Below are 144179 nucleotides of genomic sequence, written 5' to 3'. Positions count from 1 at the left end.
CAGAGAGTCATCAGCAGGTAGGGGGTAGGGGAAGACTGGGAGAAAAGGTACAGGGAATAAGAAGCATAATTGGTATGAAAAAAGTCAACAGGGTGAGGTTAAGAATAGTTTAGGAAATGGAAAACCAAAGAACTTATATGTATAATCCATGGACATGAACTAAGGAGGGAATGCTGGAGGGAGAAAGGGAGCAGGGCAGAAGGGGTAAAAGGGGAGAAAAAAAAATGGAAAAACTGTAATATCATAACCAATAAATATACTTAAAAAAAGAAACAAAGACTGTCACTAAACACCTTGTAGCCGGTAAGTATATAATAGGGGGATACCATGAACTTCACACTGATAATCTTGGCAATTTATTTTAGATGCAGTAATTCTTCAGTAACCAGAAACTAGTGAAAATCAAAATCAAAATCAAAATAAATAAGATAATCTGAATAGTCTTATAATCATTGAAGTATTTGAATTTGTAATTTAAAAATGTCCTTAGAAAGAAATCTTTGGGCCCAGATCATTTTACTGCAGAATTCAACCAACAATTTAATTAGAAATAACAAAATTGTGCACAGTCCCTTCCAGAAAATAGAAGACAAGAGAGATATGTTGAGCTCTCTCATGAGACTAATATAACCCTGACACCAAAATTAAAAAAAAAATTGCCAAAAAATACCAACTAATCAAAAAAAAATGTAGTTTATTAGCTCTAAAGAATTAGTGTCATAGTTTCTCAAGGGAAAAAAAAACAAATCCAACAATATAAAATATAGTTACACACCATATAAAAATAAATATTTCCTAGGTAAGTATGTCTCGGTCATCATTCAAAAATCAATCAACAAAACTATAATATCAACAGGCTATAAAGAAGAAAAATCACATGATAATTTCAATTGATGGAGAAAAACATCTGGTAACATGAAAAACTGATTAAGAAAAAATACTCTGCAAATTAGAGAAGAGATGAATTGCAAGAATGTGTACTTGCACCTATTATTAAACATGGTACTGAAAATTCTAACCACTGCAAAATTCTACCCAATGTGAAGAAGAAGAAGGAGAAGGAGAAGAAGAAAACATTAATTAGAGAAAAAGAATGACACTTTCCTACTTGCATTGCATGATTATCAATACGGGAAATCCCAAAGACTCTGGGATGGGCCTGTGCAAACCAGCAAGGATTGTGGCTGAATGAGACAGAGGACTCCTGGAGTCTCAGGTATTCCTTCCTCTTAAAGGACCCATGCATGGATTTACTTGGACTTACTCCCTCTGAGCTCCAGTGCTGGGACAGCAATTCCATTGGGACCAAAAATATCCAGGGAGGAACTGAATTGTCTGGCATCAGGGCAAAAGCTGGAGGCGCAGTTTACTCCCAAACAAAAGTGGTGGCAGAAGCTATTACTTCTCTTCTGAGCGCTCCCACATGGAGCTTGTAGGAGACACATCTGATTCTCCTTCCATCGAACTGGCTATCACCGTTCACCCTGCCCTAGTGATTACCTGAGACCCTGCACCACCCAACTTTTCGATCCATCCAAGCCATTTCCAGTGGCTTTTCCATATGAATGACCTCTCTTGGCTTCTGACTTAGACTTTCCTAAACTCTCTCAAAGAAGCATCATCTGGTCTCAAAATGTCCTGTACCTCCTGCTAATTGGCTCCAGGCCCAGCACTAGCAGCAGCCAACCTTGGTTTACAGCTCAGTCTCTCTTGGGCACCACCAAGTGCAACACAATTAGCAGCCATCTACAGATCAGTTTGTAGCTCATGTTTGGTGGCCCTCGGCAGAACACAGGTAGCAACTGACCTTGGCCTGCAGTTTTCAGGAGGCCACAGAGCCAGCACACCCAGTACAGCTTCAGATCATGTCATAGCAACACTCAACCGAGTCCATAAACAACATAATCAAGGGGAAGATTCAGTGAGTTCCAGAGCCCTGCTGAAGATAAGTCCTGCATCATGGGGTGGACCCCTAACAGTGACAGCCATTTCTTGCAGCTAATGGGCCTGGGAGTCAATCTGTCTCACTGATGCGCCATCATTAGTCAAGATTCAACTGTAATAAGAAGATTTACACAGCACACATGGCGGGGTATGCCGGGAGTGCCCAGCTCAGATGAACAGGAAAGATGTGCTACTGGACCCTACAGAACACCTACTACATAAGGCCATTCTACCAAGCCTGAAGATATAGCAGCTCAACCTCATGCATAGAAACAAGCATAGGGAAGCTGTCAAAATGAGAAGACCAAAGAAACATCTCCCAAATGAAAGATCAGAACAAAACTCCAGAAAAATAACTAAACAAAATGGAGTTAAGCAATAGACTAGATGCAGAGTTCAAATCATGGTATAAGGATGCTTAGGGGAAGAGTAGATGAACTTAGCAAAAACTTCAACAGCATAATAAAGGACGTGAAAACCATAAAAAAACCAATCAGAAATGACGAATGCACTGAAATGCAGAGTAACTGAAATGAAAAGTAATTTACAGGGAATCATTATTAGAGTAAATGAAACTGAGAATCAAATCAGTGATTTGTAACATAAGAAAGCAACAAAACACCCAAACAAAATAGCAAAAAGAATTTAAAAATGAGGATGGTGTAAGGAGTTTCAAGCACAACTTCAAGTGTACTAATACTTATATCATTAGGGTAAGAAGGGAGAGCAATAAATGGAAAACCTATTTGAAAAAATAGTGACAGAAAACTTCCCAAGCCTGGTGGATGAAATTGACATACAAGTCCAAGAAATGCAAAGAGTCCCAAACAAGATAAACCCAAAGAGGCCCATACCAAGACATATCATAATTAAAACACAAAAAGTTAGACTAAAATAGAATTTTTAAAGCAACAAGAGAAAAGCAGTTAGTTTCCTATGAGAGAACTCCCAGCTGATTTAGTAACATGTCAGGCCTGAAGAAAATGGCAAGAAATATTCAAAGTGATGAAAAGCAAGCACCTACAACCAAGATTACCTTACCCAGAAAAGCTATCATTTAGAATCAAAGGATATATGAAGAGGTTACAAAAAGAAAGAAAGAAAGAAAGAGAGAGAGAGAGAGAGAGAGAGAGAGAGAAAGAGAGAAAGAAAGAAAGAGAGAGAGAAAGAAAGAAAGAGAGAAAGAAAGAAAGAAAGAAAAGAAAGAAAAAGAGAGGGAGAAATAAAAAGTCATTCATCACCACCAAACCAATATTACATGAAATGCTAAAGGGTCTTCTTTAAGAAGAAAAAGAAAAAGAGCAAAAAATGAACAATAAAATGTCAATAAATACATATTTATCAACAACTGAACCTAAAAACAATAAACTAACAAGCAGGAAAAAAAACTCCTGAAATTAAAACTGGGTGTAGTAAAGTCTCAGGATATATGCTTGAAACACAAATATCACTCTCATTTTTATGTACTATTGATAATAATGCAAAAACTGATATGTAAAAAAGAAGTAACAATTACAATTACTCCAGAGAAAGGAAATACTTCAGTATACATTCAACAAAACACATAAAGCACAAATTTACTAAAAACTATAAAGCACTGATTAAATTAAAGAAAATCTAACCTAATTGGAAGATAAACGGTGGTCATGGATTGGAATACACGTCATAGCAAAAGTATTAATTCTTCCCAAATTTATATATGGATTTAATGAAATTCCTGTTACATGTTTTTTTATAAATATGACAAGCTTATTCTAAAAATGATATATAAAAGCACAGGAAGATGAATTAAGATAATTTTTGCAAAGATGCATAAAGTGAGAGGAATCACTGTATCTGACATTCGGTTTTACTATATGGCTATACTATTTATAACAGTATGGTATTGAAGAAGAAATAGTCAGACTAATAGAACTGAAAAACAAATGGAATTTAGTCCCACACGAATATTTCCATGATTATTGACGATCATGAAAATACAATTCAATGTAGCAATTTAATTCAATTAAACATTATTTCAACAAATGATATGGGAGCAACTGGACATCTATGAACAAAAGAAAAAGAACCTCAACCTAAAAAATTTATACCTTTATACAAAAATTAATTAAAAATGAAACAAAGATTTAAACATAAAATGTAAAAACAATAAAATGTGGGATCTAGGGCTAGACAGCTTTTGATCTCAAATTATAAGAGACAAAAGAAAAAGTTAATAAATTTGAACTTTGAATTACAAAATGTTTTCTTTGTAATGGATCCTGCTAAGCGTATGAAATGTGAACCCAAATACTGGAAAAAATATTTGCAAACATACCTGACAAAGGAGAGGTATCAAGAATATAAAAAGAACTCTCAAAACTAAAAGAAACTTCATAGTCCAATTAAAAGTTGGGAAAAAGATATGAACTGACATTTCAATGAAGAGGATATACAGATGAGAAACAAACACATGAACAAAGGTTGAACATACTAGCCATTAGGGGAATGCAAATTCAAACCACAATTAGATATCATTATATATCTATCAAAATGGGTACAATAAATAAAAATAGTATCAATGTCAACTTCTGATGAGAGTGCAAAGAAACCAGATAATCCATGTATTGCTTTTGGGAATGTAGAATATACAACAGAAAATATTTTTGCAGAAAATTTTATGTGTGTGTGTATGTGTGTGTGTGTAGGTGTAATTAAAATACAAATTCCATATAACCCAGTTATTGCACTCGGGCATTTTTCTCAGTGAAATAAAAACATGTTGACTCAAAAACATGTACATCACTGCTCATAATAATATAATTTATAATAATACAAAACAAAAACTGTTCCAATGTTCTTCAGAGATAAATGGTAAAACTATGTTAAATGCATACTATAGGATATTACTTAGTAATAAAAAGAAACAAATTATTGATACATTCAAGTTGGATAAATAGCCAGAAAATAATGCTGAGTGAATAATACTAAGTGAAAACAATTCCAAAATTTCTTATATTTTGTAATTCCATTTAATTAACATTTTGTAATTACAAAATTTTAGAAATGGAGAACAGATTAGTAATTCCTAGTGTGTAGAGACGGGTGGGTTTGAAGGGCTGTTGCTTGGGTCATAGAGGGAAACACAAAGGATCTTCAGGGTTATAAAGCTATTCCGTAGCTTGACTGTAGTAGCTACAGAAATCTACCCAGGTTATAAAACTGTATATAACTAAATACACATATACATGTACAAATGAGTACAAGTTAAACTGGGCAAATGCAAATAAAATTAGCAGTTTCTATCGATGTCAATACCCTGTCACAAAATTGTACAAGCTGTTTTGGGTGAAACTGAGTAAAAGCTACACTGTATCCTCACACATTATTTCTTACAACTACATATGAATTTTCAGTGATCTCAGTAAAAATTTCAATTTAACAAGTGATGTAGACCTTGAGTTCAATAGTTCAATTTACTATTTCCAGATAGACAAAATATGTTACTTTCAGGGAACTATACTTTTTTAGCAAGCCAACATTTCTTCTACACAGTTCCTCTATTTCCTTTTCTTTTCCAAACTGACATTCTCCCTACCTTGCTGTTTTCCCCAGGCTTAATCTATCCTGTTCTATCCTTTATTATTTGATAGCATATGGCCTAATCACAGTGTGCAGAGGTGTGTGCAGGAATTGGTTGTTATCTTGAAAAGATTTTTAATAAGACTTTAAAATTTTTTTAATTGTTATTTTGACAGTCAAAACCATGGGGAATGGATATTACAGAGAAAGGCACAAGCATGGACATTGGTACCAAAATTTGAAAGGACAGGTCCATCAAATGGCAAATGTTTATAATGGACAAGACATTGGGTGGTTACTTGCTCACCATGGGGTTAAAGTAGATGTGACAAGCTAGAAAAACATAAGATACTAAAACATTGAGAGTATTACTAAGGTTGTAGACTTTGTACATAGACCAAGGAAAATGATCTTTGCAATTTCAACTGAGGTAAATTTGAAAGACATTTAGGAGATAGAATCCGAATAATTTGAGATGAAAGGTCAATCAATAAGAGGAGTCATAGAAGATTCTAAACATTTTAGCTAAAGGGCTAAAAATGTCATATTTCATATCTGAGAAAAAACATAGACATAACATTGAAAATATATTTAATTATTTTAAATGAAATAGTCTATAGGCTCAAATAAAATTTATAATTCAAGTAAGTGCTATTCAGAAATTAGTAAGTGGAATTTCTAGGGAATTGTAGACAAAACATTTTTACCCAATTTGACTCCTTCAAATATCAAATTATTTTGTTTCTATGATTATATTATAATGAAAATGTCATGTATATCAAATAATTATGTGATATATAAGAACATATTTCAAGCTAAAATCTACTCTCAAATTAATATATAAATATGATTATTTAAAATATAATATACAGAAAACAATATTCAAAAAAATTAAAATCATAACAGCAATTAGCTGTTTACTTTCTTGGATATAGATATTCATTATTGATCTATCTAACTATGATTCAATTTTTTTTTTAATTTTAACTTATTGATTTGAGAGAAAGAGAGACATCAACTTGTTGCACTTATTTATACATTCGTTGGTGGATTCTTGTATGTACCCTGACTGGAGAGCGAACCCAATATTTTGGCCTATTGGGATGACACTCCAACCAACTGAGTACCTGGCCAAGGCTTGATTCCACTTTTAATAAACTGACTGCCAATCACTTCCACTATTGTCAGGTTCAAAACACTTATTCCTCCTGGTATATTTTATATAGTAAGTGCATTCTCCACTGCCCTTTAACTTTATTTTTTAAGTCCTAGGGGTAACATTTTCTCTCATCACTGCTACTTCAACTAATGACAGAATAATTTTTCCTCTGGTATGCTATTGTGACTTTGCCAAACAGAATAATCCTTAGGACACTTAATTATAAAGAAAAGAGTTCAAGGTATAAACTATGGTAAATCAGATAATTAGAAAAATAATATTCATAATACCATATACTAAAGGGACAGAGGAATATGATTAAATAAATATATGAATACCAATTATACTATAAGTTACTTTAAGGCAAACTTTCTATTTTAGTGACCATTAAGTTCTCCCCAATTCATACAATATTTTCTGTTTCTTAGGAGACACACAATATGTATTCATAAAAATTAAGTGTAAACTTTTTATTCTCAATGATTTTTCTTGGCTGCTTCCCTTTTTTCTCTCTCTATAATTCTTTCTCTCACTTTTTCCTTTGTCTCTGATTTTACCTTTCTGTATTGTCCTCATCAATTTAGTAAATAGTTCCCCTTTTCCATATTATTTTATGAGTTTTTGAATCTTCCCATAAAGGACATATAAACTCCAAAACATGAGGCACTTAACACTTTCACCCAAAAGATAGGAACTAAACACAAAACAAAAAAGAATAAAAGAGAAAGATGATAAAGAAAAGCAAAGGAAACAAAAGTATAAGAAAATTTTTAAAAAGATAAAAATGATGAAGGAATGAAGCGAGGAAAGGAGAAGAAAGGAGAGAAAAGAAGTGAGGAGAGCAATATGAAGAAAAACATTCATAGAAGAGCATGAGAGAAAAATAGATGGATGCTGACTGAATCATGAAAAATAATAACCTCCAACAGGTCAGTGTTGTGATATTCATACAATAAACTGCCTATTCCTGAGATGTTCTAAAGAAGTAATGATAATAAGTCATGAAAGTGCTAAAAGAAGATTCTAAATTTTGAGTTACAAACTTACCATGAATGACAAATTATTTCTACCTAGAGACATAAAATATAAATCAGGGGTATTAGATAGAATAAATGTTCTCTAGATCTAAAATAAGTAGATTGTGGCACAATGCAATAACATTAGCATTGTCTCTATGTACATGTGTTTTGTGATTGGTTTGGTAAATAGATGGGTCTACTATGCCTGACACTGAAGTCCACAAACAGTCTTCAAAAATGTACTGACATCATCACCAAGTTTTGCCCACTTCTTCCGAATCCTGTCAATAATACAGCAGAGGACAGCTCTGCTTCAGTTTCACAGAGCCTAGAATGTTGTGGGAAGAAACCACTTATTAAGCCATTGAACCTCTGTGCTCCAACAGCAACCCTTTACCCCACAGGGTTTGTCATGATGGACCCATAATGACAATTGCATCTACCATGTCTCACACATCCCTATTATATTTGGTCACCACTCAAGATGGAGCCCCAGAGAGACTGTCTGAGCTACTTCTAGTCTTCCCTAGTGCTCTCATCCTGATACTAAAATCCAATTTTCTCTTCCTTTCTGATCCTTTCAATGATACCATCAAACGCCCCCATTGCCTAGCTTTAAAAATAACTATCCCCTTTGTGATTAATACTTCTTCTCTTTCCTCAGAAACCTTCAAAGATGGAAGTTACTCATTTTTCCCTACTGCATTTAGTTTCCAACATTAATATTCTTCCCTGAGCACTGTTACATTCAAGACATTCCATTTTGCCCTCACAATTAAGGTTTCCTACTTAGAAACTCATGCATCTTTCTACTCCACTTTATCAAAAGTTTGCTAAACTCCTTGGATCATATATCCTATGCTTTAAAAATGGGTCACCTTGTTCATGATAGTTTTTTCTACTCCAAATCCTCCTACCATTTTAGATCTCTTCAAATGGCCTGAGATTATCCAAACAGCCACATAAAAGCTTCTATTTCCTCAATGTCTACTTTAAATACCCATTCTTAAGGCCATTCGCTGGCTCATTTTGACTGTTTCCTCACAAAATCCTACTTGTTATCATCCAGATTGTCACCACAAACAGTTAACTTTCAGCTTCCTCACTTTCTCCCACTAACCATATTTAGAACTCACAGCTATCTCTTTCCCTGTTTCATTCATCCCTGTCAAAAGTTTCATGCCTTCATTTCCTTCATTGCCCAGTTTGAATCATGCACTAATTCCTTAATACAGACCTCCCCCTCCCCAGTCTCTCTGTCTCTATCTCTGTCTCTCTCTCTCTTTCTACACATACAGGCACACAGACACACACACACACAATTTGTTCTGTTTCTCTGGAGAACCTTGATTAATTCTCTCTACAGTGCAGCTCACATTCATTGACTGAATGAGGCAAAAGAAAAAAGAACAGGTCTTTCAGACTGACTAGGGACACTCTAGTGTTTAATACACATTCCACAGTCCTTAACTAAATTGGCTGAGGCTTTGTTTGGCTTAAATTTGAGCTTTACTGATTCTTCTCCCCAATTCTGCTTCTTTTTCCTTCCCTTTATATATCTTGATATCTAAAGCATATTTCATATCCAAAGTTTATTTTAGCATATGTTTCTAAGGAAATTAACCTACCACAGCTGGTCCTGGGAATAGTAAAAAAAACAGGTAATAAGATAAAATTACTTACAACCTTGCTGTTAATACATAATCACTAATAGTAGGTGAAGTACAAATAGCCTGTGGCACAAGGCAGCTGTTCAGTTGTTAAATATTCACTGGTGGTGAACTGAGAGGGTAGAAGGGAATGCACTAACTTGGAAGGGGATGGATAAGAAGGTTCATTGTATCAGACTTTGGGATGTTTGGAGAAATAGTTATATAGATGAAAGAATCTAGTAACTATTGTTTAGTAGCACTGATGTTCAGCGTAAGGATAACAAATAGCTCAAGCCAATTAAAAGCCACATGTGAAAATCAAAGGGCTTTTTTGGTTATATACCAAGAAATTGTGTAGCTGGCAGGCAAACACCAAAAACCTACTTTTCAAACTAAAGCAAATATATTATTCCAAGTCAGTCAGGTTTCTGGAACTCTGACACATGAGAAGGTATCTGCATGGATTACATGGAGATATTGACTCCTTAGATTTTTCTGAAACTTCTGACACTGCAGAACCATCTCTTGCAACCCTTGCTGGAAGACAGAAGAATTATATGCCCTCCCCTACTTAGGGCCCTTCACAAAACTCTCCACCCCCATCTGCTAAGCCTAAACTCAGGCTCAGCTGCAGCATGTGCCCACTTAGGGTTAGGAAAATCTCAAGCAATTTGAAGTTGCTTAGGGAGCAAAGGACTATACCCTAAAGGACCCAGACAGCATTACTTGGAGGATCTGGAGGTGTCAGTTTCTGAGGATGCCTACTTAAGGAGCCTGGAACATAAATTTGGATAGGGAGAGTCTATTGACTTATGAGTTACTTTCATAAAACATAATAATCCAGGAGATAGTGCTAACTCACACAAGGTGTTTCCTAAACTCATGAAAAGAATAGGTCTACACTGAACAAAGTTGAAATTCCCACAGTAGATGATGGTGGAATGCAGATAAGATGTATGGCTGGAAGGTCCACCAGATGATTATGCCCCCAACAATGTCTTTTTACCAAGGACATAATAGTGTACTGGTGAAAGGGTCACAAGGGTCACTAAGATGTGCCATAAGAGCTTTCCTCTCTGGGACAAGGTTGATGATTAAAGAAGCTATTATAGCTCATGACTCTCTCACAGCAAAAGGAATCTTAAAACCACAGAGTCCAGGTTATAATGCTTAATCATCAGAAGCCAGGGGTTCACAAATACTAAGTGACCATCAAGACTGATGTCAAAAAGACTTAAATGTAAGTCACAAAACCATAAAAATTCTAGAAGAAAATATAGTCAGTTAAATTTCAGACATTTCTTATAGCAATATTTTTGCCAGTATCTCTCGTCAGACAAGGGAAACAAAGGGAAAAAAAAAGGACTACATCAAACTAAAAATCTTTGGCACAACAGAAGAAACCACCAACAAAATGAAAAGGGAATCCACTGAATGGGAGAACATAGTCACCAATAATACATCTATAAGGGTTTAATTTCCAAAATATATAAAGAACTCATACTACTCAACACCAAGACGACAAACTACCTAATTTAAAATGGGTAAAGAACCTGAATAGACACTTCTACAAAGAGGACACAGAGATGACCAATGGACATATGAAAAGATCCTCAATGTCACTAATCATCAGAGAAATGCAAATTAAAACCACAATGAGATATTACCTCACACCTATCAGAATGGCTGTCATCAATAATTCAATAAACAACAAGTGCTGACAATGATTTGGAGAACAGGGAACCCTAGTGCACTGTTGCTAGGGATGCAGACTGGAGCAGCTGCTATAGAAAGCAGTATGGAATTTCCTCGAAAAATTAAAAATAGAACTGCCTTATGACCCAGCAATCCCACTTCTGGGAATTTATCTGAAGAAATCTGAAATACGAATTCAAAAGAACATCTGTACCTGAATGTTCATTGCAACATTATATACAATATAAAAACCGCTCAAGTGACCATCAGTAGAGGAATAGATAAAAAAGTTGTGGTGCATTTACATAATGGAATACTACTCAGTTGTAGGGGGAGAAAAAAAAAGATATCTTGCTTTTTGTAACAGCATGGATGGACCTGGGGATTATTACATTAAGTGAAATAAGCCAGTCAGAGAAAGACAAATATCATATAATTTCATTTATATGTGGAATCTAATGAACAAAAATAAACTGACAAACAAAATAGAAACAGAGGCATGGATACATGGAATATACTGACAGCTGCCAGATGGAAGGAGGTTTGGGAGGTGATGAAACAATGTGAGGGATTAAGCCAAAAAGTGTGTGTGTACATGTATGTGTGTATATAAATAATACTATGTCCAGAAAGTATCCAGCCATACAAGAAGGAAAATAGAGACATTTATTGAAGAAGATGCAAGGTACAAGAAACATTTTACGTGGGACAATGACACTTCAGTCCCTTTCAAAGTAGGCACCTTGGGACCTCATACAGTTCTCCCAATAGCCATCAGCTGTCCCATCTTATTTTCCTAAATCCATCAAAGGTCAGATATCTCCTCCCTTTCAAAGGTGATTTTAGTTTTGGGAAAAGCCAGATGTTGCAGGGCTCAAAATCTGTGCGGTAGCGGGGTTGAGTAACCTGGGTGATCTGATGTTTTACCAAAAAACTGCATGAGATATGATGCACAAACAGGCACATTGTCATGATGAAGCTGCTAATCATCAGTTGCCCATAGCTGCCCACAGAATCATTTGAATAGTTTCTGTGGAGCAATGTTTAAGCTTAATGCAAAATCTGCTGCAGATTTGTTACTCTCCTCACTCAGTCATTTTGAAAGTGATGGCCACACAGTACACATGCTCACTCAATGGCATCTACCACCCTCACTGACTAGTACAACAAAGTTGTCCTTGTTCACGTATGGGTATTCCAGTCCACTCTCCTTGACTGCCAGGGTACGTGATGCTGCATAAACCATTCTTGTTATATTAAAAACAGTTTGACTTTTTCTGGACAGACCTCATATATATCACGTAGACACAGACAGCAGGGTGGTGTTAGCCAGAAGGAGGGAAAGTAGGTGAAGTTGGACAAAAGAGGGGAAAAGGTGCATAGAAAGAGACTTCTTTGGGTGATAAGGAAATGATGAAGTGTGCAAATGATGTTTGTTGAGTTGTACACTAGAAACCTGTATGGTTTTGTGAACAAATGTCATCCCAATAAATTCAATTAAAAAGCAAAACTGGAGTCACAACTAAGGTTGCCTCATCTACAAGGAATTGTGGAGATGGCTAATAGGACATCGTGCTTCTTGGGAAAAATCGATGGACAGACAAGAAGGATACATTTCGTGCTGTATGATGAGAAACAATCAAGTTTACATGTTAAGATTAAGCTGATGGCCCCCCAAAAAGTCATGTCATAAACTCACTTTCTGGATCTCAGTCAGTTTTCAGACTCAAAATCTGTTAACAGGAAAGATGATCATTTTCTGAAAAGGAAGAATCCTGATATGCCATGGCAATAGTCATATATATATGAAAGATTTTCCAGTCTTTCAGTTATCCTTGCACTGGAAAAAGTATCTAGATGATTTTAGGACTTTTTAGACACAGAATGAGAGCTGGTATTGTCATTAAGGAAAAGTCATTATGGCCCCCATGCTAAAGAAGGCAGAGCAGGTATCAATTCAAGCACTGAACAAGGTCCAGCTCACAGTGTGTCCCCTGCATTGAGTGAACCCTCAGTGGCTATTTCCCCTGTCCTTGGATGTTTATTGGGGTTTGGCACATATAACAATTGGCTCAATCTTCACATAGGATCTTGGTAAAAAAAAATATGATAATAGAGAAGGCCCTATGAAGAATCTAAAACTATTTTCTCTTCTCCTTGAGAGGAAATAAAAAATAATATCTTGGTGGTGAACTGGTGGTAGGATAACTGCTACTCTTAAGGGTCTAAAGTAAGAGGTTGTATTCACTTTCATATCTCCATTTAATTGGCTTGTCAGGGCCCTACAGAAACTGAATAGTTCCTGGAGGGTTAGTTTTAAATGTCATAGCCATGCCAGATATGATATCTTCAGTTAAGTTCTCAAATATAGTGTACAGCTAATAATTTGGAGAATTTTCTCTCACCTGTCACAATCAGAAAAATGAAAACAAAAAAAAATCATCATTCATATTCTGGAAGAACAGACAACAATATATATCATAGTTTGTCTCATGGCTGTTAACTCTCTGTCCCCTCTCATCCCAAAGAACATCACCTAGATCCATTACTTTAATGACGCAGATACACAAGAGGCCTTAATAAGGCCCGTGCCCATCAACATCATGGAAGTCAAATTCAATAAGATACGGTGGCTTTTCATATTTATACATTTTTAGGGATGCAAGTCATCAGGGATGAGTTAGGATGTCCCCTTCCAAGTAAAACATAAATTATTACATCCTGTACATCCTACTATAGGGTAGGAAGCCCGATGCCTGGTAGTCCTCTTGAGGTCATGGAAGCCATATATTCCACCACAGGATATACAGTGTTGGCTCATATATCTGGTGCTGCAAAAGCCTCCTGACTTTGAATGAGACAAGAGAAGAAAAGGGCTTTGTGGTAGGGTTTTTTCCATATTAATATATAGTTGTTCTAACACAGTATCTTGAAAATGTTTTTATTCTCAGTTGATTGTTGTCTTCAATGAACTTGCCATTCTTTTGTCTTGAAGTCAATTGTGTCTGTTTTTAATATAGAAACCCCAGCTTTACTGTGCTATTTATTTTTAATTTACCACACCTAAAATTTTTGCCCATTTTATTCCTTCCTTTATTTAGGGGTTTATCAATTTCTTATTATTATTCAATTTTAATTCACAATAGGTTTTACCATACCTCTTTGTAACATTTTAAATAATTTCTTTGAGGATTACAAGGATACAGCATTAATTTATAAGTATACTTAGAGTTATTAACAAACCACTTCCTGAACAATGTAAGGTTACAAACTTATATTTCTATTACCCCTGTCTTAAGTTTACACACACACACACACACACACTGTTATAAATCACAGAGGACATCATTAGAATGTTACTTTTTTAATTTATTTTAACTTATTTTTTCAAATACATTTCTCTCTGCCTACCCCCCACCACTTTCCCTTGCTCCCTCTCTCCTTCCCTCCCTCAGCTCTTCCCCTTTGGTTTTGTCCATGAGTCCTTGCTATATGTTCCTTGACTTTCCCATACCCTTCCATTTCCCCGCCCCACCTCCCTCCTTCCCTCTTGTCTCTGTTGATTTCTTTTCCTTTCAGTGTTGCTGGTCTTATTTTCCTTGCATCTTTGTATTGTTGGTTAGGTTCCACTTATAGGTGAGATCATATGGTATTTGTCTTTCTCCCCCTGGCTTATTTCGCTTAGCATAATGCTCTCCAGTTCCATCCATGCTATCACGAAGTTTAGTAGTTCTTTTTTTCTTTCTGCTGCATAGTATTCCATTGTGTATATGTACCATTACTTTTTGATCCCATCATCTACTGATGGGCATTTAGGTTGCTTCCAACACTTGGCTATTGTAAATTGTGCTGCTATGAACATTGGGGTGCATAGGTACTTTTGAATTGGCGTTTTGGGATTCTTAGGGTATAGTCCCAGCAGGGGAATCACTGGATCAAAAAGCAGTTCCATTTTCAGCTTTTTGAGGAAACTCCACAGTGGCTGCACCAGTCTGCATTCCCACCAACAGTGGACTAGGGTTCCCTTTTCTCCACAGCCTCGCCAGCACCTGTTGTTTGTGGATCTGTTTAGGATGGCCATTCTGACCGGTGTGAGGTGGTATCTCATGGTGGTTTTGATCTGCATTTCTCTGATGGCTAGTGATGCTGAGCATCCTTTCAAATGCCTCTGGGCCCTCTGTATCTCCTCCTTGGAAAAGCGTCTGCCCAGGTCCTTTGCCCATTTTTGGATTGGATCATTTGTCTTCTTGGAGTAGAGTCGAGTGAGTTCTTTATATATCTTGGAGATCAAACTTCTATCTGATGTATCATTAGCAAATATTTTTTCCCATATGGTTGGCTCCCTTTTCATTTTGCTGATGTTTTCTTTAGCCGTGCAGAAGCTTCTTATTTTGATGAGGTCCCACTTGTTTATTCTTTCCTTTATGTCCCTTGCTTTAGGAGACATATCGGTGAAAAAATTGCTGCATGGGATATCTGAGAGTTTCCTGCCAATGTTCTCCTCTAGGACTTTGATGGTGTTGCGACTTCTATTTAAGTCTTTTATCCATCTTGACTTTATTCTTGGGTATGGTGTCAGCTGATGATCCAATTTCAATTTTTTGCATGTAGCCATCCAGCTCTCCCAACACCATTTGTTGAAGAGGCTATTATTGCTTCATTTTATGCTTCTGCCCCCTTTGTCAAATATTAGATGCCCATAGAGACCTGGGCTTCTTTATGGGCTTTCTATTCTCTTCCACTGGTCTATGGGTCTGTTCTTGTGCCAGTACCAGATTGTTTTGAGTATAGTGGGTTTGTACTAGAGTTTGACGTCCAGTATTGTGATCCCTCCTACTTTGTGTTTCTTTCTCAAAATTGCTGTGACTATTCGGGGTCGTTTATGGTTCCATATTAATTTTTGAAATGTGTGTTCTATTTCTGTGAAATATGTCATTGGTATCTTAATTGGGATTGCATTGAATCTATAAATTGCTTTGGGTAGTGTGGACATTTTGATGATATTCATTCTTCCAATCCATGAGCAGGATATATGCTTTCATTTATTTGTGTCTTCCTTAATTTCTTTCTTCAATGTTGTATAGTTTTATGCATACAGGTCTTTTACATCCTTGGTTAAATTTAGTCCTAGGTACTTTATTTTTCTTCTTGCTATAGCGAGTGGTATTTTTTTTCTGATTTCTTCTTCTTCTATTCCATTGCTGGTGTACAAAAATGCCTTTGATTTCTGAATACTGATTTTGTATCCTGCTGTTTTGCAAAATTCACTTATTAGGTTGAGTAGTTTTTGGGTAGAGTCTACAGGGTTCTCTTTGTACACTATCATGTCATCTGCAAACAATGATAGTTTTACTTCCTCCTTTCCTATTTGGGTGCCTTTTATTTCTTTCTCTTGTCTGTCCGATGTGGCTAGGACTTCCAATACGATGTTGAAAAGAAGGGGTGAAAGCGAACATCCTTGTCATATTTCTGATCTTAGTGGGAAAGCTTTCAGTTTTTGCCCTTTGAGTATGATGTTTGCTGTAGGTTTTTCATTTATGGCCTTTATTATGTTGAGGAATGCCCCACTTATTCCCATTTGGGTGAGTGTTATGATCATAAATGGGTGCTGTACCTTATCGAATGCTTTTTCTGCGTGTATCAAGATGATCATGTGGTTTTTGTCTTTGCTTTTATTTATGTGATGTATCACGTTTACTGATTAGCGTATATTGAACCAACCCTGCATACCTGGGATGAATCCCACTTGATCGTGGTGGATAATCTTTAATGTATTGCTGGATGCGGTTTGCCAATATTTTGTTGAGGATTTTAGCATCTATGTTCATCAGCGAAATTGGCCTGTAGTTTTCTTTCATTGTAGGGTCTTTATCTGGTTTTGGGATCAGCGAGATGCTGGCCTAATAGAAAGAGTCTGGGAGTCTTCCCTCCTCTTGGATTTTTTGGAATAGTCTGAGAAGGACAGGGGTTAGCTCTTCCTTAAATGTTCTGTAAAATCTCCTGTGAAGTCGTCCGACCCTGGGCTTTTGTGTGCCGGGAGTTTCTTGATTTCTGCTTCAGTTTCCCCAGCTGTTATCAGTCTGTTCAAGCTTTCTGTTTCTTCCTCCTTCAGTGTTGGAAGATTATACTTTTCTAAAAATTTGTCCATTTCATCAAGGTTTTCAAATTTCTTGGCATATAATTGTTCATAGTAGATTCTGACGATCCTTTGTATTTCTGTAATATCAGTTGTTATTTCTCCTCTTTCATTTTTGATATTATTAATTTGGGTCCTCTCCCTTTTTTTCTTGATGAGTCTGCTTAAAGCCTTGTCAATTTTATTTATCTTTTCAAAGAACCAGCTTCTGGATTGGTTGATTCTCTGAATTGTTCTTTTTGTCTCTATGTCATTCAGTTCTGCTCTACTCGTGACTATTTCCTTCCTTCTACTTGCTCTGTGATTTATTTGTTGTTGTTTCTCCAGTTCTTGAAGTTGTAGTTTTAGGTCTTTTATTTGAAATGTTTCTATCTTTTTTAGGTAAGCCTGTATTGCTATGAACTTCCCTCTCAGGACTGCCTTTGCTGTGTCCCATATGTTTTGAACTGTTGTATGTTCATTTCCATTTGTTTTGAGAAATTTTTCGATTTCTTCTCTTATCTCATTATTGACCCATTCATTGTGTAATAGTCTACTGTTCAGTCTCCATGAGTTTGCAAGTTTTTGAAGTTTCTCTTTGAGGTTGATTTCCAGTTTCAAGCCCTTGTGGTCCGAGAAAATATTTGGTATTATTTCAATTTTCCTGAATTTGCTGAGGTTTGCTTTGTGTCCTATCATGTGGTCTATCTTTGAAAAACTGCCATGAGCATTTGAAAACAATGTGTATTTTTCTTCTTTGGGATTTAAGGTTCTATATATGTCAGTTAAGTCTCTTTGATACAGTGTATCATTAATCCCCACAATATGTTTATTAATGTTTTGTTTGGAAGATCTGCCCATTTTTGACAGTGGGGTGTTGAAATCCCCTATTATCAGTGTGTTGCTGTCTATATCTTTTTTGAAGTCATCCAACAATTTCCTTATAAACTTGGGGGCTCCTATATTGGGAGCCTATAAGTTTACAATGTTGATGTCTTCTTGATAGATTCTTCCTTTAAGTATTATAAAGTGCCCCTCTGGGTCTCTTTTTATGGCCTTTGTTTTGAAATCTACTTTGTCTGATACAAGTATGGCAACCCCGGCCTTTTTCTCATGCCCATTTGCTTGGAATATTTTTTTCCATCCCTTTACTTTCATTCTGTATAGGTCTCTTTCTCTGAGGTGGGTCCCTTGTAGGCAACATATGTGTGGGTCATGTTTTCTTATCAATTCAGCTACCCTGTGTCTTTTGATTGGGGCATTTAGTCCATTCACATTGAGAGATATTACTGATAGAAACTTACTCATCTTTTCTCTTTCTACCTGTGTTCCTCTCTCTCTCATTCTTTTCCTTCATCTGCTTAAACCAGTCCCCTTAGCATATCTTGGAGTGCTGGTTTGGTAGAGATGTATTCTTTTAGCCTTCTCTTGTCTGGGGAACTCCGTATTTCCCCTTCTATTTTAATGGAGAGCCTTGCTGGGTAGAGCAGCCGTGGCTGTAGGCCCTTGCTTTTTATGGCTTGGAATATTTGTTGCCATTCCCTTCTGGCTTGTAGTGTTTCTGTTGAGAAGTCAGCTCCTAGGCATATCGGGGTCCCCTCGTATGTTACTTTCTCCTTCTCCCTTGCTGCCTTGTGGATTCTCTCTTTGTCTTTGACCTTTGCCATTTTAATGATGATGTATCTTGGAGTGGACCTCTTTGAGTCCCTCTTGAGTGGGGTCCTCTGTGCCTCCTGGATCCATGAGAGCCTTTCTCTCCTCAAATTAGGGAAGTTTTCCATCATTACTTTTTCAGACAGGTTCTCTATCCCTTGCTCCTCTTCTTCTCCTTCTGGTATCCCTATTATATGGATATTATTGCGTTCCACGTTGTCCTGCATTTCCCTAATGCCTCTTCATTCTTTTTGAGTCTTTTTTCCATTTCTTGCTCTTTCTGGAAGCTTTTTTCTACCTTATCCTCCATCTCACTGTGTCGATCCTTGGCTTCATCCAGCCTACTTTGGATTTCTTCTACTGTGTTCTTTAATTCAGAAATGGTATTCTTCATATCCTCTTGTGTCTTCTCAAAAGTTTCTATGTCCTTTTCTGGGTTGGTATAGTTTGTTGTAAGATCCTGATAATTTATCTGCAGTTTCTCATAGTTATCTTTGAGCTGGCTGAGCTTATTGAGCTTCCTCAGAACCATTATTTTGAATTCAATATCTGATAGTTTCCTTGCCTCTATTTCATTTAGCTCTCTCTGTGGGGAGTCTCCTTTTCCACTCATTTGGGGTGAACTTCTTTTTCTCCCCATTTTTGTGAGCACCTGTTAAGTAATTTACTTATTTTTTTAATTATTTTTGCTTCTGCTTCAATTGGGCTGTCTAGATTTCCTGACTTTGTAGATTAAATTTCTATGGTAGTAGGTGGGCCTTTTTATTTATTTATTTATTTATTTATTTATTTATTTATTTATTTATTTATTTATTTATCCCTTTACTTTTCTTTCTGGATCTACCTCTGATGATGTCAGTTGTTGACCCTATATGACATTGGGTTGTTTGTTTGAGCCTTCCAGGAGTCTACTGTTTGTGTCTGACTCCTGCTTGGGGCAGCTCTGTGACCCCTTCCGTCAGGGCTGGACTATTTTTTGGGATTGCTCTGCACTCTCATGCCGGCTCTTTGAGTGCGCTCCCCAGCTCGGCAGGATCCCCCGCCTGCCTGGACTCAGGCGTGCTTGCCCCAGACCAGAGGGCTTATTCGCGACCTCGTGTACTCATCTGTCCCCCCTGGCCGGCGAGCTCCCCAGCACTGGTCAGTTTAGAGTCTTCTATTGTGTGTTTTCCCCTCTTTGGCTCTTTGGGTGCGTTGCTTGCCCTCGCCAAATGGGGACTACGGATATGGGAGGAAGTCAGCTCCAGGACTCTCCTTACAATCCTGTTGCCGGTCTCTCCTCCATAGACTCTGGGCAGCTCTGTGACCCCTTTGGCTGGGGATCTACTAATTTTGTGAGCCGCTCTGCAATCGTGGGCCCGGCAGGTCAATTTACGCCTGCCCTTGCGGCTCTGTGCACTCCCTCACAGGCCATATCGGTGCCAATCTGTGGGAGGCCTTTCTGGCCGGTACAAGCGTTCACCAGCCTGCGAGGGTCACACACATGCTCGCCAACCCTGGCCGGTCACTCGGCGCAAGCGTGCGCGCCTGCACTGTGTGTTTTGGGGTGTCTGTGTGTGCTTTTTGTCTTTTGGCTCTTTGGGGGTGTGTCCTCTTCCCGCACAATGGAGACTACGGCAAGGAGGAGTCGGGACTCCTCAGTTCCTCCTCCCGTTCTTTCCTCAACACCTCCGTTTCTAGTCTCTCCTCAGGGGTCTCTGGGCAGTTCTGTGACCCGTTCGGCCAAGGATCCAGCCCCTGTGCGGCCTGCGTTTCAATTGTGGACAGTCTGGTTCCTGCGCACCCGCTTCTGCCTCTTTGGGGGCGCCTTTCCAGCCCACAATGGAGAGTATGGAATGGGGAGGGAGTCAGGACTCCCCGGTTCGTCCTCTCGTTCTTTCCCCAACGCTTCCATCTCCAGTCTCTCCTCAAGGCTCTCCCAGCCAGTCTGCACTCAGCCCCACAGCTCACAGGCCTACAAGCTGTGTGTGGAGCACACAAAAGGCAGGTTAATTGATTCCCTTATGCCTGAGCGAGATGGTAGCTGCAGAGTGGGAGGTGCGTTATCACTCGGGCTCCACTGGCCGCCCTGTCAGTTCTCTTCACAAAGTTTTCCTCACCAGTCTTTTCCCAGGCACCAGCCCACCTTGCTGCCGCCTGTACCCAGAGATCAAGGAGGGTGGCTGCCACTGCAATTTTTGCGTTGGGGGCCTTTAAATGTCTCTTTGCATCCCCAGCCACCTGTCTCTGGCAGAGAGTGCCCCTAAGCTTTTTGGGGTTGCGTTTTGTCTGTATTTTCTTGGTTTTAGCTGCTGTAGCTTAGGGGTCCCTGTTTATGATTCAGACCCTGTTCTTCTCGAGGGAAGCTAACTGGCCGTTTCAATGTCCCTCTGGTGCTAGTGTCCGCGGGCACCCAACCCACCCTCTGGAGCCTCCACCGCACTTCTCACCCGTTGGGATGTGTGAGAGTCGAATCCACTGTCCGCGGCTCCAAGGGTCCTCTCCCGCTATCCTTTCATTGTTTTCCAAGTGATTACTCCACTATTAAGTCGCAATTCCAGTTTGGTCTCGGGAGGAGGTCAGCGTGACTCCCATTCACTCCTCTGCCATCTTAATCTCAGAATGTTGCTTTTAAACTCAAGTTTAAAAATGAAAGATGTAAAAAGTGTAAAGTCATGTTTATCCACATATTTACCTTTTCTAGCACTCTTTCTTTCATCCTGTAGATCAGTTTCCATATGTTGACATTTTCCTCAGACTAAAGATCATTTTTAGCATTTTTTGAAATTCAGGGGTTGTTGCAAGCTAATTCTCTCAACTCTTTAAAAAATTGTTGTTATTTTGTCTTCATGTCTTGAGATGTTTTTAGATATCAAATTCTTGGTTGATAGGGTTTTTAAAAAAGATTTGTTTAGTTACCTTAAAGATGTAATTTCCTTGTCTTTTATTATTACTTCTGATAAGAAGTCAACCATCATATATATCATTCTTCTCACCTTTAATATGCTTTTAATTTTCTTATCTGCTTCCAAGGTTTTCATCCTTGGTTTTTCTGCAATTTTAGCTTGCACTTCTTGCTGTTATATTTGATGTGTTGTGGGCAATTTAGAATTATCTTCCTCTGAAGAGTATTGATTTCTCTTCAAACAGAAGGCTAACTTAGCAGAATTCACACTCCTGTAGTTGCTTCAGACTCCCACTCCTGATTTGGCAACAGTTCTTGGCATCTTGACCACACATGCTCTATTTCAGGGTCAGTCAAGGGTTTGGTCAAAGTTAAAATGGAAACTTTGTGGGCTCCGCCTTTGGCGGCTCCTTTTCTCTGGGATTCCCCTGCCCCACACACTGCAGTACTATACTTCATCCTCTCATTCCTCACGTCAGTAGAACTGCAGATTCCTTTTTGAGTTGTAGCGGCTCCATAGCTAATGAACTGAGAGTGACTCTCATGAAAAGTCAGAGAAAGATGAATTTCACCCAACAGAGTTTTCTTCTTGTAGGTATCAACTCTTACCTACTTTTGCCCTGATATTGTTTTCTTTAGTGCTGTCAGATAGTTACTTTAAAAATATTTAGTCCAGACTTAGTAATTCGTATCTGCAAGAAGGTTAGTTAGGTTTTAGAAACCAAAGGCTTAATTTTATAGCTGGATTGAGCTGTGTGGAGGAGAGCCACAGAAAATTCCCTTATGTGCATTCAAAACTGCCTTGCCCCATTCCAGAAACAGCAGACCTATAAGCTAGACCCTTGAGCAGCAGCTGGAAAGTCAGCATTAGCTATACTGTCCAAACTCATCATTACTCAGGGAGACCCTGGAAATTGAGGGTTCTCTACCGATTGTATGGCAGATGAGATTTATAGAAAGAATGAGTCTCTGCTTTTCCTACTAGTCAATGTGGATAGTTCCTCACTTGCCCAGTTTGCAGGAGTATCTCAACCAGTCTTTGGATTTCTCACAAAGGAAATTGATCCTGATATAGTTGATCTGTGGGGAGAAGAAGAGTCTGGAGCCTCCTATTCTGCCATCTTGCGGACATCCACACCTTGACTAATTTTAAAATATATTCTCAAAATAGACATATTCCTTACTTTTTTTCCAATAGTTATGAAACATAATAGTAATGAGCAAAACAATATCTCTTCTCATTTTGTGCCTTAAATACATTTTATTATTTGATATTAAGAAATGGCATATATATGGCAAAAATTACAAAATTAACACAGGTTTAGGTCACATTAATATATGAAAATGGTTATTTTATGTGAATCCTCAGCAATTGTGTTGCCGCAGGCTGTGGTTCTTAGAAATAAAAAAAGTCCTATAAGTCCTGAATGTATCACCTCTGAGATGTTACTTTTGAGATTTTTTTTCTCTTGTAAAGTAAAACATTCATTTCCTAGATGAAGCTTACACTCTACCTGTACTGTCATCTTTACTAATATTCTCTCTTTGCTTTCACACATATTAAAACAGCTGCTGTAAAACATAAGTCAGATAATATCTGAATAAAATAAAAAAGAGACAACAAAGGTTTTTAGTTAGCTTTGCAAAATGGTATTCATCAGATATTTATATGGTTAGAGGCTCAAATTTAAATTGTTTTTGGTTGATCTGATTACTTTGGGCAAAATGTCAAGATAGTAAATAACTCCTTTATTTGAGAGATTTTTTTTCTTTTTCTTTCCCCTTACAGTGCACTATTTCATGGAACATTATCTCATCTTGCAGGCCAGCATGATGGCTGAAAACAGTGGACATTTAATTGATGAAGAAGTGTTTCTACTGAATAATATGGACACTATCAATTTAGATTAGAATGGATTTAAACTTTAAGCAAAGGAGGAAAGTCAGTCTTCAAAAACAGAATTTGATGAGTTCTCTGAAAGCTGGTCATGTGTGCCCTGTTGTTTACAAACTCAGAGCCTAGAAGCCATTTGACTGACCTGAATGACAGTACATTTTACATAGAAGTGGAAAGTGACAATTCAGTCTTTTGCAAGACAATAGAAAGTGTACACCATCAACTGAAGGGCTCTGCAAATGGAACTGAATGAACCTCAGGAGTTCTGAGAACGTGAAAAGGTAAAACACATACAAATGCAAGTGGTGATCTGCATTAAATGAAGCAGAAAGTCTTGTTTGATACTTTAGCTGAAAAGAAATCCTTTGAAAGCAAGTAAGTGGGAAAAAGAAAGGGATCAGTAAAAGCAACCAAAACAAACAAACAAATCCTCAGTGAAAAGATAGTCATTTTCACCACAGGTCTTAGCAAACTACATCATTTTGAATTCCCCAATTTATGCCTGCATGCTGCTCTTTGGTGAGGAAAAGTAAAAAAGCAAGACCCTAGGTTTTTATAGCTTCAAATGACCTATCTCATCATGAGGTGTTCTACTACCGTGTTAAATACGTGTTATAGCTTATCACAGATTGACCTTTCAGAGCACATTAAAAAGAGTTTTGAACCTTGAATTTTAAACATATATTCACTTGTCCAAAACTATTTTTCATTTTAAATAAAAATGTGGTGTTTACAATGGTTTCATGTATGTTGTGCTGAACTAACACTGATACACACAAATGTGCATTTAAAAATAATTTCTTATTTGGCAAAAACAAATATTCACCTGAAAACATTCAAGGATTTTAGGATTATACAGCTTATATTTCATTTTCCTTTTTTATAACTTATAAAAGTTGAGACATTTGCCTTACAAAAATGAAGATTGAGCCCTGGCTGGTGTGGCCCCGTGGCTTGAGCGCTGGCCTGAGAACCAAAGGGCCACTGGTTCGATTCCCAGTCAGGGCACATGCCTGGGTTGCAGGCCAGGTCAGGCCCCCAGTAGGGGGTGTGCGAGAGGCAACCACACATTGACGTTTCTCTCATTCTTTCTCCCTCCCTTCTCCTCTAAGATAAATAAATAAAATCTTTAAAAATAAATAAATAAAATAAAAATGAGGATTGAATTGACTGTTGTAATGTGAGAAATAGAATAAACCAGGATTTTAACTTCACAGGGTTAAATGTTGCAAATGGACAGCCAGAACTGCTGGTAGTAAAATAGGATGCCCGTGATTTCAAGGGATGCTTGAACTTTGTTGTGACTTATAGTGAAGGTAATGTCTACAATATTATGATTATATTATAATGTGAAAATATTAGAACAGCTGTATTTATTAAATGACAAACATTTTCTGATTGTTATGAATGTTTAGTTTATATGATAAATGACACCTGGAGCACTTTCTTTTTTATTTTGTCTCATTATCCATCAGGATTCATGCAAGGATTTCCCTACCTGAGATATTCCACATTCTCAAAGTGGGTTTCTGGTATAAATGCAACTAATGATTTAAATATAAGTGAAGTCAATTTAGTGAAGAGAACAGGAGCCATTTTAGTAACACGAGGACACACTCCATGGATGGATTGTGTTTATTAATTCAGTTATACAATTTCTTATTATATAAATTGTTAACAAATAAAGACTGATCGTGGTATAAGGCCCTGTAAGTCACCAGTGAAACTATTGTGCTTGTTTCTGCTTACCATATTCTTATTACAGTGAGCATTGCTAATAATAAATTTAGTGTTTGAGTCACGCAGATAAGATATAAAATTATTCATATTATACCTTGTTAGTTCCCCAATACCCTAACTAAAAATACACACACATATATATTTCACCACAGTTTTTAAATAAGATTTAGATTTTCAAGCTAACAAGTAGATATACTTTTAGGTAGATATTAATATGATTCTAATTATATCACAGTATTTATTATGTAGTTATGGTTATTTCTGTAAGTAAAATATAAACTAAAATATGTCATTTTGTTCATATTGCTGCAGGCAGGCACAGGTAACTAGGTTCTTGGTGATCATAAACAATGAATTGAACTGAACACACAGAGAGCTTATAGCAGAGAGAGAGAAAGAGAGAGAGAAAGAAAGTGAGCAGATTTATTAAGCAAACACTCCACAGAAAGTGGGAACGCGTCAACTCTAAGCAGAGGTTGACACTCAGTGACCGGAGGGATTCTATTCTTATAGGGCAGATATTTCCTGGATAGGTTTGGTGGGCTTTTATTGTTCATGTACCAGCAGTTATATTACTTTTAAGCTACTCTCATCCAAGTACTAACCAGGCCCAACCGCGCTTAGCTTCCGAGATCAGATGAGATTGGGCATGTTCAGGGTGGTATAGCTATATAATACTTTTAAGCTACTGCGCGTGCAATCTCCCATCATTTTCCTTGATTGCACACAGGAAGTGGGGCACAATGTTAATTTGTTATAATACTATTATAATGAAGTAAGGATCATGTAACACCTTCTGTGCAGGTGCAGTCATGATTCACCACGATTCAGCACTTTTTCAGAAAGCGGGGACAACCAGTCTTAGAACAGGGTCTCTGTTCTCTTTTGTCCTTTGTCCTAGTCCTGGGTCACCTCTGGAGTTTCCTCACTCCTGACTATCTCCTGTCTGAATATGGCATGTTTATGTAAGTCATTAAAAGTTTACAATGAGCAAGCAAGATTATTAAAAAAATGGAGATTCTATATTGTTGCTCATTTTATAGAGAAAAATAGTTTCAAGGGTAAAGAAACTTGTTCAAATTAATTTAAATATTATATTTTTCAGTTATTTTATTAGACTTTCTACTATAGTTTCTATTTTACTGCTTAAACTTCCTATTTTTTCATACATTCATTCATAGCAAGTACATTTTTTTCTTGGCCTCTTGAGCATTGTTATAATAGTCTTTGCTTGCTAATTCTAACATCTAGGTCATCTGGAGGTAGTCCTACATTGATTTTTTTTTATTTTGAAAATAGGTCACATTTTTCTTATTCTTTGTTTGTAGAATCAAATACAGTATTGTATTGTCCTTATATTGTACATACTCTATATAAGAATTCTGCTATTTTTCTCTGAATAAGCCTGATTTTTATGATTGTTTCAGCATGTATTTAACTTGGTTGGATTCAAACTGTAAAGTTCTTTTGCAGCATCTCAAGTCTCAATCCAATTCTTCATTCTGTAAGCTGTACTCTTTGTTATTTGCCCCAAACATGTGTGGTTCAGAGATCAGCAGGGATATAGGCAAAGTTTATACACAGACATAGATTTCCTCCTCAATTTTAAGAGACTATAGCTCCCTCAATCTGTCTTCCAGTTCTTTCGGCCAAAAGGAATGCAGGTTTGCCCACTAGTGGTTGAAGGTAAATAGGCTCAATGTCTAAAATGGCTCAGAGGACCATCATAATAATGCTAACAAATCTACAGCTTATTTGACAACTAGGAAACTCCTTTAAAATAAGGAAATGCATCACAAGCACAGGCTGCCTCAATATCTATCAAAAAGTCCAAACTCTGGAGAGGTCAGCGGGAGCTCGAACTATCCTTCCTCTGTAAGAACACAAGTTTTCTGTGAAAGCAAGATGCACCAATAGACGTACAAAACACCTCAGAAGCAAGGAGCCCAAAATAAAGTTTTTGTACTATGCTGGTCAAAGAGGCATATTAAAGAATATCAACAAGGCACATATCATCAGGGGCAAGCATGAAGATATAGAGAACCTAATTGGATACAATAATAATTTACTTAATTTTATTCTGTAACCATAAAACAGAAAATTAAAGTGACCAAAATATATTACTATGTTTTATATTATCATAATAAATTGTCTTTTGCAAATGCATCTCAGAGATCAGTTTGTCCATGTTCTTTGAATATTTGATATAAAACATTTTTTAAAGGTTTAATTTTTATTCTTATTTGAGAGAGAGGGTATGGGAGAGAGAGAAAACGTTGATGTGAAAGAGAGACATCAGTGGGTTGCCTCTTGTACATGTCTCAACTGGGGATAAAACCCACAAAATTGGCATGTGCCCTGCCTAGGAATCAAACTGGCCAACTTTTGGTGTATGGGATGATGCTCCAACCAACTGAGCCACACCGACCAGGGTGATACAAAGCATTCTAATGCACAATGAAAATACAATAAAAATATATTTTGAAAAGGAAATTGACAACTACTATTCTAAAATACAGGTTGCTATATGTTGATTAATAAAAGGTTATTTTACAGAAAGTCAATGTGATATTCTTAAGATATCTAGTATAATTTTGCAAATATTGCACACCTATGACCATTCATTCTAATCTACAATTGATCAAAACAAAGAATTGAAAGGCCAATAATGCAGCCGAGCAGTAAAGAAGTTAAAAGAAAGAAAACTTTAAAAAAATATAATTATTCTATCTACATTTGGATTGAGGGGGAATGTTTTTCCAATAAAATGGTTAGCCGATATTTTTTATCAATTGATTGAAGTTCTATGACCAATTAATTACAATCATAATTATTTGTATCAAATTAATTTATATTGATATCTCAGTAAATACACTGCCTGCACTAACATCAGAAGATAAATAGGGTCCAATGTTTAAAAACTCTCATAAGACCCCAAGTCATGGTGCTCCCAAATTGACAGTTATTTGAAGGAAAACTATACAATATAGCAATGATATAAAAGAAAGATCTTAGTCACAGCCATATATTCTTAGAGCAAAGGACCAGGAGGCCAAGCACAGGTTTCTGGTCTCCATCTGTAAGAGCTATGGCAGGATACACTTTCTACTATAAGGAACCACCAATGTGTGCACAAACTACTTCCGAACCAGGGAGTCCAGCATGATGTCTCCGATGGAGTCTTTTATTGTTTTCTATTATTTAGATAATTCAGCTCCTAACCCAACTTCACTGGCAGAGTCTCTGGTGGGAGATGTTAGGGGGAGTGTTGAGAACCATCCTGCCTGGTTTCAGGGACTGTAGCCTTGCTGACAGGAGAGAGGGCCCTAAGGCTGGAGCTGAGCAAGGAGGCCTTGGGAAAACAGGCAGCTGAGGAGACAAAACCTGTTCCCCTGTCAGGGGCTGCTGCTGCCCTCAAGTCACCCTGCTTGGCCCTGGAGGGTGGCTGGTTAGTCAATGAGGGGTAAGAACCCCTCAATGTCAGAGACAACCTAAGGCAGGCACAGTCACATGGGGGCCATCAGGGAAGGACTTGGGTGACATGGAGAAGGGTCAAAAGACCTTCACCCCTTGGCTTTGTCATGGCCGGAGTCCTCATTCTATCTGAAAGAAGTCTCCTTATCTCTTGGCTGCTCTGCCCACTGCCTGACCAGATTGGTGAAACAATACTAAAGGCAGGTACAGCCCTAAACTGGATCAGGTCGTTCCTGGGGACAATTAGACCTAGGAAAGGAATGCATTAAATCCTATGAAACTCACTTTGCTAAGAATGCCCTCAAGTTAATGAGTACTGACGTTTGGCGTCGAGCATAGAATGTGATCAGTTTCCCAGGTTTCAGGGCCAAATGGGTGCCACCCTGTCTACCAGACCCTGACCTGAGGCAAATCTCTCTGTTTCTTCAATCATAGTCTTTTGACATTGATTGATGAACTTTGCATCCATGCTGTATACCCCTGTGCGTATTGTTCTGGATAAAAGCCATTTCAAGAGAAGGGCTTGGGGCATTCTCCGCTAGAGGGAATTGCCACTCCCTTTTCCTGGCAGACCGAGAAGTGTCTGGAACGACTAATTTTCACCATCTGCGGCGACCCAGGAAGACTGCAGGAACAGGGTACCCCCATCAGGGGAGTCTCAAGGAGACCACATTAAAATAAAATATTTCTGTTATCAACATGAGAAAAAGCTGTTAGGATCTAACCCTAAATGAGCAGCTCACCAACTGGTCCATCCTTCCATATTTTAGAGTTCCTCTAGAATCTTCTTTCTTTTGTTCGCTTTTCAGAGCCTCTGGATAGTTGTGTTTTTGTAGAACTTATAGTTGTTATTTGGGAGAAGATCATTTTGTTTAGATCTCAGTCATAGTGGAAGCAGAGCTACAGTTTTACCAAACAAACATGGCCAGTAAGAGAAAAACTAGGAATAAGGTCTTGGTTATAATAACCTAGTGCACTACTTTTTTCAAATATTAATTTTAATTTTTCTTTTATTACCAAGTATTACAGATTAGGATTTCAAGTTCTACCTTGATAAAGAGATATGTGTTTAAAATAGGCTCTGTCAATATATTTCAATCCATTCAAATTTCTACTCATTTAAGAAGTACAAAAAACAGCCCTGACTAATGTGCCTCAGAGGACTGAGCCCCGGCCTGTGAACCAGAGGGTTTGATCCCCAGTCGCGGCACATGCCTGGGTTGCAGGTCAGGTCCCCAGTAGGGGGTGCGTGAGTGGCAACCACACATTGATGTTTCTCTCTCCCTCCCTTCCCCTCTGTCTAAAAATAAATAAATAAAGTGTTTAAAAAAAAAGAAGTACAAAAAAACAAATTGTGGTGTCCGGTGTTACTAAGGTACTAATTCTTATCATTCAATATCTTATGTACCAGCATTATGCCATTATATAATAATGGCCATTATTTCTTAATGAAGATGTGATAGACAGTATCCTGAGAAATTTTCAATGCTATTTCTTGTCCCACTTAATCCTCAAATGGCCTATAAATAGATGGCCTTATTATTCTTATTTTAAAGGTGATAAAAGGGAAACAGTTTAATAAAAGTTATATAAAAGTATATAAAAGTTAAATAACTTTTCTGACAACATGCATCTAGTAAGCATCATAATGACAATTGAATGCCAAACACTGGTAATTGAATACCTAAAGAAACAAATCCCAACACGAAAACAGCTATATTCTGAAGTTAGTATCTCTCTTTATTAATGAAACGTGATAGAAAGAAATGTCAATCTCCCACCAAGGACATGTCTAAGCTCACAAGCATTTTGTTATTATATTTTCTATTCACAGAATGTGTTCACGGTAATAAATTATAATACCTGCAAATTATTACTATTATTGGACTTATATTTTGGGTTAAACTCTTGACATGTTCAAAGATTATAATCATGTTATAAGAAGAAAACTACTAGGTTTATAGCAACACATACATTGTCTGTGGGTAATGACAGGGAGTCAGAAGTACAACATGGAAATCTTGGAACACAGCATGGGCTGGATGCTACACATCAAAGAGCAACAATAAGATTGGTTGATGAAAATAAGAAGCTGAGTATTCAAGGTAACCGTTGCCATGTCAACAGATCATACATAAACTGTCCTTTTTAGAGTAAGTTTAAGGAATTGTCTGTCACTCCTGCCCATGGATTTGAGCATTGAGCAAGAATTAAGTCTAAGCAATTTTTTCAAAACTTCTAGTTTAATTTTTTTCATTAACCATTTTATTTTGTAATAATTTTAGAATCACATGCAGTAAATAATAGAGAGATCCTATTTCCCTTTACTCAGTTTCCCCTAGTGGTAACATCTTGTAAGACTAAAGGACAATATCACAAAGAGGTTATCTACATTGATAAAGTCAAGATACAGAACATTTCCATCACCACAAGAATCTCTCCTGTTACCCTTTATAATTCTTCTCTTTACTCCTAACACTTTCTTAGTCCCTGGAAACTACTGATCGGTTCTCCATTTCTATAATTTTTATCAATCAAGAATGCTATGTAAATAAAGTAAAATAGTATAACCTTTTTAGATTGGCTTTTCTTTTCACTCAGCATAATTCTCTACATATTCATCTAGTTGCATGTATCAATATTTCATTCCTTTCTGTTGGTAATTAGTATTCTATCACACGCGTTTACCAAACTATGTTTAAGCACTGTTGTAGGACATTTAGGTTGTATCCAGTTCTTGGCTGATAGAAATAAAGCAGCTATGAACATTAACACAGAAGAATTATATGAGATTAAGTTTACACTCTGTGGGACAAATGCCTAAAAAGACAATTGCTCAGTTATATGATAGGTGATATTTATTTTTTGTTTTTGTTCTTTGGAATTGTCAAAGTGTTTTCCAAAATGGCTGTACCATTTTAAATTCCCACCAATGATGTATGAGTGGTACCCTTTCTCTACATGCTCAATAACATTTGATATTATTGTTATTTTTTATTATAACCACTCTGATAAATGTGGTTGCATATCTTGGTGTTTTTCATTTGCATTTCTCTAATGAATAATGATATTAAATATTTTCCATGTTTATTTGCCATCTGTATATATTCTTTGGTGAAATGTTTCTTTGTGTTTTTGCCAATTTTCGAATTTGTTTAACTGTTGAGTTTTGAGATTTCTTTACATATCCTAGTCTTTTGAAAGATATGTAGTTGGCAAATATATTCTTTCACTGTGTAGTTTGGCTTTTCATCTTTTTAACAAGGTTATTCACAGAAACAAATGTTGATGAAGTCCAAATCTTCTACTTTTTAGTTGATTGGTATCCAACTTTGAGAAATGGGAAGCAGTACTCTGGTCCTCACAGTTTCTACAGAAAATGGAAGTTAAATTTAACAAAGTAAAGAAAATATGGAATCACATAATACTAAGAAATAAATATTATTCATTGAAATGTAGCTTAGAAATTTAAAATTGATAAAAGAGATAGATAAAGTAAAGCAAATATTAGAATTCAATCTCCTAATATATGGTATATTAAAAAATATATTGGTAGAAATGTAGCATATATTTTTATTAAAGATACCATTATCATAGTTAAAGTCACTTAGGAGAAAAAGAAGGATGCCCTACAGTGACCCAGAAAGTTAACTTCTGCATGTTGTTATTGAACAAAGGGTCATTATTTGACAGGCAATGTTAATACATCTAAAATAGGGAAAGGATTTTAAGATGAGTATTGTTATATTTAGTCATGGAGATCCACGTTCGGAGCCTTTTGTCCCCCACATAATTATTTCATAAAAAACCAATAATTTTTAAAAATGATTTAAAGAACTCTAAATTACAACAGACAGAATTAAATAATTACTTTGGCTCCCATATTTTGACTTTGTAAATAATGATATATTTTTATATCAGACCCTTAGGAATAACTTAGAAATCCAAGAATTATTCTGCATAAAATAAGAGTCCATTTATTTTAAGTCTAATGAATTGAAAACTAAAAAAAAAAATGATCTTCATCTTATATAACTCACATCATCATTTTTAAAATATATAACCAAAGAGGAATAAGGTAGAAAATAAAAATTGAGATAAAGATCTTTTATTATAATTTTTCATAGTAAGAGCAGAATTTTTCTAATTTCAGATCCTAATGAAAGGAAAAGTTAACTAGAATTTATTATGTATGAAAATTAGCAAATGGGCAATTGGGCAATTGTGTGATGTCTTGGAACAAGTTATACAAATGAGGTTGCACATTTACATCAAAGTAGTAAAGTCCCAGAAACAATTGATTATAATCCCTTCATGCCACTTTCTTTTAGTTAAATATTATAGTACAACCTTAGAAAGTATATTTCTTTATAGAAGTTAAGGATCTTGGGCAATTTAGGGAAACTGAAAGACATAGAATTATAGTAATTTTATCAATATCTATTAGAAAACATCAATATTTATTAAACATGAAAACAAAATCATTTTAAACTTTAAATACATTCTTGTATTCCTCTCAGTAATGTTAAAAGATTAACATTGTGAATAAATGACAATTATTCACTGTAATGGAGGTGCAGAATAGATGTCAATCAAGCTAAATCTAATACCCAGTATAATGCTATATTTTACTTTGTTTTGACTTCCAGGTAACTAAACAATGAGAAATTATTCTATCATGATTGTTGTGAAATTGTGTTATACTCTTCTCAGATATAGTTAGTCTCCATACCATGTAAGTTTGTTATCAAATTCATTAACTATTTTTATTAAAAGCGCAAGCTATGTAGTATTTTCACATCTTTAAAAATAATACACCTTAAAAATGAAATTAGAGCTCCAAAAGCTATGTGGCCTCAGTGTATTAATTTTAGTCTGGGGAATGAATCCAAGAAAAACTGTATGGAATATGCTTTTGGTTAGAAAACAGTGCATCCTTGATACTTTACTTTTCTTAGATGACACATACTATTGGGACTAGACCTCCACAATTTATCTATATAAGAAACCATGAAATTGTTCAATAGCTACGAAAGATCTTCTGTGATAATCAAATCCTGACAACTCTGAATGTAGAATAGGCTGGAAGCTATTGGTACATGAACTTTTAGTTTAGCAACATTGTATATATTTATCTTGAAAAGCACCTAAAATAATAAATATTTATATCCTGAGTTTATTTTCCTAAAGAACCAAATTTAGCTTGCTTGAATAATTCAGACTGATTTATTTTCCATATACTCAACTTTTTTAACTGAGTAGACTTAATGTTTCATTTTCTCTTGCTTCATCAGAGACACCATTATAAGAACTAGTTTGTCTTTAGTTAAAAGAGCAATGATCTCAAAGGATCTTAAGATGTGTTCCAGGCCTTAAATGGCCCTCATAAGGCTTTTAAAAAATATATTATGCACCAGTGGATGCAAATATGTTTACTGATCATTTATATTCAAAACTACAGTAAGTTCAGAGGGGATTAGAAAATGAAGAATATATATTTATCTTTAATGAACTTACATTGTGTTTCAAAGAATATAAGATTTCAACACAAGTGGAACACAATACACAAAATGTTATTTCATGAAACCATAAATAAACAATGACTACAGTTGAGAATATGAGGAGATTTGAGCTGAAGTGCAGAAAGGAATAAAATAACAGAAATATAATTATAACTTTGGGCAACAGAACCATGCAAATGTGTGAACTGCCATAGTAAAGAATGTAAAGAAGGAAGTGTATCAGAGGGAAAATTTTTAAAAAAAAGGATTTGCTTAAATTAAGGAATGAGGACATAAAAGGTACAAGCAAATAGAAGAATTTATAAAGAATTGATAAACAGAAAACTTTATATAAGGTCATGGAAGCCAATGAAGAATATTTAATATTTGAAAAAGAAAATAACAATAAGTAACAATTTTTAATGGTGCAGATATTTTTAAAAGAGTGGCATTTGGAAATGGGTATTTTGGTGAATAAAGAGTTAAGGAATGTCCAACTTTTATTAAGCTTATTGGAGTAGTATGCAAAACAAGTATTATTTACGAATGAGGATAAGGGAATGTGAGAGACCTTGCAGAATTTTACTTCTGAACTTAATATTGCCCATTGCCTTGATACGCTGCAATTTAACATAAGAACAGTAATACCAACAGTGATACCTACAGGAACAGTACGTTTATTATTGTAGGAATTGGGTTGGAAATTAAGAAAACAAGAAAAATTTGTGAGGTACTTGTTAAGCACCAATGAATTTCTTTGCTAGTGAGTGACACATTTTCTACCATGACAATGGCATTTTTAAAAAATAGGTCTTTTGGGGAAAAAACCATAGTTCTCTGAGTTCAAAATTTCAAGGGTTTATTTTGTTCTTTTGAAAAATCTCTTAACATTATAAGATTTAGTAATCTGTAATTGTTTTAAAAGGGCAATGATTTTTTGTGTTCTTATTTATACATATTTTCATAGACGTCTTTTAATTTTTGAAGAAAATATTTAAGTAGGCATATAATATGGGAGGCAGGGTTGGAAGACATATTACATTAAAGAAATACAAAATAATGTGAGATAGTCCACGTAGCAATATTTTCATTGATATGTCCCCTAGAGCAAGGGACATAAAGGAAAGAATAAACAAATTGGTCTTCATCAAATTAAAAAGCTTCTGCACAGATAACGAAAACATCAGCAAAATGAAAAGGGAACCAACCATATTGGAAAATATATTTGCCGATGAAACCTTGGACTAGGGTTTGATCTTCAAAATATATAAAGAATTGACATGACTTCAAACCAGATAGACAAATAGTACAATTAAAAAATTGGCAAATGATCTGAATAGACACTTCTACAAGTGGCCCAGAGACATAAGAAATGATGCTCAGCATTACTAGCCACCAGAGAGATGCAAATTAAAACCACAATGAGACACTACTTCACATTGGTCAGAATGGCCATCATAAACAAATCAACAAACAAGTGCTGGCGAGGGTGTGGAGAAAAGGGAACCCTAGTGCACTGTTGGTGGGAACGCAGACTGGTGCAGCCACTGTGGAAAACAGTATGGTATTTCCTCAAAAAACTAAAAATGGAACTGCCTTTTGACCTGACAATTCCACTGCTGCGATTATACCCTAAGAATCCCAAAACACCAATTCAAAAAAACCTATGCACCCCAATGTTCATAGCAGCACAATTTACAATAGCCAAGTGTTGAAAATAGTCTAAGTGCCCATCAGTAACTTAGTGGATCAAAAAACTGTGATACGTTTACATAATGGAATACTACTCAGCAGAAAAGAAGGAACTCCTACCCTTCACAACATCATGGATGAGACTGGAGAGTATTATGTTAAGTGAAATAAGCCAGGTGGTGAAAGACAAATACCATATGATCTCACCTATAAGTGGAACCTAACCAACAAAACAAACAAGTGAGCAAAATAGAACAAGAGACATGGAAATAAAGAGCAAACTGACAGTGACCAGAGGGGAGGAGTGAGGGGGATAGCGGGGCAAAGGGGAAGGGTCATCAAGGAACATGTATAAATGACCCATGGACATAGACAACAGGGTTGGGGGAGGATTGAAAGTGGGAGGTGTGGGAGGGTAGGACAGAAGAAAGTAATGCAGGATAAATGGGGACAATTGTAATTGCAATTAAGGAAAAAAAGAGAAAATACCACATTTAGCATAGCTATCTTCAAATATTATTGAAAATATAAGCCATTCAACTTTTCTTTAATGTGTAGTCATCAAGTATGAAATAAAAGAAAACATATAATCAAATAAAATTTAAAAATGTGAGAACTCTTAAAGAGAAGAGAGCCCGGGATAAAGGAAGAATTCATTTTGTGAGTTGATAAGGAAGTGACAGACTTCTTTGATTGCAAGAAAAGAGAAAGAAAATTTGTTTCCAATACTGCTCTTCTTTTTCCCCATGGCTTTTCATTTCTCTGCCATATATAACAACCACTTTTAAAATAATTCAACAGTCTAAACAAAGTCCTTATCACACCCCTTTTCATACTGCTCTCAGCAGATACCTTTGTTTCTTTTCCCTCACAGCACTAAATTCTTTGTCTGCATTGAGCAGCAATAAGCTTTCATTATCACATCCATAGGTCCATAGCTCAGCTATCGTGATTTTTAGGATTAAGTAGAATAGCTTTACTTCATTCTGCTTTTGTATAGGTCAACAGGGGCTGCTCTGTCCCATAGGCCTTAATCAGGATCTAGACTGAAGGTGCATGGGTTGCCTGTGCTAGTTTTCTCATCACTGAGGTCAGGAACTTCAAAAGGAGGCTACAAAAACATGTGATATATCTTAAGGTCTATGTATGGATTTTGCACTGTTACTTCCATTGCTATTTCAATAGACCAAAGCAGATCTCATAATCAAATCCAAAATCAATGAGCTCAGAAGTATACTGCACCCATAATGGGAGGTAGGAGGGAGTGAATATTTGCCAAACAATCACCAAACAATCGGAGTCTACCCTCTTCCTCACAAGTACTTCACTTGCCCTCTTGCATGAAAAAAAGATGTGCATGCATAGTTATATTCTAAGATCACTAATAGATGTATCTGTTACAGGAGCATCAGATTTTAAGACAACAATCTCATCTGCACTTTGTGCAGAGGCATATCCTCTTGATTTGAAGACTTAAGAATCAGAGACAAGTTATTTACTCTCTACATGCCCAACTTTCAAGAGTGAAAAGAGCTAAAATTGCCACAATTAATATTTTCATTCCACAAGGAAAAGGGTTAAAGACAGAAATAGTTAACAACCCACAGAAATTCTACATTCCTGCTGGGCAAATGTCCCCAGGTGCCTCTACCCTGAGGGTAGATAATGTTCTTTGATTAACGGCAGATTTGCTCCCTGGTGGTGGCTACCTGTTCTCCACTGGTCTCTGTCCCTCTTGCTACTCCCTTCTGGGAGGTCCTTCTTAAACTATAATCCTCCTTTGCTGTTTTCTAAGCGGCACTGTTTCATGACTAAGCAATTTTCTCTGACTGCTTCTTGTTTGTATAAAGCGGGTAGCTCTCAGGTATTTTTACTTGAAAATAGAGATTCCCATTTGTTCCAGGCCGCTGGTGACTTTGTTAATATAACCTTCTTTATTTTTAAAATTTTATTCGTTGATTTTAAAGAGAGAGGAAAGAGTAAGGGGAGAGAGAGAGAGAGAGAAAAAAAGAGAGGAAGCATTGATTTGTTGTTCCACTTATTTATATATTTGTTGGTGTAGTGGGACAATGCTCTAACCAACTGAGCTAGCCAGCCAGGGCAATATACCATTCTGTAATCTGTGGATTACTGATGTATTTGGTATCAGTGACCTGCAAGTATCAAAAGGCAGAACCATAAGTTTTAGGATTTTTGTTGTTTGTTTAGGTGTGCTGTTATTTCTCTTGAAAGATAAAGTTACAGTTCTTTTTGCATATCAGGCTTCTGTAAGGCCACACCCTCATGCTTTCCCATTGCTCTGCATCCAGTTCAAAGAATATACCAAAGGCCACTAAAATTCACTTAGGGATCTTAACAAAGGTAGTTCAATTCTCATTTAGTGCTGTGGGTTTCCATCTCTTTCCCGAAGCTATGAGCCAAGCTTTTTTCTGGACTCTCCTCCCCATCCCCACCCCTGCCACCTTATCTTACGAGATGCAACTAGTAGCATCTATCTCAGGCTCTTCAAAGTGTTCTTGCCTAATACTCGAGATTCATTAGATATTTGCTCTATGGGTCAAGTTACCACAGACAAATGTTTTACTAAATATTTTGCTATTGCATACCATGGTTCACTATTTAGCCAGTTTCCAACAGGTGTTTTCTTGTTATCAATTAACCAGTCTCAAAGCTAATGTGAACCATTCTAAGCATTTGATAATTTAGCATCCCTGTTCTAGCTACCAATTAACTTATTACTGAGCTATTTTTACAGGAAAAAAACCTCCCCAAAATTCAGTGGCATACGAGATGAACGATTCTTAATTAGAGTTTTAATTTTTCTTTTCAACAACTGTTTTTTCTCCCAGGTGTTCAGATTATCTGGGGGACTCTGCGCCACCTATCTTACTCAGAGCTCAGGCTAGAGGTGCCAGAGCCACATGAAGTATGGTCCCAATGGAGGTCATCAAAAGTTCCCAGAGAGTTCAGGAAAAACACTTGATGCCTCTTAAGACCTACTTTTGGAACACATGTTCTGCCTTCAATGGACAAAGCTTTTGTCATACAGCCAAGCCCCAAATCAGTAAGTTATAGAAATGTACTCCACTTATAGCAGGACAGAGGATGTAGTGACTACTTGCTGAGCAATAATGCAAACAGTCATACTGCCTCACTTACTCTCATGTTCTCGGGTCTTCACACACTTGTTTCTTTCAGCTCTCTCAGTGGGATAGCTGCCTGCCACCTTACTCCAACTGTGTCCTCATTCTGCCCTTTCAAGGAGAGCACAGTCATTGCCCTGGCCAGGTAAATGAATGAATGAGTAAATGAATGTTCCCAGCCAATACCCTTCCTCCAGATAATAGGATTGTCAGATGAGTGCCCTCTGCACCTATGTGGCATTATTGTGTTTATTGTTATTCAGGCATAAACCACACTCCAGAGAGAAAACATTAGATTGTTTTTCAAATTATATTCACTGTAAAATTATAAAATAGGAAATAATTTATGAGGTTAAACAGAATTCTAAAAAAAAAAATTTTTGAACAGATGCTTGTTAACCAGGTTGTACTTGCTCTGAGATATGCTATTGGCAATAGCAACTGACATTACAATAATAAGTTGGGGCATAAACTTTATTAGCATTTTGAAATGAAAGTGAGAAACCTACAAGGAAAAGAAAAGGCAACAACTATTATATATTTCTTTTATCTTGTGCAGATGGAGCTTGAAAGGAGAACCTTTGATCCACTCCTCAGACAAATTAATCATAACCTCCTCTGCAATGAACATATTTTTGGCCCATTATTGGTTTACAATAAAATATAAAAAAGCAATTAAATGTCAGGATACTCCCCATTGAGGCAATCTCCATGTAAAAAATTCAATCTCCATGTACAAAATTGCTGATATTTCTCAATAGATGTTTCCTTGTCAGAAAAAGTCAAAATTGGAAATGGAAAGCTAATTGAAAATTCTCAAGAAAAATAACAGCAAGATATCTTCATAAATCATATTTCTTTATCAAATTCATTGCACATAAAAAGCATTACAGTGTATCTATTGTAACTCTAATCACATCCCTAAAAGACTTTCCCAAAATTTCTAAGTTTTATGCCTCCACACGCATTGCTTATGTAATGTTGTGGGGTACTTTAGATATGAACATAGATTATTACAAACTAGGATTTTCAGTTTTCCACAATATAATGAATGGATAATTAATTTTTGTCAGACTATGGATTTTAGTTTTTATTAACAAAGATAATTTCATGCAATAATTAGTTTTAAACTGCATTTTTAAAAGAAGCAAGTGAAAAAATGAACTGGGTATAAATACATTCATATGATTGTCAATGAAAATTTTTTCTCCATGTAAAAAGTACATGGTGCCAAAATATAATAAATTACTTTAAAATCATACATTAATAATTCCATCTAATTAAATTATTAGTCTTAATTTACATTTTAAACTGTATTACAATCCAAAATATCAAAAACTTGGTATCAGGCAAGTTTTTGAAGAGGATGATTTAAAAATCTTAATAGACCCAATTGGCTGCCGGGTACTGGAAATCTAACTGAAAACACACACTAGTGGGAAGGAAATCCATTTTTGAACAGAGCCTGCTCTATACTTGTATATAGTAATTCCTGTGAATTCTTTTATTTAGTACTCACAACAGGTGACATAGGCTCAGTTATCCTCGATTTATCAATGAGAAAACTGAGGCTCTGAATTTGATTATTTTCCTCTATAAGTAAGTAGCAGAGATAGGACTGAAACCAAGAACTCAGTGACTCCAACAGTTTTTTCAGCAACGTATTTTCTCCCTGATGGCATATTATGCCCTGCAGAAACCTCATAGCAATAAGAACATTAGGAAATGTTAACCATCTAATGACCTTAATTTTCTCTCTGTAGTGGTTGAACAACTACTTGGAGATGTGTTGTAGACATTAGGGCATAAGAACTTTTGGAGAGAAGCAGAAATGCAAGCTAGACACAAAGACACACATAGATATTTGAGAACATTTTTATGCATGTTGTAGTTGAAATGATGAGTTTCCAATATAAGATCCCCAGATGTCAGAGAGCTAGCTGGGCCTGAGAGATAATAATGAATAGAGCAGGAGAAAAAAGTTTTAGAAGAAGGAATATTAAGAGTTCAGCACTCAGAAATAATAACTTTAAAAAGTAGAAAAAGAAAGATAGTCAAAGTTAAACAATTGCAAGTTCTTCCACAAAGAGAAGCATTATTTATTTACTGGACTGCTTTAAATTTTGTTATCTGCTTGATATTTTAGGGTGACAGGTAAATTGCAATTGTTGTCACCAAGCCCTAGGGACTGTGGATGTGTAGTGAGAAAGTATCAGGGTAGATTTTTCTTTTTTCTCTCTGCACCCAGATTGATGGCAGAGTAGGACAATTATCTCACTATCACTCATGGTGAAGAGTTTTCTGACAACCGGAAGGCCTTTGGGAGAGTCACTTCTATGCAGTGGTCTCCAGTCCCATCAACCATCCTACGCAGGCCTTAGAAGTCTCAGTGGGCAACTTGATAAAACCACCTAGATCTGAAACCTTAGGGCCAGAAAGAGACACTCAAGTCTTGATACCATTGTGTTTATAAACATTGTTGTCCTTCCATGTTTCAAAATAAAAAAAAACGAAAACCCTCATATTCCTACTATTACAGTCTCCTTTTTTGCATTAATACATCTCTGAATATATTCATTGCTTCTATGTGTTCAGATATCAACTCTGGAGTAATGAATCACAAAATTATATCTTAAGTATGAAGACATTTCTCTATATGCACACCTGATATTCTTGTCTCAAATTCAGCATGTATAAAATATGGTTCAGAATTTCAAGCTCACAGCATACTATCTATATGAAATGAAACTACCTAACTTCCCTGTGCCTCAATTTCTATATTTCTAAAATAGGAAAAAGCAATCCTTCTTTATGGGGTTGTTCTAGAAGCATATGGGTTATTACATATAACAGATATACTTAAAACAGTGACTGACATGTGATAAATATTTAACAAATCTATAATTATTATCTCTACAAATGTTCTAGTCTTTCTCTACTCACTCTGTCAGGGTGACTATGCTGACTAAGCAGTCATAAAACCAACCTATAATCAGAGTCAATATACACATAAAAAGTTCACATCTTACTTAACATGTGATGAGGATCAGATGACATTCTTGGGTTGCTTATATCCATCAAGTGGCTTAGGGACAGTTAGCCCCTAAGTGGTTCAACCATCTCAGCTCTAGATTTCCACTGCCATTAAGGTCAGGGAACAAATATCCAGAGTGTTGCCACCTTAAGTTATTTTTTCCCAGGAGGGACAAATATTGTTTCTGCTCTTAGCTCGCTGACAAGAAGTACTTATATGATCTTACCTTAGAACAAGAGACATGGGAATATGGGAATAAATGTAGTTAAATATTTGGTGAACATTAAATATCTGTGTCCCAACTGAGACATCACTACTCACTCAGAGAGCCAAGATGGATATCTCGAAGTTATTGCTGCCTTCTCCCCCTTCCTCTTCACCTATATATTTGCTTCCACTAAGCACTCTTGTTTCCCACCCTTTAATGTCTCTAAAATGAGCATCCCCATCACCACTGCTTCTGCTCTAGTGTAGATAGACTCTGATATATCATTTCTTTTTATCTGATGCCAGCTATCTGCCTATAATCTATCCTCCTCAGTACTTTCAGAATTATGATTTAAAAATATAACTACAAAATTTCTTTATACAAGAGTTCTGTGTTTTTATGTTTCCTGTGCTTGGAGCATCTCCTTATGGACATTGGTGGCTTAGCAAGAAAGCAAAGCAAACACTTGTATTATTGTACCAGCAATTAAAATGCTCTGGCCTGGAAGTGATACCTCTTGATTTTCTGTCACAGCTTGTTAGTCAAAACTGGCTTACAAGGTCTTTAACAATCTAAAATCCCTAAATCTCCTGGCCTATTTTCTGTTCACTTTTATTATGACCTCTGCATCCCAATTTTTTTCTTATTTCAAAAAAATATTTATTGTATATACTTCCATATGGGTATTTATTTTTTCTTGCTTTACTCATGTTCTTGATTCCTCAAATAATCTATCCACATATCATCTAGGAAATACTTATTTAAAGAGTAGCCAAATATCCATTATATACCCACCCAGAGCTAAATTTACCCCATATCATGCAACTCGCTTCTTGGTATAGTGTCAATACCTGAATTACTACAGCTATTGATTAATCTAGCCTACATTATAGAAGTTAGGCCTTTAAGGGTAAGGAACTGGTATAATTCATCTTTGTATTACCAGAACTTGGCACAAATTATGTGCTTAAATTTGTGACTTAAACTAAAAGTTTGGCAATAATTTTATAGAGTAAATGCTTGAGGAAACACTTCAGAACTGAAGTACTAATTTGAAAGCTTTTCTATAATTAGGCTTCTACTCCATAAATCACTACCTTCTAAGTAAACTGTGGTAGATGCATTGGCTCAGGCTGTTCAATATCCATTTCAATCTCTTTCTAACATGCTCTCTGATAATGCAGATGCTGGATAACTAAAACAAAACAAGTATACGGGATTCTTGTTGTGATTTAGATTCCTCGAATTGAACACAATTGAGTAAGTCTTGAATTTGAAGCTGAGGTAAGTGGAGAGAGAAAAACAGGGTACAAAGCATTCATTTGTCTATGTGCAAGTTGTGTAAGCACATTTGTGTGTGTGCAGTGTCACATAGAGATTGTGGTTATGAAGCAAGCAGCTGTAATAGAAAATTCCTCATTTAGCAGGAAGTTTTATGATCATGTCAGAAAAAGGAGTTTCTTGAAGACCCAATTTTATTGTTGACTTGGAATTTATTCTTGAAATCTCAACCTAAAGTCTATTCCTATTACCTGCCAACAATTTATTAAGAAATACATTCATTAAAGTACATTTTTTCCGCATATACTAACTTGAATGGGTCCTGTCTCTGCTAATAAACCCTAAATGATACAAAATCTGTAACTGGTAATAAGTCTCAAAGAAACGGGCATCTGCTATTGAATAACTGACCTAGTTGTGTTTGAAGACAATGAATATCCTGCTAACATGAGAGTACAGAACAGTTATTCCATTGTATGCTATGTCAAAGCAACAAATTAAATGATTACTTGTCTCCTGGGAGAAAGTGTTTATTGAAGGAAAGTATGTGGTGAGCTGATTAGCTGCTACAATATACCCTTATGACAAAAATCAAGAATGCATGAATTCTGAAATGACTGAACTGCTTCAGCTATGCAAGAGAGTATAGAAAAGCAAAAGGACAAGCCCAAGCTTCAAATCCTACTCCAGACACTACCCTACTTCCAGAAAATTTGTATGAATTCCCTAAAAGAATTGTATTATAATCTCTTCAGCAATGAAAGTACAGGCAGGCATAACACCTGTGATAATCAGCATATTATTCAGAAAAGGCTAAGCTTTGCTATTTAAAAAACAACCCTCCAAATCTAGTAAGCTCAAAATGAAGTTAGTTTAAATTCCCTGTCCACGGCTGGTGAGTGGGAAGCTCTGTTCCTTGTCTCTACAGGACTGAGACTGTTGATGCAGCTACCTTCCTGAACATAGTGGCTTTGCTAGTTGTAAAAGAAAAGTCTAAAATGTTGCATACTAGCAATTAACTCCTTTGTCCTGGAAATTATACTCACATTTCTACTCACAACTGACTGGACATCAACAATAATATAGCTCCATGCAACCCCACGGGGATTGGTAAGTGCAATCCTAAAACATGTCTAGATAAATAAAACTGGATATATTTGGTGACCATTGATCACAATTACCATAACTGAGCAGAGACTCTGACACTATTAATTGCTACATTAAATATTAGAATTGATTAATGTCTGATGAGAAAATTAACATATTTACTGTAGAAATTATGAGACCTCCAAAATTTGAATGGGGACATTTTTATAGATTTCATTGACTTTGAAGTCTTTCGATGTCCAATAAGCTTTCCTTGCCCACAGAAATTGCTTTAATTTCTCTGAATGATGAGCCTAATTTTGATTTGCTTTAGGACTAGAAATAAGATGATGAGCAGTGTTTATCTTGAGGAAATACCTATCCTCCAGGCTTACCTTTACTATCACCTGCACCGTAGGTACATCTGTAGAAAGAAATTTTAGGATGCCCAGGGTTTAAAGTTTATTCACCATAGTCGATTAAAGATTTGCTAACCTATATTAACACAGAAATGAGAAAAATGTGTGAAAATTAATTACAAATATGGTAGAGAGAACACAAATTTACTTATAAGTAAATGTATCTATAAGGCTGCATTTACGAGAGAATCCAAGTACTACTTCTAACTGAAGTATTAAGAACATAACATTTTGTTGGTTGGTTTCTTAAATACAGATTCAAATATGGTTTATGTTAAAATATCAAACTGTCAAGATTCCCATGGTATACACAGAAGAAGGGATTCTAACACCTCAAGGAATTAACACCACTGAAATGACTTAACATGTATTAATCAGTTATAAGTGCTCTACTATTCTTTGTATTATGATAATGAAGGTTGTATTGACATAGCTTCTAATTTTAATGAGTGTGATCAGATCTCAGAATTCAGAGGTCAAGTCAAAACATTTAGTGGACAGAAGTAAGAACATCATGATTTTCACAATAAGTAACTGTAATAGTAATCAGAATTTCAACTTTTGGTTCCTAAAATATCAAAGACTATGCAGATGAACAGTCCATTAAGGCACTTTTTAAATATATACTTACAACTACAATATTTATAAATTTTATACTTATAAAAAATATAATATTTATTACTAAAATATTCTTGAATGTTAAGAAGTAAAATTGGGGCACTAGAAGTCTCTGAACTCAGTGCATGTACTTCTACTGCACTGGATTCCTCTTCAACTCACTGTATGCTTGTCCATCTACAGAGTTCCTACAGCCAGTTGACTGAGAAAGAAAAAAATGTATACAAATTGTCCTTTAACATTTGTAAGAAATATTTTAAAGTGTAAATTTCAACAGACTACTAGCTAGAAAAGAAAGTTGGGGAGGTTCAGTTATTCAGCAAAAATTTGAATGATACATATGTTTTGCCACCTTGCATGGCAGAAGAAGCGGTTGCAACTATGGAGTAACATTTATTCAAAAACAGTGGGCAATAGTTCGGCCAGATGATCAGGGAACTTGAAAGAAAATATTTAAAAATAGGTAGGTTACAAAGAGTCTGGGGAAGAGGTTATGTTTATTAATTTCTCAAAATAGACCAAGAATAAAAGGGTAATTGTGTTACATGCATCTCTTGGTAGGAGAAGCTCTCAGGTGAGTGAGACCGTATTTTTTCTCTATTTTTAAAATCCTTGTTTATTCTATTACAGTTGTCCTAATTTTTCCCCATTTGCCCTCTTCCTCTGTCCCGCCCACCCCTGCTCGCACAGTCCATCCTCACACTGTTGTCCATGTCCATGCATCATTCATACGTGTTCTTTGACTTATCCCTTCCCCTTCTTTAGACCATTCCCCCTTTTCTCTGGCATCTCTTAGTCTGTTCCCTGTTTCCATGTCTCTGGTTATGTCTTTCTCATTAGTTTATTTTGTTATTATATCCCTCTTATTAATAAATCAACAAACAACAAATGCTGGGGAGGACGTGGAGAAAAGAGAACCATACTGCTCTGTTGGTGGGAATGCAGACTGGTGCAGCCACCATGGAAAATATTGAATTCCCTCAAAAAATAAAAAATGGAACTGCCTTTTGACCCAGTGATTCCATTGCTGGGACTATACCTTAAGAATCCTGAAATATCAATTCAAAAGAACTTACGCAGTGCTATTTACAATAACCAAGTGTTATAAACAGCCTAAGTGCCCGTTAGTAGATGAGTGGATTAAAAAACGGTGGTACATTTACACAATGGAATATTACACAGCAGAAAGAAAGAAAAAGGAATTCCTACCCTTTGCAACAGTATGGATGGAAATGTTGAGGACAGAATTTTTGAAATGCAATTGGCCTTCTTTTCCTCGGAATTCTATACTTAATTAAAGGATTTAGGGCAAAATATGATTATGCTGGTAGGCATAGAAGTTTTGAACGTGTGCAGATAGGCTGCTTTTCTTTTCCTGAGGCTTATCTGGCTATGTCACTTAGAATGCCCAATGCCAGCAGCAAAGAGCAAAATTAAGGCTTCTGAATAGCAATACCAATACATCTCTAGGGGACCAGTTAGGTAACTTGGGGCACATGAAGTGTGGAAGATTTTCTTGCCTAAAGATACGCATATTCTGGTTTATTTTTCTTTGTCTGCCATGCTTCTGCCAATAATTGGCACCATATACTTACTAAACACCTCATTTTTAAACATCAGGATTTATTAGTAGCTGGTTGAATGGGCTCTCAATGACTGTTTTCCAGAAAAAAAAGAAAAAAGAAAAAACTCATAGATACAAAGAATAAATTGATGGTAACCAGATGGAAGGAAGGTTGAGAGGATGGGCCAAAAAGGTGAAAAAGATTAAGAAGTACAAATTTCCAGTTATAAAAGTAGTCATGGGACATAAAGTATGGCACAGAGAATGTAGTCAATAATATTGTAATGACTATGTATGGTGTCATATGGACACTAGACTTACTGGGGTGATCACTTTGTAAAGTAAACAAATGTCTAATCACTGTTGTACACCTGGAACTGACATAATATTGTATGATAACTGTAGTTGAAAAAAAATTTAGAAAAGACTGTGCTTTCATAATACTTAGAAATAACACTTTCAAAGCTGGCATCCTAGAGCAGACAGAACAGTCTACAAGTCAGCGACCAATATATGAGGCTGGGCTAGTTCTCTCATAGTCAGAACACGTAAAATTAGAATCATTGAGTGAATTAGACACAGCATTTTTATGCTATACTTAATGTCTAACTTACAGTGTATTTTCTCCTTTTTCTTGTGTCACACACTTCTATTGATTTAGTGTTACTTGATAAATATTTTTACCAGAAAAAGCAATATTGATGCTGTGATGATCATTATGTTAGCTGGGATGACTGATTCTAACTACTGTGGTCAAATGGAGTTATTTTAACACAGTAGGGGTAAGGGGAACTATTTCAGGCACTGCTATGTTCAATGTTATTAGTTAATAGAAGAATGGAAAAACCACACATAGGTAGGTGCTCCAAGAGTTAGATCTTTTTGGCTATTCCAACAGGTAAAGAATACTGAAGAATAAAGGTAGTTAACTGTGAACAAAGCAAGTACAAAATAAATGATGAAAGAAACAACTTGAAAATTCAATTATTACCTTATGCAAATATAGAGACTAAGAAAACTACCCATATTCTCTCCCTTTATGCCTTTATACTAAGCAAACTTTTTTGTTTCTCTCCCCTTTTGTCTAACTATTATGATAGAATTTTAATTGAACTAGAAGAGAAATGAACTTCATGCAGAATATGATTTTTAGTGCAATTTGGATACTATTTAATTTGTATGAAGGCTGTTTATATTTATTAGAAAGGCACCTGCTGCTACCAACTACTATTGTCTAGAAATTTAAGGATAGAAGTAGGTTATTAAGTAGCAGGTGTTGGGCTGTAGTAGATACATATTATTGATTTGATAATGACCATTCTGTATTCTATGAAAAGTCCTATATGGAAGGGGCTCAAAAGCTAATTTTTTTCTAATTTTCTTTGAACCTAGGATTTCAAATATGATCTAGGCACCACAAATCAGTTAGAATTGAACACAACTCATATTTAGATCTAAATTATATGAGAAATAGTCAGGGCTTGAGGCATCCGCTTTGTATGTGAGGATTACAGCAGACATAGTGAGAAGCTGTAGCAGTAGCTTCCTGATACCAAATATACCCTTCTTACCAGTCATAGGTGGAACAGGGGCTTTTTTGACAACTGATTCTGGAGCACATTTTTGGTATTAGCTCCTGAGAGATTCAGGCTAGAGACAGCTTTTCAGTCCCTCCCAAACTTTGGTAACCATTTAGTGCTTAACAAAAAATCCCTGTCTGCTAATATAAAACGGAGTGAATTTTCTTCAACTGAACTCTGAATGATATATTTACTGAATGTTTAATACCAACTGCACAATTATCAACCCAGAGAAAAATGTATGAAATTAATGATGTTGTTAATGAAGATATGTTTTAAAAGAACCATGACATAACCTGATAATAAACCTTAAACATTTCTGACATTGTCTTTTCTATGACTAACTGAAAACCTACCGTGAAAAAATAATGACATTTATGGACTGAGAGTTACATTTATTTATTGAGTGCTGCTTCTCTGCCAGACGTGAAACTAAACACATCAAAAGCTTCAGATAGAAATAATTGCCCCTGTTGCACAGAAAAGACATTTGAAAGTCAAGGCACTTAAATAGGGTTTGAAATTTACACAGCAAGAAAGATAGACTTATTACGACATAGGTCTATTTAACTTTAAGTCATAGACTTCCCTTGGATCACACATATTTTTTTCTACTATTCCCATTATGTGCTATTACCATGTTGACACCTATAGATTATATATTATGAAGTCTTACCTTTCACAGCAGCATAGATGGATAGTCAGAAAAAGATAAATGCCACATGATTTCACTTATATGTGGAACATAATGCACAAAATAAACTGATGAATGAAATAGAAACAGAAGTATGGACACATAGAACAGACAGACAACTGTCAGAAGGGAGAGCGGAGAGGGGACTGAAAGAAAGAATGTGAGAGGATTAACCAAAGAGCATATATGCATAGCCCATGGGCACAGTCAGTAACGCAGTGATGGCCTGAGAGAAGAGTGAGGGCTGGGCGGAGGTGTGTAAAGGCGGAAAGATGGGGATATCTGCAACAGAGTAAAAGATAAAAATAAAGTAAAAGGATATAAAGAACCCCCTCCCAAAAAACCCCAGACCTGGCCATCAGGCTTTAACTTTTAGTTTCTGCCATCTAATGCTGTTATTATATCCATGTCCATTTTAAAACACCTCAAGAAAAACAGACAAATATATAAAAATTTGATTTTTCTACTTGACAATCTTTACCAAGCATATAGGGCTGTCCTTTACTTCCTCCCTCCCTTCTCTCTCTCTCTCTCTTTCTTTCTCTCTCCCCCCACCCACTCTCTCTCTCTCCTGTCTGGTTTGTAATAAAATAAAAAGTGAATTCTGCCTCAGAGTGATTTCACAAGCAAGAGATGCCTTTATTTAGCTTCTGCTTGTTAAAGTCCACCTTCCATTGCCATCCGTTTCAGACACTTTGAGTCTGTCCATAGCCTGCTCTTCTTCCCTTTTCACATCTCTGTGTCAGACAAAATGACATTATTTTTACTGAATATAGCTTTCACTTGCTTGCTTCTGAGATTTTAGCTAAAGATTTTCGTGGTTCCTGTATATTTCATCCAATTCTTTTATGCCCATAGAAACAATATCTATACTACAGAAAAACAACATGATTCCTCAGCCTGAAATCTTAAAGGAGTTCTTATTTGCCATTTATCAGATAACCAAGCATATAAAATGTCTTTTAACATGTCCTCAGTTAAAAATTTATATGGTCTTTTTTATTGTCAAATAATCTTTCAAACTGGTTAAGAATGAGTATTTTATTTATTCTTTTAGGATGTCTTCCAGGAATTAAGTGACCAAGTCAAGCTTTGAAAAATGTAATGTGTAATAAAAACACTCAAAGATGATTTTCTGGACCTGCCTATAATTACTATTCAGTTTTAAAAATCAGTATTTACTTGCGATCATTTTGAAGTTTTGCACTATGCTTTTTTTCAAATTTGATCATTGAGAGTCATGTAATTATGCTTTTGTAATTACTTACAAGATATAAAAAGATGCCAATAAAATAGAGAATCGAGGTGGCAGAGGAGTGAGTGGAAGTCACACTGACCTCCTCCCAGGACCAACCTGGAATTACAACTAAATGGTGAAGAAATCACCTGGAACAAACAACTGAACAATAGCTAGAGAGGAGCTTTGTCACTTTGGAGACAGAAGAATTGGCTTTAGTGCAATCTAACCGGTAAGGAGTGTGGTAGAGACTTGAGGGCAGACGGGGTGCCCACGGGCGGCAGCACCAGAAGGATATTGAAATAGCCAGTTGGACCCCCCTGAGAAGAGTGGGGTCTAAACCAAAAGCGGGGATCTCTAGCCTACAGCACCAGAGCCCAGGAGCTACACACAAAACTGCCAGCTGCAAAGAGCGGCAGGGGTGCTCTCTGCCAGAGATAGGTGGCTGGAGACACAAAGAACTGTTTAAGGGAACAATGCATAAATTTTTATTTGCAGCCACTTACCCTGGTCTCTGGCAAAGGTGGGGCAGAGTGGGCTAGAGACGCCTGAGGAGACACTGGGGAAGGAGGCTTTGGGGAGAGAAAGAAGAGAGTAGCCAGCAGGATCCCAGGGCGGACTCCTCCCCCATATGGCAGCAGCATGAGAGGACGCAAGAACCCCACTCCCAGGAGGGACTCGGCCCGCCTTGCTGAGTGCAATGTGACTAGATTAACAGCTGAAGGAAAAAGCCACAAACACGATTCCCGGAAGTCTTGAACAGACTGCCTAAGGTCAGACAGGGACAATATCTGACATCATCAGAGGCAGATCCAGAAAGTAAAAACAGCAGTCTCCAAACATAGAAGTTCACAGCACAAAGTCAGCAAATCAAGACAGATCAACTTAAGAAGCAGAAGCAAAAGAGAGGAGTCTCACAAATAATGGGAAGACAAAGAAATATACCCAACTCGAAGGGAAAGGAGGAATCCCCAGAAAGAGAACTAAATGAAATAGAGGCAAGTAAACTATCAGGTATTGAGTTCCAAACAGCGGTTCTAAGGAAGCTCAAATGAGCTCAGTGAGCTTGAAGAGAATTACCAAAAACTACAGGGAAACTATGAGGAACTTACTGCAAACTATCAACATGAAAAAGGACATAGAAACTATCAATAAGAGACAAGAGGAAATGAAGAATACAATTTCTGAATTGAAGAACACAGTAGAAGGAACCAAAAGCAGGTTCAGTGAAGCTGAGGACTGAATCAGTGAGTTGGAGGATAAGGCAGAAAAAAGCTCCCAGAAAGACAAGAAAATGAAAAAAGACTCAAAAAGAATGAAGAGGCATTTAGGGAAATGCAGGACAACCTGAAACATAATAATATCCATATAATAGGGATACCAGAAGGAGAAGAGGATGAAGAAGGGATAGAGAAACTGTTTGAAAAACTTTGCTAATTTGTGGAGAGAAAAAGTCACACAAGTCCAGGAAGCACGGAGGGTCCCATTCAAGAGGAACCCAGTGAGGCCCACTCCAAGACACATCATCATTAAAACGACAAATATCAAAGATAAACAGATAATCCTAAAGGAAGCAATGGATAAAGAGGTAGTAACATATAAGGGAGCCCCAATATGGCTGACATTTGACTTCTCAACAGAAACCCTGCAAGCCAGAAGGGAATGACAAGAAATAGTCCAAGTCATGAAAAGCAAAGGCCTGCAACCAAGACTGCCCTACCCAGCAAGGCTCTCAATTAAAATGGGAGGCAAAATAAGGAGTTTCCCAGAAAAAAAAAAAAGGCTAAAAGAATACACCTCCACCAAACCAGCATTACAAAATATGCTAAAGTGACTGCTTTAAGATGCAGAAATAGTTTCTATGAATATCCAGTTTCTTTCAGAGTTGCCAATACTTGATATTACCAATATTTTTAATATTATTAATCTGATTGTGACAATGAGGTTATTTTAATTGTTCCTTTACTATTTGTTGAAACTATACCTGTTTTAGTATATTTCTTGCCTATTTCTATCTTTTTTTAAAGCTTTAAATGACTTTTTGGTATTTTTTATCCATTTACTGATTAAAGGTTTGTAGAACTCTTTTCCCTAAAAAAAATAAAAACAAAAACAAAAAAACCCCATTAACCATGTTTTAGATATGTTGCAAATACTTTTCTATTCCTTGTCTTTTAACCTTTTTTTATTTATATATATTACTATATACTAATGTAGTCATAATGGCATTACTTCATGGCTCCTGGGTTTGAATATTTTACTTCAGGGCATGAAAAATATTAGTTCTATTTTCTTCTAAAACTCCTTAGATTCTACATATTGATTTTTAACTCACCTGAATATTTATTGCATTATGTGTGAATAGGGTTCTATATGTGTTTTATTTCAAGTAATAGTGGTCCATGCACCTTATTTGTTGAATAAGCCTTATTTTACTCATTGATTTGAAATATCAACTTAATCATATATTACGTTGTTAGACAGATATATACATTTGTCTCTAGAATCTCATTTTATTTCATTGATCTAATTGATTATTTCTGTGCAGGTGTCATGTTGGTTCAATTGCTGAGACTTTATAATGGTTTTTTACATCTTAAAAATATTTTATAATTAACTTTGACATTTAAAAAAATTGACAAAATCAATCTGCATTTAAGAAAGAAAGAAAGGGAGAGAGATGGAACGCCTACCTTTTGGGACAACATGGATGGAACTAGAGAATATTAAGCTAAGTGAAATAAGCCAGTTGGTGAAAGACAAATAACATAAGATCTCCCCTATAAGTGGACTCTGTTCAACAAAATAAACTAACGAACAAAATAAACCACCGACATGGAGACATGGAGCAAATTGAAAATGACCAGAGGGGATGGGGAAAATGGACAATAGTAGAAAGAAAGAGAAAGGAGTAGACAAAGAACATGTATGAATGACCCATGGTCATGGACAATAGAGTGGGAATTGACTGTTGGAGTAGGGGGTGGGGTTGGGATGGGTGGAGTGTGTTAAAGGGGTAAAAACTGAGACAACTGTAATAGAATAAACATGATTTATAAATTTAAAACAATAAATAAAATGATTTTACCTGTAGTCCTATTTCAACTAAATTTTAAATAAATAAATAAATAAATAAATAAATAAATAAATAACGCAGGCGCTGTTTCAACTCATTTCTGCTACTCTGGGGACAAATCTTGATGGGTTTCTCATTTGAGATTTTTGTTTTAAATACTAGCATGAATATTGTGCACATTGTATCACTCAATAGATCATTCTTACTTTAGGAGCATATGTAATTCATACTTCTTTGCTGGAGAAAATAAATGTATAGCACTATGTTATAGAATAACATAATCTTAGAGAAGGAAAGGATATTAGAGGATATCTAATTCATAAGCTAAAACTAAGTTTCAAGTGAGACCATCATCATGCATTTAGTGAGCCCCTACTATTCTTTACTCGACCTTGTGAGAGAAAATGCAAAGGAAACAATATAGAGTTTTTGTCCTATAGGTGCTAATTCTTGAAAAATATTTAATTCATAACCAGATCTTTTTATGTTATTAACTTTCTAAATTTCATAAGTTGTAATAAAATTATTTGAAAATGATTTTAATGTGAAGTTATAATATTTTTCATTTATCAGATTTAAAAGACTGTAATATGAAAATTCTCAAATATAAGGTCATGTTGCAAAGTATGTTCTATGTAAATCACTGTTAGGAAGCAGTTATATACTTTTCAAAAACCTTAAAAAGGGATGTTTTCAAATAGAATAACCACTTAAAAAGAAGTTTTTCTATATTACCTGTCAGTCATAAATTTACATCTCTTCTGTGTTACAAATATAAAATATTATTGAATTAATATCAAATACTTATAATTCCTTCACTTTTTAAAAAAATACAAGACTAATTTTAAAAGGAACTTATTATCAATAAAGTAGATATCTGTATTTTGGAAACATGTACATCATTATATTGAAGTCAATCTCATAGTCTGACAACAATAACATGACAAAAAGAATGATATCGTTCATTTAAATATAGGTGCACACAAGAATCTATATTTATTTATATATGCATATATAAACATATCTATGTATATTTATATCCCATAGTAATATGACTCTTTGTTATTACAGTACTTACCATATGACACTCTAATGTTAATTTGTTTGTATTTTCCTCTAATACACACATTTTTGGAATAAGTACTATCCTTGTCTTGTTGACTATTAGATCACCAGTTCATAACTTGTTGACAAGCACCAAAAAGGCACTCAGTGTTTGCTGATATATTTTCATATTGTGATATATATTTATAAATGATTATATGGCTATAATTTAATTGCTGCTGTCAGTTAAAATGTTTTAATTCTAAATTAAATAATTTAATTTTTAATTTTATCCTTAAAACTATACACTTAACAAAACAAGTATTATTGATACAATGTAATAAAAATATGTGAACAATATTGTATAAATATTAAAAATTTGATGCAATAAAATAAAAATTGTTACATAATAAAACAATAAATTAAAATATAAACAATTAGAAAAAGTGGGAGAAACAGTTTTATGTACAGAATGATTGTTGTTTCTAAGTGCAAATGACAGATATAGGTGCAAATACCATGACTGTAAATATATTAAAAAAGGACTGAGGGGGAAGTGATACTTAAGGTGGAGGAGTAATGAGAGTAAGAATAAAACAGCAATTTAAAAGAAACATTTTGAACTTTGAAGCCAAGCAAACTTTTGACCAAAGAATACAAATCTCTTTATAAAAATGAGTAAACAATCTTGGCTGCGGGTGAAAAGTAACATTTTGAAACAAAAGTAAGTGAGAGATTTAATAATGAAATCAGGAGGACCTACCTATGTCTAAAGATATATAGATGCTTACATCAACTTAAGGTGGGTGAGCATATAGGCTTATGGGAATCTTCAGAGCTGGTTCTCCTGGACAAAACAATGCTCCCCAATTCCTATTTCTGCTTAACTCCACGTATGGGCTTGCTCTAAAGTATACAAGTTAGGAAGCAGCAGCCTCTCTAACAAAGACAGTTTCTGCCCTTATTTAGAACATCCCCAGGAGTAATCCTTACAAGTTTAATAAATTAATGATTTATCATTTTCAACTACCTCCATCAATTCAGTCACATTTGTGCTCTACAAATAAGTTCATAAAATAATCTCACCATGAATCTGTGCATTCATTTATTCATTTTCACTATACAAGTATGCATTAAGTATGTGCGCTGTGGCGGATTGCCAGGCTAACCATTGACCTCCCTGAAAGTCCCTCTCAGAGTTTCTCCTGCTTAAATGGACTAAATGAGTTTACATCATTGTGGGTTTTCATTCATTTGAGGTAAGATAGTTTGTTTCAAAATTTGCATAGCATTTTAGTGGTATTAGCATCACCATACAATTTGGTATTCTTAAACAAACTGAGAAGTAGTTAAGCAGGTAAAGTGACTATTTAATTTTCATAAGGGGATCCCAAGGCTTCAGCTGAATTTCCTAGTTTTCCCCATTACGTTGCTCTTCCTAATGTTTTATTTGCTATTTATAACTCTTGGACATTATCACATTTATTCCATTTTTAAGCAAAACCATGGGTCGTCTTTGTCCACTCTCTCTCCCATCCGTCATCTATTGGCAACAATGAATTGCCAATGGTTACTTTTTCTCTCAATACTTACTCTTCAGCCTGATTGTTTGTAGAGTATCCTCTTAACTTTGCTCTCAATAGTTTACCCCAGCCTAATGTGTGGCACAGAATAGAAGTCCATTAATTAATTCACTCTCTGTTTTTTTATTTTTTTCTTGCCTTTGGCACTTTTCTACAGTGGTATAGTAACACCTTTACCCAAGGACTTTCCAGTAGATTGTTTAGGAAGTAAAGTCAGACTGACTGGGTTCAAAGCTGTAATTATATATGAGCCTTTAGCCACTTATGTACCAAGCAGCGATAACAAACCTTACCTAGGGTAATTGTTGGAAGGACAAATTTATTAATGCATAAAAATATTTTCCACTTTACCTGACTATGTTAAATGAGCTAAAACAGCCAACATCCATAGACACTCTGCAATGTCTGTCTTGCTTTTTCAATCTGGAAAATGCTCATTTATCCTTAAAATGTGAGCTTAGTTTTATCCTCATGAGGGAAGTATATCATTTTGTGCATGTGGATATTGCCACTTTTCTCATGCTATTCAAATTGTGTGTTCAGACATCTATTTTTCCCTCTAGACTATGAACTTCTCTGAGATGAGCAATCTTGTCAGAATCATTTTTGTATTCCTAAGGTCTAATGAGGAATCTGGCATTTTAAAGGACAGAATAGATATCAGATAAGATGATTTCCTAATAGGATAACACTAGTATATGGCAGAAAAATTCTTAGTTCTCTCTAAATAAAATAGTAAACTGAAAATGACAAAGGTGACATTTTGAAAGAAAACCAACTTGCATTTTTAATGCCTCTTTATAGTCATTGAGTCTCATATGTCAACGGAAACAGCTCTTTCATTTCTAAGGTGTGAAAAATACTCTAGTTACTCTGTTAACATGCATGTTACCTCAAAGATACTTCTTTTTGTTGGGAGCCTTTTGTGTATTTCTTCACTGAATGGCTTGCATCTCCCTGCACGCAGCTCTTGGCTTGATCTGAAGCTGACTGCATCAACATACCAAGTTTTCCTTTCAATTCAATGAATAATAGGTACCTGGCTTATTGAAGCAGTTTGAATGACCCACTACAAGGGTTGCTTCTGCCAGGCCTTGCCTCTCAGCTTCACTTAATTCTCACCGAAAAAATCACACACATACATCCACACATACAAAAGCACAAAGTGGTGGCCCCATTTCCCCCTATATTCTTATAAGTTTGCTGCCCAAAGAAGAGAAAATGTTATCTGAGACTCAGAAATTGTGAACTATCTTTTGTTGTCCGTGTAACTTTTATGTCTGCTTTTAGCTCCATCTATGTCTACTTAATGATTCCATTTCCTACACTATGTACTTTTCATTTGTATACTGGAGATTGGAAAACTGTGATTTTCTCAAATAGACTGAAATATTACATATTATTTGTGGAGGGTTATGGGGAAAATAATATTAAATTAATAAATATAATAATTAAATTATATGCCACATTGTCATGTATATTATCTTAGTAATTTTACTACAACGCTTTAAAGTTATTTTTGCCTGATAAAATCAAAGACTCAGAGAAATTCAGAAAACTTCCCAAGGCATGTAGCTAGATTAGTGTAAAGGCAGGATGTGTGCCCTAACCAGTTTGATTTCTGTGTTTCTCCATTTCCCTCCCCCTATATTTTACTCTTTATGACATCAGGACTTCAGCTGGAAGAAGCCAACTCTTTGTGACATCATAAAAGAAACTCTAACCAAAAGGATCTCAGGGTTCAGTTATGCTCTTTAGAAAGCAATACTTCAAGTATTTTAACCTCTCAATATAATAAGTATAGGGTATTTGAGAATGATCCATCATTGAACTTTATAGGGTGTGTTTTTCACTTCTATAGTCTCTATTCCTTTGTGCTAATAAAATTATTTTGAATGCTTTGCACAATGTCCTCCCATTGGAATATCTAATACAGTGCAAACTTAAACTTTTAGAAATGTGCCTACCATGAATGGTAACTTGGTTCTCTGTGTCATGTCAACTATAGTTATCAACTATACAACCCTACAACAATAACGTATACCAGCCACACCTATTTTATTTTCTCGTCTGGTTTATACTACCTAAATTCTCCCAACTTCCTCACTGTGTATAGCATCCTCTAGTAGGTTTTATAACCTCTCCCTCAAACTCAATATTTGTTCTCAAGTCATTTTAAAATGTGTTAATTAGGACCAATGATTTAATAATATTCTGGCTTGGAATATGAAAAGAGACTGTCCCAATTTTTCTGTCTGATAACTAATGAACATTTCAAATGAATGTCATCTTTTTATTTTTATGTGGAAATTAAGTGTTTTGTCTACCTTAAAAAGGGGCAAGAAGGAGGGCCCAAGGAAGTGCTCATCATCATAACTCTTGTCACTCAGTTGGAGTCTGTGCACGAATGTGCCTCAGGTAGAACGAGGGAGCAATGACATGCCTTCAACTGGGCAAAGAACTAGCTTATAGAAGAATCAGTGGTTTTCAGTCCCCTAATTTTTGTTTCAACATAATAAATATACCCCATATCTAGTGGGCTATGATTAGAAGAGGTATTTTTTTTCTCCTTGTCTTTTTAAACTTTTTTTTTAAAGTTTACCCATCATTTTTAAACTTTTAACTGTAATTGGTTATTTATTACTAACAGTACTAGTTTTAACATCTTACTTAAACCTATTTTTAGCCCTGACCAGAATGGCTCAGCGGGTTAGGCTTCTTCAGGTAAGGTGAAAGGTCACCAGTCTGATTCCCGGTCAGGGCACATTCGTGGGTTGCAGGCCAGGTTGCTGGTTGGAGACATGTGAGTGGCAACCAATCTATGTTTCTCTAACACATTTCTGTCCCTATCTGTCTCCCTGCCTTCCCCTACCTCTAAAAATAAATAACATTTTTTTTTTTTTTTTTTTTTTTTTTTTTTAAAAATAATAAATAAATCTATTTTTAGAATATAACTAAGGAAATTTTCTTGATTTTGAAACTATACTTATTACTCATTTCAAAAGACCGTATGTTTATGAGAATATTTCTAAAAAAATAGAATATTTGATTAAACAGTAAATGTCCTCTGCCAATCTCTCTGAAACACATTCCCAGATGTAACATCAAGAAGTATTTAAACTCTTTCCAGATATTTTTCTATGAATAATCAAACCACACATATATATGTATATGTATATATGTTTACATTTATGTATATGAGGACTATCTGGAAAATGTCCAGCCATTATTAATATAATGAGAATGGTTTGTGCAACATCAATGTAACCTGGCAGCCAAGGAGAGAGAACTGGAATGTGCAACAACTTCATTGTACTAGTCTGTGGTTGTCCCCACAGACTAGTACAATGGTAGACACCATTGAGTGAGCATGTGTACTGTGTGGCTATGGCATCCAAAAAGACTGAATGAGTAGAGCAATGAATCTGTATCAAATTTTGTGTTAAGATTAAACACTACTCCATGGAAACTATTCAGATGATTCAGAAGGCCACAGCTATGGGCACCTGGTGATTGTCAGCTTCATCATGACAACACACCTGCTTATGCATCACGTCTCATGCAAAGTTTCTTTGTGAAACATCAAATCACCCAGGTGACTCAGCCCCCCTATAGCCTAGATTTGGTGCCCTGCTACTTCTAGCTTTTATTGCCTTTAAAAGGGAAGAGATTTCATACTGTTGATGAAATTAAGGAAAATATAGCAGGGTGGCAATTGGGAGAACTGTGTGAGGTCCCGAGGTGTCTACTTTGAAGGGGACTGAGGCATCATTGTCTTGAACACAATGTTTCTTGTATATTGTATCTTCTTTAATGAATGTCTTTATTTTTCATGTTACATGGATGGATACCTTCTGGACAGAACTCATATGTATATACACACACGTGTGTGTGTGTGTGTGTGTGTGTGTGTATTTTATACAAAAATGATATCCACCATATGTCGAACCTTACTACATTTTAAGAAATCTCATTATTTAAAATGGGTTATGGTTCCAGGCTGTGAAATTATCAGATTGTATAAAAGCCAAAGTCATCTTACACTAGATATATGACTCTTGCAAATTCTTTAACTATTTAATGCTTTAGTTTCTTCACCTATAAAACAGGGGTAATAACAGTATCTCCTTCCTAGGGCTATAGTGAAGCTATGATGAAAAATACATGTAAAACATTTAGAATAATGCTTGCTATTCAGTGAGCATTAGCTCTTTTGATTTTTATCTCCTTTAACACTGTTAATATAGTGATCTCCAAAAGGAAAAATTTTTATTGTGTCTATTTGACTGGCAAGGAAATTGGAGTTTAGAGAGTTTAAGAAATTTCCCTAGATTACATATAGTTTCTGATGTAACAAAGGATTGGCCTATGGAATCTGGCCACAAACCCATGCTATTTTCTATACTTCCTAAACCCCATGATACAGTGCTATATTTACTCAGAGCTATAAATATGCTCATTGAATCAGTACTCTGCTACTTAACATTTTCACTTAAAATATAATAATAATAAACAGATAATTTATATTGACCAATTAAATGTTGTGTTTTGAATGTAATATTTTTAATATCAGTTTTAAAAATGAAGAGAATAAGAAGTAGTTTATATAGGTTAAGTATATTTTTCACCACTCCTCAATGAATAAGTGGCAGAGCCTGCAAAAGAACTCAGTTCTGCTGACATGAAGCTACATGAACTTAAGTTCTTTCATTTACTCCTACCATATGTTGGGCATATTTCTATGTTAGAGCAAACAAGTCCACTTAGTTCTGTTTTTGGATGTATAGATATATTATGATTTATTTAAACTATTCCCATATTAATGCATATCCAGAATTTTTGCCATTAAAATGTAATATTAAATTATAAATATTTCTTCCAAATTTTTATGATTATTATTTCTGTAAAGATACTTCCTTAGAAATAAAATGTCTGAATTAAAAATACAGTTTTAAATAATTTTCTTATAAATATTTGCACATTTCCCCATGTATCCATAGTATGTGGATACCCTAGCATATATTAATATTTATATAGCATTTTTCCATGTTTTTATGTTCGGTTCCTCAGATGTAGAGTCTGAAACTGGTCATGTGATGTCACGACACAAACAGCATACTTGTGGGTGAGTGGGCATGAGGTTTCCTTTGGCTGAGGCTTTTCTCTGGAGGATGGGACAGATCTGAGCCTTAGCCACTCAGCCTCTGAGTAGGGGAGATGTGAAGTTGTTGACACTGGCTGGTAAAGGGAATCTAGGCCACCCGCAGATTCTACTGTAATTCATGCTTCGCAATGCTCAGACCCACTTATGTTTAACACTAAATTAATGTAACTGCTCACAGCTTCTGGGGGAGTTTGATTAGCCACAATTTCTGGGAAAATTTACAGTAGAGATATTGGGACAAACCACAATGCCTCCACAGCCATAAGAAGCAGCATCACGGTGTTGGGGATCCACAGAAGCTCTCACTTAGGGCATGGATATCCTCAGCCTCAGGCCGTGGTGGTGGTGCTATGCTACGGGCACTAGCACTGTGGTCGCCTGGACACCATCACTGTCTGGCGTAACTCCTGGACTGGTTAGTCCTTTCCACAGTGGAAGGGGTTTAGTGTCATCAATTTGCTACCAAGTGAATGGTTGGTCAATTTGATTGGTTGGTTGGCATCCCTTCCTGTGCTACTCCAATTTATTTTCCTCACAAGAACCAGAAAGTAAATATATTGAAATAGAAATTGCAACTGAAAGGCTCTCATTACTCTTAGAATGAAGTTAAAATCATGACCTTGGCACACGTCTCATGTGTTTCTCATTCTACTTTAGCTCCAAGCTGTGGAAGACAGCTGTGGTTCCTTGTGTTTATTACCCTCTAGTCTCAGTTTTTTCAGGCTATTTTGCACATATTGTCCATTCTAGCAGAAAAGCTTTTTCAGGAAGTCTGTTGTCACAAAGGTAGGCAATAGAATCAGGAAGACCTGAGATTAAGAATAGCCTACACTTTACTACCTACGTTACATTTCATAAGACATTAATTCTCTCAAACCTTTACTCCTCCCATCCAAGTACTAACCAGGCCTGACACTGCTCAGCTTCCAAAATCAGACGAGATCAGGTGCTTTCAGGGAGGTATGGCCGATAGGAATAGGAAGACGAACTTCCTATTCCTATCGGTTCAGTGAAGATAGTAGTGGGCATCACATTTTATTAAATAATATAATCATAATATATTAATAAGAGCATATTAATGATAAAATATAAATGAGATACTAACATTTTCCATAATGAATGATGCATTATGATGCTATCTGACATTGTGGAACATTTACTATGTGACAGCCATATTCATTCTAAAATTCTACATGTGTTGTCTTAAGTCTCAAAAGAGGGTATTGTGAGTTAGCAAAAGTGCAACAAATGTTATTAATTGTTACTATTATATACTCCTTCTACACATCCCAAACAAATTATGTGGTTAATTTCCATCAAATTTCATTTTGTCATCACCTTTTACTGGTCGTCTCTTCTAACTTTTAGAAGCAGTTTGATTCTCTTCCAATATGTGTCTGTAGTCCTCCATTCTTACCAATTACATAGCTCTTTTTTTTTAATACTGTATTATTTTCCTGATTTTTTTCTCTTCTCCCAAATAGAATGTGTGTTGCTTTAGGACAGGTGTCGGGATATACTCACCCTTGTATGCCTAGTGTCTGGTGTAGCTCCTCATGTATGTTAGGAGATTATTGAATATATTTAAGTAAATGAAAGAATGAACCCATATTTGCTGAGAAATGCGTGGTAGGGAGGTTCTAGATCCTTGGCTAAAGGCAGTAGAAGCAGTAGTTGGTTTAATTGTCTCACCACTCACTGTATGGTTGTGCAGAAGTATATACTTACAGGAGAGTGAGGGAGCAGAATTTTGCACATAACATGATTTAGTGGATATGTTATTGGTGGGAAATATGAGACATCCTCATGAGATTGCCAAAAATACTTGGATGGGCATATTTGATAATAATCAATATGATCAGATTTCCAGAACTTTTTGGTGGAGAGAGAGGAGTTTCCAAAATTCTTATTACTATAAATGTAACTCCATAAATATTTTATGAATAGGAGCCAATACTTTTGTTTTCTTATGTAGATTTAGTATTTAAGGTAAACTGAAACAAATTGTGTTTGCTTAGGAGTTCTTAGAAGGAAGCCTTGCTCATATCTAGGACTCCTGGAAAAGGCTGCATTGTAGTAAGTTCCACAAAATCAATTCCAAAAAGAAGATATATAAATATTCCTGATTTCAGGATATTATTAGACAATACTTTGAAATCTAACAGGAGTAAATTTGAGCCATTGGAAATGAGACAAGGAAAATGATACAGGATTTTAAATCATCATTATTCTAGGGACAAATGATTTGGGAATTTATGAACTAAAGAAGTGTCAAATGTTCTTTGACAGTGCACAAGTAATTTGATAAAGAATAGATGTCACATGTCTATAGAAATGCATTACTAATAGGTGAAAAAGTTTAATTTTATGACCTTATAACAAGTTATTTTTATACATATTTAAATTACAATTAATTTTGTTATGCAATCTGAAGATAACATCAATACTACAACATAACAATAAAAATGCGGTTCTTGAAGTCATCTAAGTATCACATTGCTAAATATTACTGAACATGTTATAAGACTTCAGAAATGGGTATTTCTCACCATAAAATCAAATTCTGGGTACATTAAAATTCTGCTTTTACTTGATGTTACAATGCAATACCCAAGAGTATACTGAAGGAATATTCATTCAATTGGCTTTCATCAGAATATACTCAAGAGAGTAGAAATAACAACATTCTCTGGGGAATGTATTTCTAGTTAGTATTAGATAAATCATTCTAGTAGTGCAAGTTTAAAATACAAACGCCTTTGCACATTAAATACACATGAGACTACAACAGAAATAAAATCATTTCACTTAATTGTCACCCTTGACTATAGAAAAGAAAAATTTAGCAACAGTGTAAATAATAGATTAGGAAGGGCAGACTGGTTAAAAATAACTTTAAGTCTTAAGTGAAAGATAATGGGAGAAATAATTGGAAGAAAAAATAAGAGTAAGATATAGCAAGGACTCATGGACAAAAAGGGGAGAGGGGGGGGAGGGGGGGGGGGGCAGAGACAAATGTATTTAAAAAGTAAATAAATTAATTTGAGTAAGAATACTCAGTTTTTATATCGAGAATCTACTTTCTGTTGCAAGGTTATTATACAGCCCTCTCTAGAGTATCTCATATTTTGCATATGATATGTTAGCTTGTGGATCATACTTTACAATAGACCTAAATGAGCTTTAAATTCTTGGACTGTCCTTTCTCACTGACCTAAAAAGCAAACACTGGAAGTGTGACAAAAAAATGTCACTTAAAATGACTTCCATAGAGCATAAAATCCTTTTTCAAACAACTAAAATCTACTTATAGTCAATAGCTCTGTATTTTCACAGATGGTCTTAAAATTTTTAGACTTTTGGGGTTTGGTCCCTATTTTTTTCAACACATCAATAAAATTACTTATTACTATGGAAGTTAATCATGAAGTTTTCACTGTAACTCTTTTTTCAAATGAATGACTTATAGGCAGCCAGATTTTTGTAAAAAGAAATAAATATTTTTGTGGGCATCTCATATCAAACATTGAAATAAAAACTCTTTAAGGATAACAACAATGTTTTCCCAACGTATGTTTATTTGTGGATATTGTAAAACACATGCATCTATAGTTGCCATTCACATTTAATTTTGATGTATGTTGTTTCAATTAACACTATATACTTATATTTTCATATATAAAAATGCTATTATAATTATCATATTAATATTATCATTTATTCAACTTAATGGCCATATTTACATAAATATCCTCACATTATTTAGCTTATTAATTAGATCATCATATACATATATGTGTCTCTAATAACTATCTTTTTAAATATACTTATTTTATTATTCTGAGAGAATTGTTAAGTTTCTAGAATATTTTTATACATCATGCATTCATCTGCCTAGTCATACAGGGAAAGAATTCTTCCTGAGGGAAACTACCAGTAAAGGAGACTCAATCCACCTTTAGATTTAGGATATACTTGGATTTTTTCAAAATTATTGTGGTTTTTCTTCACTAAACTGGACTGCGCCTATAGAAAGAGTATTCTTAAAGGTCTACTTGACTAAGATTGCTTCAGATGTCTGTTAAATAGAATGAAAATTCCTGACTCCACTCTAGGTCTCCTGAAAATGAATTTCTGGGTCAGGATCCAAAACAATCTGCATTATTACTAAGATTCTTAAGTAATTTTTCTAGCCACTAATAATTAGAAAATTACTGTTCTGTCATATCTAAATGATTGGGAAATTTCTCCCCTTATTAGGAGTCATCTATCTTCACACAATTTATTTTAGTATGCTTACTTTACATCCTTACAAAACATTCTCTTCCTTCTCTCTGAAATCACAAACTGAAGTTTTTTCCTTTAATTTTCTTATCTCATTTTATTCAATGATTATCAGTGACATTATCTGGTCAATTCTCCTCTGAGATTCTTCCCATCACTGACAGGAGGTAATCCTGTCTCCGTGAATGGGTAGAATGTTGTATCTACAACAATCTAGGTTGTCTCCAGTAATCATTTAAATTCCTTTAGTTCCCCTGGTGTCAACCTCCTCGTGCTGGCCAAGGGAGATTTTCTTTTGCACCAGGTAAAATTTAGGGTTCATCTTTTGTAACATAGCTAGTTGAATCCCCAAAGGAAAGAATTTGATGTGCTCTTATGTTAGTGAGATTATTAATTATCATTAGTGAGAAATAAAAGGATTGCTACTCTTTGTAAATTTTAAGTGAATTGCTCCTAAACTTTTAGAAACAGTATATAAAGGATTTATGTCTTAGTACGTATATTTATTTACATATTTTAAATATTATTCCTAGATCAATATGACACATATTGAACACGTTTAATTTGGCTACTTTTAGAATTCAATGGTTTATGTTAGACCTCATGCTATCAGTTTGCACTGATACTTGTTGTAAGAAACAGTTTTATGAGAACCAAAATTTTGGTTATTGTAGACTTGTAATTTAGGTTATGCTCTAATATTCTAGTATAGTCTTGAGGAGAAACCTGGAAAATATCTTCTCCCTTCAGTCTTGTGTCAAGATCAATCATCTGATCCATGGTTTGATTTTGTACATGAAGAATAACTTAACTTATTTTTCTTTTTTGTTTTGTCCCCAAGGAAACTTGAGCCAAATATTTTGGCCACACTTCCTTAGCTCATATTATTCAAAGAAAAAAAAAAACTACAATGTGCAAGTATTTACATTGTTTTTTTTTCTACACGTATATTCCTTTTGCCCTACTCACGAAACAATATATTTTATTTTTAGCTATGTTGCACATACTAATAAAGGAAAAAAGTTTGTGTCATAGGATTGAAAATAAACTATTTTTAATAAAATCGTAACAGTTTTTGAAGCCTCCACATACTGTCACTTAAATATCCTTTATTTTTAGAAGTTTTTACTCTGTTTTGTTGTTTCATTTGCAGTATTTGATAACCAGTGATATTAAATAATTTCTGTTTGTCTTCATGAACTTTTTGTTCCTCACCTTTTATAATTTAGTTTTAATTAAAAATAAAATTAATTTTATTATTATTTTTATTGTTTATGCAATTACAGTTCCTCCTTCTTTTTTCCCTTTTCCTGTTTTTTTTCCCCCTTTCCCACCACCACCCAGCCCCATCCTCTTCCTTCCCTAAGTCAACCCCCATACCATGGTCAATGTCCATGGGTTGTACATACATGTTCTTCTGTTAATTCCTTCACCATCTTTCATCCAGTCCCCTCTGGACACTGTCAGTCTGTTCTATGTATTTATGCTTCTGTTTCTATTTTGTTCATTAGTGTATTATACTCATTAAATTCCACATATAAATGAGATCATGTGGTCTTTCACTGATTGGCTTATCCTGCTTCGCATAGTATTCTCCAGATCCATGCTATCTCAAAAAGTAAGAGTTTCTTCTTTTGGATATATATACTAGACAGGTAGATAAGAAAGGTAGGTAGGTATATACATTGGTAGTAAATATGGATCATTCAAATGAGATACATATATTTGTTTTATTCATAAAGTATATACCCATTACAGTTTATCACTTAGTTTTAATGCTAATTTTTTCTTCTTTTTTGTTTTTCTTTTTAAATTTTTTAATGTTTTTAAATTTTTATTTTTAAACCATGTTTATTCTATTACAGTTGTCTCAATTTTTCCCCTTTACCCCTCTCCACCCATCCCTCCCACCCCCCGCTCCCACAGTCAATTCCCACTCTGTTGTCCATGTCCGTGGGTCATTCATACATTTTCTTTGTCTAGTCCCTTCCCCTTCTTTCCACCATTGTCCTCCTTCCCCATCCCCCTCTGGTCACTTTCAGTCTGCTCCATGTTTCCATGCCTGTGGTTTATTTTGTTCATTAGTTTATTTTGTTGAATAGATTCCACTTACAGGTGAGATCATGTGGTATTTGTCTTTCACCAACTGGCTTACTTCATTTAGCATAATATTCTCCAGTTCCATCCATGTTGTTGCAAAAAGTAGGAGTTCCTTCTTTCTTTCTTTTTTAATGCAGATTGATTTTATTTATTTATTTTAAACATCAAAATCCATGATAAGATACTAAAAAATTTAAATTCATTATAAGTCTCAGCAATGAAAACTACATGACACCAGCACAGAAATAATAAAGTAGATCAATGAAATAAAACGAGCATTCTAGAAACAAATGTATATATCTAACAATGTAATATATGATTAAATGGATATTTCTAATCAATGGGGAAAATAAAGCTTATTCAACAAATAAGGTTCATGGACCGTTATTACTTGAAATAAAACAAATATAGAGCCCTATTTCCTATTTCACACATTATACAAAAAATATTCAGGTGAGTTAAAAATCAATGTATAAAATCTAAGGAGCTTTAGAAGAAAATACAAAATAATATTTTTCTTACCCTGAAGTAACATATTCAAACCCAGAAGTTATAAAGTAAAATATTGACAATATGACTATAATAAACATTTAAGACTATATAGTAATATACATATAAAAAAGTTAAAGGACAAGAGAATAGGAAAGTATTTGCCACACATCTATAAAAGGGTTAATAGGTTTTTTTTAGGGAAAAAATTCTATAAACACTTAATCAAAATATTGATAAAGAATACCAAACAGTCATGCAAAGCTTTTTAAAAATAATAGAAATAGGCAAGAAATAAATGAAAACAGGTTTAGTTTCAACACATAATAAAAGAACAATTAAAATAACACATCATTGTCACAATCAGTTAAATAAGTATTAAAAATATTGGTAATATCAAGTACAGGTAACTATGAAAGGAACTGGGTATTCATAGACTCTTTTTCTTCATCTTCTTAACCCAGTCTGTTTAGCATATCTTGCAATGCTGGTGTGGTGGAGGTGTATTCTTTTAACCTTCTTTTGTCCAGGAAACTCCTTAGTTTGCCTTCTCTTTTAATTGAGAGCCTTGCTGGGTAAGGCAGTCTTGGTTGCAGGCCTTTGCTTTTCATTACTTGGAATATTTCTTGCCATTCCCTTCAGGCTTGTAGTGTTTCTGTTGAAAAGTCAGCTGCTAGCCATACTGAAGTTCCTTATATGTTACTACCTCTTTCTCCTTTGCTTCTTTTAGGATTCTCTGTTTGTCTTTGATATTTGCCATTTTCATGATTATGTGTCTTGGAGCGGGCTTCATTGGGCTCCTCTTGAAGGGGACCCCTTGTGCTTCCTGGACTTGTGGTTCTTTTTCTCTCCTCAATTAGGGAAGTTTTCCATCAATACTTTTTCAAACAGGTTCTCTATCCCTTGCTCCTCTTCTTCTCCTTTTGGTATCCCTATTATATGGATATTATTATGTTTCAGGTTTTCCTGCATTTCCCTAAATGCCTCTTCATTCTTTTTGAGTCTTTTTTCATTTTCTTGCTCTTTCTGGGAGCTTTTTTTCTACCTTATCCTGCAGCTTGCTGATTTGATCCTCTGCTTCATCGAGCCTGCTTTTGATTTCTTCTACTGTGTTCTTCAATTCAGAAATTGTATTCTTCATTTCCTCTTGTCTCTTATTTATAGTTTCTATGTCCTTTCTCATGTTGATATAGTTTGCAGTAAGTTCCTTGTAGTTTCTTTGTAGTTTTTTGTAATTCCCTCTGAGCTCACTGAGCTCATTGAGTTTTCTTAGAACCATTGTTTTGAACTCAGTATCTGATAGTTTACTTGCCTCTATTTCACTTAGTTCTCTTTCTGGGGATTCCCTTTTCCCTTCAACTGGGGGGTGTTTCTTTGTCTTCCCATTATTGGTGAAACTCTTCCTTTTTTGCTTCTGCTTCTTATTGATCTATCTTGATTTCCTAACTTTGTGGTATGAACTTCTACTGTAGGAGACCACTGTTTTTTCTTTCTGGATTTGCCTCTGATGATGTCAGCTGTGGACCCTGTCTGACCTTTGTCCTGACAGTCTCTTTGACACTTCCAGGAATCTACTGCCTGTGGCTGTCTCCTTCAGCTGTTAATCTAGTCACTCTTCACTCAGCAGGCTTGTTTATACATGACAGGGCAGGGCAGAGTCCCTCCTGGAGGCAGAATTATTGGGTCCCCTTCATGCTGTTGCCACTCAGGGGAGAGATCTGCCTGAGCCAGGTGTCTGCTGATGTATGCGGTAGGAGTAGCACCAGGATCCTGCCAGCTCCTCTCATCATTCTCTCCCCAAAGCTTCTGTCTCCAGTCTCTCCTCAAGTGTCTCTAGACCACTCTGTGACCCCTTAGCCAGGGATTTACTATCTGTGGCTACCACTCTGTACTCAGCAGTCAAGCTTTAGCACCACCAAGCCAGGTCAGAGTCCTTCTTGGGGGTGGGGCTACTGTGTCCTCTCAAGCTGTTGCTGCTCAGGGGAGTGGTCTGCCTGAGCAATAAGGCTGCTGCCATATGGTGGATGAGTGAACAGTGGGATCCCCCTGCTACTCTCTTAGTTCTCTCTACAAAGGTTCCTTCCTCAGCCTCTCCCCAGGCTTCTCCAGCCCACTCTGCCCCATCTTTTCTGGAAAGCAGGGTAAGTGGCTGCAAATAAAAACATATGTGTTGGCCTTTTAAACAGCTCTTTGCATCTCTAGCTGCCTGTCTCTGGAAGAGAGTAATTCTGCTGCTTTTCGCAGCTGGCTGTTATCTCTGTACTTTTTGGGCTCTGCTGCAATAGGCTGGAGATCCCCACTTATGGTTTAGACCCTGCTCTTCTCAGGGGGATCCAACTGGCCATTTTAATATCCTTCTGGTGCTGCTGCCTGTGGGTACCCCGCCTACCTTCTCAAGTTTCTACTGCACTCCTTACCAGTTAGGTTTGCCTAAGCTGATTCTTCTGCCTTTCCAAGGTCCTAAGGCTCCTCTCTTGCTATTGTTCAGTTGTTGTTCCAGGTGATTTCTCCACAATTTAGTTGTAATTCCAGAATGGTCCTGGCAGGAGGTCAGTGTGACTTCCACTAACTCCTCCACCGTCTTGATTTTCTTAATGGTAATTTCATTGAACAAAAGATTTGAGTTTTTATTCAAGGAAATATTTTTCCATCTTATTTTTTTCTACTGATGTTGACTTTAAAAATAATTCTCAGTGATATGCAAAACACTGTTAGTAGCTATAAATGGAAACCAAAACAAAAATACCACCCTGAAATTTATAGTATTTTGCTGTACCATGAATTCAAATATATATGCATGATCAATAGAAACTGTCAGTAGGCAGCTGCTTTTGCCTACAATTTTTAAATGGAATTCTGTTGTAGCAATGATAGTGGATTGAGAAAAATCGATATGTTTGAATATATAGAGTTGAAATGGCTACTATTTCATAAATGTTAAAGCCAATAAAGGACCCATAAAAAACTCATGTAATACAAAGTGTATATAAATTTATGATGATGGATCTGTTGCGCCTTCAAAGGAAACATAAATGTACTACTTAAATGGAATGAGTCCTGTATATTACAGTCTAGAATGGCTGTGCTTTCTTTGATTTGTTTTTATAGAAGTAATGTTAATTAAGGGCTATAACAATATAAGGGAATAAAATGGAAGATTTGTATGTCTGAGTAACTCTAAATTCATGAGTAGTTCTTTACCCATGACTTGAAACCAACATCTTTGCACATACCAGTTTTGCAGTACATTATCTGCAGCTGCAAGAAACAATGCACCTAACTTGAGAAGTTTACCTTTTACAGAAGTTTTTTGAAACAGTACTATAGTATTCTCCTAGCCGTATTGATTTCCCTTGCTAGTATGCATTTTTGTTAACTACATTTGTAAACTGTGCATTTTCAGCGAAATAAATAAACCCTGCAAACTGAGAGATGACCTTGCTTGATTATCCTCATTAAAGCAAAACTACCAGCCTTGAATTGTCCTGATATTTACCACCTCCTGATATTTACCATTTCCTTTTTTATTTTCCTTTCTAGCCCTCATTTAACTGTATTATAATATATTTATTTGTTATATAAAACTTGTCTTACCCACGAAATATAAACTGTAAAGCACAGATTTGGTTTTGCTCTTATTTTATTTTCAGTGCATATAATGGTGCCTGGCATATAATAATCACTCCATAAATATTTGTATAATGAAAAAAAATGAATAAATTCTATAAATCTTTCCATACTGAAACCAATTACTGGTGTTGGTTCTAAAGGTATCAAACAATTTAACCTTAGCTATGCCACATAAAATGAGAGAACTCTGTAAGAAAGTTTTCCAATCTTTCTATATGGAGACAGTTTTATTGTGAATGAAAAGACTATATAAACTGGATCACAGTCTGGGCTCAGATCCTTAAACAGCCATGTAGTTGCTCTTTGATACAGAGAAATTCAGCTAATATCTCTGGTTCTTTAATTCATCTGTAAATTACAGACATAAGTCTCTGGATTATTATGAAGTAATATAATGTTAGCAAATGTGTAGAATATAGTAGGTGCTCATCAATTGTAAATTATGTTCCTTTTTCATCTATAAATAAAATACAATAAACAAAATTTTTAAATCTGTTTAAGACAACCAAGAACCTAATTTTTTTACTATTCAATGAAGAAAGTCACATGTATAGTTTTCTCTTGATTTTGTAAAAATTAATAATGAAACTATTAGATGGATTTAATATCAAAACCTAAGAGGAAATTAAAAAAGACATTAAATTCAATAACATTTTGACATCATAAATATGCAAAACCACTGTCTACTAACTTTGAATGTTGAATAATAGAAGAAAAGATGTTGTTCATTCATGAGAAACCCATGAGAACCTCCACTGTATCAAGAGGAAAAAAACACTTTAATTTTATTGTTTTTGACCAATCATGTTGACAGCTTGGTGTCTTAAGAAACATCTGTATTTCTGATATAGTAAGTCAATTTCTTTTTTAATTGCATTTTGTATTACTAATATAATAGACAATATATCTTGATAGATCTATATGGCTTGTCAACCATTTGAGATCAGGTAGTTATTTTTACTGATTTTGCATAATCTATTAAACTTAAACAATGTTTTAAATGTGAGTGCTTAAAAATATTGTTTGAATTATATTGGATATAGTAGTCAAGAAGTGGTTGTATTTATTAGTCAGAGGACATTTATTTCATTTATTAGTATTATTTAATAGGATATGAAAAATAAAGTGAAAAACAGAGGAAATAAAATTCTTGAGCAAAATAAGGAAACTTAAAGTCTTAAGCTGTGTAGGATACAGGTCTAATATGATAAATTTAAGCTCAAACAATACCATGTACTGAAAAACAATATACATTTCTTAAGACTTTAGGTAGAACACAAATGTATTTAAAAGTAAGTATGACATGTGTAAAAGAGCAACCCAGTATTTCTACAGCAAATAGAGCTAAAGCAAAGGCAGGCAATGGAAGAGGAGGAAGAGATTATGCATACCCCACAACCCAGCAGTGGCCTTTCAATAGTTTTACTCAACTACCTCCAAAAATATTTTTTTAAGTCTGTGAATCCATTTGAACATTTAAAAATGGGTGTAAATTTTTATTATAACTATATAATTACAAAAGATGCATTTTTTACTGTTACAATACTTTAAAAATATGTATAAATGCCACAAGACTATGTGTAATGTAAGGTCTAAAACTTTATGGCACTGCTTTGACTTCTATGAGTTTCAGAGACCTCCTGAGTTTCCCTGCACTCACCACATACCACCACATGGCAGGAAAGGCTCCTCAAATGACTAGTTTTTCTACCAACCAAAAACTACATCCATACAGCCTGAAACTCAAACCTGCATAGGCTGAGGCAGAGATGGTTTTGATCTGTCATCTCTGACACCTGGGCACAATGTACTTCCACTGCACCACCCTGCTACTTATACTTCTGTTACAACGAAGAACCTAATCCATGAAATTATAATGCAAAGCTGTGGTACAGGGAACGTGGTTAACTCAACCTTTACCTAGGTCCAGTTTCCTTAAATCGCACAACTATTGGTTTTGAGGAGGTCCCTGTTACTAAATATATTGCTATCAGGGCCACTAGAGGAGGGAATTTATGAATATCTGGTAAAGAGAACCACTCACTTCAAGTATATCAAGTGACAATAAAAAAGGTGGAGGGGAGATTAAAAAAAAAACAAACAGGATACAAATAAAATTAAAACAGAGCTCTACAAATTGACCCAATTAGAAATCCAAAATTTGATAACTTATACAGCAAAAATATTAAAGAGCACTAATTGCCTTTTATAGCTCTGTAATATAGATGCTGAATTAACTTTAACATTCCTGGAAATACACCACTTGGTAAGGTTCTAATGGACTTAATACTAGCGCTCAAACTACAGGTATACCTGTGTACCCCACTAAATTTAAGAATGATTCCCCCTAAATCTTAGAACTACTGAACACAAAAATAGAGGACAAATAGGTATGTCTCACTTAACTATTTCACTCTAACTATTGCATACATTGTGCTAAAATACCCCATCATGGGTCTGCCTCAATAAAGAGTCCCAGTCACCTCCTCAAAATCTGTTCTTTGTTACAAAATAGAAATTTTACATCTTGCTGAGTGTCATTATTGCCACAGATATTAATTAGTCTAAATTCATGCTCCCTAGGGACATGTATTTCCTACTTCATTGCCACACAGTTTCCTTAGTTGCCTTTATTGGCCATAAAGGTGGACACCTCTAGCCTTCAAGGTTTTGACAACCATGTCACATGTAGCCATTCTGGAAAAATGTTTGTTTGGTTTCCTAAGGAGGAAATTCTTCTGTTTCTTAAAAATATTATTTATCACTAAATTAGATAGTTCATGAGGAGGCGTGAAGTAGTTGATTATAATGTAAGACCTAAAATTTCATGTGCTGGCTTGAAATCTTCGAGTCTCACAGGACCTCTAACTGTGAGTTCTGTTCTCATTAGATATATCCTCTACTCAGTGGGAAAAACTCCCTCTCTGGCTAGTTTTCCTCTCAGCTGGACCAACTACAGCCCAACAATCCTCAAGCTAATGGACTTCACTTCTCTACCAGAACAGGGACCCTGATACACTGGCTGCTGCAAAAGGCTGACTGCCATAGCCCCTTCTAGTTCGCTCTGCTCCAGATACGAGAGTGGACCTGTGTGGCTCTTTGTGGCATGCGCTGTCCTCCTTCCCTGCATTATGAATTTATGTCACTAACAAACTACTGTAAATTAGACCTGTCCCATTCTGGAACTGTGTGTTTGGACATTTCACATTATTTATGGCATAGATCTTTCTCTCAACAATTGGATGAGTAAGAACCAATCAGAATTTAGGTATTTATTATCAATATTAAAAATATAAAAAAGCTTTTCTTTAGTAGTAAAAAATTATCACTTCTTTGTTTCTTGAAATTGTATTTCTATCATATTAACCACACATCTGAAAAGACAGTAGAATTAATGTGAGTTTAATAAAATTCATACAAAAGATCATTGCTATTTATACAAAGAAAAAAAAATCTCTACACCTATACTTAAGCACATATAAACAGATAGTTCCCATAAAAAACTCCTCTTAATTTTTATTTGCAAAAATTGTTGATGTGCCCTGGCTGGTGTAGCTCAGTGGATTGAGCACTGGCCTGTGAACCAAAGGGTAGCCAGTTAGATTCCCAGTCAGGGCACATGCCTGCGTTGCTTGCGGACCAGGTCCCCAGAAAGGGGCACATGAGAGGCAACCACATATAGGTGTTTCTCTCCCTCTCTCCTTGCCTTCCCCTCTTTCTAAAAATAAAATAAATAAAATCTTAAGAAAATAAGATATGTTTAAAAAATTGTTAATGTTTTTCTTTCTATATATTGTCCATGAACTTAAGCATGAAAATTTCTTAAAAAGGATAGTATTGTATCTATATTTTATTCTAGAAATAGTATTGTTTTATAAATATTTAGCATAAGGGAATTTCATTTTAGTGTAAGATATAGGATCAAATTATTTTCTAAATGACTAATAATTTTTAAACACCATGATTTTAATAATCATGTTCTCTTGCTCTGTAGCAATATCATATAAATATCTTTTTATTTATTTATGCTGATTTGTCTCTGCATCAACTTCATAATATCTTAATTTTCTCAGCTTTATATATTTAAAATATGATAAAGAAAGCTAGGCCCTTATTTTGAAAATATTCCCTCTATACATTAGTCTTTGTTTTCATACTCTAAGTAATATTTTTATACCTTTCTTTATATTGGCATGTCTTATCATGTCTATTTTGTTATCTTGTCTTTGTTACATAATGTCAATTTTCAAATAATATTTTTGCCTCATCCTATAACTTTTCTTTGAAATTTATTGATCAGGTGCATTCTATCAGAAGAATGAATGATCAATCAGTTAAAAAAAGGCAGTTTCACTAAATAAAATTCATTTGATAAAACAAGAAAGTTAATCTCAATGATAACCTAAGGAATATTGTAAAGAATATGTATGAGGCTCTAGGTGAGAGGTCTAATGTATTACAATTTAATGACCACCAAAAAGCCAAAAGTTGGCTGTTTTTGTGTTCTCCTTAATTATACATAAACAAAATCATTACTCATGTACAGAAATGAATAGATCTGATAGCTGGTGACCTGATTCATCATGTTTTCCTAAGAGCTGGAATTATTCTGTAGATCATGAAAAAAAGCATTTTAAATATTCCTCTATCATGTGAGTCCTAGTGACAAATATTTCCATTTCCTGTCATTCTTGTCCACTGAAAGCATTATTTTGAACTTGAATGTGTTCAAATACCAGCATACCATCTACCATTGTAAAATCACCTATAGTCACTTAATAGGGAGGAAGCTGTTGACCTGAGAATACAAAAATAATCATCACTTGTTGTACAATAAGATGGATGTAATATATAGATGAAAATTCTTTGGAATTCTGGCTGAATCACATATCCCTTATATCAGTAAACTTTTCCCCTTCATGTGATATTGCTAGGTAGAAATCTCATCAGAAAACACATTCTGCCTAATACTTTGAATTAAATTTTATGACCCTCCATTTTCAGGTTGAAACTACTCAAATAGCAACTGCTGAGTATATTTCCATTTAAGATTTCAATTGCTCTGGAGCATGTCTTCAATAGGAACTGTAAATTAATCAGATAGAAGCAAAGAGTAATTCAGGAAAAAATCTTCATATATTCCAAACTTAACTTTGTGAAACAGTTTTAGAAATGAAAATCTAAAATCCTTTAAACTCACATGATAATAAAGTCTTACTGCATTCTATTTTCTTCCTTTTCAGAAGATATGTAAATCTAACATTGCTGTTATTCTATGTCTTCAAGGCAACCTGTTTTTACTGATACCCTGGTCATCAGGAAAAATAATAGTACAGATACATTAAAATGTTTATTTGCTCTTTGTTAAATTTACTAGTAAAAGACATTTAAAATAATTTTATTTCTTTCACCGCTTGTTAAATTTAATTTCACAATTACACAAATGAAAGCAATAGAACAAAATTGCACCCCAGAAAGTGAAAAACACATTTGTGCTCATTGTCTTAATGTTCTATTGTTAAATGATGCAAGACAGTTGACTACTAAGTAATGCTTCACAGAGTCACATTTGAGACAATTTCTGTTACATCTTTCCAGTCACAGTAATAACTCTGTGTTTTATTTTAGTTTGCTTATAATTAAAAAAAAACCTCATGTACTTAACTACTTTTGTTTTGTTCTCAGATTCCCCCTCTTAAGTAATTGTGTAATCAGTGATCAAGTACACCAGGCTTTTAGAGCAATTTGATATGTATAGGGTATTTGTACTGCCTTATTTGTTGGGCTGGTCAGAATGAGGATAGCAGGGTTGGTATTAGTTGAATGCAGCTCTGGAATAATACTTTCAACTTATTTTAAGGACTATAGCTCTTGCTATTACACATAAATTGACCCCCTCCCCAATAGAGAAAAGTCACACTATACTTCAAAGCTTAGAATAAGATTAATCTATGTCTGAACAATATTTTCATGAAACAGTTGAGGTAGAGATTTTGAGAGGCTTGCTTACCTTTTCAACTGTGGCCATGTAAACGTGTGATAGGAAGCCAGGAAAGACTTTCCCTGTCTTTCAGGCTGTGGATGCCACAAGCCAGGATGATTACCATCAATAGAAGATAGGGTTACCTCTTGGCAAATGAAAAAATCATTTAGTTAAGTTTTCTTATGCCTACACTACAAGTAAATAAAAATTTGCTGGTACATTTTTTTAAAATCTCTTGTTTGTGATATGAATATAAAATTTCCAACTTCTTAAAATGTTTGTTAATACATCTGCATGCTCACTATCCAAAAGTTGAGATAGGTTGTATAAACTATGGACCATAAATGTTGGTTCTGTTCACAGATGTGTCTCATGTAAAGCCCTTGAGAGTCCCTTTGATTTGTTTTTAGAAGGTAAACAACATATTTACCTTTAATGTGAAAATTCTAAAAGCATTCTTATTAGAATCTTCAACTAAGTTCTTGGCTCAAGATATGTTACCACTTTTTTTCCCTCTGAGACCAGTTAATGATGTCAATGTTAGAAATAAATACAGACAAACAAGCAAACAAAATATATTTCTCTAGTGTTACAAGTTTGTTTCCCAATCCCACATTGGCAGAGAGTCATTCCTCTTTTAAAAATTTCAACTGAAAATCTCTTCAGGGCATTGCATGCGAACTTATTAGTGTTTCCATTTACTTATTTTGATGTATTATTCTCAAAGCATTTATATTGTTAATTTTTTTTATTCTTCAGAAGTCTTTAATAAGAATTGTTCATTTCCTTTTAGTAGTCAACTAACACACATACACACACACACACACACACACAACTAGCAAAGCGTTTAGACCCCTTTTTAATATTATATCACATTCTATTAAGTGGCACTAATTGCATTGGGAAGGGAAATTAACTGAGAAGCCCTGACTATCTTTGCATAGCTACTTGAACTTACACAGTATGTTTGGAGTTTATTCTAAGTGAGCAGTTTTTCACACTGTCTTTATATCCCATGACCCAATATGAATAAATGTATGTCTAATTTGCCAGTACATCACCAGTGAAATTTTGTGATTCAACATAACCAAAATACATAAAAATGACACTATAGTTATTTCCCAATTATTCCAGCAGCAGGGTAACCAGTGTTTCGATATAAAGTGTAATTGATTCCTAATTAACGTACTCTCACAGAAAGGCTACAGTCCATAACTTCATTAAACAGTGAAAACTCAAATAACTATTCATAAGGAAAGTATTAGCATATACTATATGCTTATTTACTTTCTAATTGTAAATGTTAGGTTTTGGTCTGTGGAAAAGCTGTGATATGTCACTGAGATGTTCCTCAGGGAACAGAAAATTTGCCAAGTGAGGTTCATTTAGGAGGGGGAAATAAAATGTTAGCTAGTTGATATTTGATATTCTCTAGAGGGCTTGGCCCAGTTCTTGGACCACGTCCAGTAGAAAGGTGTATAAGAACAAATGTCCAAGTCTATGAATTGAGAGCACATTCACTGTCTGCACCAGGGCTTTTTGGAACATGGGGGAGGGGAGAGGAGCAATGGTAAAGTGAGAGAGGACAGGGGACAAGATCTATCTACTGCCTAGTGGAAGAAATGAATGAGGAGGATAGATTTTAATTAGGAATGCTGATCAACCTTTGAGTTCTAGTAGGGTCTAGATAAAGGGCAGGGCAATGGGTATCTCTGTATTAGGGAAAAAATGACCAAACAAATTAGAAGACATAATATAATGAGGTAGGCTACAACATATGTGAAAGTACCAAATGTTCACTTAAGAGCTGATTTTCCTGCCTATACATTGCTCTGTTATTGAGCTTTGCAAAGATGTTATTTTTGGTTATCTATAACTTGGTATAAGGTTCATACAATTTGCAAATGTGGAACTGCAACACAGTTTAAAATATTTACATTATAAACAAACTACTTGAATGATGGCAATAAAAATCATGCATTGGAAATCATCAGTATTTTAATTGATGGCTGCATTAATTTGGAGGTACCTCCTAAAATAAGCTTCTATTGTCACATATGATAAATATGTCATTGATTTTTTAAAAAATCATAGCTATGTACTAGTCAGTTTTTGGGTTCAGGCCTGTGAACATCAGCTCACATGAAATTGTACAAGGAAATGAAATTGTACAATAAAAATACTCCATATAGCATGTTTCAGCCACACTGTATTAAATAAATGCTACACTGTATTAACTAAATTTTAAGCAGAACGTAGGTTTATAGGCTAATCCCATGTTCTTACTATGGTGTTATAATTTAGGAAACAAGCATTAAGAAGGAACGCAGAGAATACTTTTGGCTTTCTTTGCAAATTTCCTTTGCAGTTTGCTGTCCTCAATCCCCAGCTTTTAAATGTGTTAATGAAGAAAAACTTAAATCAATCTACTTTTCTGAAGAATTCACCTTGGTCCCCTCACATGTGATTCCATGGGTCTCCCTTCTTACCCAGCAGACTTTGGCCAAAGACTGAAGGCCAGACTCATTGTCACAAGTGTGAATAACACTGTGGTCTAGTTTGTGCTTCAGAATAAAGCTAATGCTAAGTAGGTTTTAATTATTTGTTAGCTTTTTTTCCTGGCCTATCGTAGTGCCCATGCTTGCCTTATCTTACAAATAACAATACAAAAATTTCCATTTCAATCACCACTTGTAGGATATTCCACCTAAAGATGGGCTTGGTCCTAGGAAGCAGATTCTAGGAATGACATCTAGAGTTGGGCCATTTACTGATTGCATGAGCGTGAGTGCCCCATCACTTTGGCAGGTGATGGACTGTACCCTGTCATGCTGTAGCTGTAATGAATTGGGATGGCGTATAGCTGGATGGGGATGCACTTGTTTGTGAAATGTCTCCAACATTTGAAAAGAATGGTAGAAGAAGAAAACATGAGAGCTGTAAAATTGAATGCTTGTAGCTAAGTATCATTGATCTTTTAAAGAGAAAAAAATGACAAGTTTACATCTATTAATTAATACCTTAAAGCAAAAGTAGAGCCAGAAGGCTCTCTTGACAGCCTTTAAAGAGACTCTCATTTCCTAAAGTCTTAGGGCGGAAACATTCAAGACCAATAATTAACTGTAAGAGTGGCAGAACTTCAGAGAAGTCTGAATTCTCAACCTCACCAAGTCTTCTATACCAGCTTTGATATTAGTATGTAAGTAATAAAACCCAGAGATTTTAAAAGGTGTATCTGTGCTGGTGCATTTAAGAATCTTGAAACTTGGGGTTCTACTGAACACTCAAGGCCAACTCCCTCTTCTTGGCAGATAGACCCCCTTTCCAAGTTACTTGCTAAAAACAATATAAGAATCTCAAATAAGGAAAGAATGTACAAGATAGTGCTAGCCTTCTTCAAAATGTGCCCTCAACTGCCCTCCTGGCCAACAGACTATTTTTTTTCCAGTTTTATTGCGATATAATTAACATACAATATTGTGTAATTTTAAAATGTACAACGTGATGATTGATACATGTGCATCACAAGATAAATATTGCAGGAAGATATTTAACACATCCATCACCTCACATAACTATTATTTATGTGTGTTGTAAAGACATTCAAGATCTACTCCCTCAGCAATTTTTAAATATATAGGTAATACAGTATTGTTACCTATAGTTGCTGAGTTGAATATTAGATCCCCATTATTTATTCATCTTGTAACTGGAAGTTTGTATTCTTTGACTACATCTCCCTTTGCCCTGCCCCCAGACCCTGGCAACCACCATTCTAGTCTCTGTTTCTGTGAGTTTAGCATTTTTAGATTCCATATATCAGTGAGCTCATGCACTATGGACAACAGACTCTTAATTAGATTAAAAACTCAGTATAAGGCCATCAAAATATAGTAGACCTAATCAGAATGAAAAGGTTTTGTCTATCAGATGAGCTGCAAGCTCTGGCTAATTCTTGTCAGCAGGAAATGGGAAGCAGGCCTGGGGGGATCATGCGGGTGACAGAAAGTGGGCAAAACATGAAATTGGTTAAGAGAGAATTTGTCTATAATGGGGCACTCTCTGCTGACAAAGAATTTTATACTTCTCCAGGAGATGATATGAATGTTTGGAAAAAGTGTCAGGTTTCATTAAATAAAGCAAAAATGCCGAAACTCCCTTGATAATATCTTGATAAATAAATGACAATAATCAGAAAAGTGGCACGCTGGAATGGGTTATAAGAACAGAGTTATTACTAATCATCAGAGAAATGCATATTGAAACTACAATGAGATGTCCCCTCACAGTTTTCAGAATGACTATCATCAATAAATCAACAAACAAACATTGTTGATAAAGTGGAGAAAAAGGGACCCTCATGTACTATTGGTGAAATTGAAATTTGGTGCAGCTACTGTACAAAACAGTACTGAGGTTCCTCAAAAATTTAAAAATGGAACTGGCTTATGACCCAGCAATTCCACTTCTGGGTATTTATCCAAAGAAATCCAAAACACTAATTTGAAAAGACATAGGCACCCTACGTTCATTGCAGCATTATTTACAATAAGCAAGATATGAAAACAACCTAAGTGTCCATAACTAGATGAATGTGTAAAGAAGATTTAGTACATATATACAATGGACTATTACTCAGGCATTAAAAAAATGAAATATTGCCATTTGTGACAACATGGATGGACCTAGAAACTACTATGGTAATTGAAATATGTCAGAGAAAAACAAATACCACATGAATTCACTTATATGTTGAATGTAAAAATAAATAAATAAATGAATAAATAAAACTGAGGAAGAGAGCCAGCTGCCTTCGCGGCTCTGTTCTGGTACCGCGCGCCTGGACACCAGCAGTCCTTGGTTTGGCACAGATGCTCCCGATCTTTAAAAGAACGTTCGCTTCCACTGAAAGAGGTGAGAGGAGCTAAGATGGCAGAGGAGTGAATGGGAGTCATGCTGACCTCTTCCCAAGACCAAACTGGAATTGCGACTAAATAGTGGAGAAATCACCTGGAAAACAATGGAACGATAGAGGGAGAGGAGTCTTGGAGCCACAGACAGACAGTGGATTCTACTCTCGCACATCCCAATGGGTGAGAAGTGCAGTGGAGGCTCCAGAGGGTGGGCTGGGCGTCCATGGGCACCTGTACCAGAGGGACATTGAAACAGCCAGTTGGATCCCCCTGAGAAGAACAGGGTCTGAACCATAAACAGGGACCCCTAGACGATAGCAGCTGAAACCAGGAAAACGCACAGACAAAATGCAACCCCGAAAAGCTTAGGGGCACTCTCTGCCAGACAGGTGGCTGGGGATGCAAAGAGACATTTAACGGGCCAACACAAAAATTTGCAGTGGCAGCCACCCTCCTTGAACCCTGGGTAGAGGCGGCAGCAGAGTGGGCTGGTGCCTGGGAAAAGACTGGTGAGGAAAACTGTGAAGAGACCTGAGATGCTGGCTGGTGGAGCCCCGGTGATAACGCACCTCCCACCCTGCAGCTACCATCTCGCTCAGACATAAGGGAATCAATTAACCTGCCTTTTGTGTGCTCTGCACACAGCTTGTGCTCGTGTGAGCTAGGGAGCTAAGTGCAAACAAGCTGGAAGAAATAACAGATTCCTGGCCAAAGGGGTCACACAGCTGCATAGAGAGCCTTGAGGAGAGACTAGAGACGGAGGCATTGGGGAAAGAACGGGAGGAGGAACCGGGGCGTCCCCACTCCCTCTCCAATCAGTAGTCTCCATTTTGGTGCTGGAGTAAGTGCCCTCAAAGAGGCAGAAGCAGGGCACGGACGAGCCAGACAGCCCGCAATTACAACGTGGTCCACAGAAATAGTGGATCCCTGGCCGAAGGGCTCACAGAACTGCCCAGAGACCGCTGAGGAGAGACTGGAGACAGAGGTGTTGGGGAAAGAATGGGAGGAGGAACCAGGGAGTCCTGACTCCTTCTCCTTTCCATAGTCTCCACTGTGCAGGAACAAACCACACCCCCAAAGAGCCAAAAGTTGAAAAACACAAAATAGAGAGCCCAAAACCACCCAGTGCAGGCGTGCACACTCATGCCGAGTGGCTGGCTAGGGTTGGTGAGTGTGCGCGGACCCCCGCGGGCTGGCGAGGACTCCTGCAGTTTGGCGCCAACGGGGCCTGCAAGGGAGTGCGCAGATCGGCGGGGCAGGTGTAAACCGACCCCAGCGGCCCCCCGAGTGCAGAGTGGTCTGCAGAAATAGTGGATCCCCCGGCTGAGGGGTCACAGAGCTGCCCAAACCAGGAGTAAGACAAAGACAGTAGACTCCTGGAAGGTTCAAACAAATGACCCAAGGTCATATAGGGTCAACAACTGACATCATCAGAGACAGGCCAAGAAAGAAAAGTAAAGGAAAAATAAATAAATAAATAAATAAATAAATAAATAAATAAAAAGACCCACCTACTACCATAGAAGTTTAATCCACAAAGTCAGGAAATCTAGAAGACCCAATTGAAGCAGAAGCAAAAATAAATAAATAAATACATAAATTACTTAACAGATTCTCACAAAAATGGGAAGAAAAAGAAATTCCCCCCAAATGAGTGGAAAAGGAGAATCCCACAGAGAGAGCTAAATGAAATACAGGCAAGAGAACTATCAGATATTGAATTCAAAACAATGGCTCTGAGGAAGCTTAATGAGCTCAGCCAGCTCAAAGATAACTTTGAGAAACTATCAGGATCTTACAGCAAACTATATCAACCTGGAAAAGGACATGGAAACAATTGAGAAGACACAAGAGGATATGAAGAATACCATTTCTGAATTGAAGAACACAGTAGAAGAAATCAAAAGCAGGCTGTATGAAGCCAAGGATCGGTCCAGTGAGATGGAGGATAAGGTAGAAAAAAGCTTCCAGAAAGAACAAGAAATGGAAAAAAGACTCAAAAAGAATGAAGAGGCATTTAGGGAAATGCAGGACAACCTGAAATGCAATAATATCTGCATAATAGGAATACCAGAAGGAGAAGAAGAGGAGCAAGGGAAAGAGAACCTCTTTGAAAAAGTAATGATGGAAAATTTCCACAATTTGAGAAGAGAAAATGTCTCATGGATCCAGGAGGCACAGAGGGCACCACTCAAGAGGGACTCAAAGAGGTCCACTCCAAGACACATCATCATTAAAATGGCTACTATCAAAGACAAAGAGAGAATCCTCCAGGCAGCAAGGGAGAAGAAGAAAGTAACATACAAGGGGGCCCCGATACGCCTAGGAGCTGACTTCTCAACAGAAACACTGCAAGCCAGAAGGGAATGGTAACAAATATTTCAAGTCATGAAAAGCAAGGGCCTACAACCAAGACTACTCTACCCAGAAAGGCTCTCAATTAAAATAGAAGGGGAAATAAGAAGTTTCCCAGACAAAAGAAGGCTAAAAGAATACTACTCTACCAAACCAGCACTACAAGATATGCTAAAGGGACTGGTTTAAGAAGATGAAGGAAAAGAGTGAGAAAGAGAAAAACACAGGTACAAAGAGAAAAAATGAATAGGTTTCTATCAGTAATAACTCTCAATGTAAATGGACTAAATGCCCCAATCAAAAAACACAGGGGAGCTGAATGGATAAGAAAACATGACCCACACATATGCTGCCTACAAGAGACCCACCTCAGAGGAAAAGACCTACACAGATTGAAAGTAAAGGGATGGAAAAAAATATTCCAAGCAAATGGGTAAGAGAAGAAATCCGGAGCTGCAATACTTATTTCAGACAAAATAGATTTCGAAACAAAGGCCATAAAAAGAGACCTAGAGGGGCACTTTATAATACTTAAAGGAAGAATCTATCAAGAAGACATAAACATTATAAACTTACATGCACCCAACAGAGGGGCTCCCAAGTTTATAAGGAAAATCTTGGACGACTTCAAAAAAAGATATAGACAGCAATCCCCTGATAGTAGGGGATTTCAACACCCCACTGTCAAAAATGGACAGATCTTCCAAACAAAACAGCAGTAAGGATATTGTGGAGCTGAATGATGCACCAAATCAAAGAGACTTAACTGACATATATAGAACCTTACATCCCAAAGAAGAAAAATACACATTCTTTTCAAATGTTCATGGCAGTTTTTCAAAGATAGACCACATGATAGGACACAAAGCAAACCTCAACAGATTCAGGAAAATTGAAATAATACCAAACATTTTCTCGGACCACAAGGGCTTGAAACTGGAAATCAACCTCAAAGAGAAACTTCAAAAACTTGCAAACTCATGGAGACTGAACATTAGACTATTGAACAATGAATGGGTCAATAATGAGATAAGAGAAGAAATCAAAAAATTTCTGGAAACAAATGAAAATGAACAGACAACAGTCCAAAACCTATGGGACACGGCAAAGGCGGTCCTGAGAGGGAAGTTCATAGCAATACAGGCTTACTTAAAAAAGATAGAAACATTTCAAATAAAAGACCTAACACTACAACTTCAAGAACTGGAGAAACAACAACAAATAAGTCCCAGAGCAAGTAGAAGGAAGGGAATAGTCAAGATTAGAGCAGAATTGAATGGCATAGAGATGAAAAGAACAATTCAGAGGATCAACCAAACTAGAAGCTGATTCTTTGAAAGGATAAATAAAATTTACAAGCCTTTAAGCAGACTCATCAAGAAAAAAGGGAGAGGACCCAAATTAATAATATGAGAAACGAAAGAGGAGAAATAACAACTAATACCACAGAAATACAAAGGATTGTCAGAAACTACTATGAACAATTATATGCCAAGAAATTTGAAAACCTTGATGAAATGGACAAATTTTTAGAAAAGTATAATTTTCCAACACTGAAGGAGGAAGAAACAGAAAGATTGAACAGGCCGATAACAGCTGGGGAAATTGAAGCAGTCGTCAAGAAACTCCCGGCACACAAAAGCCCAGGGCCGGACGGCTTCACAGAAGAATTTTACAAAACATTTAAGGAAGAACTAACCCCTGTCCTTCTCAGACTATTCCAAAAAATCCAAGAGGAAGGAAGACTCCCAGACTCCTTCTATGAGGCCAGTGTCACGCTGATCCCAAAACCAGATAAAGACCCTACAATGAAGGAAAACTACAGGCCAATTTCGCTGATGAACATAGATGCTAAAATCCTCAACAAAATATTGGCAAACTGCATCCAGCAATACATTAAAACGATTATCCACCACAATCAAGTGGGATTCATCCCAGGCATGCAGGGATGGTTCAATATACGCAAATCAGTAAATGTGATACATCACACAAAAAAAAGAAAAGACAAAAACCACATGATCATCTCGATAGATGCAGAAAAAGCATTCAATAAGGTACAGCACCCATTTATTATCAAAACACACAGCAAAATGGGAATAAATGGGGCAATTCCTCAATGTAATAAAGGCCATATATGAAAAACTTACAGCCAACATTATACTCAACAGGCAAAAACTGAAAGCTTTCCCACTAAGATCGGGAACATGACAAAGATGTCCGCTCTCACCGCTTCTTTTCAACATCGTATGGAAGTCCTAGCCACAGCAGTCAGACAAGAGAAAGAGATAAAAGGCATCCAAATAGGAAAAGAGGAAGTAAAGCTATCATTGTTTGCAGATGACATGATAGTGCACATAGAGAACCCTGTAGACTCTATCAAAAAACTCCTCAACCTAATAAGTGAATTTGGCAACACAGCAGGATACAGAGTCAATATTCAGAAATCAAAGGCATTTTTGTACACCAGCAATGGAATCGAAGAAGAAGAAATCAGAAAAAAAAAATACCATTCGATATAGCAAGAAGAAAAATAATGTACTTAGGAATAAATTTAACCAAAGAGGTAAAAGACCTGTACCCAGAAAACTACACAACTTGGAAGAAAGAAATTAAGGAAGACACAAATAAATGGAAGCATATACTGTGCTCATGGATTGGAAGAATTAATATCATCAAAATGTCCATACTACCCAAAGCAATTTATAGATTCAACGCAATCCCTATTAAGATACCAATTCACAGAAATAGAACAGACATTTCAAAAATTTATATGGAACCATAAAAGACCCTGAATAGCTGCAGCAATTTGGAGAAAGAAACACAAAGTAGGAGGGATCACAGTACCGGACATCAAACTCTACTACAAAGCCACCATACTCAAAGCAATCTGGTACTGGCACAAGAACAGACCCATAGACCAGTGGAACAGAATAGAAAGCCCAGAAATAAGCCCAGGTCTCTATGGGCATCTAATATTTGACAAAGGGGGCAGAAGCATAAAATGAAGCAATAATAGCCTCTTCAACAAATGGTGTTGGGAGAGCTGGATGGCTACATGCAAAAAATTGAAACTGGATCATCAGCTGACACCATACACAAAAATAAACTCAAGATGGATAAAAGATTTAAATATAAGTTGCAACACCAAAAATGTCCTAGAGGAGAATATAGGCAGGAAACTCTCAGACATCCCACGTAGCAATTTTTTCACTGATATGTCTCCTAAAGCAAGGGACATAAAGGAAAGAATAAACAAGTGGGACCTCATCAAAATAAGAAGCTTCTGGACGGCTAAAGAAAACATCAGCAAAATGAAAAGGGAGCCAACCGTATGGGGAAATATATTTGCTAATGATACATCAGATAGAGGTTTGATCTCCAAAATATATCAAGAACTCACTTGACTCCACTCCAAGATGACAAATGATCCAATCAAAAAATGGGCAAAGGACCTGGGCAGACGCTTTTCCAGGGAAGAGATACAGAGAGCCCCGAGACATTTGAAAAGATGCTCAGCATCACTAGCCATCAGAGAGATGCAGATCAAAAGCACAATGATGTACCCCTCACACCAGTCAGAAGGCCATCATAAACAGATCAATAAACAACAGGTGCTGTCGAGGCTGTGGAGAAAAGGGAACACTAGTACACTTGTTGGTGGGAATGCAGACTGGTGCAGCCATTGTGGAAAGCAGTGTGGAATTTCCTCAAAAAGCTGAAAATGGAACTGCCTTTCGATCCAGTGATTTCTCTGCTAGGACTATACCCTAAGAATCCCCAAACGCCAATACAAAAGAACCTATGCACCCCAATGTTCATAGCAGCACAATTTACAATAGCCAAGTGTTGGAAGCAACCTAAATGCCCATCAGTAGATGACTGGATCAAAAAACCATGGTACATTTACACAATGGAATACTATGCAGCAGAAAGAAAAAAAGAACTACTAAACTTCGCAACAGCATGGATGTAACTGGAGAGCATTATGCTAAGTGAAATAAGCCAGGGGGCGAAAGACAAATACCATATGATCTCACCTATAAGTGGACCCTAACCAACAATGCAAAGATGCAAGTAAAATAGGACCAACAACACTGAAAGGAAAAGAAATGAACAGAGACAAGAGGGATGGAAGGAGGGAGGGACGGGGAAAAAGGAAGGGAATGGGAGGATCAGGGAACGTGTAGCAATGTCTCATGGACAAAACCAAAGAGGAAGGATTGAGGGAGCGAGGGGGGGAGGGGGCAGGAGAAGGTGGTTGGGGGGGAAGGCAGAGACAAATGTATTTGAAAAAATAAAGAAAATAAATTAAAAAAAACACTGACACTAACTCATAGATACAGAAAACATTTTGATTGCTGTCAGATGAGAAGGGAGTTGAGGGGATGAGTGAAAAAGGGAAAGGGATTAAGATGTACAAATTGCCAAAAACATTCACAGGGATGTAAAATATAGCATGGAATCATTCTGTGTGTAGATCATTCCTTCTATAGATTAAGATCTTTCCAAAGTTTAAAGAATATAGTGCAATATGGTGGTATTCAGTATTACTAGTGAGAAGTTTGGATATTATCTAAATGCTTTTTTTAAAAAAATGGCCTATATTAGTTTTTCTAAAAATTTCACTAGAGAGACTATTTTCTCAGCAGTATGTTAATCGTTTAAATCTAAAGAATAATAGAGAATTTTATTTTTTTCAACGGATTTTCCTTTAATCTTTCTTTGGTTATATATTCTCTCCACTATCTTTATCAATGCATTTTTACCTTCAATTAGATGGATTTCTCTTCTTGCTTCCATATATTTTAACTTTTTATGTCATATTTTCCTGTGTGTTTTCTTTGTCTTTTGAAAGATTTATGTTTAATATTCTGATTACCTGCTTAAGCTTTTGTCCCATGTATTCTATCATACAGTCAGCTCATTTAATTTTTTAAATAATTTTTATGATTTTTAAAATTCCTAGGAACTCTTTGATAACAGCTGGTTATTTTCTAAGAGGCACAATATCTTCTTGCATTTCTCAGGTGATACTAATTTGAATTTTTAATGCCCTCTTTTAATGCCTGAATTATATGTTTCTTTCAGGGTCATTTGTTCTGAGTACTCACTTTTGTCCATCTATTTCATGCTCATAGTTGCTCTCAAATTTCTGATGGTTGTTAGTTTATATTTAAGAGTAAAAGACTAATTAAATGTGTGGTGTGAATTACCACTGCAGTTGTAAAGTATATTTCACAAAATGATTGCTCTCTTGAATGAAATGCCTGTAGATTCATTTTAAATAGGTAGAAGAGACTTGTCAACAGGTTGGCATCTCTAAAGGGTGTCAGACGGTGGACAAGTAGGCAAACTAGGGATTCACATGGTTTTAGGAAAGCATTATTCTAGGATTGGTTAGTATGGTAGAAAAGTTACATCTGAGATGACCTATCATCTTCTTCCTTTTTAATGTATCATTTTATATGGAAATACTTCAAGCTTAAATACTACTTTAATTTAGTACTTTAAATCTTTAAACTCAAATAAGTGTCTTAGGCAGTCTATTGCCAACAACTCTATATGAAGGGGAGGTAGATGGAAGGTACTGACGTATTTAAACCGTAGTCTTCAAATACCCAGGTGACTGTCCTAAAGCCATTTTCTAATTCCTTAATTTCTTTTACTTTGAATTTGAAGCCAGTTTCAACTTTCTTTCAAAGGAACTTAGATGTCCCTGGTGTCAGGTTCTGGTTTTTCTCCTTATTTATTTGCCATTTCAAAAACTTATCCTCTTCAACTTTACCATATTTTTCTCAAAAATTGTATCCTCTGAAAGCAACTTTATTTTTAACTAACAGTGCCATGCATTTACCATTTTTATTGGGGTTTTTTTTTTGCATTTTTAAATATGTTGAGTCCAATACCTTGTCTCAGAATTCTAAAGACTAGATCGTTTATTATTATTTTCAAGACTGACTTTAAATAAACTGAAAGAGCCCACTTAACAATTCTAGGTACAAAGATCTATACTTTAATTTGTGTAATAATGCCATAATAAAATTTAAATTTTCTGAACAATTTAAGAGAATATTGAAACTGAGTGTCCCTGTGACTTTGATTAAATTTAGTTTTAAGTCCTCATTCTAGGAATTACATCACTCTCCCTTCAGAAACCTAGCCTTTCCCCAGGATAATCAGCAACCCCCTGGGCAGCAGAGGACAGTAAGTTAGACCTAATAATGATCACAAGGTCTGGACCTCTGGCAGGCTCAAGATCACATGTTGACCTAAGTTGTGTTTCAGTTCTTGAGCGCGAAGGTAGAACAAACCCTTCGCTACTTTTCCATGACACCACACAGAGGAACTTCAGAAAAGACATCAACACTGCCCTTAGGACCTGAAATAAGGGAATTATTATCCTTAGCTCACCTCCAACCAATCATTTCCCAACATGACCATGAACCCTCAATTCATGGGAATCTTGTAATTTTGCCGTAATATATTCTGTAACTTCCATGCTATAAGGTTTTTAGAACATCAACTCTACATCTCCATAAGCCAACTCGGTATCAAAATATTTTTTCTTTCTATACTGAAAACTCCTGTTCAGCGTATCTTTGGGCCAGTGCTTGCAGGCAGACAGATTGAAAAAAAATATACAAACAAACAAAAACAAAACAGAAAAAAAAATTGGAGCCACTGTAACAATCTCTATAAAGATTAACATTAAAAAAACTATTTTAGGATATAATTGAAGACTAACATAATATTACAGATGAGTTGGAAATTTTAGTTTTCCAGATACTTAAACTATAAATGAGTTGAAAACCTCTTTATCATTTTCTAGATAGAAAAAAATTTATTTTTACTGATTCAGCTTCAATTATTAAGGAATAGGACAGATGGTTATATACCATTAATACTTTTCTATTATTTGTTAAAGGTTATGAAAATTATTAGTTTAAAAATATCATAATATCGCATGATGATCTATTAAGGAAAAATATGAGTTTCAAGTACTTTTCTCTCTCAATCAAGATTTATTTCCTACCATAAAACCAAATCAAACTCAGAAAGATACTGAACTGCAAACTGCTGTAAACTGACAATTCTCACCCCACATGATGAAGTTCAAACTGTTTAATTCCTCAACAGAACCTCATCATTCTTAATTAAGTAATATATAACTAAATGCTATAAATTTGAGCTTATGATGTGTATGTGCATGTGTATTTTCACTGGCAAAACATGATTTTATATGTTTTATGTCCTGATAATTTATTTGAAATTTCCTTTTAAAACCTGAGCATTGGTGATAAAGCATTCTCTTAGCTATTCAAGAAATCAGTTTTAGTTAAGTATTGGTTCTTCATAGAAAAGTCAAAATTACAGAACCTTTTTCTATTGCAATTATTATAAGGAAAATCATGGCTAGAACTTTGAGGGCCTGAATTTTAATGTTTATCTCTAACTTTTGTATAGTACATATGATGAGAAATTCAATTTGCCTTTTAAAACAATCATTTAAAATCATCTTCTGAGTAAACAGCAGACTATCTTTGCAATTGAAGGATTAAGTATAAATATCTAAGAATTATCCATATTAAGCTGGTTTATGGAATTTTAATTTCTCATGAGTTCATATGAAAATCCTTGTCATATTAAAAGATGGGGAAGTCTTTACTAAATAGAAAAAAATTTCTCTTTTCTAGATATTGTCACAAGAGTGAATTTATCATGATTCATTACATAGTAGGCATAGGTATATATACTTTGCCTCCTTATGCAAAGTTAGCAAACTTATCAAAGTTTCTTTACATTCAAATCAGGTTTCATCTTTTTCATAAATGCCACTGGAAATGAAAACGGAGTATAGCTTTTAACTTATCATTTTAATAGATTTACTTCTCTTTTGGTTTAAAATATTTTCAAGATAACTTCATCTCTTTCAGGTAAATGCTAACATCCAATTGCTCTTCCTGAAGGTATAATATGTATATATGGAGAAAGGGAAGCTTGTTGGACACATTGGTTGTGAGCAGTTATTTCTAAGCTATATGTAAATGTTCTTGTGTTCCTCTCTCCACTGGTCTTATGGAGAGCTGTTCATATTTTTTTCTTCTTACTGGTGTTATAGAACCCCTAAATGATGTTTCTACTACCTTTCCTCTAGCCAAGGCTGCCCATTTCATAACTTTACTATGGAGTTACTTTGTCACTTGTCCCTAAAAGCAAAACTACTGATTTTATTGTGCTACCTTCTGCATTCTTCAGGGAAGAGTAAGAACTCATGGATCCTTCAGAAGCGAAGGGAGGTCATAAATATAAGGCCTGGTTTTCTCATTGTCCAAACATGGGCAACTTGGGGACTGCAGGTTGGCCATGCAGAAGCAGCTACTGCTAATTAACCTGTAGGTTCCACGTTCATTATTTTAGCAACCATTGTTATCAGCCTTCTTGTTTTCACGTGGGCTCACCATGCCTGAAAATCTTCCCTGGTACTTACAAACTGAAGATGATGTTATGACTTGGGCTTTTTCCTTATCCTAATGCTCATCTTGCATTACTGCTAAGCAAGATTTGTCCCATTGAATTTAGGAAGCTAGGATACTTAAGCCTGATCATTTTTTCTCTCTGACATCTTGTTCCCTTTTTTATTTCTGCATTAAGATGGTATAGGTGAACTACATTTACTTTTAGAAGGTTAATAATATATACCTTTACCTTATATGTAGCTGTAAAAAGGCCTCTAAATAATATGAAAATATGAATATATCTGTATGACTAATTATATAGGACTTTTAGAAATCCTTGTAATTACAATAAAAATTCTAAGCCTATCTAACTTATTATGGAAGATTGCCCAAAAATCCACACTCCTTTTGTCAATAGACAGAAAAATTTTCTATCATTAGTTATTTTTGGTACTTATTCTAATAATCACTGTATTTGTTAGGGTTTTGCAGAGATATGGAACCAATAAAAGAGGATAAGAAAGAGGATAAAGAAGAGGGTGCAGGAAGCAGGGAAGGAGGCAGAATGAAACACAGGAAGGGGATGGATTCATTTTAAGGAATTGGCTCATATGTTGTCGGGGTTGGCAGGTCAGAAAGCAGCAAGCAGATCTGCAGGTTGGAAATTTTGTTAAGAATTAATGCTTGAAATGTAAATACCATATTATTTCACTTATATGTAGAATCTAAGATTCCAACGATGTATTTCACAGAACTAGAACAAATATTTCAAAAATTTATACGGAACCACAAAAAGCAACAGTGATCCTGAGAACGAAGAACAAATTTGGAAGAATCTTGCTACATAATATCAAAGTATACTACAAGGCCATAGTAATCAAAACAGCCTGGCACTGGCATAAAAACAGACACATAGAACAATGGACCAGAATAGAGAACCCAGAAATTAACCCACACCTTCACAGTCAGTTAATATTCAACTAAGGAAGCAAGCACATACAATAGATTAAAAACAGTTTATTCAATAAGTGGTGTTGAGAAAATTGGACAGATACATGCAGAAAAATAAACTAGACCACCTTCTTATACCACACATAAGAATAAATTCAAAATGGATCAAAGACTTAAGTGTTATACCAGAAAATATAAAAATCCCAGAAGAAAACTGGGCAGCAAAATCTTAGACATTGCTCATACAAATTTTTTATTGGCTATATCTTCCCAGGCAAAGGAAACAAAAGAAAAAATAAACAAATGAGACTATACCAAACTAAAATGTTTTTGCACAGCAAAGAAAATAGTCAACAAAAACAAAAGAACACACAGAAAGGAAGATCATATTCGCCAATACACCTGGTAAGGGGTTAATATCCAAAATTTATAAAGAACTTACACAACGCAAGCCCCCCAAAAACAAACCCAATTAAAAAATTGGCAAAGGGCCTGAATAGATGCTTCAAAAAGGACATACAGATCACCAATAGACATATGAAAAGGTGCTCAATGTCACTAATCATCAGAGAAATGTGAATAAAACCCACAATGGGATACATCTCACACCTATGGGAATGGTTATAATCAATAAATCAAAAAACAAGTGCTGGTGAGGATGAGGAGAAAGGGGGGCCCTTTAGCACTATTGGTACTGGTGCAGACTGGTATAGCCACTATGGAAAGCAGTATGGAGATACTGCAAAAAATTAAAAATGGATCTGCCTTTTGACCCAACAACCCCACTTCTGGGAATATATCTGAAGGAACCCATAACACTAATTTGAAAGAATGTAAGTACCCCTATATTCCTTGCAGTGTTATTTATAATAGCCAAGATAAAGAAGTAGCCCAAGTGTCCATCAATAGATGAGTGGATAAAACAGCTATGGGACATTTACACAATTGAATCCTACTCAGCTATTAAAAACAAGAAAATTTTACCATTTGCAACAGTATGGACAGACCTAAAGAACATTATGCTAAGTGAAGTAAGCCGGTCAGAGAAAGACCAATGCTATATGGTTTCACTCACATGTGGAAACTAATGAACAAACTCGACTAACAAGTAAAACAGACAGCCTGACTTGTAGATGAACAGATGACAGCTAATGGTGGGTTGGGGGAAAGGTTAGGGGGTAGAGGGGTTGAGCAAAAAGGTAAAAAGACTCAGGGGCATAGACAACTGTGTAGTGGTTGCTGGGGGGAAGTAGGTATAAGGGTACTAAATGGTAATTGAAAATATAATAAAGATAAAAACAATAGGACATTTACACAATGGAATACTACTTGTACAAAACAAAAAAGAAAGAAATAACAAGCAAAATAGAGACAGACTCATAGAGAACAGGCTGACAGTTGTTGAGGGGGGTTAAGGGGAAATAGGCAGGGAGTAATGGAGGGATTGAGCAAAAAAGGAAAATTCTAATGGACATGGACACAGTGTGGTGATTACCAGAGGGAGGTGGGTGATGAGAGGTGAAGGGGGGTAAAGGGGGGATAAAAGGTGGTAGATGGAGACTTGACTAGGGCTGGTGAACACACAATGCAGTGTACAGATGATATTTTATGGAATTGCTTACCTGAAACCCACATTATTTTGTTAACCAGCATCATCACAATAAATTCAATAAGAAGAGAAATAAAAGAATTGAGGCTTGCCTTGAGCAGTCTTGAGTCAGGCTTTCCTCTTCTCCCAGGAAACTATAATTTTTGCTCTTAAATCCTTCAACTGATTTAAGAGGCTTAGGTACATTAAGGAAACTAAATCTTGCCCTGGCTTGTGTAGCTCAGTGGCTTGAGTGCTGGCCTGGCAACCACATGGTCACTGGTTTGATTCCCAGTCAGGGCACATGTCTGGGCTTCAGGCCAGGTCCACGGTAGGACCTGCACACGAGATGCACCCACACATTGATATTTCTCTCCCTTTCTTTCTTCCTCTCTTTCCCTATCTCTTTCTTCTTCCCTTCCCCTCTCTCTAAAAATAAATAAATAAAATCTTTAAAAAAAAGAAGGTAAATCTCCTCTACTTAAAGTCAGTGTAGATATTAATCACATCTGCAGAATAAGTGTAGCTCACATCAATGTCTAAGTTTGTTTAATTTAGCCTAAACAAACTGACACATAAAACTACAACACCAAATACATTCATTAATATTTACATACAAAATGATAAAGTATAAATAATGGTGAAGTTATAAAAAACATAATTTATTCTTTAAATTTATAATTATTTAATTCTTGTGGTATTTTGAAACAATACAAAGAGTAGATAATTGATATATGAGAATATAGAGTATTATGTCTCATTTGGAAAATCTAATATTTGAGATAAATTTTCTCAAACTCTTAATTCTTTATGTTTCAAAATGTAGAAAACTATGTAATTTCAAAAAATACAGACAAATATGCTTAAACTATTCTGTTTATTGTTTCTACACTACAGTTTACATGTAATTACAATTACATCTCATATTGAGTCTTCATCTTACAATCTAATATACACTTTATAGGAACAACCTTATTTTCCAAACTAAATACCAGGATAAAAGAACCTGACACTTCTTCTGAAAATAGGACTAACCTTTTGAAATTACATCTGTCCCCAGAAATCTAGGACATATTGTTCCTAACATTCATAGAGGGAATTTTTATACTAAGAATTCTGATGTGGTTTAAGGTATCAAACTAGCCAGAATTTATTAGACATTGGATATGACTACATGATTTATATACCTGACTGAATATATTTACTTATTTTCATAGTTTTATCTCTGTTCTTAAAGACTGGAAGATTTGTAGAAGAGATTGTTGTTAATAAAATATAAACAGCAGTTAAATATAAGATATGCCACCAAAAATAAAAGAATGCAAAAAACATAAAAGAATGCAAAAACATACAGCAAAATTATGACTATATAGGTATGTATTCTTTTTTTACCTTCTTGTAATAATTATATAAAAATCAGGCTATTTTATACTGATTGTATAAATATAAATTTTAAAAGCAAGGTTTTTAAAAAAATACATAGAGCCTTTTTTAAAAAAATATTTTATGTATTTTATTTTTTTTAGACAAGGGAAAAGAGGGAGAAAGAGAAGGAGAGAAACATCAATGTGTGGTTGCATCTCATGCACCCCGCACCGGGGACCTGGCCTGCAACCCAGGCATGTGCCCTACAGTGGGAATCGAACCAACAATTCTTTAGTTCTCAGGCTGGTGCTCAATCCACTGAGCCACACCAGCTAGGGCTTAAAAACAAGGTTTAATATAAAAGGGAAGGTATATATAAAAATGAGGTTGTTGAATTGTGGAAACATAAAGAAAAGGAAAAATAAGTTCAGAAGTCACAACAGACATCAAAATTTCTGCCACAGGATTGTCACCACAGGACGGGAAACTACATCCTATAGAATAATTGTAAATTCAATTATAACTGATAATCTGTTTTAATATAATGAAATATTGCATTCTATTCTGGAGAATAAGAGGGTGAAAAAGTTCTCATTGCTGGTGGGAACAGGTCAGATTAGCCTAGTGAACCCAATTCAATGAGAGAAGAAAGACGGGCACAGATTCTTCCAGAGACAAAACAGCTACAGCTCTGGTTAACTATGAGTCCATGCAAAATTGTTCAGTTGAAGTAAGAAGAATTTCAACTCTGTTAAGTCTTCAGTCACATCTAATCTAACATTTTTCATTAGCTAAGAGGAGACTACCTCTTACATTGAAGGTGGGAAACACAATTTATATTTGTATCTATTATGTTACTTAATTTCTATTATTTATTGACCATCTGATACAACTAGTATTTAAACTTCATATGAAAAGATATTTCTCTTTCTCTTTTGCTTACAATTGTATCTGTATATCCTACAACATTATCTTGTTCATAGTGAGTTCATATAAATATTGACTGATTGAATAAATTCATGTACAAAATATAAGGCCATTTTAATCAATAGTCCCAGCTCATAGATGTGTCAATACCTTTGCTTATTTTTCTTATTTTTGTGGTCCATGAGCATAGGATCTAAAGCAACCTGATCTTAAAAACATACATTATTGCCCTTCAGAGGATATATTTTAATACAGAGTAGAGAATGTTACCATACACTGCAGAGAAAGTGAATTCTTAATAGATTAAAGAACCTCTAAAAGAAATTAAATGCAATATGAAAAATTACAAATTTATTTCCATATCTGCTTTGAAATTGTGTGTTTTTCTCTCTGTATCAGGAACACTAAGTTAAAGGGACATTTGGCCTAAACTTGGTCGATTATTTCTAGTTTAATTTGGTTTCCACTCCTGACTTGAATAGTTTCTAAGTAATGTATAAGTTAGATAACTAACTTGTCATCAGGAAGCAGTAATGAGGTTCCTTTTTTAAAAATTTTATTTTAATTTATTTTTTCAAATACATTTGTCTCTGCCAACCCCCCACCACTTTCCCTTGCCCCCTCCCTCCTTCCCTCCCTCAGCTCTTCCCCTTTGGTTTTGTCCATGAGTCCTTGCTATACGTTCCTTGACTTTCCCCTTCCCTTCCTTGTCCTGCTGGGACTATACCCTAAGTACACAAAAACACCAATACAAAAGAACTTATGCACCCCAATGTTCATAGCAGCACAATTTACAATAGCCAAGTGTTGGAAGCAACCTAAATGCGCATCAGTAGATGACTGGATCAAAAAATTCTGGTACATATACACAATGGAATACTACACAGCAGAAAGAAAAAAAGAACTACTAAACTTCGCAACAGCATGGATGGAACTGGAGAGCATTATGCTAAGTGAAATAAGCCAGGGGGCGAAAGACAAATACCATATGATCTCACCTATAAGTGGAACCTAACCAACAATACAAAGATGCAAGGAAAATAAGAGATTCTTATAAGTACAAAGAAATAATTGTATTTTTGACTCTGACCACTCTTTCCGTAAGCACTGGAAGTTTGCTGCCACCACAGCACTTTACATATAATTAGAGCTTTAAGCAATAATTATATTTTCACACATACATTTTTAATCAGAAAAAAAGGTGAGTTCTAAATTAGTTCCACAAAATAACATTTTCTAATTTTTTAAATACATTATCAGTTATATAATAAAACATTTGTAACAAATGGTTACATTTATGACAATATGATTAAACAAATAAATTTTTAAAAACTTTTAAATATTCCTCAAGTAGAATTTTTGAAATTAACTGATAAAAATAAATACACATAAATAGTTAAAGTAAAACTATTACTAAACAAAAATAGTTAAACTATTAATAAAAGTAATTGTTTTAACCTATTAAAATACAAGATAGTAATAAATGACCATGGCATCATTGACTGATGAAAGAATTGACTTAGAATATAATTAGCTGTGCTTTGACTATGTCTTGTAGAAAAACTTCAAATAATTTAAAAGTAAAAAAAAAAATGGTAGTTTGTGAGAAAAGGGAGAAAATTAGCAGAATGTGTGGACACATTAAGAAAATGTATTCGGAATTCTACTTCCAGATGTAATGTCATAATAGGCATATGATTTACCCTTCTGCCTTAAACAATTAGAAATCTGGACAGAATGCATGAAATAAGTTGTCAGCCATTAGGCAATACTAACCCAAGAAAATAATGTGTGAGGAAAGGGAAAGAAACAAAATGAATGCTAGGATTCCTTCATATGACTGAAGCCACAGTGCTGAGAGGGACAATCTGGAGTCTAGTGGACAGGGCAGGTTGAGGAAACAAAGTTAAGTATTTGGGGAATGCAAAGTGGGTAGGATTTGTGGAACAAAATACTGAAAATATTTCTTAAGTTCTGTGAAGAGATTGTCTCAAGTTTTAGTTAATGAGGAATAAATTCATGAATTTGAATAACTACTAACAAAAACTATTCCAAATAAAGGACCGAATGAAAAATGATGGAACAAAGAGAATAGAGCATCGGTGAGCTTTGGGAAAATATAAAATAGAATAACATAAATGGAGTTAGAGTACCACAAAGAGCGGAAAAAGAAATAGTACATAGGCATGAAATAGAAAAGAGAAAATGTTAAATGTGATTTTATGAATTTTTAAAAAATTTACTCTGTGAAAGACACTCTAACAATAATGAAAAGACAAGCCACAGACTGAGAGAAAAAATATTTGGGAAATTTATATATGATAAAGAAAACTTGCATTCAAAAAATATAATAGGACAAATACTTAACTAAGAATCATCAAGTGTAGAAATTATAGGGCTCTAATTAGGCAAGGTATTGCCTAACATTATATGGGCTGATTTTTGACAGAGCTGTACTCGACTAAGCCTTTTCCATGCCTCAGCAAAACTCTCTCTCTCTCCCTCTCTCCTCTTAGAAAAGATTCCCTTGTTTACTTCCAGCTCTGCTGGATAGGCCTGTTGGATACTACAAAGTGCCACTGCTCAGCTAGCCCCTAATTAGTCCTCTCCCCCAGCCCTGCTTCTTCCTCCTTCATGCATCACAGCTCCCAAACTAACACTTGTGGAAATAAATGAAGAGAAATCAAGTGAGAATAGAAACTGCTGATTTAGAACTTGCTATATAAAGGAAGTCAGACACCATCACCTGAGTTTGGCAGAAATTAAAATGACAAAGAGTGAAGTGAGAAAGCCTTGTAGTGAAAAAGGAAGGCTTCAGATATGCTCTGAATGGAGTTTGATGGCATGAGGATGCAGGGCATCTCATGTGATTGGTTTGGGAAATACACTTGGCTTTCTCTGTTTGGTTCTGAGTTCTTAGCAGACACAAAAAAATAGGGAAGCTGGTATTCATTAAGTCCTGAGCTGATTACTGCACAAGTTGGGGTCAGGGTTCTATTGTCATAGATGGTTGGTCTGGTTACTGTGCATTTGTATATTCAGTCTCTGACACTAAAAACTTGTCACCTTTGGACAGCTTCTTAGAAACTCATAATTTTTCTTCAGGTTTTGTTACAAAATAGTTAATTGACAAAGTACTGTTATTGCAACCTGAGAGTTGCCTCTGGGCAAATGAGTAACACTGAATCACAGACAGAAAAAAGGAGAGTTATGATCATACTGAAAATTATCTGTGGGAATATAATTCATCTTATTTCATAAAGAATATATTTAATGTGTTTTTGTTTTTAAATTTAAATGTCACTTGAATTCATTTCAGTAAAGCAGAAATAAACCAAACAGAGATAAAACTAGAGTTTAATTTATGTGAGAGATAAGAGTGGGCCACCTTTTAAAATACTGTATATCAACGTACCTGTAGAATGCAGACATAGCTATTCTAGATATCCTATTCTAGATTAGAAAGTTAAAAAGTAAATAAAAAAACAAGTAGAAATACTATGAACAAAGTATGATTATAGTCTAGGTATAGATGAGCTAGAAAATATTTGTATTATATAAAACTTCAAAATTTCACACTTTGAAAAGAAATGAAGATATAATGAGGGTTTCAAAATGGTGTCACTACTAAGAATTAGTGAACTTATAGTGAGAAAGAAGTTAAAAGGTGGTTTATTAAAATGTTATGTTTAATTTAACTTAGATTTTAAAAAGTTGACTCTTACTTGGTAGGTAGTTAATTTTTAATTTATAAACATCAAGTTTGGTCCAAGGTCTGTCATGTTTGTAATAATTTAAGCTTCAATTTTCCAGTTTTTTTACTAAGCTTCAACTTTTGTATATCTGCAATAATATGATGAATATTTTACAATAATTTGAGATTTCAATGACATAATGCATATGAAAACATCTAGCATAATACATTTTGTATCTTCTCTCTTGAATATCTGTAAGAGTTTATCCCCCATTTCTTTATTTTCTCTCCCAACCCACCAGTGCCAACCAGCTCTCGTTGTCTGGATCATTACAATAGCCATAAGCTTATCTTTCTTAGTCCGATATCTTTTCCAAATGGTAGCCCAAAACTGCCCTTTTAAAGAATTCAGATCCAAATTTAGCACTCTTCTGCTTAAAATCCTTAATATTTTCCTCAGAATAAAATCTAAAACTATTAACCAAGCTTGGAAGGCCCTGCATGATCCAGCCCTACCCACAATTTCTAGTTCTTTGCGCTCCAGGGAGAGCTGAACTCTTTCTTCAAGGGTATTTCACTCTTTTCTATCTCAAGGTATGCACGCTTGTTATTTCTAATGTCTGAACATTCTTCTTCTTTGCTTTTGGCTTTAACCCTTGCTCAACTTTCAGTTAGACTTAATTTGCCACTTTCACAAAAAGTATGCAGTACCCCTAAGACCAGGATTAATGCCCTCCTATACTTTTACATAGCATCCTGTACTTCTTCACCAAGGTGATCATACTTCTGATAATTATTTAGTTGACTTGCCTTCCCCAGCTTCCCTCTTATGCCACATAACATCAAAAGTAGCCCATTTTAATAACAACGAAAACTGACATGTTAAGTCATTCAGTTATTACATTGTATTATTTTTATTTAAAAAAATACACTCAACTATAAATGCCTAAGTCACCAATGACTTAAATTTCTATATGTTTCTCTTTAGACATCAAATAAGGCCACTCAAAGTATGTGTGTGTCCATGCGTATGTTTACTCTCTGATCATAACATGAAAATCGCCTGGTCAAACACTTTGCTTTTAAGTACCACAGAATACACTATGGAAGAATGACATGCATTCTCATCTTCAGATTTTTGTACAAAATTCATTTTTTGCCTTAAATGCATTAACAGTAACAATATCTCTCATTTCTTTTATCTAAGAGTAAAGCACTATTTCTCAGTAAACAAGGCTTTAAGAACTCATTTGTCTAAATACATTTGATAGATAAATGAATAACATCAAAACTAATGCCTTACTTAATGGATGTACAACTTTTCTAGCATCCCCTCACTCATGTGTGAATGCACCGCAAGTGCAGGTAGTCTTCCAGCCGATTATACTTCAGCTGAGTATGACATGAGGAGTGCACCAGAGAACAGCATCCTTGAGGAAGAAGGAATGGAGAACAACAAGACAGATAATCATGAGGGATTAGAACGCTGCCTCATAAATCTGCATCGATGCTGACAAGATTTCAGTTTTGAGAAAGACAAACCTTTCCTCTTACTCATGCTGTGGAGTGAAAGATAGTATGCTGATGGACTCATTCTGATAAAAATATTTAAAAAAATTTTTATAGTCATCTATAAGATGATAGTGGTTTAGCTAATAATTTGCATAAATTGTTAATATTACTATAGTAGAAAGTCACATCACTTTTATAAATGTTTAGTCACAATTAGACTAACTCTTCAGCTCAGGGAAACATCTATATAATTGTAGCCCAATGTACACATGCAAATCACTGGATTTGAGATCAAAATAAAACTTTTAACCAACTGTCAAGAGCTAGAGATCTAATCCTGATTCTGAGTTTCTGAGGTGAGAAAAATTTGACAAGGAGCCAATGTTTTTACACCATGCTATTAATTTATGTGTTTTATCTGATTAATTTATACAACTATAATTACGATTAGCCAGTCAATCACCAGTTTAGATTAATGACATTAGCTTATGATACACAGATATGGGTAAAAAGAAAAGCAACCTAAAGTCAAAAATTTATTTTATTTTATTTTTTTTAGAAAAGATGTTTTTCATTTATTTACTCTCAATTGTAATTACAGAAAGCAGTTTCATGTTATACAGCTCATCACATGAAAAACATTATAGCTCTGTAAATGACAAATGCTGTATCATGATAATGATCATATTTAAAAAAATTATACCCAACAAAAGTCTAGTAATCTGCTCAATTTTGGTGATCACTTTTTTTTCACAACAACATGGATGGAACTGGAGAGCATTATGCTAAGCGAAATAAGCCAGGGGGCGAAAGACAAATACCATATGATCTCACCTATAAGTGGAACCTAACCAACAATACAAAGATGCAAGGAAAATAAGACCAGCAACACTGAAAGGAAAAGAAATCAACAGAGACAAGAGGGAAGGGGAGGGGCGGGAAAGAGGAAGGGAAGGGGAAATTCAAGGAACATATAGCAAGGACTCATGGACAAAACCAAAGGGGTAGAGTTGAGGGAGGGGGCAAGGGAAAGTGGTGGGGGGAAGGCAGAGACAAATGTATTTGAAAAAATAAATTAAAATAAAATAAAAAAATAAAGTCAAAAATTTAATTGTGATTTTTTAAAGTACTCATATATTCCACACTCTGCCCTTTGAAAAAGTACTAAGCAAAATTAAGACATTAATAATAGTTTAATTTTAGCACTTTAACTGGACAACAGTTTTCAAACTTTTAGTTGAATTAAAGCAGAGTATCTAATCACAAATCATTCATGAATAATAGTTCATAAAACCTACAGAGACAGAAAGTAGGTGCGGTGATATAGGGCTAGAGTAGGAGGGGGGAATAGAAGTGACTGTGAATGGACACAAGATTTCTTTTTGGAGTGTTGGCAATGCTGAAAAATGGATTTTGGTGATGTTTGCATAACTCCTTGGAAGTATTAAAAATCATTTAATTACACAGTTAAAATGAGTAGACTATATCTCTACGAAGCTGTTAATAATAAAAAAAAAATAGAGCATTTTAACAGAAGCCTCTTGTTTTACAGAAGTTTCTGGGCCTTGAGCTCTTCCTGTAGCTGTCATTACATTTTAGTCTCATGCCTGGTGAGGTTTTCTGTGAATCTAGAGGGATAAGGCAGGCTAATAAAAAGTAGACTTAGCTCTGGGTTGGTGTGCCTCAGTGGATGAGCAATGGCCTGCAAGCCAAAGGGTCACTGGTTTGATTTCCAGTCAGGGCACATGACTGGGTTGTGGGGCAGGTCCCCAGTAAGGGGAACAGGAGAGGCAACCACACATTGATATTTCTCTCCTTCTTTTTTCTCCCTCCCTTCCCCTCTCTAAAAATAAAAAATAAAAATAAAAATAAAATATCTTTAGAAAGTGGGTTTAAATATAAACCCTTATTTCTCAGTATTCTTGAAGAAGAACAGGCATTTTTTCAAATAATTTATTTTTAAGAGGTATTGAAAATTTTTGTGGTGCTTTGATACTGAATAATGATACCATAATATAGAGGCTTTGTAAATCTTCACTATAATTTAAAGTATGGCCAGTACTAAAAAGCACTAATTCTGCATATTATGTGGTATATTATATATAGTATATATTTGGTGTATATAATAATCTATGGTATATTATATATCATATTCCATGGAATATAAAAGTATACCACATTTGCAAATAATTAAGAATACATCTAAATTACAGGGTTTATCAACATTATAAATCAACCTGAATATGTAATTTAAATTAAAAAATCCTAATTTAATTTAACTTTTAAGAAGTTTTATAATTGTATTAAATATATGATATCTATAAGAGAGAACTATATTGACTACTAAATTAGAAAGCAGCTATGGAAAGTTTACATGCAGATTAGTAATCTTTACCTTAAAATAAAAAGTGTATTTGGAAATGTGTAGAATCCTCAACACTTTTTATCCTCAAATAAATGTATTATATTTTCCCTTAGTAGAGTTATGTTTCCGTAAAGTAGCACACAAATACGCACACGTCTTTTAAACCCAGTGGCATGCAAAAATTCATGAAGGAAAGCAACAGTCCCATTGCCACACTGCTTCCTGCCCTAGCCCCACAATTTTTAAAAAACAGTCGTCTGCACCTATTATTCACTTGATTACTTTCACAACTCCAGACTCTATTTTTACAGCATTATAAGTGAATTCATTAATTGTGGTTATTATCTATTTACTTTTGCCATGATAAGGGAGGATTTAGCATTTCGGGACTATGACAACAACATCTTTGTTCATTGTTTTCATTATTTTTTTTTTTTAAATAAGTTCTTTGGAGAAACAGGAAGAATCACATGATCTCAGTCATCTGACTGAACTAGAACCTGAAATGTTCTTTTGAAATGTGTCTTTTTTTATAAATGCATATTCATTTTGAGCCAGCTCAATGTGACCACACTCTGATGAGTCCTCATTCTTTTGTGTTGTAGAGTAATTCTTCAGTTAGAGCTGATTTGAGTCTTCCCTTTCATATCCTTTCACATATCAAAGAATAAGTCTTACTGGTTTTTCCTCCTTTAAGCCTCTTAGGTTCTCCATTTTTAGATTTATCCACCTTATTAATCTAGGTTTGAATAATCTTGATAAAGTGATAAAACAATTAAAAGCAACTTTTGTCAAGCATTTCTAAGAATGCCTGGTAAAACATTTCATTAGTATATACTTTACCAGGGCTTATGCATTGACTGACTTTAATTAAATAAATACCTGTAATCAACAAGTGTGTACTACATGAATAATGTTTAATTGAAGAATCATGATGATATTGTATCCTCTACCTTACAACATATAATTGTAAACTTTTCAATACCAGCAATAAATGTCTCTGGTTAATTTTGTTTGTTGTGGCTACATGTCCTTTTTACCTTGGGAAGCGGATGGACTTGAAACTGTGCTGTGTTCCATACTTACTGATTAGTTGCCTCCTAATTTATTCAAGTGCATTAGAATAATTTAGTTGCAAAGAAAATCACAGCTGTAAAAGTACTCAGAAAACATTAGGCTGTACTTAAATTCCATGCACTCTTACATGAAACATACTTCTGAAGTTACATGTCTTTTTTGCACTTAACATATGCAATCAGTTATCAAAACACTTTCATAAGGGCACCAACAAACATCACTTAGTGCATACATGAGAAAGGGAAAAAAGAAAGGTAGTCCATGAGAGAAGGCAGAGTAGTTGTGAAATTTCATTCCTATTTCTGTTCTATTTGCATACAAATTGATCTGGAAATCCATCAGCTGACTCCATTAATGAGGTCAAGAACAACATGCAGACTTAATCAAACCCTGCTACAGCTTTTGTGCTTAACTGTCTCTGGGGATGAAAGTGCCAAAATATGAAATCTTGTTTTCTATTACATTTCCTTCCTTTCTAGAATAAGTTCTACCATAATATCATAATTAAATGTCATTTAGAAGTTCCCTCACTTTTCAATTTTACTCCAAAACTATTGATGGGTGTCATAACTGTCATTTTAATTAAACTTTGAGACATAACTGATGTGGTGGAATGTGGAATGACAATATAACACAAATGCATTATTTCAGAACTTTGATAAAGAATCTGAGTCTTTGAATTGAAACTCTTGCTAAGAAAATAGAAAATATGAATACATTAAAAATCTCCCTCACTTCTCTGTCTTTATCATTTCGATGCATTCCTGTCACAGATATCCTGTATTTGAAGACACTGTGTCAAATCATATTCCATAATATGAATATTAATACAGTCATATTCTCTGATTTTCTTATTAGGTAAGGTTTTAAAATATTTCATTACATAGTTCAAACAGCATTTAAGTGCCTTGGCACATATTTACATAATGTGTGATAGAGCTGAAGGAACAAAAAGCTTTGGTAAAGATGCCCCACACTGCACATTAGCTTTTCCTTACTGACCCTCATGCTACTCTGCAAACCCCAGTCAGTGTTTTTGTTTTGTTTTGCTTTGCTTTTTTTACCATATATTTTGATCATGAAACTGCCCCCATCTTTTAACGAGGTTTCTTTTTATGGATATTTAGGTGAATATATGGAAAAATGTAATATGCTCTTAGTAGCCCTATTTTTTAAGCAATGTGATATGGTTGAATAAGATATGAAGGACTAGATAAATACATCCTTGGTCAATTTTATAGTATGTCTGATTTCTTCCTATTCAGTTGCTGCTTTATAACACTTTGTAAATATGAGGTTTGTAGACTAGAATACAAACAAGCAAATGGATACTATCTGAATTTGAATATACATAAAACCTAAGTACTATGAATGCTTATGAACGTTAAAATTAATTTTTTTGAAGTTCATTCAATTTACATTCAAGTTATACATTTATACATTTTAATCAGTAGCCTAGGATACTACTTTATTTTTTCATTAGTTTTTTTGTTTCCTATACTTATTCTAATTGCGTTACTTAAAGGAAAAGAAGGTGCCACATTATTTATAATCATGATTGCATTAGAAATACTTGAAATTCATTTGCAGTACTCTATAACAACAGTGATGAAGATATCAACTTGCTTCAACCCATCTATATTTTCCATTCAGTATACTCACTCTAAGTCTTTCTTTAATTAAACATCTCAAAGCTAGAACTGCATTGAGAAAATCTTTTTCACAAATCATTACTAGAAAATAAAATATCTGTTGATGTGATCAGAATTCCATTTAGGGATTATATAAAATCATGTGTTATTAATATATAAACTGGTATCAGAAAAAAACCTAAGCACCAGTATAAGGCATCTGTATAAAGTTGCATCCTAATTAATGGACATAAATTGTCCATTAAATCTCAATCTGTGACACATATTTTCACTCCATATTATGATTGCAGGGTAAACGGAGTCAGTCTGGCTTCCTTACCCAGATCTCTGAGTAACTAAGATAAGTAGTGTTCTCATAGCCTTGAGACTGGGTCCAATAAACTGTATTCCCATAGCCTTGATTGGGCCCACATGTGCAGACTTATGCTCTATTATATAATGTTTTGACACCCTGCTGGCTTTGTGTACATTTAGTCAGTAAGGGAGTTGGGACTCCCAGCTGGTGTAGCACGCAGCTCGTGGCAGTGTGGATTGCCCCACCCTTGAATAAAGGCATGTCAGGGATTCCAATGGCTCCATGTATTTTCTTCCATCTTCTCGAATCCCAGAACCTGTCCAGCCTTGAAAGGTTGCAACATAATGATAGTCTGGAATCCTCGAGAGTGTGACAGAATATGCCACCCGAAATACCGCTATAGGATTTCAGAACATGTCACTCCAAAATATGCTTCTTTACTTATATTGATTATTTTCATCTAAAAACAACACATACAGGGAGAAACTTTCTCTGAACTTCCCTATCTGTCTAAAGACAGATCCTCCAAAAGGAACTCCATTGTCATGGATCTCCTCCCTGGGAGTTTCACCAACCAGGGAAGATTGACTCTTATGACAGGAGAGGAAATTAGAAGTTGACAACACACTCAGACAAACTTTGTTACAAACTACCTTATCTCTCATCTACTCTTCTAAGGGCCCTTTCATCTTTCCTAAAATACGCTTACTGTCCCCTAAGAAGCCTACACCTCCCCTCCTCTATCCCTGTTAAGATGGTTTTTAAGTCTAAATTCAAATCCACATACAGTACTTACTCATTTTCCTTTCAGTATTTTCTGAGTTATGTGAGGTATACATATTAATAAGCCTCTGAGACTTTTTTTTACCCCTCGTTTATCTGCTTTTTATTACGAGGGGCCTCGTTTTAGAACTCAGAAGGGTAAAAGGAAAATTATTTTTTCTCCCCTATATGTCCTCATATGAATTAATGACTGAAAAAAAAGGCAACCCACAATCTGGTTGTGCATTAGTAGATTGATAAAGTACACCTGTGGCAGCAAGAGTGCATGAATGACTATACAAATTATACTCAACACTCTGGTCTATGGGATGGTGCCTAATGGGGTAGTACAGTGCGCAAAGGACACAATCGTATGTGACAGCCCTGAGCATGAAGACTTCACTGTCTTTCTTGGAGAGGATTTTACAGCAGCCTTTCCAGTCATTCTCTGCCTTATAGTCTTGCACCAGAGAAGAGTACTAGCAGGAGGCTGAAGGACCACAATAAATAAAGTGTTAATTTTTCCAGCTTTATTCCTGTCGAGTCTCTACATGTCAGCCATTCTGTTGTTCTGTCGGTTGCCACTGTTAGAATCATGCAGTCCAGTTCTCTAGCTTCTGCTAACACTTATCTCCCTTAACCTTTCAAGCCTAGGAGCATTAATGCTTTGTGCTGTTACAAGTCTTTGGGTGCACTGATGCCCCTTGTCAGTTCTATTAAGTCTCTTATCATCTATGTTCATAGTCCTATTTTCAATATGTTTCACCTAACATTTTGATCAGATCCAGATTGATAAATATTATTTTAAGCCCAATATCTTGGAGAAATAATTTATAAAGATACATTTATTTAGAAAAGCTTGTGATAAGTACATAAATATTCATAAATATTTTTATCGCAAAAATGTCACTGTAATGGAAGGTGTGATTGCCAGGTAAATAATGATTCTGGGTTTACAAGCACAGCCATATGTTTCCCACATTTCTTCTGTGTCCCTGGTAGAGGCTTCTATCCAGTCACACTGATCTTTCCTGCAGAGTCAAGCTGTGACCTTACAGTCTTTATCGGCAAAGTGCTCCAGGCAATTTCTACCAACGCATAGTCTCAACTCTGCTATTTCTGACACTGCCTTCATCCAATAACGTAAGTCAGGTCTACTGCCAACTCTCTTCAAAGGGAATGTTGGGATCTGTTTTCATTGGCCACTACAGAAAGTATAAGCAACCCTAGCCTTTAATCATCTTGCTCACCATCCTCTTTGATTATGCATTATACTTTCTGCATTTTACCCAAACCATTTTCTTCACTTACCTTTCCAACACTACCACAGAGCTTTCGGGATCTTTCTTCTTAACAAGCATATCCAATGTATCTTCAGTCTTATTTTTGTTCATTCTATCTTTTTGCCTTAACTGAGATGTGGATCTTCCTGGAAAATCCTCCCTTTTTTCCCCTTGGAGCTATCACAAATGTTTGCTCTGTTTATATTCTTACCCTCATTCCCTCCTCATCATAAGGCCATGTGTGACAGATGAGTCCTCATAGAGCACATTCTCTTCCAGAACTATGAGATTATTCCCTTCATTAAACTTGACTAAATATAGCTGATTCCATGCAGCTCAATAGACCTCCAACCCATGAAGACTGTCATCTGACCTTGAGCCACTTCCCCACAGTTGCTGAAAAGTTGAACACTTTGGCTCTAGTCTTACTTTCCTATTGCAAGCACTACCTTGGATAACTATAGCATGCATCTAGAAGAGCTTGTACCAGGGATTTTGAAGATGCAATATAGGTCAGGGGCCAAAATGTGAACAACGCAGGCAGGTTGCCCTACTGTTTTCTGAAACTGACAGCTCTGATCCCATGGCCAGTAATGAAACTGTAGTGCCTTAACTTTCTCATCTGTGAAACAGAAATAATACTTGATTATACAAGGATTATTTAATAGGAAAATGAAGTATTCAATAGAAAGCATTGCATAGGCAAAAAAGTGCCAAAGTGATTGTAATATACACAGAAAATTAAAGTGGCGATGTGTTTCAAATGGTTTTAATGCATACTGATTTCTCCGCTAGAGGAACTGGGAATGTGAGTAGGTCTGTGGATCCCACTGACTGAAGTTCACACCCAGCTGGCTTCTCTTCAGTGACTTCTAGAAGAAGTAAAGAATAAATGAAAGGAGGCTATGTAAAGGGATTAAGTCTCCTCTCCTATCTAGCACCATGGTTATTGGGAGTAAATGTGTCCAGTCTCCTTCCTCATTCTGGCTCTGCCTTTTGTTTTATCAGGTCAGAATCCAGGGCCCCTTCATGGTGCCACATTTCACTAGCAGATACTTTGTGCCCTGCAGGCAGAAGTCCAGCTTCCTATTGTCTCCTGTGGAGCACAGCTAAGCAAGGTCCCTTTTCTTCTCATTCATCAGTGTTAGGTTAATCAGCACCTGCTCTGAGGACAGGCAGCATTTTCTCTTTCCTCACAGGCAGGCTTCACTTGGTGTCAAGGTTGAGAATCAAGGAAGAAGTATAGGACTGCACTTGACTTGAAGTAAATGCCATGCAATCCAGGTCTGCTTATGCCAATGAGCCCTGTGTTGCTGTTGATTTGGGTGGACCCAAATAATCACAGTCTGCTTTGATTCCCATGCAGCTATGTGTAGGGCTCCCTTAGGGACCCCTCAGGGAACGAGAGATGATTGACAGGGAAATGTATCTCTGTCAGGGAAATATTTTAACACCATTAAAATACCGCCAGTATTATCTGTAGACTCCATACGAGTAAATTCCTAATCCCTATGCAGGAAAATGTGAGTACTACAGATTTTAACTTTGGCACCAAAAAGTTTCAACTGGAAATTCCCTAGAGATAAAAGTCTCTATAAAAGCTTACATAGTAACAACAAACTTACATACAATGAGTTATCTTTAATAATTGGCAAAACAGTGCTCATATCAGTATGTTTGAATTTTTTAGTTTATTGTTATTTTTCTTCCAGGAAACACAACTAATTGGAATAGGAATTATTTTCAGATGGAAATATTTACTGTTTGCATAGTTATGCTTTTTTGTAAAAAAGATTAGACTAACATGATCTGTTAATTAAAATCCTTTTCAAGACAAGACTTACATTATTAGGAGATATTTACATAAATATTTTTACCGTTCCTACCATTAAGAGAAATATTGTTTTTCAAAACTCATCAGCAGTACTGGGAAGTATTAGTTTTTCTACATATGGAAATTTTTTGGAGAATTTATGAGATGGTAAATAGGTTTGTGTTTCTTTCTTTCCCATGTGGCATGTAGCAAATACAAAAGTATGGAATACTTAAAGAGATTTTCTTATACATCTAAAGAGTTAAGTAAATATTTTCTGTCTGATCCTGGAGCAGGAAAGGAGATGGCATGTCAACTGTGACAGGACAGGGCAGGCTGGGTGGACCAGACTGTGGGACCTGCCTGGGGGTGGGTCACCCACAGGACAGAGACACTGCAGCAGGTACCAGGAGGAAGCCTCGCCATGCGGGTGGAACATGGTACCGGAGGGCTAATTCACAGGTAGTAATACAGTTCTATAGAAAATTTGATATCAGAGAGCTGCAACATGGGGCATAACATTTTTCTAATAAGCAAGTAGAGAATAGCAATAAGGAACCCAGAAACAAATGGTAGTTTGAAGATCAAACCAGTACTCAAGAAACTGACACCAAGGAAGTCTTCAGAGGTGGGAGGAATGGGAACTAATCCATACCAGGTGTTATTGGGCACTAGAGTTGAAGTTATATACATCATATACATCGATCCATTTAATGCTCAATAATCTGAAATAGCTTTCAATATGAAAAATGAAACTGTGGACCTCACAGGTTAATTATAGTTGGTACCTGGTATTCAAACCCGGTATGACTCCAATTTCTTAGCCCATTGAAAATGAAAATCCTATTAGATTTAATTAGCATATGAATCAATACATCATCCCTTGGGCTGGGCAGTCTGGGATGAATAAATATGAATTGTTTCAAATAACATGAGTCTTAAAATGTTCAAAGGTCTCATTGTTATTCTGTCCTTGTTAATTTATATGTTTTATAACTACAGAGGTGAAATTAAACATTTGTCATAAGGCCATTGGGGGAAATGAGGCATTGCAAAGTGTCTAGGCAGTGTCTGAAGCCTACACAGGGCTTTTCTTGGTATTCAGGGAAAATGTGTCCCTCTATAATTAAGCTCCTAGTTAAAGCTGTTGATAGACGTCACTTAAGAAAAATAAGGATTTTTTTGGTAAGGTAGAGACACTGCTATAATTTAACCAAAATTCCTTTCATATTTCACCTTTCCATATATATGAAAAACTACACATAGAGTATTTAGAATTCTCCAAATTTATCTGATCATAAAACCATCTGTCTGTGCTGAATAAGCCTGAGAAATTAGTATTCCCAGGAATATATTTTGGTAAGCAAATCTCTTTGGGATGTGCGGGGGTGATGTAGAGATTAGTGGAGAGAGGTTTGCATGGGACAGAGCCTAGCAAAAAGAATGAGAGTCCTGGAAGAGCTGAGATCTTAGTTAGTGAGCCAAAATATAGCCCCTAAGGAAAGAAACAATGGTGAGTTTTTGAACAGAAGCAAGCAAGTCTGAATCAGACAAGCAGCAAGAGTATCTTAATGCTGAGTTCCAGAGCATTATGTTAGAATTGCTTAAACTCCTTCTGTCTAAAATCTGGGATGTTCTGTGTTCTGGGCGGATGGTGGGTGAATGAGTGTATGTGCAAATGTGTACAAGGAGTACCAATCAATCCAGCTCAGAGGAGGAGAACATAGGATATCCAATCCAGCTGGGGTTGAAGAAAATATCCCCTTGATCTCTAAATCCATATTCTGGATTAAAATAATGAGGTAGTTAAATTGTTAAATTGCATAAACATGATAGCCTGATAGACTGGGCTGATAAATTAGATTCTTTAAAAGTGTAAAGCACACCTGCTGTGCAGGCAAAAACAGTGTTGTGAGAGAATTGTACACCAGTACATAAAACAATCTGCTACTTATGTGCATCCTTTTGGGTACCAAAATTTGGAAACATTTGCTAATTTTCTGTCAAGAAGTATATACAAATTTAGTCTCTAGATGACCCTCAAACAGTTAGACCAAGGAAAAATAAATCATGTGGAATAAAATAGGAAGGCTCCAGGTAGAGCCTAGGCTTTTGCTTCACTTTTTACTTCCCAAACCCAGTAATTATGACATAATTCCTATTATAAAAATTGCAAGGTTATTCTCACTTGACCATTCATTGAAGCAATAAGTCAGTGACTAATTGTACTTCACGTTCTTTAAGTGTGGTTTGTGATGATTTACATTATTTAGAACTGTGAAAGTGATATTAAACCATTGCCGTCAATGATTACCGTAAAGGGCATGGGAGGGAATTACAGCATTTTAATGAAAAGGGAAGCTTCTGCTTGGAGGCACTACCACTGCTCTGTGACTCTGCTGGTGTTCCTAATGTTGTACCCTGTAGGGTCAGAGCAATTACTGAAATTCTCTGTGGAACCAATATTTTGCCATGTTTTATCACCTCAATATAGATACATTTAAAATGGTGCAAAGTCATCATCATTCCCATGACAGAAGATACGCCTTCAGGTAAAACTTAACATTATCCACAAGGTAAATTTTTTAATAACATTTTCAGTTTTAAATTTTTCATATGTACTTCTCAATGTCACCATAAGTTTCTGAAAGGCAGCACATTTTTAAACATTAGGAAAAAATGGCTCCCTTAATTTTCACCAAGAGATATGTTTAAAGCTAATTTGATTAAAGTGATTAAATTGAAATAGAATGATATGCTTTTCATACCTTATGTACCTGTCATCACAATATTTGAAATGATTTCTATTTCATCCCTCTAACCTTTATATTGCATTAGATAAAACCATATCTCACAAACTTTAGTTCTAGAGTTCAGCAGTCTATAAATTGCTACTGAAGGAAGAAAAGATAATGAAGATGGGTATTAGAAATAGTGTTTAAATTATATGGAGCTTCCCAGAATTCATATGTGTAATCTCTAATTTATAGAAATCACAAGATGTTGAGAAATATTACCCTGGTCTGGAGGGCAAAAGACAATCTTATGACCTTATATCAAATAATAAAACAACAGACAAAAAGATGTAATAGGATTAAGAGAATCCTTTGTGAGCCCGAAATCTTTCCACCCTGGGTGCCCATCATGGAGCTGGTTGCCTGACGTACTGATGAAAAATCTGAGGAAAAAAAATCTCACTCTAAGGGGAAACATTTCAACATGCATTTGCTCCACAGGAAATGTGTCAGTATCAGAGACTTTATGGTCTTAATCCTTCTGCTCTTCCTTGTAAGAGCACCTCTAAATTTAAAGAAAGGGCTATCATAAATACCAAGTCACACAGGAGACATAGTGTGCACTGACAAAAGGTCTTTGAGTACATGTAATGGATAGTAGCACAGCAAGGGAGGGAAAGGGTGCTGCTTGATTTGTCCTTGAGGACTCCATTAGACCATGTTGGAGAATGAACCAGACACAGTAGCCTGGACAAGAACTAGAACTTTGTCATTATCCAAGAATCTCCATGCCCCTGCCAGTCACTATCCACCTCTAGCCCACAATAGTAAACAGTATTCTAATTTCTAACATAAGGCTCTTCATCTTTATGACCCACCTTTGTTCCAGGTTAATGAGGCCATATCCTGAATGATTTAAGAAAGACAAGGCATCTCTCAAAGAAAAAGCTAAGAAATGTCTCCTTTCTTGCCTTTTTATTTCCCCATTCAGAATATATAATTCAATTTTAAACTTTCAACATTAATTTAAAGTCTGGAAAAAATAATTTGGATACCTGAAAACAAATTGGAACAAGAAATTATGAGAAATCATTAGTAATTTTTCTTTGGAATTTCCTCTACATGAGTAATCTATAGATTCAAAGGAGATTGATAAAAGAAAGTCAGATAAACAGAATAATAAATATAGAGAGAAAAGAAAAGGGAGTCATGAAGGATAAAAAAGAAATAATTTTAGCTTCACATTTTAAAGTTTTTAGTTTTTCTTTTTTAATTTAATGCGTATTAAATTGTTTTAAATAGTCATAAGTTTTAACACTCCTTTGGGAATAAAAAAAATTCTACTAAAATATTTTTCAATTTTATTTTGCAACCTCTTATTTGAATCTTCAGCCTTTATACTACTCTGCAAAATAAATAAATAAAACAACTTCTCATAAGTTTGAAAACAAGGAATAAAATCCCTAGTATAAGGATAAGCACAATATAAAATCTACAATAGGAATTCTTTTGCCATTATAAAGCTTTGAAACAAGTATTCTAGAAGGTATACCATGAAAGAACTTTGCAGTCTCATTATAAAGAAACAACTAAAGTAACAGAAGTCATCAGATTAGAATTACCTTATCTTCCCACCAACAAATCTAATAACACAACCATATATTTTCCCATAAAATCTGCCTTCTCTCCTTTCACAATATACTGTGCATTGAATTACATTTCTTTTGCCTCACAAGGATTTTGCCATTGGAATTAGTCTCTTCTGGGTATGTAAATGTTCATATGCTACTGAATTGTTTTCCTTTAGTTCACAGACACATTCAACAATATTTTTCAACTTAAAACCAAACAAAAGCAACAAACAATCCACAACTTTCCTTGGACCCCACCTCATTCATCCATAGGTCCACTCATCTGCTCATCTCTCTTTTCTTTTGCTTTTTATTTTACTTATCATATTCACTCATTTAATTAAATATTGACATATACCATTTAACAGGATTACTCTTAAAGCATTGTGCTTTATCAAAAAGAATGAAGTATTTGATATGATTTTCTTTTTTATTAAATTTATTGGGGTGATATCAGTTAATATAATTACATGGGTTTGAAGTATACAGTTCTATAATGCATCATCTTTGTTGCATTGTGTTTTCACCATCCAAAATCAAATATCCTTCAGTCACCATATATTTGGCCATCTTTTCACCTATTACCTTTCCACCACCCCTTTTCCTTTTAGTAACCACCACACTGATGTCTGTGTCTATTAAATTTATGTTTGTTTGTATATCTTGTTTGTTCATTTGTTGCTTTCAGTTTTGTATCACACATATGAGTGAAATCATGTTGTTTTGTTTTTTTTTTTTACTTTTTCCATCTGAATTATTTTGTTTAGCATGGTATTCTCAAGATCCATTCATGTTTTCACTTATCTTTATATAACAAATTCCAGAAAATGCACTATAATTGCAGTTTTCATATCCTCATTTTACAGTCTATCCTCAACCCATTCTAATGACCTTGTTCCCTTCTACTACTCTGAAGGAATTATTCTATGGTCACCAACGGCCTTCATCTTGCCACACCCAAAATGAATTCTCAGTTCCCTTCATTCTCTCATAATAGCATTAGAGCCCATTGACTGGTTTCCCCTTGAATCAGCCTCTTCCCTTGACCCTAAGGCAAATGTATCCTACTAGTTTTCTTTCTTTCTTTGTCCTTCCTCAATATACTTTTCTGATTGTTCCCTTTTCTTTTCCTGGGCTTTAGGTTTTTAAGGTTTTCCTTGAATAAGTCCTCAGAATTCTCTATCTTTACATTCACTCTCTAGGCGTTCTCATCACATCCCTTGGCTTTAAACAGTGTCTTTGTACTGGATGCATTTGGATTGTGCCTATCTGATATATTTCAAATGTGTTTCATCTGACCCAAATCTTTTTTTCTGAATATTAGGCTTATATAACCAACTATCTTATGAATATTTCTACTATTGCTGTCCACAAGAGAAATCTTGTTTTCCACCCTTAACCAAGCATGTTCTTACCCTACAATAATTTCAATTACATTTATCCAATTTCTCAGGCTAATGCAATATCTAAAACTTATCACAGGCTCCTCTCTTTCAATATAACTGTATTTTATGGGCTAAATTGTTTTCTTCTCCCCTTAATGTTTTGTATTTTGAAATCCTATTCCTAGGGACTCAAAATATGACCCTATTTGGAGATAGGATCTTCATAGAAATATTTAAATAAAATGGGGTTGTTAGAGTGGGCTTGAGTTTAGTATAACTGATACATGAGTTCTATCCAGAAGGTATCTAGCTATGTAAATTGAAAAATAGAGACATTTATTGAAGAAGATATAAGATACAAGAAGCATTGTACACAGGACAATGATGCCTCGGTTTCCTTCAAAGTAGGCACTTTGGGACCTGAAAAAGTTCTCCTAATCACCATCAGCTGCCCCATCATATTTTGCTTAATATCATCAACAGTCTGAAATTTCTTTCCTTTCAAAGGTGATTTTAGTTTTTGGAAAAGCCAGAGGTCACAGGACAGCAAATCCGGGCTGTAGCAGGGCTGAGTTACTTGGGTGATTTGATGGTTCACCAAAAAACTCTGCATAAGATGCAATGCATGAATGGGTGCATTATTGTGGTGAAGCTGCCAATCACCAATTGCTCACAGCTGTAGCCTTCTGAATCATCCCAATAGTTTCCATGAAAGAATGTTTAAGTTTAATGCAAAATTTGATGTAGATTTGTTGCTCTACTCACTCAATCATTTTGAATACAATGGCCGCACAATGTAAATGCTCATTCAATGGTGTCTACCACCCCTTCTGACTAGTAGAGCAAAGTTGTCATTGTTCATGTATGGGTGTTCCAGTCCACTCTCCCTGGCTGCCAGTTTACAATGATGTCCCACAAACCATTATCGTTACATTAACAGTGGCTGGACTTTTTCCAGACAGACTACCATATAAATATATATGATATCATATTTATCATATTTATATATATATGATCACTATATATATTTATCAATATATATTCATATATTTATATACAGATTTTTTATTTATATAGATAGATAGATAGATAGATAAACAGGTACATAAAGAAGTCAATGAGAAGGTACAGGAAGGAAACTGATAAGGCGAAGAAAGGGGCCTGGAATAGAACCTTCTCTCACAGCCCTCAAATGGAACCGATGTTGCCAACACCTAGATCTCAGACTTCTAGCCTCCAGAAATGTGAGAAAATAAATTTCTGTTATTTGAGCCATCTAGTTTGTTATATTTTGTTGTGCCAGGTTTAGCACAGTACTTTTATACCCATCCCGTTGGTTGTCCTATCAGCTGTACCTTTAAAATATATCCCAGCTCTAACAATATTCAGCACTAAGCACTCTCCCTGAGCCACCCTTCCCCATGAGGGCAGTGAGAGCCCGCGAATTAGTCTCTTTACTTCCACTCTTGATCCCACAACTCAATGACTAGAATCATATTTTGTTAATACTTTCTTGTATTGTTTTCTTGATAAAGCTATCCATGAGCTTCTAATCAAAATGAACTAAATGCAAACACTCTACTATAACTTCCAGCGTCTTGAAGGTCTTGCCCGTGTCCAACTTTTTGATCTTATGTCCTGCTAACTGAAGCTTTGCTCTCTTTGTTGTTATTGGAATACACTAATTTTTTCCCACCCCGGGTCATTTGCAAATGCTATTTTCTCCCCCCCCCTTTTTTTTAAGTTAATCAGCTGAAAGCCTTTGCTCTTAGTACATTCCTGTTTGGTAGTAATGACACCTCCTTAGAGAGACATTCTGTAACAAAATTAAAATATGTGTAATCCATCTATTTACCTGTTATTATATTATATTATATTATATTAATTATATTATATTAGTTTATTTTTTCCTGTATTCCTCTCCCAGGAGAAGGTAAGCTCTTCGAGTAAAAAGGCTTTATTTGAAAAATGGTACCCCCAGAATCTAGAATAATATCTGTGAATAGTTGCTGCATGAGTAAATGTGTGGAGTCGCTGTCCTGTACCACAGAGATACCTCTCGTAATATTGGTGTCCCTGAAACAACTAGTAAATTTGTTAGTTACATATGTCCCACCCTGAACATCTGCTGTGCTGAGTTCACCCAAAGAATAGAAACATAACCTTCTCAAGGACCCAAAAGTGTGTTTTGCTTCACTTTCATTTGTCCCTTACAATCTTTGCATTTAAGAAAAACTAGAGAGATCAAAAGCTTACTACCCATTTATCTCCATTAGGTTTCTGAGTTATCAAGTTAATATTTCAAGTGTAAAATTGAAATGTAAAATTTTTTTTTAAAAAAGAAATGGAACGTTCTGAAATCACATCTGAAGGTTTTCGTTTCTGGCATATCTAGAGAGGTCTCAGGCTACCAGTTGCCTAAGAACCTGCTATTTTCTTCATTCAAGACATGTTTTGCCTCCCACTAGGCCAAGTTTTCATGACAGCCTTTTTGATTAAAAGTTTCTTTTTATTCTGGTAAGATGAATATTTAAGGATACATCAAAGTATATTTGATCAGCTGAAGGTATTCCTTATAAAAATAGTTAACAGCACCTTTTATCTTAATAACACAAAATTTCAAAAGAAGCATGTTGTTTTAAAATAGTTCTCTAAATTGTTAATTTTCTAACAGTAAAAAGGTCATGTTTACATTGGTTCACAAAAGTTTAGATTTTCTTTTTACAGGTAAAATAAATCTAGACAATGATTAGGTAACTCCAATGGCATTTCAACCATTTCCCTAAGGTTTTCTGAGGAAAAACAACAACAACTATATATCTGTATCTGTATCTATCTATATATCTATATCTACATCTATATTTATATATCTATATCTACATATATCATCTATATCTATCTATAGCTATATCTATCTTTACCTATATATATTCATTTTAAAAAGTATCATAGTAATGTAAAGTAATTACAATTCAGATGTTTTTGTAGTTGATAGGTGTCATGCTTTGCTTCTCAGAAATTCAATTGTTTTTCTATTAGATTAAAAATTTACTGAACACCAAATATAAGCTATGCCTAATTGAAGGCCCTGGGGATACTCAATGCGTTGAGTAACTCAAAGGTTGGTCAGAAAGATGGCCATGTAAAAATAATTACTATTAAATATAATAATAATTATGATAATAAGTTCACATTTGTGAATTGTTTTTTAATTTTTTAAAGATTTTATTTGTTCATTTTTAGAGAGACAGAAAAGGAAGAAGAAAGAGAGGGAAAGAAACATTAATGTGTGGTTGCCTCTTATGCACCCCCTACTGGGGACCTGGCCCACAACCCAGGCAGCTGTGCTGACTGGGAATTGAACCGGCGACGCTTTGGTTTCAGGCTGATACTCAATCCACTGAGCCACACCAGCCAAGGTGGATTATTTTTTCCATAGTTTGCAATGTACTTAGGATGCAGGTAAGTTTTCAGAGTAAACACTTAGAGATAATCAGCAAGTGATGTTTGCATTGTGAATATTTTGAATGACGAAATAAGGTTGTACAGGGAGAGAGGGAAATAGAGCCTATTACTACCAGCAGAAATGTCTCTGTGTAAAGTCATGGAAACAAAATATAAATCTGAGTTGCTATCTTGGACATACACAAATTTCAGTGTTGAAGCAAAAGCTTTTGGAAAAGGTAACCATGATTGTACTTGATATTCAATTTAAAAAGCTAAATTGAGGCAAACTTGTATACCAGTTTGGTTGCCTTCTATACCATATAGCAGTGATTGGTTTTGTAAAGAAGACAATGGTGAACCAACAGTAATCTTAAGGTTAGAAAAATGTGATCAGGAACTAAATGAAAATGAATCTGGTGAGAGAATATACATAAAAATGGACACAAATGGTGTTAATGATAGCATTTACCAGGCTATTGCAGTTGAAAGATATTAAGGACTTGAACCAAAAAGGATGAAACAGTGATGAAAAGAAATGGCTAAGTTCAGGAGATATTTCATATATATTTAAATGGCAGAGTTAACCCTAACTAAAAAGGTGGAGAGAGAGCAGTTGGGTAAATAACTTTTGAGAAAGAAGATAATTAATTCTTTTAGGGAGATATTGATATTGAAATGCTGGAAGGACCTCTAGATGTCCCTTCCTTGTTATCACACGTATTCCTATTGAGAAACTCAAGTTTTTATGTTAACATGTCATTTCTTAGTATAGCGTTTGAACTTGTTGGCCATTAAAAACTTCATTGATTCAAGAATTACATACCAATGTAATAAAATGAGCCTGTATAGTTGGTTTTTTGAAAATGTGCCTCTTGACTCAGACAAAATTGGATTTTAATTTTAGTTCTACCACTGCTTAGGTTTGTAACTTAGACAAGTTACTTAATGAGAATAATAATTACAACTAGCCTATATAAATATCAGTATTAAATGAGATACTTTAAGGAACTCTATTTAAAGAACAATGCCTGACACACAGTAAGTTCTGAGTCAATGTTTATTCTATTATAACAGTCCAAGGCGTTTCATTTCCCAATTTTTTTTGTCTCATAATATTTTTGTTATTATTGTTTTATTTTGTTTCTGGAGGTGATAATTAATTTTAAAATACATATTAGGAAACTTCTATTTAGGTAAAAGAAAATTTTCTACAAAGAGAGAAGTAAATATTTCTGAGAAAAAGAAAATAACTATTTTTTATCTTCCCCATAGAAAATATTCCTTTGGAATTGGCCTTTTTCTACTCCCAATGGTTCTGATGAGCTGGCTAATCCAGGGTCAGCCCTCAGCCTCCTAGGTAAAGGGCATGGCCTGATTCATAATCTCTTTTCCAGATACAGATAGAGATAAAGAGGTTGGAACTGAATTGTTACTGCATCATTCTAAAGAGATGTTCTGAAAGTGGCTGCTGCTAAGATGCTCCAGCTGCCCTGGTTCTGTCATTCTTGAGAACTTATATAATGATGACTTTGATTGTTGGAACTACACAATTCTTAATATAAGTTCTCTTAGATCCTTTTTTTACACCTTTTATTGTTTAAATTAATTGATTTTGGAGTTTGATGATGATAACCAAATAACCTGAATGATGCAGAAATTGATACCTGAAAGGAAACTGTACAAAAGTGATTCTCACGAAATACAAACTATTAAGAAATAGTTATCAAATTCAGATTAGGTAAATGGAATCTAAGTTTCTATCTCTATTTTATATTATGGATGAGATGGAATTAGTCAATGCCTCTCAGTGCCAACTGTGTTAATCAACTGATTCCATATGGCCTTATGGTAGCCTTTGGTAAAGTTTTAGGAAACTAAGCAACTGCTAACATTGATCAAGGCAAAGGAGATTCAAAATGCTTCTTAAAGAAACAAAGACTACTTTCAAAGCACTGAACACTTAAATTAAAAAAGAAAAAGTGAAATTTGAAATTTGTATCTGTTATATGACATCAACAGCTTACTGCTTGCTTCTGTTGTTGAAAATAATATGAGGAGACTGACTGTGGAAGTTGCTGGATTTTATTGACAGGTGGCTGCTAGGTGAAGACTTTAAGGCTGACCATACTGTTTGGAAAGGCTAAGGGCATTAAAAACCTCAATTTCCAAAATCCCTTGAGAATTGCCTTTATTGTGCCGTATCTGACTGAAGATAATGTGCTTCAGAAATGTGTTTTAGAAAAAAGTTAACCTTTCTCCTCTTACCACGCTCCTCATATTATTCTTTACCAGATCACATAAATGCAAAGATTATATAAATTTAAATTAGGGAAACATAGAATTAGTAAAGTAATATCATGAAAGTTTAAGAACATGTTTCATGTGAAAGGATTTGCAGATAGTCTGAGGAACAGATTCTGGTGTATCACTAGGCTTTGCGGTAGAAAGCACACTTACCCATGGTCCAGCAGATGAACCTGGATTCTCTGGTGGCAACATGGGCCCAGCATTCTCTCATTCATCTGGCTGTCAAACTGGGAATGTGTAGCCACTCTTTGGTGTCAGGCAAACTTGGAACATGTAAGGGAGACCTGGTCAGCCCCCAAAAGAATGCATCAGCTGCATTAAGTTATTATTTCTCAAGTGCCTTTCATAAGTAATACTTCCTCATGGCCAACCACTGAAGTCAGGGTAGTGCCTCAGATTAGTCAGCTAAGGAATGCAAAACTTGTCTAAGTTACAGATGGCTCTGAAAATATGCAGACAACAGGAAAGAGAGGACAACTGTAATATTACACCCTCATTAATAGGAAGTCCCTGAGGATAAAAGGAAAATTCTTTGATTAGGTAAAAATTTCAATCATTATATTTTTATTTCTACTTTGCTTAAAAGGAGTGGTGGCCTGGGGTCAGGATCTCCACTAACACAGGAGCTGTGGACTAGTGGACTAGAAAATTAAGTTCTTTGAAGGCTTTAGCCTGGAGGATTGGACGAGTTCAGTCTTTCCTCTGAATTTCCACTACACACGATTTTGGGCAAGTACTAATTTAACACTGTTGCCAGAGAAGGCATATACATTCAGTTTCATTTGTCCCTTCTTAATGATCGGGCATTAAGGGCAATGAAAAATAGCCATATCTTCTGCGTCTAATTCTACTGTAGCAGAATTCAGGGTGATGATTAACTTAATTCCCTATTTTACCTAAGAACCAGTTAACTCATCTACTTTCAGTTAGTATAGGTTAATATAGTATAAGTGATATGATGGTAAGGAGTTTTTTTAAATGAAGTTTGAAGAAATTTACTCAAAATCCCCATTCACAGTTCTATCACAGTAAAGCACAGACCAATTTCCCCATCTGTCCCTGGATACACAAAGCTTATTTACCCAGAAGTTTGAAGTTCTTGAAGTGTAAAATGAACTCAGGTAACAGAGTGAGTCCTCTTATCCCCCAAAATATATATCTATAAATAGGCTCTAGTTCTACAAAAATCATAGTTCCTGGCTTAACCTGGCAGGTAAGTCAATGCATAAAACAAGTTTCTGACAGTCATTTTCTGGACTGCATAGGAAAGAATCTCCCATCAATGATGTTACCTGGACACAGCCAACTAACTTAGCTGTTACCATGGTGATGTGGGAAAAATGTATTGTGAAAGAATATGAATTGTTTACATGTGGTGAGCATTCAGCTCTTCCTATCTACTATGGTGATTTCTTTATTTTAATTGGAAAATTTCAAAAATATTAAAGCCAAATATACAAATAATTACATTTTAAAAGTTTTCAAGCCACATTTTAGAAAGCAAATATTCTTGGAACTGCCACATTTTAAAATATTCTTTATTGAAATTATTTCTGGGAAGTCAGAACATGAACACATTATAATGTATAAAATAATCTGTTTGACAGAGTACAAAATTTATAACCATATAGCAAGATCCTAATATTAATTAAGTATTCATATTTTATAGTAGTCTTGGAGAAAAATCATTACATAGGTAAAATTTTAATGGTTATAGAATTAGAATGACTATTCTATTAGCCAAAAGTCTGACCTCTGAAAGTAGTAAGAAAATATCCTTTATCTGTATAAGGATAGTAATGATTAATGAATATAAAATACTGGAAAGATTTCCACATAAGAAAATGTTTCATAGTATTATAATTATGTTTCTACATAAATTTACAGGCTTCATAAACTTATTAAATGCATATAAAATTCAAAACACTTTGTAATCTGTTTCTTAACATATGACATAGCAGAAAGGATCTCACAATTTCAGTTATAACAACATTTATTGCTTTCTTTACAACCAACTCTGCACACTATTCTCTTGGCACACACGTCTAAATAAATGCACCCTATTACACAAAGTTTATTCTCTACCATTCTTAATATCCTTGAAACTCTTGACCAGTGCCCAAGATGGAAGCTTCTTCCATAAGCTAGTCTGTCGTGTTCTATCATTATATCCTTACACACTTCCTTCCTCCTATTCATGCTCCCAAATATTTCCACTGTGAATTTTGAAACTCTCATTCCATAATTAAAATCACCTACAGTCTCATCCTCTCCCTTTAAACTTGTGGCTTTGTGAATATAGATTTCCTTACAGAAAATTCAATAAAAAACTATCATTTTCTTAAACTGCACTACCATATGGGTATCAGCTGCGATTAGTACATTGTTGGTCCCTCAATGCCTTTCCAAGCCATGATTGCTAACTTCCTGTCTAAAAAGTAGTCCAGTACATTTGAGTCTTATGACATTTGGCTATGCCACCAGCTACCCTTCCTTGTACTTTCACTGATGGTTCCTGTCCTTTTCCTTTTATTCAGTGATGATTTTGTTACCTAGGTTTTCTTGTCTTATTCTCCATTCAAGTTCTTACTGCTATCATGGGTGATTAAGAGTACATATAAATGCCCCCCCTCCAAAATACACTGCATTCCAAATACCTTGAACTGACATTTCTAATGACCATCGTATTTGGCATCACTTGAGAAATCCATGCTCTTGATCAAATCCTGAGCTTGGTTATTACTCAGATTACTTTAACTGTTAAATTAAATATATTTAGGTACATACACACATACTTACACACACACATACACACACACGCACACAATATGTTTGATTTAAAAAAAGCTAATTATTCTATCTTTCGCCTGCCTGATATAAGTCAGACCAGCATTATATTAGCTGGGTAAAAGAGCAAATCTCATGTGATGAATAAAGATGTCCCAGAAGTGCTGAAATTTGAGAGATTGCTTCCACTTTCAACAGTTAGTGGTTCTGTGAAGACTGACTCCTTGTGTGAGTAAGGGAGCAACATATTGTCTTGATAGTGACCCCAGCATGCAACCCTATGAGACCCTGTACTTTATTTTCTGATCACAAAGGGAGAGAGCTATACCTGAGTGGTCATCTCTATTTTCCAGAATATCTGTACTCACTTCTAATAGTCCCTCTATATTTTGCACTAAACAATCAGTTACATTGATCATAATAATGAAGTCTCCTATTGCCCAAACCTAGCCATAGATTTGAAGCTTATTTCATCCTTTCTTTGTATAATCCAGGACCTAGTAGTACTATAGTATCTTGGACTGAACCATCCCATCTGAGAAGGAGGTTAGGAGGGGGAAATTGCTGTCTTTCCTGGATAAAATCAACTCATATTCTTGGCTCAAGATGCATGTGTTTAAGGACATCCTTGCACTCACCAGGGTTTTCAAATAGTTATTTCAGTTTCAAAGCCTTTTGACTGTAACTCAAACATTTTTTTCACATCTCTCTACCTCTCCTTATCTTCATTGCATTGAATATAATATAGACCACTGCTTTTACTAAGATTAACTTATTTACTTATTTTAGGCTGTTCAATGGAATTTCTGGACCCCTATATTTCTGTTTTACCTGCCTTCTGGGAGCACCCACTACCCGTGACTAAATCTCCATTACTGTCAAGTGTGGATTCAAAACCTCTCAGACTTGTACACCCTCTAATCTTTCCTCTCTAACTTTCCCTCTCATGTCCTCAACCAACTGCTTCTCTGTACACTTGCACAACAGGCAGTTACCTCATTCCAGCAAGCATTTCACTATTTGATGATTCTTTCTTCAATTCCTATACTGTCCTTATGATCCTTGAATTTGCAAGCAGACAGGGACATGTATGTTCTGTTATTGCTGTTATTGCTATGTCACCATAGCTAACAGTACCTGGCATGATCTGTATGTGTTTAAGGAATTAATAAGTAAATGACTGAGCAAACAAAATCTGTGAGTCATAAGATTAGAAATTTTTACATTTTTAAAAATTGTTTTCAATTATCTGATAAAAGACATATCCCTTATTTCAGCCATCATTTTTTAGATAAATGCCACAACCCACATAGATAGTGGGGTGAGGTGGATATGAATTGCGAGATGTTATGATTCTTCTATTGTACCTAGCACTATAATAAAACTGATAAGTGAAAAGTCAGTGGGGAAATGAATTCTATAGTCAGAAATGGTAGGTGTTTGAAATTCATTGCGCATGGGTATAATAAGCCGTTATAAACTTATATTTTATAGCATTAAATGTCCTAAGATGAAACTGAATTTTTTGTAACATTCTACTACTTTAGGTGATTAGCTAAGTGATTTCTAGAACCATTTGGTCTCTAAATATTATACTTCAATAGTTAATAGTCATTCAATTGCTGTTGTGATGGACCATTATGAAATTCTACCAAACAAACTGCTGTTTAACAATAAAATATATTGTTTCCCTGTGCCCATTATTCTTTCCTTCCTCTAGTCCTTCTGAATTGTGTTCTGTCATTATAACTTGCTCCTAAATTTTGAGCCTCTCCATGTAAAATGACTCAACCTGCAACTTATAAATATTTGTTTTCTTTCTAATGTTAAAAAGCTTTACTTCTGCCCAGGCTAGTGTGGCTCAGTGGATTGAGTGCTGACCTGTGAACCACACAATCTCTGGTTCAATTCCCAGTCAGGGCACATGCCTGGGTTGCGGGGGCCAAGACCCAGGTATGGATCGTGTAAGAGGCAAGCACACACTGATGTTTCTCTCCTTCTTTTCTCCTCTCTCAAAAAATAAATAAATAAAGTCTTTTAAACAAAAAGCTTTCCTTCATTTTTCATATCCAGCCCCTGCTGCTGGCCTAATTCTCCTCTGTGATTTTCTGAGCTTCTTGGAAAAGAAAATTACACCACATTCTCACATATTCTATTAGGTTTCTATGTACATTTAGGACCACTGAATTTATTTTCTTTCTTGCAAAGTAGAGTATTTAACAAAGTTCTCTTCACTTTTCTTTGATATCTGTAACAATTATATTTCTACCTGCCTTGTCTTCCTCCAGTTCTTATTTAAAAATTGGGGTGTGGGCGAGAGGGGTGGACTGGGTGGAGGGGTTAAAAGGGAAAAAGAATGGAACAACTATAAGAGAATAAACAATTAAAAATAAATAAAATACAAAAAAGTAAAAAAAATGGGGTTTTCAGAGGCCAGTCTTTGGTTTCTCAACCTTTCTATAATTCTCCTTATTTCTCTTGGCTTTAACTAGAATCCATATGCAATAGACAACGAACTCATTATCTTTCCCTTTGACTTTTTATTTGAGCTTTAGACTTGTATATTTGCTCAAACTTATAGACACATTCATTTGATACATTCCTGACAAGTTGATTGAATGAACTGAGCTCTGTAGGGAACAATCAGAAAGTAAGGCTATTTTTCCCTTGGTTATCAAATACACTCTCTAACCTCATTCTTTTCTATTCTTTCAAGCATAGCCCATCAATTCTTCCATTCCTTTGTAGTGCAAGAGAAAGCCTCAATTTTAGTTATTTGAACATCACATCCTATCAAAAAACCCTATTGATCTGTTTGGGAGCTCTTTTTCTTCCACAGCTTAGGCCTGCAATGGACAAGAATGGCATTTCCCTCTTTGTTTCTCTAACTCAGTGGTTATTGGACTTCAGCAGGAATCAGAATCAACTGGGGAACTTGTTTAGACAGGTTGCTCTGCCTCACCCTGAGAGTTTCTCATTCAGTAAGCCTGGTGAGGTCTGAGAATTTGAGGCCTAACAAGTTCCCTGGTGGTGGTGTTGCTGCCACCAGTCCATGACCATGCTTAGAAAACCACTTCCCTGCTCCTTCCCCACTTGCTGGCTTTTGCGGGGTTGCTGTGGGTAGAAAAGAGATAAGTAATACTATCATGAGTGTATGTTTGTGACATAGCCTTTCCTATAAGTCAGCCAGGCAACTGCCTATCTGTTTGCTGAGCAGCCCGGCACCAAGGAATAGACAGTGGTCCCACACAGTTACTATGCTGTTCACTCAGCTTTTATCAAAAATGTAGGCTCACTCAAAGTAGAACATCACCATACATTAATATCCTACTCACACTCTAACAATCTAAGGGAAATATAACACACACATGTATAGCAACCCATGGGGGATACTAAACCCGAGTCCCAGAGTCTCACTCTGCAGGTCCAAGAGACAGCATGGTGGGCAAGGAAGACAGTGTCTTGCAAGGAGGTGAGGGCGGTGCCCCATTCCCCATCGAGTCCCCCCGAGTCACTCTGGATGAAGGAAAAATAAGCTAAGTCATTCCAGATACTCCTGGTCTGCCAGGAAAAGGGGGTGGCAATTCCCTTGAGTGGAGAATGCCCTAAGTCCCTCTCTTGAAGTGGCTTTTATTGAGAACAATACGCACACGGTTTTAGAGCATGCATGCAAAGATCATCAATCAAAGTCAAACACTTATGACTGAAGAAATACAGAGATTTGCTTCAGGCCGGGGTCTGGTAGACAGGGTGGCACCCATTTGGCCCTGAAACTGGGGAAACTGATCACATTCTCTACTCCGCACTAAACATCAGTACTCATTAACTTGAGGGCATTCTTAGCATACGTAGGATTTAATTCATTCCTTTCCCAGGCCTAATTGACCCGGGGAATGACCTGATCCAATTTAGGGCTATACTTGCCTTAAGTATTGTTTCATTGATCTGGTCAGGCAGTGGGCAGAGCAGCCAAGAGATAAGAAGACTTCTTTCAGATAGAATGAGGACTCCAGCCATGACAAAGCCGAGAGGTGAGGGTCCTTTTTCCCTTCTCCATATCCCCCAAGGCCTTCTCTGATGGCCCCTATGCGACTGTGCCTGTCTTAGGTTGACCCTGGCATCGAGGGGCCTTATCCATCATTGACTAACCAGCCATCATCTAGGGCCAAGCAGGGTGATGTGAGGGAGGCAGGGGTGCCCCTGCTAGGGGGACAGGTTTTGTCTCCTTAGTGGCCTATTTTCCCAAGGCCTGCATGCTCAGCTCCAGCCTTGGGGCCCTCTTGCCTGTCGGTGAAGCTACAGTCCCTGAAACCAGAGGGTACAGCTCCAAATAAGGAAGGATCTCCAGATCCAGGTGGGCAACAGGGTAGATGAAAGCCTCAGTCCAGCAGGGCAGAGCCTCCAGCAACCAGTACTGAGGGAAGTCAACCTTACATGGAGTAGCATTCGGGTGTGTGGAGCTCAGCTGTCTCAGCAGTGGTCTGGAGGCTTCCTCAGTTATACCATGGAAGTAGTGTACTCCACCTTTATGGGTCTTTCGATAAGTGTCTTGGCTCCCCTAATGGCGAGTAGGGAATTTCCCCGGGAGCCTATCTATGGGTGGTTCTGCTCTGCAGACATGGCTGTTCTGATCACATGCGCAGATTTCTTAGGTGTGTCTTCTTGCCAGATGCGTCTGGCATGACTTAGGTAACTTATAGCAACGATTACAACAAAAGGAAGAGATCGGTTTCTTCTTGAACCAAAGTGTCATGGTTGACTGGCAGCCATCTTGGTTGACATGAGGGATTCTACATTGTTATATATACTTTATACTATCTTGATCAGACCAGTGCCATTTTATTGGTCCTGCTCTCCACAGATATCAAAGGCCTCACTAGCTTGCTGAACTTTTAATCAGGTTTCAATGCCTTCAGGAGGACAAAGGAATGGTCTTTGGCTTTCTATGAGTTCCTCAGATATCCTCCAGATGGAGGTTGCACCTATAATTCACTTAACAAGAATCTACTCCCCTTTTATGTAGGTACTTACCTTATCCCTTCCATGGTTATTGTTTTTTAGGTGGCCCTAGCCAACTACCTTCAGAATTCTCATCAGATATTAAATGCATGTATATTTGTCCTGACTTCAGGAGAAATGCATCTTTCTCTGCCATACTCCTCTCATGCTTTGCTTTCACATTTTGGTTAAATGTGTAATGAAAATGTTTCAGCTTTTAAAAAAAAATTCATTTATTTATTTTTAGAGAGAGAAAAAGGGAGGGAAAAAAAGAGGGAGAGAAACATCAATGTAAGAGAGAAACATTGCTTGGTTATCAGTTGCCTCTTCTCAGCATCCTGGCTGGGAACCGAACAGGCAATGTAGGCATATGCCCTGACCAGGGATCGAACTGGCAGCTTTTTGCTTTGCAGAATGACACCCAACTGAGCTACACTGGTTAGGACAAAGTGTGTTACCTTTTGTCTTACCTTGAAGTAGTCAATCTCAGACTCAATATCTCTCAGGAAAATGCATATCAGGCCTTTGAACTATTTATTGAAGCCTCACTCACGACTTGAGATGATAGAGAAGCACTTTATTCTTCCTCTCCATGGGGTGGGGAGAGCATATACCATAACATTCCAACAATAATTCATTTCACAAAAATCCTGATGCTTTGCCCTGTACAATACCCCGAACCTATTTATAGCAACAATGACAACAAAAGGAAGAGATGGGTTTTTCCTGGCAAAGTATTGCTAATTGCAGTCCCTTAAAATGTATTACAAAATATCTAGAACCTTGCTTTAGAATGTGTGATACAAGGAAACTATTGTATTATTCATGGCCCTTGAGCCTTGGCAAAAATTTGGAAACATCAACCCTCCATAGACATCCTGCCACATTTACCATGTGTCAGACAACATAAAAGATTGTGAGGATAAAATAATTAATGTAGTCCTTGCTTTTGAGGGCTTTACATTTAATAGTTTAAGCCAACCTAAGTTAAGTAAAGTATTATAGGTGTTATAATAGAAATTTAAGCTACATCTGGATATAAAGATAGTATATCTTTATATATACTCTGTTATACTCTGAGCAACTCTGTTAGGGATTTATATCCAAATGGGTCTATCATAGACACCTCAAGCTAAGAAAGCTAAAATGGACCCACATTTCTTCCTCTCAGGTCTGATGAGGCTCCTGTGAATATTGAGTAAGGATTCTGCTTGGTAACCATTTCTTACTTGTATGAATGAAATTACATAAAATGGTATCCCAGAAACGCACCCTTGTTCTTGAATTTTCACTCAGGTAATTTTTAGAAATTATATCCACTCAATAATGCACTTCCTACTCCTTATATTTTGAAAAATCAATACTTTTACAGCAACTATATTTTTATGGATGTAGTACATTTCCTCAAGCATCTTAAACATGGGCACCTATGTTATATGAAGACAAACGTGTTACTGTAATGGTACTTAAAATGGATTGTGAATTCAGATTGATTTTTCTCACATTAGTTGTTTTAAGTGGCTTTTATAAAGCAGACATATAATGGCATGGTTGTCCTCTGCCAAAATATCAAAGAGAAAAATATTTTAAAAGAAATGATATGAGGCATTTGAAAAGAAAGCCCATATCCATCCTCCTCTAAGTGGCCTTTGGGACATTTCTCCTTAAAAATGTTAATGTGTTTTATGAGTTTTGATTTATAGATATTTTTAACAGTATGCCTTTAAGGTGTCAGCTCTTGGTAAACTAATTATGTTCCCTTCTCTTTTCTAAAAGCCTGAAGGCTTCGGGGTATACCTTAAGGGGACTGAACAAATGGAATAAGAATCCGGCTTGTTAATAAGGTTTGATCTGAAATAGAAAAGAGAGAAGTATACTAATGTTTTGAATTTGAATAACATGTTAGCTAATAGCAATAGAAACAAACATCAATTCATACAAAGAGGAGGCAGCTAAAATCACATTATTTTTGTCCAAATTGCAAAATAATTGAAGAACTGCAATGAGCAAGAAGGAAGCACTTCACCACGCACCTGACGTTGACCCTATTGGCTCACCCATGCGGGCGTTCCCGTTCCTAATGATCGCCAATCAACATCACTGCAGGAGTAGGGGAAAGTAATTTGGGAAGTTGAATGTGAACCCAAAGATAAAAGGATATTTAAATCACGAAATAGAAAAACATATTCTTTTCTTTTGTATGTAGACATTAAATCTTGTACTTAGGTAAAAAAAAAGTTTCAGTAAATCCTACAAATAGTGATTGTAGACAGCATGTTCTCAGATTTTAATGTGATAAATCTAGAAGACAACAACAAAAGTAGCTGAACATTAAACAGATATTTAAAATGGATATCATTTCTAAATAAAAAATGTTTGAGACAACATATCTTATGAAAGCTTCTTTTAAAAAATGAATTGTATCTGTTTAAAGACTTCTTTTTCAGAAATAAAAGAAAATACATGCATTGCATTTATTTTATGAAGTTATAAAATGAACAAAATAAACTAAAAATTGAGTGGAATTTAATAATGATGAAAGCTTAGAGTAAATAGAAAATAAATTAATACAAAATCCTAAAAAGAGCCAACTTCTAGGCTCTTTTTGGAAGAAAAAAAGATGAAAATGTATTAATGTTTAAATGTACTAATGTACATTTAAAAGACGAAAATGTACTAATATGTAACTCTAGATTGAGAAGGTAGAACTTTTTTTTTAAGATTATATAACTCTAGATTGAGAAAGTAGAACTTTATTTTTTAAAGATTGTATTTATTTAGTTTTAGAGAAGGAAAAGAGTGGAGAAAGAGAGGGAGAGAAGTATCAATGTGTGGCTGCCTGTCACATACCCCACACTGTGGACCTGGCCCACAACCCAGGCATGTGCCCTGACTGGGAACTGAACCAGTGACCCTTTGGTTTGCAGGCTCGCGCTCAGTCCACTGAGCCACACCAGCCAGTGTGAGAAAGTAGAACATTAGATACAAAAATGACAAATTACTTTGTGACAGCTCTATGCAAATGCATAACACTACCATGACTTTCCAGAGAAATATAAAATTCATCTAAGAAGACATAAAAGATTCAACATTCCAAAATTTTAGAAGAAAAAAAATTTCAAAGGTCTATCATTTAAAAAGACACAAGTCCCAGGCAGTTTTACTTGCAAATTTTAACATTTGTTCATGTAACAAATTCTTCATACTTTAGAAAATACCATAAAAACTTACCAGCTTTGCCCTGGCTACTGTGGCTCAGTGGATTGAGCAGCAGCCTCCAAACCAAATGTTCTCCAGAAACACAAGATATTTTTTATAGTAAATAATTCTGAAGTTTATATGAAAGAATGAGTGCAGAATTGATAGAGTTAAAAAGGAATAGTGAAAAGGCTACCAAGCTTTTTTGGCTACCAAGCTTCTTTAATAAAAATAGCCTAATATTTGTACAGTAAGTCTAAGAGGTCAGTGGAAAAAATAGAATAAGAAATTCATCAAAGCAAGTGTGTGAAAATAATAATATAATAATAATAATATTGTAATAATGTGCCCTGAGTGGGGGACCCGAGTGTTCCAGAAATGATACTAAGGTAACAGGTATTCTACTCAGATGAACAAAAATAAAAACTTTTATTCTATAACATATAATAAAATAAATTTTAGATGAATTAAAGATGTAAATGAAAACTAGCCACTAATATATTTAAAAAGGTTTAAAACAGCCACTAATATATTTGAGGAACATATGAGAATGTTTATATTATCTGGAGGTGGATTACACCTATGTAAGCCATTAAGTAAGTCCAAATCATAAGTGAAAATTTTCACATGCAATAAATTATATAATATGAAAAAATATTATTTGGCAAAGGACGACATAAACAAAGACAGCAGGCTAATTCTCACTCAGACGTTACCCTATTCTCAATCTTAATGTGAGTCACATTTATAATAAAATTCAAAATGAATTCTGCGTCTTATGAGGCCCTACCTAGCCTGCTATATAGTTATTGTTCATTATTCCTAATAAATAAAATATTACTATTAATTTCTTAATAATTAGAGGTAAAAGCAGTTATATTTATAAAAAAGTTCATTTACTAAAGGAATAAACTGTAAAGTTATCAAGACAAATTATAGGCATAAGAAATAGAGAACTGTTAAGTATTTTTTAAAATAGTCTCAATACTGTGATTTAGTGCTTAAAGCATTGTATGAAATACACACATACAACAATAGAGTATGAGGTACCTTTGGAAGGTGACAAGTATGTTTATTACCTTGATTGTTGTGACAGTTTTATGGGTATATGCATATGTCTAAAACTCATACTCATCAAATTGTGATTATTAACTATGTTCAGGCTTTTGTATATCAGCTATACACCAATGAAGCTGTTTAAAAGGGCCAAAAAAGGAAAAATAAAATGCTATTTTGGGATATTTTATTCTGCATACTAATACTTTCAAAGTAAAATTATGTTTCTCTTTTTCTAAAATCCATGTTTTAAATTAAACTTTTATTTTGGAGTCAATTGTTTCAAAAAACATACAGATTGATCCCGTGTATTCTTTATCCAGTGATCCTAATGCTTATTATATTTTTCATTTCTAAAATTTTCATTGGTGCCTTCTTTATGTCTTCTGTTTCTTTACTGACACATATTTTACTTTTTCATTTGTTCTTCACTCAGTCTTTGCAGAGTTCCAGCAGGAAAGATGTGGAGCAAACTCATGAAAGGTGATTGAAAAGAGATTCATAACGGACCTTTACAGTTGTCTGGTCACAGTTATAGGAGACAAGAAAAAAAGCGAAGCATCCTATGGAATGACTACAGCTGGGGACTTCTGCTTCTTCTAGGACTAGATGTGGCAAGAATTGCAGCTGCAGGAGGTGCTGCCGTGAGGGAGCTGAGACCACAGGAAAGCAACCAGCCATTTGTACCCAGAGGCTGAGAGAGGATGCTGGCAATTTTAACATAATAGCAGTTCTGATTTCACATCCACCTATCTCCTATTAGAATTTTTTATTGGGCAAATGTAACTGTAAAGCATTGGGCAAGGAGTCTAGCCATGCCAAGTTCTGGTGCACAGAATAGGGTAAAGAAAGATGGAAAGTGAAACTCTAGGGCCACGTGCAAAATGTTCAACCCAAAATGGATTCCGTATAGGAAAGAGAAAACCAAGTTCAGCACACATAAACAAAATTAGAAGGCTGACCAGTCTAGAGTACAACACAAAGGAGATAGCAACTGGGTATAAAATAAGATCATAGAAAGCCGTGAAGTTGGGATTGACAGCCTCAGGGAGGGCAGATGATGTAATTTAAGTAATCCACAGGCTATTAGGTAGCTAACACACATTTAAGTAGTAAAAGTAATGACAAGGCAAAGCTTAACATATTATGTACTCAGTTATATTTTTAATATAGAAAATATTTTTCACAAGAGTCATTAGGATAAAATACAAATTTAATTCACATAGCAAAATATGATAATTTCATTGAAAGTTGTTTAATTAAAATAGAACAATAGCGTAAGTGTTATAAAGACTGATTGGAACTTTCATAGAGATGAATCTATCCTGGGAAAGATAAAATTCACATTGAAATGCTGAGTGTATGCCATTTTACTTTGAGGATTTGTGAGAGTGTGACATTTTCTTCATTTACATAACCAATCTCTACTGAAAATAAAATATCTCAACGAGAAACCTGCTTCCAATAGGGAACAATAACCACCTAATCACTACCCTTCTTTCCAATACAATTAGGGTCATCAGAACCACATCTTCCCAACAGGGAAAGAAAACACCAAATAACATTTTAGCAGGTGTTGCACAATCATGCCTCAAACAACTTTCTTCAGATGAAAAGCAAGTAGTTTTTGCTTGCATAACTGAACATATCTGCCTGGGTTGTATTCCTACAGCTGTTGTCCTGGGAACAGAAACAAAATTGTTCATTCACTAGCAGCCTTCAAGAAGCACTGTGATCTGGGGCAGCAAAAAGCCAGCAATAAAAGAAAGAGGCACTCACAATTCTGGAAAAAAACACTGGTATGGAAAATATATAAAATGGCTGTTTTGTCTCAAGACTGCCTGAATTATCCAGCTATGCTGGATGTTTGGATTCCTGTGTCTCCGAGGACTACAAGCAGATATACATACTGACTTGCATATGTAGATAATACAGTCAAAGGCCAGCTTTTACTAGCAGTGTTTGTATTATGCTCCCTACACTTCTTAGGCTGGCAATATTTGTGGCCAAGAGCATCCACTAAATTATAAATCATCAAGACCAGTAACTGTTTCTTATTCACTTTGTATTCCCATCTTGAGTCTTGTGCATAAGCAATATCATAAATACTTTTGATATTAAAGATCCTTTAAATCCAAGCTGTATTTACAACTCCAAGCTGCTTAAGGATAGGGGTTTGTTATAAAGCTACAGTATCTAATATTTTACTAAAGATAGGTACCATGTAGATTCAGTGGAGTGTAAAAATCAGAATACGCTGCACACATGCTACCTCTCTTCCCTAAGCTTCTGTTCTTGGAAGATAATGAAAATTCACTTTGAAACTTTCTGTTGAGTCCAAAGTCAATATCATAATCTTTTTCATTGCAATCCTCAAAGTAAACACTCTCTATAAATCAGAGTTGATAAGCAATATGGAATCTATTTGTTGTTCTGGGTTCAAAGGCACATATCATATAATGAAAACATACAGAGATCCATCTATATCCTCTTTACTCTCACTAACTATACTCTAACTAAACTTCATATGGTAACTAACTTAACTGTATACTATAACTGAACTATACTCAGTTACTGTACTCAAACTAGCTAAATTATCTAAGCGAGGTATGAGAGCTAATTTTATATATCAACTTGACTGGATCAAGCGTGCCCAGATATGTAGTTAACTAATCATTATTTCTGGTTGTGTTTGTGAAATGTTTCCAGATGACATATGCTTTTGAACCAGTGACATCAGTAGATTTCTTCACCCATTGTGGGCAGGCACCATTGAATCTCTTGAGGGCCAGAGTAGACTAAGAAAGCTGAGGATGGAGGAATTTGTTCCTTTTCTCTGCCTCATTGCTTGAACTGGAACACCTTACCTCGTCTCCCCCTGCCATTGGACTGAGATTCACATCAATGCTTTGGTTGCCCTGATTATCAAGTCTCAGAACTCAAACTGAATTACACCCGGGCTTTCCTATTTGCACAGCAGATCATGGGACCTTTCTACTTCTGTAATCACATGAGCCAACTCCTGGTAATAAATCTCCTTCATATTCTGTGTGTTCTGTTTCTCTGGAGAACCCAGGCTAATGCACAAGGCAAAAAGAGTTATTCTATGGTCACCATACTGTGCTTTTGGAAACTAATACTTAATTTTGGGTTCTGATTCAGCTGTTACTTCTCATCAATTATCTGTCATGCCTTGTTTCTGTATCTAATTTCTGGTTGCTAAAACTTTTGGACTTGGGGAGACACACTTATGCTTGCCGCAAATATTTATAGAGTACTTAGTATGGGTTAGGCCTTATGCTAGGGCAATGGAGTTGTGCAAAACACAAGATAGCCCTGGAGAAACAAGATTTTGATTCCAAATTTCAGCTATCCAGCTTAAGTTCTGTTACCATCTTTTGCAAGTATGTGCCCATGTTTATAAAATTATGAATATTAACAAGCAGTGATAAGATGGTTGTATTTCTATTTATTGCTATTTTATATTAATTTATAGGAAATTTTCTCAATGAAATGAACAAATTGAATGAATGAACATTCATTCATTCATGAATGAACATGTTGAGTTTCAAGACATTTTGTTTAATATTTTAACTGATATGTCATTGACTTACTTTTCTCCAGACTTCGGTATTAAACTAGGTGTGATGACTTAGATGCCACATTGGCACTGATTTCAATGGAATTTTATTAAAGCAAGAGTTTCAAGATGTGAAAAGATTAGGTCAGGAATGTAATCATCATGGTGCTTATTGACTTATAATATTCGGGCATACATCATAGCCAACAGTGAGAAATAAGTACAGGATAGATTCTGGACTTAGAAAGAGAAAAGTAGTAACAGCTTTCAACAATGACAGGGTGCTAACTGAGCAGATTCAAGCATTGGCCCCAGAGTCAATGGATAGTGAGTGCCCTGAAGAAAAACTGAAGGAAGTCACACCTATGTGGTATAGTAGATAGACAAAACTGTGATTTTATGTGTCCAAAGTGCCCGCTCAGGCTCTATGACAGGTAAAACATAACAGGATGATTTTCAGCCTCCATTCATTCATAGGGTTTCTTCTCCCAATGCTATTCCTGAACTACGTAGTGGCCCAGAGTCTAAATCAGGAGATGCTAAGTCTAAATAAGCTCTGCTGAATAACAAGGTTTTTAAGAATCTGTGACTAAAGGAATAAAAAGTGAGACATTTTATCTATATTCTAAACACATTTTCAACTTTTTTTACTCTTTAGCATTCTTTGTTGGTTCTCAATTGTTTTCCAGAACAATATTAAAGCAATATTCTCTCTTATAGTATGCGTATTTAAACATAATATTTCGTTTTCCTTTCTGATTCTATTTAAATACACTGTTCAATTTATGTCTAGTCTGTTTTTCTTCAGGGTGTTTTCATATCCCAGCATGACTAAGAGTAACCTACAATATATTCAACATAATATTTTATTTCCTATTACAATATCCTTAAAATATGTATTTTATTGACCCTTATTTCCAGTCATTTTAGACTCCACTAAGATATAAAAATAGTTAACCCAATATTAATCTATATTCATAACTTGTGCTCTGAGCTGTGAGATCTGTTGAATTTAATGTATGAACTTTGAAAGAAGCTGCAATCAACGAATGTTTTATTCTGTGTTCTTCTTGGTTCACTCTTTGTTCTTGATAGAGCTTTATGTATACTTGAGAACTACAATAATTAACTGTGTGGCTATTTTATAATTTATTAAATACTATCTCTTCCCCTCCAGAAATAGATCATCTAGAAAGAAAGATAAAGTTCATGAGAAATAACTATGACAGAAGGTAAAATGAGATAAGTATCTCATAAGGTACACAACAACATGTTATACAAGTTCAGAAAAAGAAACAGAACTGATTGAAATGGAAAGGCTTTATCTAATAAGTTACTTTTTTTGTTTTAGCTTTCATAGCACAAACAGTATTTTTAAAATACATGTATTTGGAAACTTCTTAGTTCTTGGGTTTTAAGAGACAGCATTGTCATATTCTTAGCTGTTATTACCAAAAAATTCATTAATATATTTAAAACAAAAAAGATTGCATAACCTAAAAAAGTAAGTGACCCAAAATAATACAAACGATAATTTTTTTCTGAAAAATTATGACATGCCAAACAACTAAAGTTTCTAAAAAATAAGTGTACTGATATGTGTGGAGTTTTTATCTACTATTTCTTGGGCTCTAGGCCGCCTAAACATAACACATATCTTCTGAACAAAGTTCAGGATGTGTTTTAAAAGATTTATTTCTTTTCTACTGAGAATCACTGAGAGCATTTGCATTCACTTTCATAGCAAAATTTCAGTAACAATCTTTACTCTTGATACAATTTTTCAGAGCAAATAAAAGTTTTATCATGATCTGTGATGCAAATCAAGTAATAAATTCAAGAACTTAGAATCACTGTAAATGCATCCTTTGGGTTCAGTTCAGTTAAATCATTGATGAGAGTCCCTACCACACAGTCACTTGTTGGTAACAGCTCCCACACATTTTTAGGTAGATCCTGCTAATCATGCTTCTTTCTCTCCATCCCTGACAATGGAATGTGTTTTTTCCTCTTACTTCCTGCACTTCCTTGCTTTTTTTTTTCTCCTCGAACTCACAGAGAAAGCTTTTTGTATTTCTTTCTGCTTCCTCTCATTCTCCTCAGGTGCTTTCTCCCTACCACTACAGATCAATTCTTTATCTTCTGCCTTCTCTTCATTCAGTGGCTGCCTTCCAGCTGACAGTTTATAGGGGTGCATGCCTTTCTCAGCCTGAAAAAATCAGGTAGGGAGGTAAGCCAGCTATAACTATCAACAAGTTTCCTTTTATCCCATCTTTATTTATTATTATATATATATATATATTTTATTTTTTAACTTTATTTTTATTGTTGACACTATTGCAGATGTCCCCAGTACCCCTTCCCCCTTTGGCCACCTCCCCCCAGCCCTTGCCACATTTTTCTTTCAGGCCATTATCACACTGTTGTCTGTATCTATGGGTTATGCATATATGGCCATACAGTTTGGACATGTTGTTTAGATAAAATACTCTTTCTTTTTAATATGCTTTTCTTTGTGAATTAGCTGCTTAACTTTCCAGATTCCTATACTCCCTACCCTTTGGAGATGGTCCTTTCCAACTTGTATCATTCTCACAAAAATCAGGTAAACTTTTATTTATTTTTATAGCTAGCTTTGTACATGAGATATAACTGATTCCATTTTGAGGTTAGTAAACTGAAGCCAGAAAAGCTGAAGCTTCCTAAAGGTGTCTGAAGAGCTAGTAACAGGGCTAACCCTGGAGCCCAGATGCATCTCCGTTGTCCAGCTCTCCTTCCAATACCAACCACACTAGCGTATCTGAAAATAAACAAGTCAAAAGAAAAAAATAAATTTTATGTTGTCTCTATACTTACGGTTTTCACTGAGACAAATGCAATTTCTTAGGAAAGAAGTAAAATTAAAAATTTCTTTTTATAAAGACAATTACAACCAGCATAAGTAAAAAGTTAAGGGAAAAAGTTCAACACATCCTTCAAAGCCTGTGCCCATGAAGAACTGAGCTACAGGAGAAGTTGTGCCTCCTTTCTTGAAGGACCTTGACCTTTCTCCAAGTGGTAACGTAGCCCTTTAATGCCTTTTAAGTGAATGCTCTACACTGCTTCATATTCGATGGAAAATAACTTGCTATTTTCACTGTGAAAGAAACGGCTGGGGAATTAGTTAATTATTAGGATGTCTGGGCCTACCCCCTTAAAATTTTTATTCAGTGGACTTAGCGTGCAATCCAGGAATCTGTATTTGTAAAAGGCTTTCCATGTGATACTTATATGCAGCCCATGAGGGAACAATTATTTCATACTATCTATTGTCAAGAAGTCAGTAAAAAATACGACTTTTGAAAAAGAATGAATATATTAGATTTCTAAATGACAGTAAGTTCTTGTTTTCCTGTAGTTTATTTTCATCACTTCCTTAAAATGCTCTTTTTCTTCTTAGTTTTCAGGAAAACACATTAGAAAGAGAGGAAAGTATTGAAACTGCATATTAATGTTACCTACTCACTTACCCAATCCACAGCAAATATTCATGTGGAGTCGGTTATAGGAGTGAGGAGTGGGAAAGAATTAAAATCTAATGAAAGTTAATCAAAGAGAAAAACTTCCTTCAGGCTGGCCATGCATATCTGTGGTTTGTCTGTCATTTATAATGCTGCAGCCTCTGGTTCATAGGCAAGCTGTAATTCTGCCAGTTAATGTATCCAATTAAACTCCACTAATGAGCTAATCAACAGTGTAAAATCTGTGTAAAATCACTGAGGGTGTATGATAAATGGAAAATGCACTGAACTCTCCCAATATAAAAAGTGCTTTATTGCGCTTGTTAAAGTGGCACTGTCTTATC

Source organism: Pteronotus mesoamericanus, unplaced genomic scaffold, assembly GCF_021234165.1.
Source record: "Pteronotus mesoamericanus isolate MK-2021 breed Mesoamerican mustached bat unplaced genomic scaffold, CSHL_Meso_final scaffold_232, whole genome shotgun sequence".
In the NCBI taxonomy this organism is placed as follows: domain Eukaryota; kingdom Metazoa; phylum Chordata; class Mammalia; order Chiroptera; family Mormoopidae; genus Pteronotus; species Pteronotus mesoamericanus.
Note: the sequence above shows the minus strand (reverse complement) of the source record.